The sequence below is a fragment of the Aulonocara stuartgranti genome, assembly GCF_965226115.1.
Source record: "Aulonocara stuartgranti genome assembly, chromosome: 15".
Taxonomy (NCBI): domain Eukaryota; kingdom Metazoa; phylum Chordata; class Actinopteri; order Cichliformes; family Cichlidae; genus Aulonocara; species Aulonocara stuartgranti.
Window position 1 is genome coordinate 40989716 of NC_138951.1, and position 112785 is coordinate 41102500.

General features: G+C 40.6%; 6 protein-coding genes and 1 long non-coding RNA gene across 17 annotated transcripts; 4 read left to right on the top strand and 3 right to left on the bottom strand.

Moving 5' to 3' along the window:
• Positions 1 to 426: 426 nt before the first annotated feature.
• Positions 427 to 15987, bottom strand: sgta (small glutamine rich tetratricopeptide repeat co-chaperone alpha). 2 transcript variants are annotated; one of them, XM_082505601.1, is made up of 12 exons: positions 15928 to 15987; positions 13833 to 14016; positions 7206 to 7309; positions 6711 to 6801; positions 4908 to 5007; positions 4451 to 4555; positions 3623 to 3758; positions 3478 to 3540; positions 2360 to 2397; positions 2117 to 2281; positions 1906 to 2029; positions 427 to 938 (listed from the first exon to the last, which is right to left on the bottom strand). In XM_082505601.1, the coding sequence occupies exons 2-11, from the start codon at positions 13930 to 13932 to the stop codon at positions 1918 to 1920; spliced, it is 1014 nt and encodes a 337-aa protein (XP_082361727.1). In that variant the 5' UTR covers positions 13933 to 14016; positions 15928 to 15987; the 3' UTR covers positions 427 to 938; positions 1906 to 1917. The 2 variants fall into 2 exon arrangements, with proteins under 2 accessions (XP_082361727.1, XP_082361726.1); XM_082505600.1 differs by having other exon boundaries at positions 15848 to 15979.
• Positions 15988 to 17111: 1124 nt separating this feature from the next.
• On the top strand, positions 17112 to 25541 carry reep6 (receptor accessory protein 6). 6 transcript variants are annotated; one of them, XM_082506051.1, is made up of 8 exons: positions 17112 to 17328; positions 20643 to 20736; positions 21294 to 21432; positions 21647 to 21815; positions 21904 to 22046; positions 22578 to 22600; positions 23664 to 23686; positions 24134 to 25541. In XM_082506051.1, exons 1-6 carry the CDS (start codon positions 17196 to 17198, stop codon positions 22590 to 22592), a joined length of 693 nt encoding a protein of 230 aa, XP_082362177.1. In that variant the 5' UTR covers positions 17112 to 17195; the 3' UTR covers positions 22593 to 22600; positions 23664 to 23686; positions 24134 to 25541. The 6 variants fall into 6 exon arrangements, with proteins under 6 accessions (XP_082362177.1, XP_082362175.1, XP_082362178.1 ...); XM_082506049.1 differs by lacking the exon at positions 22578 to 22600; XM_082506054.1 differs by lacking the exons at positions 17112 to 17328; positions 22578 to 22600 and adding an exon at positions 17492 to 17961.
• Positions 25542 to 26956: 1415 nt separating this feature from the next.
• cUnh19orf25 (chromosome Un C19orf25 homolog) lies at positions 26957 to 30794 on the top strand. The gene is made up of 3 exons (XM_082506056.1): positions 26957 to 27176; positions 27707 to 27891; positions 30171 to 30794. The coding sequence occupies exons 2-3, from the start codon at positions 27750 to 27752 to the stop codon at positions 30350 to 30352; spliced, it is 324 nt and encodes a 107-aa protein (XP_082362182.1). The 5' UTR covers positions 26957 to 27176; positions 27707 to 27749; the 3' UTR covers positions 30353 to 30794.
• Positions 30795 to 31769: 975 nt separating this feature from the next.
• apc2 (APC regulator of WNT signaling pathway 2) lies at positions 31770 to 76933 on the bottom strand. 3 transcript variants are annotated; one of them, XM_082506009.1, is made up of 14 exons: positions 76682 to 76933; positions 65436 to 65597; positions 54622 to 54712; positions 52849 to 53203; positions 52322 to 52430; positions 52066 to 52179; positions 51149 to 51223; positions 43078 to 43176; positions 42529 to 42934; positions 42143 to 42241; positions 41356 to 41495; positions 40851 to 41045; positions 40445 to 40659; positions 31770 to 39842 (listed from the first exon to the last, which is right to left on the bottom strand). In XM_082506009.1, the coding sequence occupies exons 2-14, from the start codon at positions 65574 to 65576 to the stop codon at positions 34331 to 34333; spliced, it is 7551 nt and encodes a 2516-aa protein (XP_082362135.1). In that variant the 5' UTR covers positions 65577 to 65597; positions 76682 to 76933; the 3' UTR covers positions 31770 to 34330. The 3 variants fall into 3 exon arrangements, with proteins under 3 accessions (XP_082362135.1, XP_082362136.1, XP_082362137.1); XM_082506010.1 differs by lacking the exons at positions 65436 to 65597; positions 76682 to 76933 and adding an exon at positions 64071 to 64385; XM_082506011.1 differs by lacking the exons at positions 65436 to 65597; positions 76682 to 76933 and adding an exon at positions 57060 to 57118.
• On the top strand, positions 47486 to 50674 carry LOC309689525 (uncharacterized protein). Its single transcript, XM_082506043.1, has 5 exons — positions 47486 to 47689; positions 48269 to 49076; positions 49329 to 49485; positions 49589 to 49626; positions 49960 to 50674. Exons 2-5 carry the CDS (start codon positions 48353 to 48355, stop codon positions 50517 to 50519), a joined length of 1479 nt encoding a protein of 492 aa, XP_082362169.1. The 5' UTR covers positions 47486 to 47689; positions 48269 to 48352; the 3' UTR covers positions 50520 to 50674.
• A 4958-nt stretch (positions 76934 to 81891) lies between the features above and the next one.
• On the top strand, positions 81892 to 96722 carry diras1a (DIRAS family, GTP-binding RAS-like 1a). 3 transcript variants are annotated; one of them, XM_082506417.1, is made up of 4 exons: positions 81892 to 82161; positions 90674 to 90858; positions 91369 to 91539; positions 91815 to 96722. In XM_082506417.1, exons 2-4 carry the CDS (start codon positions 90721 to 90723, stop codon positions 92103 to 92105), a joined length of 600 nt encoding a protein of 199 aa, XP_082362543.1. In that variant the 5' UTR covers positions 81892 to 82161; positions 90674 to 90720; the 3' UTR covers positions 92106 to 96722. The 3 variants fall into 3 exon arrangements, with proteins under 3 accessions (XP_082362543.1, XP_082362545.1, XP_082362544.1); XM_082506419.1 differs by lacking the exon at positions 81892 to 82161 and adding an exon at positions 85118 to 85296; XM_082506418.1 differs by lacking the exon at positions 81892 to 82161 and adding an exon at positions 87062 to 87872.
• On the bottom strand, positions 84380 to 88444 carry LOC309689772. The gene is made up of 2 exons (XR_014271517.1): positions 88056 to 88444; positions 84380 to 84770 (listed from the first exon to the last, which is right to left on the bottom strand). It is a non-coding gene; the product is annotated as an uncharacterized lncRNA (long non-coding RNA).
• Positions 96723 to 112785: the final 16063 nt, after the last annotated feature.

Consider the following 112785-nt stretch of genomic DNA (forward strand, 5'->3'; position numbering starts at 1 on the left):
GAGCCTTCAGGAACTCGGGGCGGACCTCATCAACACCAGGGGCTCAGCCACCAAGGAGTTGTTTAACTGCCTCAGTGACCTCGCCCCCGGAAATTGGCGGGTCATTCCCCTCATCCCCAGACTCTGCTTCCTCCTCGGAAGACGTGTCAGTGGGATTAAGGAGGTCCTCGAAGTATTCCTTCCACCGCCTGACAATTTTCTCAGTCGACGTCAGCAGCGCTCCGCCAGCACTATACACAGTGCAGGTAGAGCACCTCTTTCCCCTCCTGAGACGTCTGACGGTTTGCCAGAATCTCTTCTTATTTTAAATTAAATTAAATCAACACTACAACTCGGAGCAGCTATAAGAAGAGACTTCACTGAAGAAGAGGAGCTGCATTAGTTTTGCTGGTTGTAAATAGATAACCACACTTTGGAGGAAAAGAGTAAAATGTTGAGATGGTCTTTTTATTTAAACTGTGTTCAAACAGCCTCCCTGGTGCCTCCTCAGAGCTTCGTGTGACCGAGGAGTCATTAGTTCATTTACACTAAATTAACCCTGACACTCATCCTCACACACATACACACTCATACTCTGACACACCCATCAAAAACAACAAAAATGCATTTACAGGTACACTGTGTAGTTTCTAGAGGATAAGACTTTCCAGGTTTCTACAGTTGCTTAACATCTGGTGTCCAATATCCTATCAGAACTTCTCTGATTATTCTGCATTTGATCTAAAAACCACACAGTTGCAGGAAGTGGGTGGAGTTTTCGGTGACGTGCCTCCTGAAAGACAAGGGAGGACTCGCTTGCGCTCTCTCTCTCATGCAGGAATTAATCAGCGATGGAAAAACAGAACTTCTTTCGAGTCCTCCGAGTTATTATGATCCAGATCAGAAAGAAAAACAGGTCAGACAGTGCGTGCTCCTCCTCCTCCATAAACCCGTCCCACCTGAAATAAATAAGGAAACAAAAATATAAACCCTGCCAAAAGGAGAATCAATAAAGTCACAGCTCCACATTACAGCATGAAATTATGAACATCTTCATGTCTTGAAGAACACATTTTTTGTACTTGAGTGTAAAAGTCTTACACGATCAATATGGTCACGCTGTATTTTCAATTATTAGTTTTTCTGTATCTATGAGGACTCACCTAAACACAGGCTATCGGGGCAGAGATGTATATTTTAACTGAATGTTTTTACAGCTGAAGGTGAAAAATATGTAGAATCCCTTTTATCTCATAGATCAGTGTGCTATAGTGCATATGACTTTTTAAATTCCAGCTTTCAGTGTCCTCCTCCTCCTCAGTATGTTTGCTGTTACAGGCAGATATTCAAAACTTCGCTCTGAGTTCGAGGTGAAGGCACTGCTAGATTTGCCTAAACATTGTGACCAACGCTGAGGCCTCACAGGAGGCCGTCAGCTCTCCAGCAAATTTGCTCTGTATTGTGATCAGTGATCACTGACATGATAAAAAACCATTTACAGGAAATAATGACAATGATTATGGTTCAGTTTCATGTGTACAGACACAAGCTAAGTTTAAGCTACTGCTCTAAGTTTGTGCTAAGAACAAACTTTAAGATTGTAAATATGCGCAGGAGTTCAGCGAATAGCAGTTATTACCAGGAACAATAGTGGATACATTAACATTACATTAAACTTTGATGTCTTTGTTGCTGTGGTTCCATTTTTATGATAGTTGCCAAAAACGCAAAGAAAGGAAAATAAATCTTACATCACACAGACTGTAATTAAATAACTTCACTGTCTGAGCTTTTCTACGTTGCATGAACTATGCAATCATGCATGACTGGTTGTGACACCATCCGGATGAAGCTCATCTCATACACTGTGGATGAAGAACAGCAGTAAGACCTGTGGTGTGTTAAACTGAATTAGTGTGTATTTACTCTATGCGAGGGTCACGGCTGCTCCTCATTCCCAGAGCTGGGTGTCTGATTGCGCATTTGACTCCTCAGCTGTTCGATGAGTTCAGGGTTCTGCTGCTGCATCTGCTGAGCGAATTGCTGCCCTCTGCAGAAGCAAACAGAAAGGCAAAATCACCTGTTATTCATTGACACCACCAGCTTTAAAATACAGTCCCTGTGCTCTGGTACGTACGCCTGGATCAGTCTTGATAAATCTCCAGGTGCTGCAGCACTAGGAGCTGCTGGTGCAGCACTAGGAGCTGCTGGTGCAGCCCCAGGAGGCGGGGCTGCACCTCCTCCCCCTCCAGCGCCCCCACCTCCCAGTCCACCATACGCTCCAGACATCATCCCGGACATCCTGGAAGATAGGACAGGAAGTTAACTCTGAAAAACCACAGAGGAAGAATGGATTTCAGATGAAGTGAGACAGACTTACAGCTGCTGAACCTGAGGGTTGTTCATCAGAGACGAGGCCTGCAAAGAGACAAGAGTAGGATGGAAAAATTTACCGAGTAGAAACAGAAACTGTAAATACCTAAATTAAAAATAATGAGCAATGCTGATAAATTCTCAGAGTTCTCACTGTCTATGTAAGCTGCAATTTAATCACTGTTCAAATGTGTCTGTGGTTTTTTCTGGTCATTTCTGAAATTCTACACTTCTTTAAAGGAGTGTCTTATAATTAAGAGAAAATAAAAAACATTACTATACCAATGCTATGCGTGGCTGCTGAGTCAACAGAACTCATTATGTTGCTGTGTGCATGTATCTTTTAGAAATTAGTATCCAAGTGAGTTTTACCTACCAAAACTGACAAGACACACACCAGCATTATATGTGCTGTATGGACTAATAGGCATGTTACAGTTTCTCCATCTGAAAGGTCGTTAGGTTCTGACGAGGATGCAAATTTGGCCATCATACAGATTTGTGATTTACTATTGAAAATAACCAAATAGCAATAGCATGTGAATGCTATCAAAACCAGATTTTTTCTAGCATTTACAGGAGCAAGCAAGATAAGGTTAGCCACCTACACCGCACCGACATGTTTACTGTCAATTAGGAAAGTTAGCCGATAACGTATTTTGCCAAAATCAGGAGACCTCATTGACTCAAAGAACTATATTGCATGAAACGGGATTCGATTTTGTGTCAGCAGAAAGACAAACAAAGAGCTCAGGTTGGAGTTTGTGTGGCTTCCATGAACTGAGCTTGGCTTCACTGCCCAAAACTGGCTTTCTTTCTGCTAAAGTAAGCCACACTGATAATGTGGTACCCAATGCAGCATGTTGCTGGCTAACCTTCACTTGCTTGTTTATTATCAAAATAATTTCTGAAGTCACATGACTTTGTGCTTTTGTATATTAGAGGCAAACTCTTAGAATGTGGTCTCATCATTTGTACGATGGTTCGATGCAACAGAAAAGGTGATTTAAAGGAAACCGAAACAAGAAAATTAGCTGTGAGCTCTGACGAGTGCAACTGGTTCTGATGGCTGCCAAAACTCCGTGACCGCTTAGAAATGTTACAGGCCAAACACTCAGATCTCACCATGTTCATGAAGCCGGGGTTACTCAGCAAACCAGCTAGATCGACTCCGCCCAGCCCTGCAGTCTGAGAGAACAGAGACAGGTTCACGTAAACACAGTGCTGTCGGGAAGTCGGAAATTTGATCCCTCATCCTGCCTCTTCTCACCGGACTGGACGTGTCCATCTTCTCCTCTGCGATCTTCAGATTGGTTTTGTAGGTGTCGTTATCTGGGTCGAGCTCCAAAGCCTTCTTATAGTAACTGACTGCTTCTGTGTGTTTGTTGAGGCTGGCCAGAGCCAAACTGAAACACAAGACGACAAGTCAGGGCCAGAGACAGCTGAAAACAGAACGCAAGGAGCTTCCAGCTTTTCATTCTTCATGCTCTAATGCTGCATGTTTGTCTACTTAAACAACTGCAAACTCCTGTATAACTGGTTAAAAATAAATAAATAAATAATGTAAAAACTTTGTGGAAATAACTTTGTGCTGGCTGACTTTGGTTTTACGGCTGCAGTCAGCACTGACCTTCATTTTCAGTAAATCTGCCACTTGTGTTTAATAACTGACAGTTTTCTTCCAAAGGCAGTGAAAACACTTCATAAATATCGTAAAACAAGATTTGTTTATTTGACCAGCTTCACAAAATCCAAAGATATTCAGCTTCAGCACAGAGCTTCATTTATGGCACATGCGCACTTACAAAGGAACCCTCTGACCAAACTTTACACAAACATGTCAAAGAGTAGGCTGATAGGAAAAAAAAACACCAAGATTTGCTATTAGCTCGGGTCCACACCAGCAGGTGGCGCTGTGAGACGCATCCTTGGTGTAAAAGGAAAGCTCCTCTCTGCTGCCTAAGAATAAAGAAATGCCTTCCTGCAGTTTCCTCTCTGATAAACACAGGACACTTTTTCTACATGTGAGATGTTTTTGATGTCAATGTGAAATCGCTTCACGGCAACAATGAAAGACAAAGAGAAGATGCTGTCATACCCCATCCGCCCATAAGCTTTGCTATAGTTGGGGTCGATGCTGATGGCTCGTTCACAGTCCTGCACGGCTCCTGCGTAGTTCCCCAGCTTACTGTAAGCTGCAGCTCTGCACAAAAAACACACAAAAACTAACTGCTTCACGTGAACGTCAACAATCTGAACACAGCAAAACAACTGCAACAGAGAATTTGCATAAAACAAACATAAACAGCACAGAAAAAATCGTTTCTAACAATATTGTCATGTGACAAGATGTGAAGAATTTGTTTTCTTAAAGGACCAAACTTAAAGGTTTTATGTAACAAGGTATGTAAAAATATCTAAAGTGACAAAACAAGTGAAAACACATGAAAAGTGTTTGTTCTTTTGTTTCTGGTTCATCATCAAATACAATTTTACTGTTTTTAAAATAAAATGAACAACAAATATTTAGTGATGCTGAGGAAATGCTGACCGACCTGTTGCAGTAGTAGACAGCGTTCTGAGGGTTGATGGCGATTGCCTTCGAGTAAAACTCAACAGCAGCTGCAAAGTTGTCCACCTTCATCTGGTCGTTGCCTCCAGTCGAGAAAACAGAAAAGAACAAAAACACCTCACTCACCTGAGCACTGTGCAATAAACTTTATACAGCAAAGTCACTCTAATGTCATCTCTCACTTGCTGTCCTTGCTATCATTAGCATTAATTATTATTACACAATATTTATTCCATTCATTTGGCATCACTGATTTTTCCTAGTATTTTGCTGTGTAGAGATACTAATGCTATAGTATCATGTGAAACATAGACTTTTATATTTACTTTTAAACGTTATCTTTAACTTTCTCTATTTCACTTTTTTTAAGCTATTTATTTGACTTTATTTTTTACAGACACTTTTTATGATTTTTTTTTTACCTTATTAAGTAAAGTTTTTGTCACATTACCCTTTATTTTACTGAGCTACTCTACTATAAGCTTAATTTTTTTATTTTAATTGCATTTATTGTTTTGGCTGCTGGAATCTCCCAACTTCATTTTAATCCTCTAAGTGATGACGTGATGAATCCTGCTTCCAGGTCCAAACTGCTCCGTGTTTATTAAGGCTGTTGTGTTTTTAACATGTTTTAATACTTTGTACCTTGTTCTAATCTCAACAAGCCCATAAAAACAGTCAGTGATCACTGTCGGCCTCTCTCGGTTTTAATCATCACTGTTCATTTTACAGCTCAGTGTTTAAACCCTTACGATGTAGCTGCAGCCCAGCAGCAGTATATTAATGACTAACCTCGTACTGTGGATGGATTATCTCAGTTGTTCTCCTGCTGAAGTTTGGTCCGTTTACAGCATCCTGCCATGCGACTGCATTTGTCCCTAACTATCAGGAACCCTCAGGTTAACTTTTATCGAGTGGAAAAAAGTTAGCGTTCATCCTCCAGCTTCACTGTGTTTATGCTAACATAGTTGTGTGGCTAGTGATCACGTAGCACATCATTATATAGCAGCTAACCCAACTTCAGTAACCCTACAAACGTCACTGCTGTTTAGTTTTCTGTCTTCATTTATGTTGGAAGTGACAGCAGAGCTGTACGTTTGAATTTATTCATAAATCTCTCAGTCAGAACATGCTATATCATGCTTAGGTGGAAGCTAGCGAGCTAACTTCCTGCTAACTTCTAACTCTGTTAAATGTAATAAATCCTGTTTTCATGGATGCCTGGATGTTAAACTTCATTGTTACACCTGGTAAAGCAGCAACGCTGATCATTTTATTAAGGATGAAAGAATTTAGACAGTTTTTAACTCTCAGTGATGCTGCAGTGTTCGTTTGACTTTATAACCTGCAGCAGAGTTTGGGCCTGACACAGCTGATGTCTGACGTAAAGACCAGATAACAATAAATACATGTCCTCTTATTTCTATACTGAGGATAGATGATTAGACAGAAGTCAGCACTTTAGCTTTCATCATTAACCTGCCTTGAGGCCACTGTTGTTGCCTGCTTACATCAACAGTACTGCATTTGTGCTTGAGTAAATTATCACGTAACTTTACTTCTGACTGCTGTATTTCCAGTTAATGTATCTGCTCTGCCTCTGTGAGTCTCTGTTATAGAGTGTCAGGAAAACCAAGGGTTACTTCCTACAGCTTTCCAAAAACCTGATTCAAGGAGCTGCAGGTTCATTTGCATCATCTCTTCCTTGTACCAGCTTAACCCTACAAATGAACACAAAGACAAACTAGCTGCTCTAGATAACGTGTTCACACCAGCCTGGACTCACCGTCACTTTTGAGTCTTTCAGCCTCTGCTTTCTGTTCCTCTGTTGGGGAGTTTGGGGTGGAGTTGTTGTTGACCTGCGACTGAGCTGAATACTGTCAAACAAACAAACACTGGGTTAAATGAGACTTCCTGTAAAACAAACAGACAGACGGACTCTTCAGGTGTGCAAGATCACAGAGAAACACTTAAAAAAAAATGCTCATGTAAAATTAACATCTGGTGCAACCTGCACTAAGGCCAGTGCTCCATTTAAACGTTTAAAGAATGGCATTTGGATCTTCACCAGTATGTAATAGCTTACTTTGCCTTTTGTAAGCCACAGCAAATAATACTGATATTTATTATGCATTTCGTTTCAGCTCTGGCTTTGGAAGAACAGTGAAATTAACTCAGACTTGCTGCAGGACATTGATGCAAAGGCCAAAATGTTCGGACTTGTCATCTCTGCAATACAAAACAAACCGTTTGGAAAGTTGCAAGGGTCTTCTGCGTTTACCTTTGCTGTAGCGGAGGTAAAGATCTCCGGTAACGTCATGGGGACCGCGAGACTCTGGTCATCGGTGGAAACCTCAAACGCCGTCTCCAAACACTGAACAGCAACTGAAAAACAATAAGATCATGTCAACAACAAGGTGGTTCTAAAAGATAAAATAAAAGAGCCACACAAAAGGAAGAACGATTCAATCTGTCGTGATCTTTCAACTACTCCAAGATGTGGAATCAGAAACATCCCTGTGTGTCCTGAGGTCTTCTCACCTGTTGGGGAGTTGGATCAGGTGTTGGGGGAGGATAACAAACAGTCTGGGAGCACGTATGGCCAGGTTTACTACTGCAAACTTGGTTCTGGTGTAAAAGTATTGTTGATATTTACTGCGAGAGCACAATGGGACAATGGGAATGGGAACTGAGGTTTGTTGTGACTGACCCTGTTGCACATCTATTTCTGGAAGTTCAGAGAGGAGAGTATTTAAGTCAAGCACACAAACTGATTTACTAAAAATTGCATGTCTTATTTTTTGCAATTGATAATGAACTGACTGACAGTGTTTAAAAAGAAAGCACAACTTTTGTAAATCACCTGTAAAAATAAACACACCTATGAGTGCTATTTGGAAATTGTGCTCACATGGCATCTTGCCCAATTTAGTACATCTGGCCCACAGTGAGGTATTCTCTTAGAGCATCTGGCAGAGCCTGAGGTCCTTTTCCATCCTCTGAGGGGAAACGTGGATTAACTGAGGTCACAGAGTTAGTTAAAAAACTATTTTGTGACTGGACTTTATGCAGATGTTGTTTGTCTTGAGCTCTTCGGGTGTTGTGAGGGTTTCCTGGTTGACACGTCGATAAAATGATCCAACTGTTTCAGAGGCACACTTGAGGACAGCGACTCTGGAATAGCCAGATATGGTGGTAAAACATTCCGTGGCATAAATGCCTTTCCCTCTCTGAAGCCTTTATTATACTTTGTGTCTAGAAGTCCACTATGGTTTGCTTAGGTCAGAGTGATATAAATTTTGTCAACAGATATTTGCAGCTGTCTTGTGTCCACAACAGAGCATCATAAGAGAATGTCTATGCCAGAGTAACGGAGGAGCCATTAGGTGAACCTCAAATTCAGGAGAAACAATCAGGTTTTCATACTGATTGAGGCGTATTGGACCAACTCTTTATCCTCTCAAGGACACTTTGAAGTGATGGTTTACTCATCTAGACACCATTTGTTTTGTTTTTCTCGAGAAAGTATTCAACGGCATCCATGTAGTGTTACAGCACGTGTTACATGTGCTATGTAGAGCTGAGCAATATAAGATTTTTTCATATCACGATATGTTTTTTTCATTTCAGGCGATAACGATATCTATCACGATATAAGCCAAATAACTATATTTGTAAGATTTAAATGTGCCGTTGCTCACAAGTAAAATGTGAAATAATCAGCAGCTTGTTTTTATTTAAATATTTATTTCCCATAATAAGTTCAACAGGGTAGATGTACTTAAGGAACATGAGACTTTTTCAGATAAATAAAGGCAAATATTGTAAACTACACAAAAGGCAGCCGCTAAAGCGTTTAAGTTTGAAAATAGAACAAACAAAACAGACTAAATTGTCAATTCCACTTAGAAACAAAATATTAATTCTAAAAATAAATCTTAGTTTGTTTTACAGAAGAACAGACAAAACTGACTAACTTTTGTCAATATCAAATAAACTGAGAACTAAAAGGAAATTCTCAATCTCTCCTTGTTGTATAGCTGAGCTTTTCAAACAGTTTTAACAGTTACTTTAGTCTGACAAAAGCCGAATGACGAATTAGCGCTTCCAGTCAGAGACTGAGGCCACGTACACGGGTATTTTTGAAAACGGAGATTTTCCGTTTTCGTTTTAAAAAATAATCCCGTCCACACATAAAGGCAGAAATGAAGGAAAACGCTGCTATGAACATGCCAAAGCAGCAGGTGGCGCTAGATTCCTAACCGTGCAGAAATGTTGGCCAATCAGAAGTCTAGAAGCCTCGGTGGGAAAAAGTAAACAAAGCTGGGGCATAGAAGCAGAACCGAGTCGTATGTGTGGACGGACAGTAACTGTGTGTATATGTAAGTTGTCGTTGTATTTTTACTCAGTTGTATATAGTATTTGTATTTGTATTCTATTTTTATCTTATTGTATATTTATTTTATTTTATTCTACTGTATATAGTATTTTATTTTATTCTATTCTGTACAGTTGTGTACTGTATTTATTCTTATTGTATTCTAATTTTTGCCTCATAACTTTTGCACTGTCCACTTCCTGCTGTGACAAAACAAATTTCCCACGTGTGGGACTAATAAAGGTTATCTTATCTTAAGCATTTAAACACTGCAGAGAGTAGAATTAACAGTATTGTAGAAATTCATTTCACCGAAACAATAACGTGGCGCACAGTGTGACGCATGCACCAGTTTATTGTATTTCCAGACTTGCTTTCGGCACAATTTACAGTGCAGCTACTCTCTTTTTTGTCAGACTTGAAATAGCTGAAATACCTTCACACTACGGAACTTCTATGGCTCTTCCGTTCGACAATCTCTCCGGCGTTGGAACCATCATCTGTTTTCTCTTCGGTCACGCTCGGTTGATTTCTCTAGTCGGCACACTCATTTCCTCCATTACCCGGGCGGTACGGTGGCTGGCTGCTTCCCAAACAAATACACATGTGCGGCTTGGCACTTGTGCTGTACCTAACAAGTCACGCGACGTGACGCTGCGGCTGTGATTGGTTCGGCTCTGCGCTACGGAATTTGGATTGGCTGACCTTTTTTTTTTTTTTAAAGAGGACAAGAGCGGCGAGGTCTATTGCGATAGTTTAATTTCTCTATCGAGTAAAAGTTATATCGCGATACATATCGTTATCGTTCTATCGCCCAGCTCTAGTGCTATGTGAGCTATTTGGTCTCTATCAGGCTACCAGGCACAAGTTTTGAATTAGTGATGGCAATGCAAACTGCCAACCTGCCCTATGTCACAGATTCTATTAATAATCTTTGTGGACAACACAGAGCAACAGCATTCAGCAGGTGAAGGGTGTCAGGTTCAGTGGTCTCTTTGCTCCTTGTTGATTTATTACAATTCAGTTTTATTTCTACAGCACACACAACAGATGTCTTAAGACACCGTATAGTGTGAAATAAAAACAGTACACAAAGAACAAAAAAATTAGAGAGTTTACAAAAGTTAGTGACATGCAATATAAGGACGCTGGGAGTGAAAAGAGGGGGGGAAGAGGATGATGAAGAAGCGCCAGTATCTAAAGGCTCTGGCTGCTATAGTAATGAATAGTTTTTAGGTCAAGATTTCTATTCAAAGACTGATCTAATGTGCACTCTTTGCTGGGCAGAAGTACAGAGACTTGTGTTAAAAAAGTGAAACAAAAGTGAAGTACTGATTAAATTTCACTCAAGTAAAAGTGAAAAAGTACAGGCTCTGAAATGTACTTCAGAGTAAACAGTAGCTCTTTTCTACTTGCTGTTTTTGCCCAAAGCTAAGTAAACCTGTGCTGATCCTTGTAATGACACAATAACAGTATAGTCAGGAGATAAAGTGAAATTTGGCAGATGGGTAAACCTGTAAGCCATCCTTTCTGTGACTTAATACTGATCATAAACAAAATAACTGTTGTGCACCAGCCCAACACAGTGCTTTACAGCACAGCAAGCTAACTTGTTTATCCTGCATTAAACGGCAGGATTTTATGCAACATGCATTCATAGACACGATGCATTCGTGCATCACGTGCATCAAGTGCTTTGAGGGTCTCGTAAAGCACTATATAAATGCAATGCATCATTATTATGTCTATTTTGCAGGAATGTTACACATAAGCTTCACATAAATATATAGTATTTGATTAAAAAATCAAGACATTACATGTACAGTGGGGCAAAAAAGTATTTAGTCAGCCACCGATTGTGCAAGTTCCCCCACCTAAAATGATGACAGAGGTCAGTAATTTGCACCAGAGGTACACTTCAACTGTGAGAGACAGAATGTGAAAAAAAAATCCATGAATCCACATGGTAGGATTTGTAAAGAATTTATTGGTAAATCAGGGTGGAAAATAAGTATTTGGTCAATAACAAAAATACAACTCAATACTTTGTAACATAACCTTTGTTGGCAATAACAGAGGTCAAACGTTTACTATAGGTCTTTACCAGGTTTGCACACACAGTAGCTGGTATTTTGGCCCATTCCTCCATGCAGATCTTCTCGAGAGCAGTGATGTTTTGGGGCTGTCGCCGAGCAACACGGACTTTCAACTCCCGCCACAGATTTTCTATGGGGTTGAGGTCTGGAGACTGGCTAGGCCACTCCAGGACTTTCAAATGCTTCTTACGGAGCCACTCCTTTGTTGCCCGGGCGGTGTGTTTTGGATCATTGTCATGTTGGAAGACCCAGCCTCGTTTCATCTTCAAAGTTCTCACTGATGGAAGGAGGTTTTGGCTCAAAATCTCACGATACATGGCCCCATTCATTCTGTCCTTAACACGGATCAGTCGTCCTGTCCCCTTGGCAGAAAAACAGCCCCATAGCATGATGTTTCCACCCCCATGCTTCACAGTAGGTATGGTGTTCTTGGGATGCAACTCAGTATTCTTCTTCCTCCAAACACGACGAGTTGAGTTTATACCAAAAAGTTCTACTTTGGTTTCATCTGACCACATGACATTCTCCCAATCCTCTGCTGTATCATCCATGTGCTCTCTGGCAAACTTCAGACGGGCCTGGACATGCACTGGCTTCAGCAGCGGAACACGTCTGGCACTGCGGGATTTGATTCCCTGCCGTTGTAGTGTGTTACTGATGGTGACCTTTGTTACTTTGGTCCCAGCTCTCTGCAGGTCATTCACCAGGTCCCCCCGTGTGGTTCTGGGATCTTTGCTCACCGTTCTCATGATCATTTTGACCCCACGGGATGAGATCTTGCGTGGAGCCCCAGATCGAGGGAGATTATCAGTGGTCTTGTATGTCTTCCATTTTCTGATGATTGCTCCCACAGTTGATTTTTTCACACCAAGCTGCTTGCCTATTGTAGATTCACTCTTCCCAGTCTGGTGCAGGTCTACAATACTTTTCCTGGTGTCCTTCGAAAGCTCTTTGGTCTTGGCCATGGCGGAGTTTGGAGTCTGACTGTTTGAGGCTGTGGACAGGTGTCTTTTATACAGATGATGAGTTCAAACAGGTGCCATTCATACAGGTAACGAGTGGGGGACAGAAAAGCTTCTTACAGAAGACGTTACAGGTCTGTGAGAGCCAGAGATTTTCCTTGTTTGAGGTGACCAAATACTTATTTTCCACCCTGATTTACCAATAAATTCTTTACAAATCCTACCATGTGGATTCATGGATTTTGTTTTCACATTCTGTCTCTCACAGTTGAAGTGTACCTCTGGTGCAAATTACTGACCTCTGTCATCATTTTAGGTGGAGGAACTTGCACAATCGGTGGCTGACTAAATACTTTTTTGCCCCACTGTAGCTTTTATATCCAGCTTGTCAATTAGTATCAGTTTGTCAGCGGGCAGTCCTTACCTTCAAAGATAACCCCTCTTCCTCCTCTACTGTCCTGTTTCTCCTACATCTTTCTCTATCTCTGACTCAAGTTATCTCTCATTCTTTTCTCTCCCTGAGAAATACAGCAGCTGGACCTTTAGCTAGCAAACACACTCCATGACAAACTGCACAAGAACAGTTTGTGTGTTTACTGATGATTGTTGAGCAATTACAGAAATGCTGCATTTGAAAATAGCTGCTACTTAACACGTTATTCCCTGTATGCTCGCTCCTCTTAGGGATATCTGCACCAAGAACACCACTGGATTGTTCTGCTCCACTTAGCTCTATAAACAAAGCCTCTTTCATTTCTTTGTACATGATACAACCTGGTGATGGATACACCAATAGGACTGTCTTTTATGTGCTACTGGTCCCAACTGGGCTACTTGGCTCAAATCCGTCTGATGTTTGAAGGCACAGACTAACGTCTTAAACCCAAAGTAACAAACCCATTTGGTAAATTTAAGCGGTAAAAAATATAAGATTATGTGTAAAAATGTAGACAGTCAAAGTAAAAAGTTGTCATAAAAAACAATACTCAAGTAAAGTACAGATACCTAAAAATGAGTTACTCTGCTTAATTTTGAAGTATTTGTACTTCTGTTTCCTCTGCTGCTCCTCCAACCCAGACTCAGACATATGAAGCCAGGCTATGTGTGCTGCTGTATATATGTTGTGGAAAGAAATATTGAAGTGAACTTTTTTTTAGTGCTGTAGCTGACTCAGTCAGAAGATCTGCTGGCATAACAGTCAGTGATGATTTTGACCAAGATCACAGTCAAATGGAGTCACAGGAAGTTTGAGCTTTTGTAATAAAAACAAATATAATAATAATAATAATAATTCCATTCATTATGATATCCCTGGTCCGTGGTTATAAGACACTACGACACACGGCAGCAAACCACACAAACTCTGAACATCATACTTATTCCCCATGAGAAAGTTTAAGTGTGCATTCTGAGTCAGGAGAGAAATGAACTGAGCAGCTTCATGTTCTTCTTCTTCATGTCTGAGGACTCACCTTCGAGACTCTCCTGAGCATCTGAAGACAGAGTCCCTGACTGGAGCTGGTCATGGAGGAACTGGATGATGGAGAAAGCGAGGCGTTTGTTGTCTGTCATGGCGGCAGAGGTGCTGCGTCTCTGTGCTCACTGAGGGAGAGACACCCTGCAACTAAAACCTTGTTTCCAATAAGAACCGGAACCCTGTAAATGTACATAATGCATGCAATGAAATCCAAATCATTTAAATACCGCTTAAGCATTATATGAAAATAGTGCAGTGCATTTGTTCATTAAAAAGAATATGTGCCAACTTTGAATTTGATGTGAGCAACATATTTCAGCAAAGTTTCAATATGTACTACATAACCTCTTCTTTTAACAACACTAAGAGGAGATCAGAGGGTAAGCACATAGCATATCAGTAATGTGTTCTGAGCCTAAAGCCAGAGTTTTCAAGCTTACGAGTGTGGCTAACTTTAGTTGACTATAGGAATTTATGTTAAACACCTTACACGGTACGGACCAAACCAGAAATGTTGCCGTGCCGGCGTATTTACACTATAAAAACCAGTCTGTTTTCAAAACTGTGCTGCCTGCAGGCCTAAGGGTCACAGGAAAAGGTTTCCAGCCTTTTGCCCTCATGACATTTCTGCTAGCTCTCTAACTCTTTCTATCTCACAAACTGCAGACCCCATCTTTAATTCTGAAATACTCAGCATCAGTAATGCCCTTTTTTACACCTCATTAGGTCAGTAATTAACCTCATTAGCTGTCAGATATTGCAGACGTGTTTGATTTTTTTTAAATCACATCACTCTCTATATGTAGACATGCAGCATGTATTTATATGCATGCATACATTTTGTTATATTTATTACTTTCTTTGGTATCAACCAGGATTGAGTACTAACTTTGATGTACTTTGATCACACCTGCTTATTTTGAATTTGATCTCTGCAGCATGAAGGAATGCCTTTATTGTCATTGCACAAACTTCTTTGTTTCAGCCTCTGCTATATTGCTGTTTTGAGGGGGGCGTAGAGTTTAGTTGTCTGGGTATTCTGCCAGATAATGCTATTAATGATACATTAACACCTTGTATCAACAGTGATTAATGCTCGTCAGGGACATGGAAGAACCTTCTTTCCACCACACCATATGTTTAGCCACCCCCTTTGGTATTAGCATGGAGAATGTTCTAGCAACTCCAGCACTGTGTGAGCAGAGCTAACGTTAAACACCTCTGAACATAAAACCATTACACAAACAGAACAGCTGATGCGGGCTGATAAAGGAGATCTGTCTGTCGTGTTTTAAACTGCTCAAATCAGTGAAGTTTATGAGGAGTCACCGCAGACACAGTGACTCAAGATCTCTGGCTAATTTCTAGCTTGGCGTGCTAGCATACCAGTTAGGACAACTACAAATCAGCACACATCTACGGTTTATTTGGCTCTTGAGGGTATACGTTACGTTTTAAAATGGGTTTCCTGGAACTGCTATGACAAAGCTCGCAGTCTAACGCTATTACTATAATCGGTACTGAATTAGGTGGTTATGCTGTATTGGTGAAACCCTGAAAACTTAAGACTACAACTGACTCGTCGGACACGAATTTATCTCCTTTGAAGTTAACAAGCAGCTGGTTTATCTTCAGACTGAGCATGACTCGAAATGGAAAGAATGTGTCAACAAAAAGACGAAGCTGATGCTAAAATGCTTGTATTTAGTCAACCCGTGTTACTTTCTGTATGCAACACAGGCCGGATTTGACAGATGATTTCGAGAGTTAAAGATATGTCTTTAAGTTTTCCTCTATTACACCTGAGGGTCGCTCTAGATTCTAGAAGAAAGACCACGATGTACTGCAAGAGATTTGAAAGGAGCGTGACGTGTTCGTCAAACCATAGCGGCACGATGCTAACGGGTGGCTAGCTGATCATTTTCCTTTGAGTACATAGGCGCTGCTTTATAAATAAACCTTCCACGCTGCCAAAGCGAGGCTGACAATACAGCTAAGCGTTTCTCCTACCTGTCGTCTCCGAGTTTCAGATGCGAATCAGTCCTAAAAAAGAGAATTTACGTTGCTTAGCTTCTTTGAGGAACACTCACTCAGTTCGTTCATAAGCTTGTCGCAGAATGATGTCATCATGCGAGGATGCAGTTGAGGGGTCGTAATATTTTTAGCGACCTTACTCACTGCCACTGCATTATTATTATTTTTTAAATTAATTATTTATATTAAATTGAACATGTCTGGCAGAACACACAACTGTGAAATAATAGAAAAATAATAATAAAAAAAAACAATACACTGAGGGTTTTAACACAAAACACAACTTGTATGTACTCTTTGTCCTGGGCCATTCTGAAGGAAGCTTAAATTTCCGTCGTTCTTACGCATCTTTATGGACACTAAAATTTGTACCTGACAGGGGCGCCTCCAGAATTCTTTCATAGGGGTGGCCATATGGGGACCACTAAAAATATCAGGGTGGCACGCAAAAAATAGAATTTCTCCTTTTATTATGCTGTTATCAAATATAGGTCACTTGACAGAAAAAAAAAAAATCCCCCCAAAAGAGAGAAAGTAAAGAATTTTATCCAGTAGACTCGCTCATTTTTCAGGAAGTGATGCCTCCAACTGGTGAGGCATCCTTTTTCTTTGTTTCATTCTTCTTTATTATTATTATTGATATAAAGCTGGCCATTTTCACATGACAGTCACTTTCAAACTTTTTTAGAACTGCATTTTTTTTAAAGGAATAGAAATGGAGGTGCTCCAAATATGCAAGAACAAAATGTCCCTCAAAGTGAGAAGAGTCAATTTTAAATCAGGTAACTATTTCATTTGTTTTTATTTTTGATATATGGAAAACTGACATGCATAAAGGAATAATGCCACATTTTTACCAGGAAAGGTTAGTTAGTTTTCTTGAAAAACATCAGGTAAGAGTATTAAATTCCCTTCAAACCTTTGTCATGGATCATATATACAGAAACCCATGTTTATTATTATGTTATCATGTTTATTATGCTTTTACACTTAAATAGTTGTTATGTGTGCTTTGGGCTTTATTCTTTTTACAATAGACTTTTGTCACTCCTCTCTGAAGTATTTTGAATTGTTCTAAACTGCACTAAAGTGTTGTGTAGCTGTGTAAAGCCTAGCTGATAATCCTGTATATAGCTTCTTCACTTTTTACTCTGTCTTTAATAAATGAAAAATATTTATAAAAAGAACTTCTCAACACCTCCTTGCGTGCTCCTCCTCCTCATTATAGCAGATTGTGGTTGTCAGAGGATTAAACTTGGCCCCGGACTCACCGCAGGCTGTTGTCCTCCGACTTCTCTGCTGTCTGAGGACCAGATTGAGGACAATGGGCCTGCTGAATATTATCAGCTCTATCAAAGACCGAGCTGAAAAGTTTCTAAATGAGAAAAATGTGGTGACGGATATTCTGGGGAAAATGGAGGAGAAAACTGGGATCAAGAAGAAGGTCATTGCTCTTGGTACGTGTGATTTAATCTTCTAGAATTATTTTTTCCCAACTTGCTGCTTTGTGTAGTAGCACATGGCTAATTCTGGATCATTCCGCTCTCGTTCTAGATGTAGTTGGTTTGTATAAAGCTTGTTGCAGGCCAGTGGAAACCTGAAGAGGATTCAGTTAATCCTCCTGTGATCAGCTACCGTCCACAACAGGAAGCTGGGAATGTTCAGGAGGTTTTCTGCTTCGTTTATTCTGCAGTTAATCCTCTGCACTGATAAATATTTTGTCATACTGAACTCAGATAAACTGGCTCTGCGGCCCTCGGGGTTTTAGCATCGTTAAGCTCCTGGTTTTGTGGCAGTGCCTGCTTCATTGTGTCCAGTTCCTTGATAGGACATGTATCACCCTGAGCTGAAAGCTGAAAGTCTTCTGTTTAGTACTTTCTCTGACTAAGCAGTGATGGGCAGAAGTCTCCTTATCTTCTTATGTTTTAGTTCCTGGATCAACTATGTTAGCAGCTTTAAAGGACTGGTTTTACCCCAGTTTGATGCTGGTCCTACGCAGAGCTTACGTGTAACTTTTTGCCTGCTGCACAGAAGACCAGTCATAAAATATCTGTGTAGGCTTCATACCAGGAGTCCTTCACTCTGAATGGGTAAATATCTACAAACACTAATGTGGTTCAGTGAAACCTGCGGGAGTCTCAAAGCTTTCTGCAGCTGTAACCTTGAATAACTCTCTCTCTTGGGGAAGACAAGATAACTCTTTATTGTTATTGCACAGTCATACGTGGCTCAATAGTACAATGAAATTGGAAAAACTGAAACTGGGACTAGTATCTTGTGTGGAACTAAAGCTGTATTTTAACACCTTTAATTAAATTCTCTGTCACAGTTTGGTTTAGACAAAAAACCCCAAACAAATTCTGATAGGACACCAGATGTTTGAGGTACCACGATAACTGGCTAATGATCAAAGCCAGTCATTGTTTACAATGATACATTATTTCATAAGCATAAAGGGCACTTTAAACAATGACAGGTGATATAAGAGAATTATAACTGCTTAGTCAAAAGAATAATCGTACCCACACTGGCAGCTCATCCAGTTTCACACGTTTGCAGCAACAAATGGAGAATCTTTTAAAAGAAACTTTGTTACAGCAAAATACACAAGACTTCACTTGTGACGTCAGATTTTATAGATTTTAAAATGTTTTCACAAATTTAGCAAAACAAAGCTAAACAACAAAAACAACAACAACAAAAAACTCCAAAAAAACCCCCAAATAATCCCCCAAAAACAAATCCTAACCTTCTCCCCATCGACAGATTTTTGGTAATCTTTTGGGTATCAAGAGGGTAACAGAAGCTGAGGTTGTTAACAGGATTCTTTCTTTTGACTTTATTATACATCTTTACTGTCAGTTGTTTCCTAGACCATGTGGTCCCTAACATGGTCACAACATGTTAGCCATTTAGATGGAGGCCTGTTAATTATTTTTAGTCCTGTGTGGACATCACAAACTAATACAGATCCAAATATCCTTCTTGATCCTGGGACCCAATTCCTTTGGTGGAAGGTTGAAACTTCCGGCCTTGGAAGAGTTACACAGACTCTCAGACTGTTCTTCATATTTAATTATTTTGGGATTTATTGTCTTGTTGGGTTTCTGGTTTCAGGAATTTTAATTAGTTTGCACCATGTTACTTCATCTTCATTTCTAAAGGGCAAATCATCCAAATTAGCAAACTAAAAATGGGGTGACTGGAGCTCAGGTGGTAGAGCAGGTCACCTACTAACTGGAAGGTGTTTCAATCCCAGTCTGCTCCAGTCTGCATGCCAAATATCCTTGGGCAAGATATTAACCCCGTGTTGCTCTCCGATGCATGGATGGGAGTATGAATGTGTGTGAATGTTAGACAGTAAGCGCTTAGAAACAGCTACGAACAAAGTGCTTGTGTGAATGTATAAGTTGTGTAAAGCACTCTGAGTGCTCAAACAGAGTAGAAAAGTGCTATATAAGAACCAGTCCATTCACCATAAAAATGGCTTTTCCCTCTCAAACCGCTGCTGATTGATATATTTCCATCCAGCTTTGACAAAGAAAACCTCTGTGGCTTCAGGAGTTCATTGTTTGGCTCGAAATAAAAAACGTTTCTGCCATAAAATCTTAAAGGCAAAACCTCAGTGTGTCCATACTTGATTTGTCTACGGTCAGTTCAGTAAAGGTTATTCAAACATCACAGCAGTGTGTTCAGTGTTAACAGAAAATGGGAAGAGAACAACCACGTTGCTCTACTTCTGCCTTTCCTGCTGAATTTCTAAAGCTGTTGCACATTATATTGTTTTATAAATATGTCGACATTTTTACAAGAAAGTTTTGTTGTTTTCTAAAAATAGATCCAGATCAAACAGCGTATTTTGTTGGTAGTGTTAAAAGGGCTCTCAGGTCCGTGTGAACACAGTGATCCAGTGAGCAGGGAACAGCAGTGTATTGAGAGCACGTTGATGCTGGTGCAGTGGATTTGTAGCACATTAAGCAGGACATGATGTCAGCGTGGTGCCTGGTGCTCGCTGTCTCCCGCTCTGAGCCTTGACGTTAAAGCTGATTATCCACAGAGACAGGCAGCAGAGCAGCGCCGCCTCCATGTGTGAACAGCAACATAAGCTGATCAGAGGTAGGACACTTTTTTACAGTACTTCCTGTCTGTCTGGCTGTCAGCCAATCAGTGAAATTTTGCTTGTTGTTCAGATTTGTTTTGATATTTGGCTGAATCGCCCACACTGTTGGCCTGTGAGCTCTGCACTCTGTGCAGAGAATATACCTTGTTATTCCTGTCTTACATGGATAACGAAACAGGTTTTACTTCCTGTTCATGATGGACATCACCTTTCTTCATTGTAAGTTATGGAAGGCTATGAAATATATGGAAATGTACATTTAGGTGGAACCACAGATCGCAATGCTGCCTCTTAGCAAGAAGAAGTCCTGAGTTTGAATCCAGTCTGGTGCCTTTCTGTGGGGAGCATGTTTCACCTGTGTTTACACGAGTTCTCTCTGGACACTCCAGCTTCCTCTCATAGTCCAAACACATGTTCATTGGATATGAAATCAAATTATGTAATGCTATGGCCCTGTTCTTTTGCCCACGTCTACATTGCTGGTCAGTAAGAAGTCTTTTGCAGGAAACACTTTCTTCTGCATGATTTTGGTTCCAAATTGGTCGAGTCTGTGCTAAACTGGCTGTTTTTTGCAATGCAGTCTAATGAAATAGACTATATTAATAAATAGCAGCAGTACATAGAAAACAAAACATCTGTGTCTTCATCCAGGTGCCGTCTCGCTGACCGGACTCTACCTGGTGTACGGATATGGTGCCTCCCTCCTCTGCAACCTGATTGGTTTTGTTTATCCAGCTTATTATTCGTAAGTTTTTATTTTTAATTTTTTCTTTTTTCTTTTCCTCGTTGTGGTAGGAAGTCATTGTCATACTCAGTGGATCCATGTGGCAGTCTCAGTATAACAACTGTGCCTACAATACACTGAGTTTTCTTGGTATTATTATCTTTTTGTGACATTTTTGGCATACAGCGATCTTTTCCACAGTATATATTTAATGATATTTGGACATTTTATGCATTTATATAAAGACATTTTACTACATTTGGAGACATGTCAAAAAATAATTTTATTAGAGATGTTCAGACATTAATGTCATTAAGCTTAAGGATGTTGTCTGGTGTGTATTCTGGTTTTGCCCTTGAAGAAGCACAACTGATAAAGATGACTTTGTCTGGATAATTTTGACATCATTGAAATTGTGACTGATTTCACTGTTAAAGTTTATGATATTTATATCTGTAATACGGTTCAGTGACTAAAGCAAATAGTCGTGTTACTGGTGCAGAGGCACAGAAGTCTTTATCATATTTGAAGGATCAACATGTTTCTCAGCTCTTTTACAATACTCCAACTTTGTGCAGAGTCAAAGCCATCGAAAGCCCGTGCAAAGAAGATGACACAAAATGGTTGACCTACTGGGTGGTGTACGGTGTCTTCAGTCTGGGCGAGTTCTTCTCTGATATTTTCCTCTACTGGTTCCCATTTTACTACGCTTTTAAGGTGAGATGACATGTAGCAAGCAATGATACATGCTAGACCCCTTTTTGGAGCATACCCTAAAGAACAAAATGCTTCTTTTAGGACGAAATATAGAAACAATATTGCATTTATATCCACTACTACCTTTTTTGAAGGGCTATGACCGTCATACTAGAATTGAGATCAGGTAAAAGGTTTCAGTGACTCCAGTAATCTCCTTCTTATGTGGTTCCAGTGTCTCTTCTTACTATGGTGCATGGCACCAATGTCCTGGAATGGCTCACAGATTATCTACAACAAAGTGGTTCGGCCTGTCTTCCTTCGCCATGAGGCCACAGTGGACAACATGGTCAGCGACCTCGGTGGGAAGGCCATGAGTGCTGCCGAGAACCTCACCAGAGAAGGTAAAACTGGCCCAGGACCACCGCTAGGGCCTTTTACAGAAGATTTAAATATGTACGTACTTCCTCTCTCGCTCTTCTCCCTCCTTAGTCCTGACCACTCTGGTGAAGAATAAAGCCATGATCATACCATCGCCACCTGTTGCTCAGTCTGAAGCTAAAAGTTTACCAAGTACATCAGGAGAAACATCCACAGCTAAAGTTGGTCCATCAGAGATGAACGAAGAAAGAAGAGTATGTAAAATACACGTTTTCACCCTTTACTCAGTCCGTTCACTTTGAATTATATCAGTGAAAGCAGCTCAGGAAACTTGCAGTCTGCTGGTTTATGTCCTCTCTATAAGCTGCTGAGTGATGTGTTCTCACTCAGAAAGCCTTGTAGCATCTCTCTTTACTGTCAGTAACCCAGCTGGGAAAACTGATCAGCAGTCCCTTCAATATAGAATCCCACTAACACTGTTTATGTAGCGGATCAGTACTTGGAGTTCAAGAATTGTTTAGATCAAGTGGCTCTGATGAAAGCTGATTTGTTTCTATAAAAGTTGTCCACATAACTTACAGAAATCCACGGTTATTAATGACACCTGTGGCTGTTAAGTGGACTCCAGTTATGATTTTGTTGCTTGTGTTTGGCTAAAGTGGACTCACAGTTGATGCTGGAACAGACCTGTCCTTCATTTACATCAAGTGTTTATGTGTTCATATAGGAGATGAGGAATAAACTCTGACCTGTTGCTAATACAGCTATCTTGTTACCTGTTCCAGCCTTTCCTGGGTTAACCAGTTTGGTAAGTCAGCTGGTTAAGTGTTAAAAAAGTAGCACAGTGTTGTACAGACAGTGAATGTGGTGTGAAGCATGTAGACCAGCAGTGCTTTTAATGGTCTGAAGCTAAAACAGACAGGATACTTTATCCTAGGTGTGAAGACCTGAACTGACCTTCTAATATTCCCTCCTCAACTTTACCTGCAGCTCTTAGTGGTCCAGAAGAAACAGAAGCACTAGAAAATGATCTGCTTAGTAGTTTTCAACATTGGGTCAGAGTAAAGATCAGGACCAGAGGGTGAACTAAAGGCCCAGTATGAGATAAATATGTTTAGAAAATCTAAATTATTATTATTATTATTATTATTATTATTTTATCTGAAAGTGAGTAAGTCCAGAATTACAGTCTTGCTGCAGCTCTCCTTCCACACTACCTACACCAAAGCAGAACATGTGGGTTGGATGTGTATCAACATACCATGGTGGCAGAAACTTTACGCACACTCATCATTGGCATCGTCTGCATGAATCTCGTGGTATTTTGGGCTTTTCAAGATTTCTTTGAATTGTTCCTCTTCCCACGGTGGAATAACTGTACACCTTGCATGTTTAAAAAAAACAACAAGAACTGGATGCACTTTGAACTGATTTTGGATTTTCTCTAGTCCACACAGTCACATACCCCCACTAATGTTTGGTTAAATGTCCATTATCTAGTTGCACCTGGACCAGACACTTCTGGTATCCATCAGCAAGCTTTGAGCAGATATTTAACCACTCTTCTTGGCAGAATTGTTAGAGTTTATTTGTGTTTCAGTTGTGTTCATGTTTGTATTCTTCTGACCATCTGTGGATTAGTGAAAAACATTAAAATGTCCCAAACCAAGTACCCATGACATTCATGCCCATGATGAGTGTGCGTAAACTTCTGACCACAACTGTACATTCAGAGATTAATTTAAGTATTCAAATTAATCCATGAGGTTGTTTTAGGAACCCCCGCCCCCAAATAATTCACTTTTCACTTCCCATTTTAATGTTTTTTGTTTCTAACCTTTGGTTGTGTCTGTTATATGTCTGCTCATCAGGATGAACTCAGTGTAGACTGATGGTAAGTTACTCACAATAACAAATCAAAGTAATACAGAGGTGATAAATAACTTTCTTTCTAAAATATTTTCTGAAAGTCAAACTTCACATCCAGATATTTGTGTTCTGTTCAAACAGTTTCTACAACTGAGCTGGAGAGTAAAAAGTTAGCTTGAGGGGAGGTGGGGGATTAAATACGTCCTGTAATTGAATTCAATCAGTTTTTTTAACTATTAAAGGAGATGAACATGAAAAGGAAGCAAACAAACACTCAGTTACTTTAAATAACCAAGTAACAGGATTTAGTTTGTGTGTTGAAAACACGCCATAATAAATACATTCTATGTCTATGCTTCTTATTAACGTAATAATTATGGTAGGATTTTACTTGACAAATTAAAAAAAGAAGCAGGAAATCACAAACCGGTAAAATAATAAATGAGACTGTGTTTCTTTGCTGTTTATTCAGTTCTTTAGATAGCAGCAGAGGAAGAGGAGGAGCCTTGGTGAGGAAGAAAAGGAGGGAAAGAGGGTTTTTCCTCATCATCCTGACAGATTTCAACAGGATTGTTACCTCTGTCAAAGAGACTGATTTCCTTTTTTTAAAAATCATGTTGTAGTTGTGCAGCAGGACATTGTGAAAAGATCTTTTTACTTCTTTGTTTCAAGATTTCTGGGAACAATTCTTTTCTTCTTCTTTTTTTTAAGTTATTAAATCTTTTCTATGCAAACCTCCTGAATCTGGATTATAAATAACTCACAGAAGCTGTATTGTTGCCCTGGATTTTACTTGTTTCTACTGTCCTGATTCAGATAGAAGACCCAGAATCTAAATGTCTGCTAAAGTAAATCAAGCTCACATCCACACTTCATAAGAATAAGTCAAAAGTTCACCTTACATTTAAAGATTCTTTATGAAATAAAATTAAGTGTTGGTTTTGTTATAGGCTGGTCTGACCTAAGTTTGTGGGGATTCTACTTTTGCAGCATAACTATGGGACTGCTAGCTGGCTGGACTGTTTAGCTGAGTCTGTCAAAGTCTTTGCAGATGTGATCATTTATTTTCAGACCCGGGCAGCTAAAGACTTTTTCCATCATCTGCACTTAAATTTTTCCAAATACTTGAATGAACTGGCTTCAGCAGAAATGATTTCTGTTTTGTCTTATTTGCAGGATCTACTGTTTAGCACAACGCTTGCCGCACTGCTTTTTTTGGTGCCCAAGGATTCCAATTATTTCTCTTCGTGACTCGCTCTGCCCTCTGACTAGTTTGACTTTATTTTTTTTTTTTTTTTTACTAGTTTGACTTTAGATGAGTAGCTTCTTTATTCTTCTCATAGAATAAATGACAATTTTTTTGTGTTGCCAGGGAGATCTGTTATTTAGGTGTATCATGAGCATAACAAGGCAAAAATGGACAGTACTCTAGTAATCAGAAGGTCATAGTCACATTCTTTGGGTGCAAAGAAATACGTCATGTGTTCCTGGATAATACTGTATAATCACAGTAAACAGGTGTACTAGAGTAGTAGACCTGTTCCTATTTGAGATGAATGAGATAAATGAATGCTTTTGTGCTATTGTGAGCTAAGCAGAGTCATGGAGCTGGAAATGAGATCCACTTTACATGAGAACTGTGCAGAATAATTCAATTTTCACTCTTCAGCTAAACGGCTTCTTTAATGTGTTCACATGTTTGCACATTGTTGTGATAGACTGTGACATGCTTACCTGATGGAGTTTGCACTTGACCTTTTTTTTTATCATTTGTTATGTAAGTAGTTGCACACTTGACTTTGTAACAGCAGCAGTTGGCTCTGTACTTGGCTTTGCATGTTTCTCCTGTTCGTACAGTAAAATCTAACCTCACTGTGTCACACATGCTTTAGTTTATTGCACCTTCTGTTTTTATTTTTGAAATATTGCCCACATATTGTTTCTATGTGCATTACTGCCACCTTCTGGTACATTACATCCTGGAAACAAAGACAAATTACATACAGTACTTTAAGATAAAAAACAAACATTCAGGGTTTCCTATGAAAGTCTTTACAAATATCTGAAAATCTTGCCCATCCCTGCTAATGATGACAGTAAGATCATCGTTTTCTTAACACAACTCTCCTCACCAGCTCCTACCAAGCATGCAGGAAAAACTATAAAAACTCTTTGCAAACTAGCAGATTTACTGATTCGTCTTCTATCAAAAGAAAATGAATGTGCAACAGTTTAAACAGTTTCTGACATTTTTCAGCAAATGTACTGAACAACTGCTGGTTTGGTTAATATTCATATATAATTATTGCACATGTATGAAGGTGAACAACATGAGAACTCCTTCCCAGTGAAGCTAAAATATGTCCATCCCGTCATGGTTGGATTCCTCATTTAGGAGGTTGCATGTCAGGAGGTACTGTTCCAGTCATAAGAGAATACATGTTACCGGCATTTTTTTTTTAAAGCAAACTGTGAGCAAAGCCAAATGGGAAATGCTACACCTGAACTGAAGTGATTTTATTATTCAAGCTCTGATTCTTGATCTGATCTTCTCTTCAGTTCACTTTTTTCTCCACACAAGTCTGTTTGAATCGTGTATTGTTACGTTATTTTCAAATTCATTCTTAAAAGGACAATTTCAAAGGCTTTAATGACTTGCTGGAAAATGTTTGTGACAGAGAATTAATTTTACATACAATTTATGGTGATTCCGGTGTTGTGCCAAAAAGTGATTGTCTGCCAAAAACTGATTTCCGGTATTTGCCAAAAAGCGATTGCTCATATTTAAAGTGCTATAAGTAACTTGTTGGGCTATAATATGTTAAACATATGTCAAATGCATCCCTTATGGATGACATAAAGTCATCTTGAGCCACAAACAACATTCGTGTAGCAAGATACAAGCCGCAATCAGTTTTTGGCAGCGACTTTTATATAACCTTTATTTATGCAGTAAAAAAAAATCTCATTAACATTAAAAATGTATTTTGTAAGAGTAAGTTGCCCAACAGGACAGCAGAAATGGCAGCAAATATTACAATAGTTCTGTAAAAATATTTTAAGTGGGGATAAAGGACCGGATTGGTTATAATGTAAGTACAAGTTGTAAAGATACTTAAAAAACAGATAATTTTTTAATTCTTTATGTAACCCCTTTGTATCCCCTGTTCACCGAAGTCTATTTACGAACATACGTAAAGATATTACACATAAAAAATACACAGAAACACTGGAAATCACTTTTTGGCAGACAATCACTTTTTGGCACAACACCGGCATCAAAATTCAGAAGAAGAGTTTTTAGCTTCTGACTTGTCATGTGACGCGTCCGACGTGCTGACGTGGCAGGCGGCGTACTGACGTGCGTAGGTTTAAGTTTGTTTGCTAATGTTAGCCGTATTATCAGCAGAATTAGCTTGTTTTTTTGTGCTCCTTAGTCCGGGTTAACGAACAGTGAAGACGGGGAACGACTGTCGAGACGCACTGCAAGGTTTCACCAGCCAGGACAAACTCTGGTAAGTGCTGTGCATCAGCTACGCCTAATGCAGCCGAACCCTTATTTCATAGATTCAGAAATAATATAGAACCTCTATCCAGCTAAAATAAATGCATGTGTCGTAGTTAAAAATACTTCTCAGCAATTTTCAGAATTTTTTTCCAAAATTCGGCTTCAAAATATTCCACCGGTTAATTACAGTTTTATTTTTTTTTTCTACATTTAGCTGCAAATCGTTTTTACAGTGATTAGGCTAGCCGCTAGCATTGCTGTGTTCGGCTCTATAAAGAGAAAGGAATGGATGAAGTTCATAAAGTACACTCTTATGATTTAGATAATTCTTGAATGACTTGCTTTAAGCCGACTTGGCGAAGAAGAACGCAGCAGTTTGGAAATATATTTAAAACGCTTTTTATTTTGCGAAAGATCCTCCACTTTTTTTCTAAATGGAGCTTAAAGACAAACAGTAATAGTTTGGTGATAAAATTGCTGTTGAACACGAGAAGCAGATTTGGACCTCATTAAATAAACTCTGTTACCCGGGGTCAGGTTTGTGTTGCATGCAAGCAGCTGGAGTTCAAACTGTAGGAGAATGAATATTGGCTCTAAAAGTAAGAAGCGGATGGTGCTGCCCAGCCGTCCTGAGCCCCCGACCGTGGACCAGATCCTGGAAGACCTCGACAGAGCTGCTCCTGATGACCCGATCTTCAGCATCCTAGAAAAGACTGGACAAGGTGACTCCACAAGGACGTGTATAGGGTGGGGATGATAGTGAGTGGCAACTTTTAAAACTGGGAGCACTGGGAAGGAGAGACAGAGAAAGAGCAAGTTTGGGATCTTTCATTAAAGCAGCATGTCAGAAGCCACAGTCACTTTTGTCACGACTGATGATGAATATAAGGGGCAGAAATTGTCATTTCACTGGCCATTGTAAGTAGCTTCTTGGTCAGGAAAAAACCCACAAAGTAAACCATTTTATATTATTTTTGAATAGTTCAGCATATTTGAAGTAGGGTGGTGTGATGTTGTCATCTACTCTTTTGTGTTTGAATCCATTTTAGTGATTTAAACTATAATCTCCAAGTCAAGCAATGTGGTTTGACGGGGTGCCACTTTGGCTCGGTGGGCGAGCAGGCAGCCACATGCACTTGCTGGGTTTGACAACAAAACACAATGGGAGTGATTTTGGGGAGACAATAACGTGATGTAATGGCTGCAAAAGTGACAGAAAGCAGTACATGCACAGGATTGGACTGAAACGTGCTAAAAGGAAGTTCATCTGTGAGTAGGGCTGCTCAATTAATCGAATTTTAATCACGATTACGATCTGGGCTTTCAACGATCATTAAAAATGACTGAGCCGATTAAGATAAGATAAGATAGAACTTTATTTTTATGTCTTTATGTCATCCATAAGGGATGCATTTGACATATGTTTAACATATTATAGCCCAACAAGTTACTTATAGCACTTTAAATATGAGCAATCGCTTTTTGGCAAATACCGGAAATCAGTTTTTGGCAGACAATCACTTTTTGGCTCAACACCGGTCCATGAAAATATTGTCGGGCATAAACGGTCCGTGGCGCAAAAAAGGTTGGAGACCGCTGATTAAGAGGACCCGAGGGAAGCTCGGAAAGCTAAGCAGAAGTTATTTGGAGAGGAGAGTGACTGCCGTTGGTTGAAAAGAGAGGTAAAAAAAAACTTCAGTGGTGTTGCACACTATTTTATATTATTTTTCAAAGTCATTATTCAATACATTGTTATTGTTAACCCTTTAAAGCCGGTCAGAGCAGCACGCTCAGTTTTGTGTAACTATTTTTAAATCCCTGTAGAACTGGAACCGCGTAAGCTAGCGCAATATTTTGTTTTGCATATGAAACCGGAGGAGTTGTACTTACATCTGATGCCATCAGCTTGTCCTCGGTCACGGTTTCCTTCCACATAAATCTTTGCAAAAATTGCATAAAAAGCTCTTGCAGGAACAAAAACATAATATTCCAGAAACACGCTTTGCCGATCCGACCAGCTGTTCGTAACACTTCACACATTAAAACAGAAGTCAGCGCGAACTATCGCATGTCGCCATTTCCTGGCCGAAACCGGAAGTGACGTCATTTTCGCGGAAATTGTAGTTTTTTACTTGTAGGCCTTAAAAGCCTATACTGGTCATGTTTGACTTTTCTGAATAGTTGCTGGGATGCTTAGAACTCAAACTGCACTGCTGGAAATAGTTTATTTTGATGCACCTGCTGTTTTCTTTGCAAATTTGCATCATAGGATTGTTTTTTGTTTTTCCTGCAGTATATAAAAATTGGTGTATCTCCAAAATAAAACTATGAAGACACTCAAAATAAATTTGCTGTTGTTGTAAACTATTTTTTGCAACTTTTTTGTATTTAAAGTTTTGAGGGATAAGCCTCTTAAATTTATCCAAGTAGAAATATATGTAAAAAACCCAAAAACGATTTTCAATTTTTTTGTAGTTTATTGCACTTTTTTGCAATTAATGTAATTACTATGGACTTAATGCATACATATTATTAAAATATGGGCTATAACAGTTGTATAGCAACTTGAAATGCTCCCACAAATGGCACTACAACATGTAAAAAAATAATATAAGCTCTGGCGGACTTGGTTCTATGGTAGATCTTAAAGGGTTAAATAAATATCGTCAAATAATCGAGATCTCAATTTCAGTGAAAATAATCGTGATTATCATTTTTGCCATAATCGAGCAGCCCTATCTTTGAGGCAGAAAAAGATACAGCTAATTGCATGACTCCTAATAATGTAGAAACACATTTACTGTTAGTTTAGTCATGTTACTCTCTCCCCCAGTGTTCAAGGTCTGTTAGTGTGTTTTTGTAGTGTTTTTCTAAGGTGCCGTGTATTTGACCTCTCAGGGACACTGTAGATTTCTTGCTTCAAACTTCATCCGACGCTGCTGCTTTATAGCAGATATATAAACTGATCGAAATCTCAAGGTTTACTCTGTTTCCTCCTCAGACGTGCCCCGTGCCGCAGACAGCGAGGTGGAGCTACGGTTCCAGAAGTGTCGTCGATATCTGGAGCTGAACAAGGAGCTGCAGGAGGCTCGGGACCGGCTGGTGCAGCAGAGGGTAGAGCTGAAAGCAGCAGGAGAGCAGGCAGACAGAGAGGTGGAAGAAATCAGAAGTCAACAGCTCTGATTTGACCTTCCCTGTTGGACAGACTCTCCTTGTCATTCGTGGTCTGGCTCGGTTTCACTGAAGTCTTCTCAAACTCACTGACTCGGCACAAACCTGCGCTGGTGCCACTGCGTCAGGCGCACAGCACTAGCTGACCTCTAACCCTAGAGCAGAAGTACATGATTTTGTATACCTAAGGATTGTTGGAGATCAAGACTACTTCACAATAAGTCTGATGCTGAGCAAAGCTTTAAATGTGAAGCAACATGAAGAGTTTGATGTCAATCATTACTAAATTATAATTAGTATAGTTAATGTCTGTCATGTAGCAGTTTAATATTTCACATTTTTCCAGTTGTATGTTAACTCAGATTGAAATAAATGTTGATGTAATGGATCAAGCAAAAGTGCCAGATTACATATTGTAAAGGGGAAAATAAAATGATCAGAGTTGTTTGGTTAATCGGTATCTTAAAGAAAGCAAGAAAGCACCTTGTCTTAAGAATTGCTGCCCAAATTACATTTACTGCCAGTTTGTTGTTTCTACGGGTTCCTGTAGGTCATTAAGGCTTTAATTCAAAATCAAGAAAAAGAAGGCCGTAAACACCCCCCCCCCCCAAATAAAGTTAAAAAAAAAGTTAATGGTTGTATTTAGAGATGATGTATGTTTGACATTTGACTTTGAAAGTCATTTTTTATGAAGAAGCTGTTGTTTGAATATCATTTGCTCAGAGTTATTTTTTATAAAACGCATTAAGCTTTTAATCATCTTTGGAAAATTGCTGCTTTTCACAGTGTAACCATACTTTTTTAATACATAGTTTGGGAGATTTTGTTTACAAGTTACATTTTGTATGCAATAAAACTGCCATCAGAAGAGGGCAGCACTTTACCAGAACATTTTAGTGTTGGGTCCAAATAAAGTGAAATCCGTATAAGAAAGCTCCTACCGGCTATAAAGACACACTAACCAGTGAAACCTGACATTTGCTCAAAGCAAATTACTACTTGTTACGACTCTGGCGGTGTGGACACCCCTGACTGGACAGAACGTCGACACAGCTGTTTAAGGAAACACATCACTTTTTATTGAATGAAGACATTTAAAATGACATACGTCTGTTTTGCACGTTACCATGATACCTCTGGAGCCTTGTTCATGCTCACGATGCTTCGACCAAGTTCACAGTTAGGTTCAGACCTGCATTAAACTTGTCTCCAGTCACGCATAAACAAGGCACCAGCAGAGACTCAGATGGTATTTGTCTCCCTGCTCATCTTGTTCACACCTCATTCAGTCTGGATGGGGCTGCTAATGTGATTCTGCACCCTAAATCTGTCTTTTGAGTGTCAAACACTCAGCTGGTTTCGTCTCAGGTCTACAGTTACAAGCTCAAAAGGTTTTCACTGGATGTTCAGAAATATTTTAATCATTATGTAGCAAACAGCTGCACCTCTTAACTGCTCTCCTAACAGTTTAAAAGACTAAAACACTGTGACTTTCTCAGCTTTGTTGAACCACACTACTGTAATCATGTGCGCAGTGTTCTGCAGATGTTTTCAGTTACTTCTTCCAGAGCTTTGCACAAAATCCAATCGTGTTTGACACTCAAGAGATAGATTTCTGTAGTGAATCACTTTTAAAACTTTAAATTGGTGTTGGGACTTGAAAGGATTGCATTCGGAAGCTTCTTGGGTTTTATTGAAACATGCTTTGAGAACACAGTAAGGAATTATGTTTTTTTAAATTACCGGCCCCCTTAACGTAGACTAACTTTCATCCCATTCAGCTCAGCGGGCACACATGAAAGAGTGATGGTACAATTACAGAGAATATTCATCGTCTTTGTATTTTCCACCTATCACTACTTTTACAGCAATACAGTTAAGCGGATATTAACACATTATAAAGACTTCCAGAAGATGACTTCTGTGAGAACGCACGTCTGTCCACTCAAAGCCCGACCATCAGTGAAGTAGCAAACAGTACCTGAATCTAGTAGCAAACACAACGTCAGAGGCATGGAGTCGCTTTGCTCATCTATGCTGACAGCTTATATCTTTATAGGTTTTTGCAGCACAACAATACAGATGGCAGGTAACGCTGTTGTCGGGCTTTGGAGAGTATATTAACACTGAATATTATTCAGTGTCCACAATGTTAACAGGTGTGTGTATACAGTCAGTGAATATATTAGCATGCTGTCAGGGAGCGACACCAAGGCTCTTCTACCCACCACGGAGCTGTAGTATATCTGCATATTTACAATACTGATTAAGACACATTAAGAGAACTGGAAAGAGTGAAATCGTTCAGAATCTGCTGATGCTTTCTGTGGAAGATGCTGTAATATTTCTGCATGTTTGGGTCATTGCAATTTTCAAATGACAGAGTAGAACTGTTTTATGGAAATGCTCAATTTAAACTGCTATAATTCATTGCTGTAGAGTAAAAGTTTTGTATAGCAATATACATTCAGACATTCACTAAACACATGTGCAATCTGACTCGACAGCTGCGGCATGATGTCTGCTTTTATGATGCTAATAGATTGTCAGAAAGGTGTTAATGGTATTGTTCACTGTCAAGGTCATAATGGATAGTTCTTATATTTTGCCCCTCTAAGCGAATGGACAAAATGTTAGGAAGATTAACCAACATTTCACTTGAAATAAACATAATTATCACCTTTGTGTTAATGTAAAAAAAATCCGAAAATGTGTGGTATAGCTGTTGTGCAAGACTGGACAAAAATATGTTTGGTGGATTTTTAAGGTGTGAACAAGAAGTTCTGAGAATAGGACCAAGAAAATCATTTCGATTTACACTTCTGACTTTCTGTCCAAGCTCATCTTTTTGGGCATGTCCAGATAGCGTCTAATGTGGCTTTATTTGAATGATTATGTGGAAGTCCTGTCCTCGTGCACTTGGTGAGAACATTCAGTGGAAATGACTTGAAATGTTGTGCATCAAAAAGCAGGACTTTTAGAGAGATCTAAAAATGATGACCATGAATGTGAGACTGACCAATTGTAAATCAGGAAAGGTTTGTGAATTCTTTTTGGACCTTTTTAAAAGTAACTTTTTGATCACACCTTGTATATTCATGTTGTCGAGTAAGCACGCCCAAAACCTCAACATATTCATTTTCACTTTCATTTTGGTATCCAGATTTTTCAGTTTTGTACTAGTTACATTTTTATCATTTAACGCATTACAAAGGATGCCTTTGAAAAGACAACAATGCGTTGAGTTTTCAAAAAACATCCACAAAGTGTATACACACATCAGGAAATTAATAAAATAGGAAAATTCACAGAAATACAAGTGTAATATTGATCGAGAACAGCGATTTGGGGGAAAAAAGTGCATTTGAGCAACTGGTTTCCTCGGAAATGTGGAAAACCTACTGGGCTCTGTATGTAACAGGAAAGGCTAACATCATATTCAGCTGAGCATGGAAGGAGGACTCCAAGCGATGATGTATTTATGTAAAAAATACTTTACATGTTAGTGTATTTATGTCAGTAAGAGTCTGTCAACAGTCTGCCACAGTTTGAACCTTTTTATGTAGAAGTCCAACCAAGTGATCATTCAAAAGTTTGCATAATATTGGTCTTTTTAATCGATTGTGTCCAAGAGACTGATGATATACGTGCTGAAATTTCTAATTTCTACTAGGCAATGATTATTCTACAAATACAAAAAAAAGGAGTACAAAAATGCACGTTCTCTTCATGTGAGATTTTCCTTAGAAGTGCAATAACTGACAGTTATTGGTGGTTTGTTCAGGTCAAACTTGCCTCAATGCATACATCCAACTTTGTATGAATGGTAGAAGGAAGCCATAATCAATTGCTCAGAGAAAAACTTTGATTCCAGTGAATGGTTTAAATAAGGGTCAATACCCGAGGTATGGGGACCAGCACACTCCTCATCTGTCCATCTGAGTGCTGGGTCATCTGTATCAACCAATAATCCACCAAATACCCCATGGCTCACTTTTTCCCCCCTGACTTCTCAATTATTGTCCCTGCTTGGTTCTGGCTGTCTTGTAGACAGCATGTCATGGGGCTGGGGATGTAATTAAATGGAGTGACTCGTGCAGCCTTGCTTGGGGATCCCTGTCGGAAAGTCACAACTCCACCCATGTGGCTATCTGCTGTTCCAGTGGAGATGGTGCTCCTCAGAGAGCCTTCGGAATCTCCTTCCTGGAGGTTACTCCCAGAGGTGGCACTAATCTTTCTGAGGAGGGCCAGTCTTGCTACTTCCTCAGAGATCACTGGAGCTGTTTCGACTGTAGGTGAGGTACTTGAGTTGGTCTTGTTATTTGATAAATCTTCTGTCTGGACGGTTGCATCACTTGTCTTGCGGGATGCAAGTAGAATGGTTGGCAGTTTTCCTGGAAGAGCTGGTGGCTTTGGCTTTTCTCCATCAGGAGAAGGCACCAGAGGTAATGCATTTGCTGGCAGAGTACTCTTCAAGATTTGAGGTACATCTTCATCCCTGATCCTCCTCCAGGTAACTCCATCTTTTAGACGAGATGCGGACCTCTGCCCTTTCTTCTTGGTATCATCCTCACTCTTCGCTCTTCCACTTGAATCAGATGAAGAGGAGCGGAGGGAAGAACGACTGGTCACTCGGCTCAGTATGTTTATGCTTGGTGATGAGGCATGACGTTTAAAGGTGTCCTTGTCTTGCTGCTGCCTGAGTCCAGAAAGTCTTCCAGGTCCATTTCGCTGAGCCACCCTGCAGGGGCTTTCAGAGCTTGTTCTCCTAGCTGAGCGTCTTGAAGATAGGTCCCTTTCACTGGATGTTGCTCTTGATAGAGTTGCTGTCTGCTTGTGAAGGCCGGTGTTTGGCCTCTGGATTTGTTGTTTTTGATCTGGATCTTTTACTTGCACCCTTCTTGGGGGTTGCACAGCAGCCTTAAGTTCCTGACATCGGGATGAGCACAAGAAGACAGCTGAAGCTCCAGGAACTGCTCTGCGAGGTGATCCATTCTGAGATCCTGGTGTATTGCGAGCAGAGCTGTCACGTCTCAACATGGTCTTTGATTCCTTAATGAAAGTTAGCTGTCTCAAGAATCCATTGCGATCAGACTCACTGCCACTTGAATGGACAGAAGTCATCCTAACGAGATCAAACCGATTTGCTGGTACCACCCTTTTCCCATTGACCTGATTTGTTTGTCTACCAGTTGTTTGGTTTGTTACCAGTGGGGACAATGGTCTGGGTTGCCTGACAGAATTTTGCATGAAAGGAATTCGGACAGGAGACTTTTGAGTTTTAGGTGGTGGGGATTTCTCATTTTGATTCACAACAGGAGAGCGTCCTTTTCTTTCAGGAGGACTAGTAGCTGGTGGGCTACTAGCTGGTGTAGCATTCTTTTTCTGGATGGATTTGTTAGTCTGAGCTGGAGAAGTTATCTTCTTCTGTGACTGTTTGGATGGTGTTGAGCTCTGCGATGATCCAGAAGATGAACTTTTTGGTATTCTTGGAGGTGGGGTAGAGCTCCTCTTTGGCAAAGACAGTTCCATATCCTGGGGGTGGCCTAGCCGGTGAAGGCTCTTTGATCTGTGCTGCGCTAGGTTTGGATTCTTTGGAGCATCTGTTTTGGTTGGTACTTTTCTGGGAGGTGGTCTTTGTGATGGAGCCGTCTCTTTTTTCGGTGTATAAATCACTGTCCTGCCTCTGAAAACCACTGGTAAGTTTGGAACTGGCTTGCGCTGTGCAAAGTCTAAAGGTTTATTTGCCTTTTTGTCCTTAGCAAACTTTCTTTCTTTGGGTGTAAAGCTGGATGTTGACATGAATGACAGGACCGACTCAGTCTCTTCAGAGGACGGGTCTTGAGACTTTGAAGCTTGTAGTCCAGTGACCACACAGTTAGCACCTTCTTGTATGGCTCTCCATTCAACACTATTGAGGTCTGACTCTTTATCCCATGCCATGTCATCACTATCTATTTCCTCATCCACGTCCCACCCACCAGAAACCTTGTGTTTTTGTTTTTGAGTATTTTCTGCTTTCTTTTTCCTGGCAGCCAACTTCCTTCTCTGTTTGGGCATGGCAGATGTTATGCACTTTTGAAGGAGATCGTCCTCTGAATCCATGCTGACAGAGCTTGGCGAGCTTTGCTCTTCGTATTGGCAGTGAATGTTCACTGGCTTTGTTTGCTGTACTATGTTCACTGCTTTATTGTGTCTGTTCTTGTACCATATTTGTTGGGCTTTTGATTTATGATCATCATATTCAGCATCACTCAGTGAACTGAGAGAGGAGCTGAGTGAATAACAAGCCATTGATTCATCTTTTATCAGATTCTGTTTTATCCTGTGAAACCCTCTGGACTTTGCTTGGGAATTATCTGACCGGCCAATATTTGTCATGCTTCGGGAAAGATTGCTTTTGCATGGTTCTCTGAAATGTTTTCGATTCATGACCTCATTGTCATTGTCATAGAAGCTGTTGCTGTCCTCTGAAGACAATGTTGGTTGTCGGTACATTTTATTTCCTTTTTGTGAACCCATATTGATGTTACTTTCTGTGTTTTGCTTAATGACAGGCAGTTCCAGTTTTCTGATGGGGCCTTGATCTTGTCTCCTTCTTTGTTGTTTAGGAGACTGTTCACGATTTTTTTGGTTTGCCACTCTATCAGCTACCTCTTTGCTCTGCATCAGCACCTTCTGAGTGGGAACGACATGTCTGGTTGTTCTGCTCATTTGTATCTCAGGTGAGTAGTTCATCCGGTTGGGTTTGTGGAAATGTGAGAATATTCGCAAGTCTTCAATCCTCTTTGCCTCATCGTTCTGTTTGTTCATCCCTTTAGCTGTGCAGTCTTTAGCCCCCCTCTCCCTCACTGGATATTGCAGTGTTTCATCACTCAAAGATGTCGTGCTTGAGAAGTTGACAGGTGTTCCTTCTGCTGAATCAGTAAAAGATGAATCATCAAATTTTAAGTCTTTTTGAGGGATGACAATTCTTCTCCCGGGACACATTTGGGTTTTGCCATTTGGGAGCATCATGTAAACTGGAAGATGAATTGGTTTTCGGCCCTGGGAGTTCAGAATATGAGGAGGGATCGTGGTCATCAGGCAAGGTTTTACTTTTCTCAACTTTGATGGCATTGCTGAGTTGATGCATTCCTTTAAGATTTCTATGTCATCATCTGAATTGCCCTCACTGTATCGCTCCCCATTGTCATGTCCTTGCTCATCCTCCTCAGGGTTGTCGTTTTGCTGGAGCAGGGGAGTTAATTTGAGCTCTACATCTTTCTGTATGTAGTGCTCGTGTAGAGGTAGAGCACTTAAACTGGAAGCACAAGAGAAGTTCTCGGTGGGTTTTTCCACAGTAAAGTAGATCATTGTGTCCAAATCAGGAGGAAGGTTAAACCTCTCCTTAGAGTCTGCAATCTCCATGAACTTCCGCAGACTGCTTTCCCATTGCCCTGCTATTCCTGTCATCTGTGTTTCTGGCCCATTGGGCTCAACACAACATGGAGTTTTACTTCGACTGGGAGGCATGGTTTGCCCTGGGCTATCAGGAAGATCACTTGGGCTTATTGTTCCATCAATCATTTCACTGCATGGATCACTCTGAATTGAGCTGGCAATGGAAGGAGACTCAAAGCTACCCAGTGAACTGACCGAGCTACAGCGACTCATTACCAGGGGTGTCTCATGGATGTAGTTCTCAGATGAACTAGAAGGTGATCGGTCTTCAAGTATGGCAGGTGAAGCTCCTCTTAGGAACACTTTTTCCCTTTTGGCTGGACAGGGGATCTCAATGGGATTTGTCTCTTTGCTTGGGAAGGTTTTTGAATCAGTCATTAGCAGTTGACTGTCACTCAGATCCTCCAAGGTTTCATCCTCTTCAGCTCTCTTCACCATTTCTCCATCTTCCACTTCAATTATTTCTAATGATGAGTCACTTTCCAGTTCATTTTCACTTTGCCCATCCAGAGCTCCATCGCCTGAGGAGAGGGAGGACAGCGAGCTACAGCGAGAGAAGCAGATTGGGGTATTTTCCACAGAATATTTCTGGACTGTCTCCATCGTTCCGATGGTTGGGCTTCGGGTTGAAGTGATTGGAGAAAATTTTGCAATACTCCCTCCTGTCATCACAGTAGGTACCCATGCTTGCCGCCTCATTGCTTGGGCAGCCTGGACATTGATAGCAGTCTTTGCTACACCAAATTTGGCTACACTCTGAATGAGAGGGACCTGTTGATAAGTAGGAGAAAGTTTTATTGAAGTCATGCTGACATCAGAGGACACTTTAGTGGATGCACTAACTGGTGTTTGTACAGGTGGATCTTGGTTCTTTTCTGTGTTTGCATTGCTGAGCTCTAGAACTTTTACATTTTTGTTTTCAGCAGAATCTCTCTCTGGAATTTCTTGCTGGCTACTCTCAATCAGGGCAGCAGGTCCTACATTAATATACTCTTGATGGGCCACTTTCAGGTCGAGCTGATTGGGTCGTTGCTGTTGCATCATTAGAGCTTTTGGTGAAGGGCGCATCTGGTCTTTGCTTCCGCAGTATCCATCACTGGTGCTGCCGCTGTTCAGACTATCTGTTGATACACTAGTATGGGCAGTTTTGAGACGCAAGAGGGCATGGGCTCTGCTGAGCCGCTCCCTGTGGGCTAAGCTGCTTGTATCAGAGAGACGGCAGGGGGAACATGACTTTGCCCGGGCTTCATTGAGTTCATCCAGTCCATAAGGCCAGTCTGCCAGGTGGTCCTCAGAGCTTAGGCTTAAACTGTCCTCTGAGGATGTGTGCATGGTGATGTCCTCCACTAACCTGTCAATCTTGGCAACTGTGTTGGTGATCTTTTCTGCTAGCTTCTCTGCAGCAGCAGAGACCACATCATCAGGAGAAGCATGTTTCTTCTCGACAGTCTGAGGCGGGTCTACATCTCGCTCAGGCTCACTATCCCTCTTGCGAAGCTGGTTTTGCAGGAGGTTAGAGTTGGTGAGAAACATGGACAGCATGGAGAAACTCCCAGTGTCCAGGCTACTTGAGATGTTTGGAGCCTCATCATCATCAAAACAACCGGAATCAGATGCGTAATCCTTTGCCAAACTCTCGATGTAACGTAGTGGCTTGTTGAGGGTCAGGTGTTTGGGGCTCTGTTTCTCAAGGGTATCAAAGGTTTCTGCGAGATGTTTGGCATCCAACTCTGCCTCCAGAGCTTTCTGCTTCCTCATGTAGAGTGAGGGCATGCAAGACCCGGGGGATACAACCGCAGTGTCCTTATATTTAAGCGGTCGATTGGTTAGGAGGTTCCTTAAAGCTGCAGCGCTGCCCATGGCTATCATCTTGTGCTTGGAGTGGATAAGATTGCGCAGCATGCTAACTGCCCCGAGGTCCCACAGCAGCTCCTGGTCTTTTGGGCTTCTGGCCGAAAGGTTCCAAAGAGTCCCGCAGGCGTTGCTTACTATGGTCAGGCTGTGGGAGCGCAGGTGCTGCAGCAGAGTCTGGAGGCAGTTGTGGTCCCTGAGGATTTGCCTGCGAAGAAAGAAAGAATGTAGAAGGCACTTTAATAACTTTGCTATATACAACTGAAAAATCCCTCTTTTGTAGTTGTAGGTTTTTATGTTTAGTTCAGATTATGTTATTTTATACTACTGTATGGTTTCTGATCATATATCTGGTGAACATCACATTGTATCTCCTTTCTAATGCATCAACGTAATGTAATACAACAATGTCTGAATAAAATCTGATACTTTTTTCTACAAATGTCTCCAAATTTATTTTAATATAATACAGGAATAGGAGGAAGGGATCTAAAAAAAAAACAGTGAATAGAAATCGAATTACAATAGAGCCCCGTTTTTAGGGGAAAATCTGCATAATTTATTAATATCCTGTTGCTGTGGCTTCTGTGCCAGCTCCTCTGTGACATCATACAGATCCATGAATAAAAAAAGTGTTAACCTGAGCACTGAGAGCAGTCTGAAGTCTAAGCAATTAGCTCACTGGGATTACTTGTACATATGCTCATGTTTAAAGTTTTTACATGAAACGTTTATCATGAACATGGATGGAAATAATTGTTGTCTGGGAACGTTAGATGAGGGTGAAACCTCTGAGTCTCATGAGCACACCTATAGTCTTCTCGTGTGGCAACCAGACTGGACACATTTCGAAGGATTCCTCCGCCGCTCTCGATGATGGCAAGTGAGTTGGTCTGACAGCGATACGTCAGTGTGCTGACCAGGAAGCCCAAAGCGCCATCCACCGAACAGATTGCTACCTTGTTGTCGATACTGTGAGCGGACAGGTTCCACAGAGCGCTCAGAAGACTCTTCAACGTTGACTCCTGCAGAACCAAAAAACACAGAAACAGGTTTCTTAGGTATGACAAGGAAAAATGGTAAAAAACAAAAAGAAAAAAGCTTAAACTTTAAAAGTTGTAATAAATTCTGTTTCATTCTGTTCCTCCAGATTATTCTCTATGATCTTCCAAAATAAAAGCTTCTCCTTCTCTGGGGGGAGATTTGTTTTCATTACCTTGGTGGCCTGCAGCGCGCAGGTCATCAGTGCAGACACACAGCCAATGTCTCGGAGGACTTTCTTACTGCTGATGTCAGCCCTCCAGGACAAGTTCCTCAGGATACTGGAGACCACCTGATGGAGCTCCTCACTGTCGGAGGCCAGCTGGGCCACCAAAGCCTGGAGACAGCTCTTCTTCGAACACAGAGTGGCCTGCAGGAGTAAAATGAATGTATTACTGTAGTGGATCAGTAAAAAGGGCTGAGCCAGATTTAAATGATGCTACTGTCAAAGTAAAGCAAGTAAAAATGATCAGAGAAAATAATAAATTAAAAAGAAAATTTAAGATTTATTTATTTATTGTGTTGACAGCGAAACTATCTGTCCTGATCAGACTTCTGTTGGGACTTTTAAATTAAAGTGATCATTCTGAAAAAGGCAGATTAAGGGAGTGCAGGTGTGAGTGGGGTGCTGCTATTGTTGCACTGCTGTCAGTTAACCTCCTCACAGTGCCTTTCTGTACCTTGTTGACGACATCCCCGAAGGTGAGATTGGTCAAAGCCATCCCTGCATAGCGACGCAAAGCCATGTTGATGGGGTCGTTCTGCATGCCGTACATTTCCTGGTCCAGGTGGATCAGATCTGCCACCACCTGCAGACCGCCTGAAAGAAATAAAAAACAAACTCATGTGAAAATACCGAAACACATACTACAAATCAAAGCTCTGTTGTAGCAAAGATAAACCAAAGTATTTTTAAACTTGATACTTTACTGGAGTCATTCCCAAACTTTGGCCCAAATTCAAATCTTAAATTCTTCCAAAACTCCTTCTAACCTTTACTTTGTCTTAACGTCTTTTATTACTTTTGCCACGCGACAGCCACTGCTCTACTGTGACTCCCCCAATGATGAGACATAAAACAGAATTTATATTCCATGGCTTTATTAAATATGTTTGCTATTTAAAATATAAATATTTTGTGGTAATTGTAAAATAAATTCCAAAATTGAATAATAAAAAAATCATAGGGGGTCATATGTTGAGTTTCTCTCTGTATGTATTATTGTAGGGTCTACCTTACAATATAAAGCGCCCTGAGGTGACTGTTGTTGTGATTTGGTGCTGTATAAATAAAATTGAATTAAATTGAATTGAAATAGCTGAAAAACACATTAAAAATAAAACAGATCAAATATCAAATCTATGCATTACAGGAAATAACTGATACTTTCACTGTATAAGTGCAATCGGGCATAAAAACGAAAGCGTCAAAGAAACTGCAAACTGGTCCTTTGGTGTCAAACAAACCTAATTCGTTCATGGCTCGTCGAAACTCCTCTTCGAAGGAGAGCTTCATGATGGCGCACATGGCCTGACAGATTTGAGGGTCCACGGGTTCAGGGATATCTGTGGAGAAAAACAAGATGTTTAACTTAATCCACATAAGTTTGCGTTATTTTGAACATGTCGTTTTGGTTTCATCAGATTTACTGGAACTTGGATCACTGGTGGTTTTGTCTGTATCTATAGATTTATAGATTTTTGTCCTCTACTGTAGGATACAACTAATGTAACATGTTTGTTTATCTGTAGGTGTTGTGATGTCACCCACCAGTTAGTGAACCCCGTTATGTTTTTTTGCTCGGGTTCTGATGTTCAGGTTTTTTTTGTTTGTTTTTTTAAACATGGCTCACCTGTGGTTCTGGTTCCCCCTGGTGAAGGTGTCCCGGCGTGGCTCTCGATCCAGTCCCAGCCACTGTCGCAGTAGGTCCGGATCTGCTCCAGCATGTGCAGGACCTTCATCTCCCGGCGGGCTTGGCCCTCATCCTGCTGTGAGTAAATGATGTTGTGGAGGGCAGCGCTTGCTCTGGACCTGGCCTCACGGCTGCAGCCTGTTGTGGTACCACCCGCTGCTGTCTCACCAGGACCGCTGCCTCCGTCCGGGCCTTCATGCAGAATCTGGACCAGAAGGGGGACGCAGCCAGACTTTCTCATGGCAATGCAGCTGTCCTGAGAGCTGGAGAGAGCCAGTAGAGTCCGGGACATCTCCTCCTTATCTCTGTTAGCCAGCATGGAGAGCAACCAGAAGACCATCTCCACCTGCGGAGGAAACATCAGTAACGATCTTATCCACTTCCACCAGCCATAGTTACAAACTATACAATGACAGGGTACGCTTTTGTAAGTTTCACTCTATAAGTACAATGTTGTAGACATTAATTGAGTTTTTGGTGTGTTGTTACCTTGCTACCACCGTCTGCAGCTTCTGTTCCTGCTGCTGTGGCTGATGATGAGCTGCTGTTCTCTGGTTCTCCAGCAGGGGGCTTCTCGGCACCAGAGAGCTGCACACAGAAAGACAGAAGAAGAAAAATGCATAAAGATGGTATCTTTGACCTACTTCTAGTCTGATCTCCACCTTTCGCATATACAGCTATACTTTTTGATTTTTTAAATTAATTTCCTTTATCATTATTTAGAAAAAATAAATTATATTTTCAGTTCAGTTTTATTTTTATCATTAACATTATGGGAGATGTTTACCTCAAACAAACCTGTTCAGAACAGGTACTACAATAAACATGGAAGCAGGTGATAAATCTGCAGGTGATAATTTCACATTTTTATTCATGTACAGTAAATATTTGTATACATTTAATTTTAATTTAAGTTATTTATAATAATCATCTTGGTGTGGACACATTGATCGTTGTTTCATATGAAGAAAAATTTGTCTCAAAAATGTTACAAATGCGTTTGGTATGATCCACAAATGTACACAAAGATTCATAAGTGCGTGTTTCAATTCACACAAAAATATAAAGCAATATGAACACATGTAAAACTATTTTACAAATGCATATACCCAAACCTGAATAAATGCTGATCATTTATAATTTATAAATTCATCTTCACAAGTCAGATAATTTTCTCTTTCAAAATGTTTTCTGTGCATACAAATGTCTAAAAAGGTAAAATCCCTCTTGCTCACTTACAGAACCTTAACAACGTGTGCACGAATCGCCTGATATGCACAAATCACATCACATCCCCATGTGGGGTTTTGAGACAAAGTTCACGCTGTCAACAGATCCACAAGTGAAAGCTTCTGTAAAACTGAGACATCTGGGCTTTATCTGTTTTCCTGCGTTTTTCCAAATAAAGCGAGTGTGTCTTCTAAATAAATAGAGCAACTCGTCACCCCTCTTCTTGGAAAAATACATTTACCAATTACAGGCACACGGTGGGCTGTAAATGTTAATATATGGTTTAAATAAGCTGCTGACACATGCTGATGTGTTCAGGATTAGTCATTAGGCTAACATGAATGTTATAATAAGAAAAGCCATTTGTGTAAGACCCTGCTATTCAAACCTCGTGTTTATGTGGAGCAGCCAAGCTGTATGACATGGAGGTTGGCCTTAAAGGAGGAGGAGCTAAAACAGCTGGTTTCAGACAGGGAATGAACTGAAGGGCTGCAGTAAGCTCAGTAGAGCTAAATAAGGATTATTTTGAACCTTGAATCATGCAAAGCTACTCTAGTAGAGTCCAAGAATTAAAAGATTTGCAAGACAGAGATGAGCAGAATGGGCTGAATATCGGCCAGTGTATCAATGTCAAACTCTATTATTAATGCTCTACGAACCGATTAAAATATTCTACACATCTGCAGAATTTATAGTGAGATTTCTTAGGAAACACTAGACAGAGGACATGTGGATGATGTAGGATCTTTGATGTCTTTACTGTGAAATGTTCATTTAAGAGCCCGTATCACAATCTTCTTGCATCCATTTGTTCTAATTTCTTTGTGAGGACCTTTATTTCCTAAGAGCTTCCCCTAAACCAGAGCATGAACCCTAAAACCAGGTCTGACCCTTCACACCTGAGTCCGCTGAAGGTCTGTCCAGCAGTGAAAACCAGACCCTCCTCACCAGGTCTAAACCTCACACTGGTCCTCACACAGATAGACATCCACTCACAAACACACAGCTTCATTTGGATTCACAGACTGAAACCTTCAGAGACTCCCATCAAAGACCCCCCCTTTCATCCCATCACCATGGTAACGCCTAGGGGTGTGATGTGTGAGCCAAAGACTGTCTACAGACAAAGAGGTGTGTGTGTGTGTGTGTGTGTGTGTGTGTGTGTGTGTGTGTGTGTGTGTGTGTGTGTGTGTGTGTGTGTGTTAATCTCTTTTTTCCTCCTGAATATTTTTCCGTCCTCCAGTTGGACAGACTGAATCTTTGGCTCGGATCCAAACATCCTCCAACACGAGCAGCTGCAACGTGACGAGAAAATGGCGGACAGCATGCGGCGGAGATAAAACATGATCACTTTCATTCACTATGAGGGAGGACGACCACCTCTAGCAAGACTAAAACACATAAACACTCAAACACTATTTTGAAACCTTTCAGCCTTAGACCGGCCATCCAGGTGCTGCACAATCATCCACAGAGTCAGAGACTGTGAGATAGGCTACTGCCACCATCAGGTCACGCTGAGCTTTTGCCACAAGAATCTTATTAAAGACGCCTCTCAGAACATTTTTATGGACTGCTCTTTCTGTAATCTTTTTATCATCTGTTTTTAATCCCCTGTAAAGTTATAAATCCTTTTAAAAAGACATTCATGTTTCAAATTTGTGAGCAACACAAAATAAATTCCTTCTGTCTCTACTGTTGTCATGGAGACAGATATCTTTAAACCTGGATAAATAAAACCAGGACAGATCCTGAATCCCAAAGCAGGAGAAGAGCTGGAGCTGTTGTAATTTGGGTGAATTGACCCTTTTAATGAGGTGATATTTGTTAGTACTGTCTGGCATCCACGTATCCATTTCTGTGGTCTCATTATTCTCAGAGGGAGGCAGAGCAGAGAAAAGAAGCACCGATTCGCTCTCTTTATCTCAGACACACTTGCTCAGTGCCAACCCTGCAGCTTGGCAACAGCCAATCGTAACGCAGCTCTGAGCTACATAAAAAAACAGGTTTCTCTGCACAGCAACGAGTGGAAGCTGAAGAGCAGGAGAGCGGAGCTGCTTAAAATCTGTTCTGTCTGTTTTTATTTTTTCTTCACTCTCTGATGCATTTTAAGAAATAACACTTTCTCATAGGAGCCACAAATGAAAGGTTTTCACCTAATTGACACACAGCTGGCAGATCACTGATAAACTGATGGGTCTACAGAGTTTTTCAAATAAGTTCAGGTTTGCTGCAATCACCAACAATCCTTCTTTATAAAGCTGAATTTCTTTACTCATATAATTTTTTATACATTTTTCTAGTGTCAGAAAAAAGTAAAATCAAATCAAAAGGTCCCGAGTTTGTTGTTATAAAGAACCATTAAACGAACAAGTATTTACATTTCAGATAGATATAAGCAGTATCTGCTGGGCTGAAAAATCAGTTAAAATCACCAGCGTGAGCTTGCAGAACCCAGCAGGCAGGACATAGGATCAGCTTTTTGAGTCACTCATTTGGCAGAAGGCTCAGTCCATCTGGACCAATACCTCACAAAAACAGTTTCTTTCCATCTGCAGTTGGAAAGAACTTTTAATTAACATGTTACACTTATATGCACTTATTTTTTAATAATTTTGCACATTGGACACACTTTGAGGTCCAGGCAGCGCCTTCGATTAGCTGATGCCAGCCATAGTGGACAGCTAGCATCTACAGCTGCTTGTGTCAGCATCCAGGTGTGAATAAGAGGCAACACCTCGAATCAAGTTTAAGCCTTAGTCTCATTTAAACAGGTGACTTATTTTTAAAAAACATTATCCCTGGTACAGTTGCTAAGATGGAAAGTTTAGCTGCAGAGACCAAAACTGGCTGTAAATGTGTTTATTTCTGCTGTAAAGTTGGTCATTCTAAAAATGCGTGTTTTTGAGGATTAACTTCCTTTTCAAAGCCGCCACATGCAGCCATTAGAGGAACTGCAGCCTTCCACTCTTAATCTGTGGCTTCTTTTTCCAGCTCTGAAGGCTAATGCTCAGTAAACATGAGCTATCCCATTTTTTAAAAATGCAAAAGTAAGTAATGAAAATTAATATGCAAAATGCTTAGCATCATAAATATAAGATGCCAGGATTTAGTTTTATTGGGAAAAATATAACTGCTACATCTCACTTCACATCTGACCAAATACTAACACTTGACTGATAAATCTTTTTTGTTTCGGTTTAGCTGTAAAGCTGCACTGACTGACCTTTATCAGAAATGAGTTTAAAGCACCTTTGAGATACAAACAGTTTTTGCTCAGTTATTGAACTGAATATCTAATTTCTGGGATTTTCTTATGGAGCACTTGGTTCCACATCAAAGACTGTTTATGTGTGAAGAAAGAAAGTCTGGGAAGAAACATTGTTATTGCTTTTTGTATTGCACCCAATGGTCTGCTGTCAAACATTTGTTGTGCATAAGAATGCCGACCAGTTGTGCAGGTAAAATAATAATAATAATATTTTAAATTTCAGGCCATGTTACTGGACTGGACTGCTGTGTACATTGATGGTCAGTGGTAGTCCAACATGTAGTTTCTGCTTCAGGGCACCGGACCATGTGACTACAGCCATGCAACTGAACTTGACTTCATATTTCGTCACAGCAGAAGCAAAGTGGAAGCACTCCCCACAGCCAACCAATCGTCTGCTCTGCAGTAAGGTGAAAACATGGAGACAAACTGGTTGAACCAGAAACCAGTTCAGAAATGCAAGAAAACCAGAGGGAGACACAGATTTACAGCAGAGACAGAGTGTGTGTCTGTGTGTGTGTGTGTGTGTGAGGCCTTGGTGTTTTGTTTTCAAATCTTTTCGTGGTTCGCAAATGAAAAAAGAAGAAACGTGAAGCAGATGTGAGTATTTCAATGAGACGCTGTTGTTAAGAGTAGATTATTGGATTAACTCCTAACAAGCCTAAACATGACCTGAGATTTACCAACTACGTATGAACGCGCTTTCTGTTTCTGTGAAATCTGGATTCACAAAATCATATGATTCAAGTATTTCTTTAAAAGGACCGAATCAGCTGTTTAGACAGGAAATGGTCGTATTTTTAAATGCAGCAGACTGAATATTAATATCTGTCATTCAGAGCTCAGGAGAAATTTACCAGTTACTTTCTTTCTGTCCAGAAGAAACATTTTAGTTCCTGAAAAATTTTTAGAGAACATGTATTTTGTTATTTGTCATTGTTTAGCTAGAATTGGGTTAGAGAGGAAGTAGTCTGAGCAAACTACCCCGGGTTCCCCTTTCACCAGACCAGAAGGGATTTAGAATCCTTACTTTGACCTGGAAAATCTCCCTTTGGAGGCATCCAGATGGCATCCTGGTCAGACACTTGAAGAGCCCTGCTGTCTCCTTAAAATCCTTTTATTAGCAGTGCTACAGTCAGAAATCAAATTTATCATTTCCACACATGTCTGTTCGTACAGGTGATCCCCACAGCCTAAATATCAATATCTTAAAGATTGCTGTGAACACGTCACAAGGATTAAAGAGTTTCACAGAACAACAAAATGAGCCACAGTGAAAAACCTTCAGAGCAACAGGATGAGACAGAGACTGACATACACGAGGACGACAAACTTCACCTAGAGGACTGTAACGGTAAAGATGATCAGGCGAGAGATTTACTCAAGACGAGTCAGACGGAGAAAAGGTCGGTCAGCCCGCTCACTCTTTTCAAAGAGGACTTGAGCCAGTTCAAGGAAGGACTGTTGAAAGTGTTCAAGGACAAAGACACAAATCCTAAAACAACACAGCCACCAGAAAAGCCGACCAGCACTCTGACTCTGCTCAAAGAGGACTTGAATCATTTCAAAGAAGACATCTCCAGCATCTTCAGAATCGGCCTTTCAAAGGAGCATGAAGACAAAGATGGTGCTGCAAAGCTAGATTCCTCCAACGCTGTCAAGATAAAAGCCACTAAAGCTGAAAGAAGTGACGAGTCCCTCCTGAATCTGTTCAAGAGAAGTAATCTTTCAAAGATTACCCCCAAAACAAACGATCGTCAGGAAGTTAGGAAGACACTCCCAGTAAAGGCAGAGGAACAAACGGATAATGGATTTACCAACAAAAACCCAATTAGCACCGAGGAAACTAATAACAATACGACGGAGAGGCTGAACGACTCAGGCGACAGCAAGCTGGATGCAAATGTTTCCCAGGAGGTAACTGAGAGGAGGAAGGCTTCCTCTGAAACACAACAGAGCCAGGAGGCGATGCATGCATCAGAGAAAGGTGCGTCCTGCTTTAAACCCCCCCCCACACACATGTTTACAGTCAAACTCTACCACAGCTTCTGGTTTTTATTATTTTGTCATATTCATATGTGTGTTTGTGCGTCTGATGAAAATTGAAGGTAAATTAAATTTTTTTTTCTTCATTCAGCTTCAAATGAATCAAATCTGCTGAAGTTGTTTAAACAATTAGATCAAACAGATGGATCGAAATCTTCATTTGATTATTTTTCTATTCATTTATTTTCTTCAGTTGATCAGTTAGGTGAGAACGGGAAGGGGGGACATGACTCGTCAGCGCCGTCAGGAGAGGAAGAGGAAGAAGATGAACCTTCAGAAACAGTTCAGTGTCCTTTGATGTCTAGGCTCACTTTGATCGCTGTGGGAAACACCGACAAAGCAGACCTCAAGTGAGCCAAACCATTTCAAACATTCGATCTCCAAATAGATGTAATTGCAACGCTGATCAGATGTTACATGTTTTTTATGCTGTGACTGTTTCTGGTCTTTTAGGGAGTTGCCAGGAGGACACCTGTGGGCACTGAAAAACTGTAATTGTACCTCTGCTTCTTTAATGTCTCTGTGTCTTTAAAGGCCACTTTAAAACCCTTTGATTTCCAATACCTTAATTTTTCTATAAAATCTCCTGGTAATGTTCTCCCTGAATAATAGTTCCAATCTAGCTGTGAGATTTTGGGATATTTGACAGGGTGGTATCGCAGCCTATAATCATTAAGTACTGACTCTAATTTCCTTCAAGAAAAAACACTTTTTAAAGTAAAGACCATTAAATGTAATTACTCATTCTGAGAATGGCTGTTCATGAGGTGGTCATGTCCCAAGCTCAGTCCCGGGCTAATCAGCTTCTCCTGTTTCACCTTCAGTTGCCCACTACCTGACCCTTGACCCCAACACTGCCAACTCTGAGATCCTTCTAACTGACAGTAACAGGAAGGCAACTCGTGTCTGGTCAGACCATCAATACTCGGAGCATCCGGAGCGGTTTGAGTTCTGTCCTCAGGTCCTGTGCAGGGAGGGACTGCTCGACAAGGTGTACTGGGAGGTGGAGTGGAGAGGTGGTGCTGACATCGGTGTCACCTACAACAACATCTCTAGAGATGGAGACACGGTGAACTGCCTGCTGGGACACAACGAGCGTTCCTGGACTGTGGAGTGCGCAGAGGGAAGCTACACTCCGTGTCACAACAGAAAGAGGTTAAAGTCGCTCTCACCTGAGAACTTCACCCACAGAATTGGTATCTATCTAAACTGGCCTGCAGGCGCTCTGTCCTTCTACTGCGTCTCTCAGGACATGATGGTCCACCTCCACACTTTCAGCTGCGCCTTTACTGAGCCACTGTACCCGGGGTTCTGGGTGTGGGCATACAACGGCTCAGTGTCTCTCTGTCATGTGGAGTTGGAGTGGGAACATGCACTAAAGTGACAACAGGACGACCCCAGGATACCCAAATGAGACTTTTCTCATGGCTGAGAGCATCATGTGGAGTTATTCATCAGTGTTACTCATTGTTGGAGCAATGCAGTCTACCTCCATGCTGTAGGAGAACTTCTGAGGGCAAATTTTCAGGGGAGTGGGACCATGGGGCGGGGCTTCAGAAGTAGATTGGGGGCGGGGTTTCAGAAGTTGGACAACGCAGTGAGAGCAGTGATGCAAAAACTATACCCACAGCTTTGCAAATAACACGTTATGTGATGAAACATCAAACTACATCGATATAAACACGACTTCCTTATTCTGTCTGAATTCATGCTGATATCGTTTCAAAAATCACGACACTGGATCACAGCAATCATGAATACTAACCTTTCCTGCTTTTTTCTAGCAACAGATTTTTACACATTTCTGCTGTTGGTCACCCACAAGAAAAAAAATCCACCAGCATCAGACACCAGAAGCCTCAGCTGACCAATCACAGCTCTTATAGTCGCCATGTGACATCTCTGCATCCAATTAAAGCGTCTACAGAATTCATCACTAACACATTTAATGCACAAATATCCTGTGGATTCACACACTGCTGTGTGTGTGTTAGAGTGTACAGTATATCTGACCTGCAGCTGGCTCTCCTGACTCCCTCGGGCCTCCTGCAGCTCTTTCTCCAGCTGCTCTAGACGAGCAACACGCTTCTGCAACACACACACAGACACACACATTTCAGATGCATCCAGATGTGTTTTTTCCACCAGCAGTTGTCGCTGACACAGCTCATGGGCAGAAATCTCTAGTCGCTGTAGTTTATAATCTAATTATTCTGACATGTCATCATGAATACCGGGACTGATGACTCAAGCTGTGGATTTGCACTTTATTCACGGCCATTTTGTTCCCACGACGAACCCTCTGCGTGGATTAGGGTTCTCACGATAATTCACTTCAGTTATATTACTGTGATATCCAGGGTTAAAAAAGAAAGTAACAACGTTGGCTATCGCATGGCTCATCAAGAGTTACATTTGACATGGGGTTTCTGAGAGATTTGCCTACTATAATATACCCGTTCACAGCAGCTGTTTAAATTCATGGAGGCTTTGACTTTGCTTCATTACACATGTGAACTGTTTGTGATGTGGACGCTAACACAGGTGGGAAAGCAGCTGACTGCCTACTAGGCCTCACATCCACTTGCTGGCAGTTACTGAAGTTGACCTGTTTGCCGTATTCGTACTGTTGATGACACATTTCAGTGCAGTTATGTGACAGATAATCGGACACACTGTGAGGTTAATTATACTAATAAAGATGTGTGAGAAATTCTGGTGGTTACTTAGGACTGACTGGCAGGTGTGTGTTTGTGTGATGAACCTACACGTTTGGGCCAAACTCAGACAGCACTAGCTAGTTTATCCAAACATGACCTACAGCGGTGGCCAAACTTCAGAAACGGACTTCATAAAACTATGGAAATGTCAATGTCCAGTGTTTGGCTTCTTTCAGTTGTTATTAAGGAAACTGAGTTGATCAAACTCACCTGCGTCCTGTGAACCACCTCATCACTGGTGCCGAAGCGTTCCTCCATCACAGACCGGATCTTCTGAGCATCGAACTCCAGCTTCTGCCGGATCATGTCTATCTGTAGTGAAAACTGTAGCAGCAGAAACACACCGAGGTCAGAGGTCAAAGGTTTCTCTGATTACTGGACAAAATAACAAGTCCATGTATGAGTAAAAACACCCAAAGCTTGCATTTCTGTGGTTATATCCTTTATTATATCAATAAACTCTCACCGTGTCAATGCGTGGCAGCTGGGCCAGTTTCTGTGACAGCTCCTCAAGCTGGCTGAAGAACCAGCAGCGCTCCCTCTCTTCTCGGTCAATTTCCCCCAGCAGGAGGTCCCTGTAGATAGTTGTAACCGTTATTATTATATCATAACCATACATCATAACACTGACAGGCTAAAACCTGATTAGCATCAAGTAAGGCGGAGCTTATTGCCATTCGTTTGGTGGCTACATCAGATGAAAAGCTCTTCATCTTAACTACCATGGAACAAGTTACATTAGCCTGCAGGTCTAATTTCCTTTTAGAAAAAGTTTTTTCTTTGGAAATTTCACAATTAAACACTACTTATATTGTGTTATTATACATTTCATTATTTAAAATCTTAAAAAATTGCTGATTAATCAGCTCTCTCACACGTTGTGTCATCTGTAAACTCAGATGAAGGCTCTGGGTCCGTGAACTTGACTGTACCAGTCCCATGTGACCTCCCACCCTGAGGTGCCTCAGTTAATATTTATGGAAATCAGCTTACCTCTCCTTGCACAGCTCGTCCAGGTGATGGTCAATCACTCGTCCGTCTGCTCCAGTGATCATAGCTATTTTGGGCGGGGCTCCATCCAGGAAGTGATGCGGCAGGATGACAGCGGCAGTCTTCCCGGCAGACACTGTGCTTTGACAGGATGCCGATCGGTGAGGACTCCTACCTCTGCTTACTGCGGCCATCGAGGAGGAGGAGGAGCACGAGGACGGGGCCAGAGCTAGGTGATCATCTAGTTCTGCACCTCCGCCAACACCTGGCCCCGCCCCTCCTAGGCAGCCTGTCAGCAGCCTCAGGTTATGAGGTTGATGTTTGAGTTCGTAGTAATTGGTGAGGTCCATGTGGAGTTCTGAGGGAGGAGGAGGAGGAGGTGAAGGAGGGTCAAGAGCCATCAGATCAACAACTCAGGCTCTACTTTTAAATCTGGTTTATTTAAAATTGGAATTTCTGCCTATGATGTAACAGCAGCCCCAGGATATTCAGCGTTTGATTTTAGAATTACAGTCACTATCTTTTATTCGTCAATAATACTCTTCAGCATATTTATACTCACATTTTTTGCAATATTTCTGCATAAAATTATTTTGTTAAAGGACTTATACTGTGTTTAATCCATTAAGTGTCCGCACTGACAGAGGCGAGGCTCAGGGCAGCTGTGGCTACAATGTAGCTGCCATCACCAGTGTGTGGATGGGTGGATGACTGGATGTGTAAAGCGCTTTGGGGTCCTTAGGGATTAAGTAAAGCACTACATAAATACAGGCCATTTACATCTGGTCATTTCTATGCAGGTGATAGGCTTGTCTTCATTTTGCTTATTGTGATCTAAAATTATATTTAAGGAAAAAAAACAACAAACATCTCCACTTTTTTCAGACTTTAACAGCAAATCTGTTTTTTCTTTGGATGTTTTGGTGTTTAAATGCTAAATTTCTGTGACTCATAAAACGTGTAAACAAAAATATTCTGTCATTAGCAACAATCTATTTTTTATTTAAATGCTCTGTCATAAAATCTGTCATCTGTCTAACCTGGCTGGCTTTCACTGGTTACCAGTACCATAAATAATACTAAAGCACTCTATTTTTTAACTGGACCACCACTTTTAAGTTTGTATGGTTACATTTGAAGTAAAGTTGTCTAAATTCAGCATTAATGCAGCTAAACTGTTGGTTTTATGTTTATTAATTAGACTGATTTAATTTCAGTTGTGTAGCTGAGTTGACAGACAGCTGAAGTCTATAAACACATCTGTCAGCTGGAAATGAACAAATTCCTGTCCAGACAAAGTAATTGACAATAACTGGCTATTTAACTGAATGAGGCCTGGCTTGCTGGAGCCAATCAGATTAGCTGAATGAGTCAATCTGCTTTCTCTGTAAGTGATGATTAGTCTCACTGGAGGCTCTGAGCTCTGAGCTTCACACACCAGCAGAGTCAGGTAGGTGCAACCGGGACAGAAATTAGAAGGAAAATTACAACAATTAAGGGGGAAATGTAGTCTCCAGATGTACAGTGACTAAACAGACAGTTATAACCTTCTCTCACTGTGATTTTAAAGCAAATTATTGTCAACATAAACCATTTTTTCTAAATCCAGAAAAAAGAGACGAGCAAATCTGAACCTGGTTCTCAAGTTGTAATGTTGTTCAGTATGAGGGGAACTTTCTGGGGGTGAACATCCCAAGTTCCTTAAATGGTTCCTAGAAAATGGTCCTCAGGCAGAAACAATCCTCAAATTACAAAAAAGTCAAGCCAGATTTCGACCTTTAAGCTGGTGCAGCACGTCGCTCCTTCCAGACGATGCCAGGGTCCCTGCCTCCTGTTCCAGCTTACTCTGCAGTTGTTTCAGCACCTCCTAAGAAGAAAACAACATGAATGTGGTGAAACTCCACAAAAGACATTTCCAGGTCAAAAGGTCACTTCCTTGTCAGGGGCTGGGTCTGAGACCCAGTGTTTTGTGTTATCATTCATCTTTGATTTCATCGTGGTTTATCTCTGCTAGTGTTTTGGTTTCCTTTTTGTATTTCTAACTAGTATTTCTTGATTTCTAGTCTTTAGGTTGTGTTTCTGTGCCTCCCCTGTGTTCGGTGTTTCTACTCTGTGCCTTCCTGTCCCACGTTTCAGGTCTCTGTTCTCTTGTCTTCCTTGTCATCCTTGCCTCTGTGTTTGTGTGTTTCCGGTTTTACTTTGAAAGTCTGGTTTCTGCTTTGCTTCCTTTGTCTTGTTATGTCAGATTAGCTCCAGCTGTGCCTCCCCAGGTGTTTCCACTTCCCTTATTATAAACCCTTGTGTGTATTTAAGTCCTCCTTCTCTTCATGTCAGGTTGTCTGTTGTCTTCATGTCAAGTCATGCTCACAGAGTCTTGTTTTCTGCTGTCGTACTTATGTTTGGATTATTTCACAGTCATGTTTTTGGATGTTCCTGTTCAGTTTCATGTTGTCTCTTGTCCTCATTTTCATGGTTAGTTTTATTTTTCCAGTTTAGGTTTTAGTTTAGTTCTTTGTTTTGTCTCGCCTTGTTTGGCTATCTTTTCATCAGCCTAAATAAACGTCTTGCTTTTTATTATACTTAGTTTCCTCTCCTCCGCGAGTGCTTTTGGGTCAGCTTCGCAAACACTTCCCTCCTGATCTCGTTCTTCTTGGTCTCATCTACTACAAAAATACACTCGCTACAGTAAAGTGATTAATTGTAACGTTGAGTGGTGAGTGTTTTTAAATGAGTGTTAGATGTAATAATTCCTATGCTGGATTTATATTTAAGGTCAATATAAAACTTCCATAGTGAAATATAAATTAAAAAAAAAAAATTAATTACACATAACATATAATGTAATTGCAATGAGGTATTTCTGTAGTCTATTGATACTAGATAGTGGAAAAGGGGTGGGATTAAATAAGTTTATGCTTCTTCCTGCTCCTTTTTGAACATGAACATTATTTGGAGTTGTGGTTGCTCGTTTTCCTTTTGTTTTGCTTTGTTCATTTGTCTCTTTTAATTCTATTTTGTTGTACTTTTTCAACATGTTCAAAATAAAGATTCAATCAATCAATCAAATTGCCCATTTAACCTCCTAGGACCTGGCGTCCACATATGTGGAAATTTTGCTCTACAAGGGCCTGATATCCACTTACGAGGACATTATACTGCCTCTATTTTATCAAAATTTAAAACGAATATCCTCAATTAAGCAGTAAAGTATCTTATATATAATAACATAAGCCTTTTGGGGTCCTTCTGTGAGGCGTATTATTGTTGGTCTTGTAGCCTGTAAGGTATATTTGATTTAAAGCGGACTTGATAACAACAAAGAAGCTTCAAACATCACGGAGAAGTCATTTTCCCTCATTTTTAAAGTCCGGTTTTATTCTCACTTTATTCTGTGACCTACTTTGTATTGCTTCTGGAAACTGAAAGAACTGACTAACCCTCTTTTGTGTTTTTGTTGTTGAAGTATACATTAAAACACACTTTCATTACAAACTTGTATTTTAAACGTATTTGTGTCATTTTGGTATTCATATAGATTGAGCTGTGCACACAGAGAAACATGTCTTCTGTGTTTCTCTGTATGAATTAAAGCTTATATTCAAAATCCAGCAAATCCCACTTACATGGACGTTGTTTTTGCATATTCCAGGAACGCAGAGACAAATGAATGAAATCCGCACAGTGCGAGCAGTGCAGGGATTCTTGTGGTATTAAAAACATTTTCTCTTACAGTCTAGAAAGATTATCCTCCGTGTACAAGCAGGAGCGATTAGTCTCAGTGAAAGCTCTGTTTTACTTCTGCAGTTGACAAAGACTTGGTTTCCCACCAAAATAAATAAAACTCAGCTATTGAATCTCATGAGATCTGTGGTTAAACCACCATGAAGTTACTACTTACAGGTATTAAACTGAATATATTAAAATGACTGGAGTATAAACATTAGTTGCTACATGACACACAGAAATATCTGATGACTGTTAGTGATTTTTTTCAAACTAACCAGACAAAATGATTTTTTGATTTATCTTCATTTTTATCCTGACTGATGAGATTAATAAACATAAAAAGATAATAATCCCTAAAAGCAGCAGACAAAACGTCACCTCATCACTGATAGAGATAAAAAGCAGAATAAAAAGCAGTCCTTCCTTCTCATCAGCTAGTTGTAATCTATCAGTTTGGATATTAAAGGTGTTTTTATCAGTCGACTTACCTGCTACAGGTGAACTTGGTGCAGCAGTGAACTCTGTGTGTATGTCTGCTCTCTCCGTTCTCTGTCCTGGTTCTGACTAAAACCTGCTGATCTCTGCCTCATAATCTAGCTGCTCTCAGCATCTGGACACGTGAGTCAGTGCGTACATGTGTACATGAACATGTGTGTCTGTGTGCCTGCAGCTGATGGGATTTACATCCAGCAGCCTTTGAGTCTTGGCCTGATTCACAGCCTTCTCGCTCTCAGTGTGAATTTATTCATTATTCTGACGTAGAAATAGCTGATTTGATTAAGATGTCTGATTATGGGCTATAAAATTCAAAAATATGAAAGAGAATCTGAATTTAAAGGTTTATTTTTTAACATCAGGATTAGCAGTTTGAACAAATAATCCTAAAATAATCTTAATATGAAATCAACAAGCTTAAGAAGAGTACACGTGACCCTGGAACCATGTTATGGACATTTTATGTTCAGCCCAGCTGGTTACTGACATGTCGGATTTTTTATTCTGTTTCGGTGTGCAACTTTGCCAAAACAATGTGGGACTCTGTAGTGACATGTTTAGCCGCATGTTCTCCTTAAATTGCTGGCTGTCTGAGTGGTGTCCCAGAAACGATGTGGGCTTCATAGATAATTGGCAAACCTTCTGGAGGAAACCTGGTCTTGTTAGGAGAGACGGCATCCATCCCACTTTGGATGGAGCAGCTCTCATTTCTAGAAATATGGACAAATTTATTAAACCCCCCAAAATATGATGTAAAATAAGGAGGGGATGTTTTTCTCATTTTCATTCATTATTTTAATATGGCATTATTAGTTCATTAGAAGTATATAACCAGCTTTGCATTAAGCATAAATTGAAGTTTTTGACCTTACATTATCTTTTGCATTTACAGTGATGGCTATAATTTCAGTTTGATCTTTTTCCTTGCAGGTACCAGAATAATAACATGATTTTCCATTGCAGATGTAACCCTGATCATTCCATACACATTGCAGTTTGTTGCTTATTTTAGAGTTGTGCTCAAGGTAATTAAAGGTTGAAAGCTACAGCCAGCGCGAGTCTGGCTGATCTATGGAGGGCAAAGGCTTTGAGCTTGGAAGGCCGCACGCGACACAGCACTTATAAGATGTTATCCAGAGTTGGGACCAGGAAGCAGAGTTGCAGTCTTACACTCCTCTCTGCAGCTTCTCTCCTCCTGCTACCCCCCCAAAAACCCATCTCCATAGAGACTGTGTCAGCTCCCAAACAGACAAAAACAAACTAAAAACCATCAACAAACAACTTAAACATAAACAATCACAAAGAAAGAACAATAAAGTATCCACACCTGAACCAAAGAGTAAAACAGTGAAATGTGGATTATTAAATATTAGGTCTCTCTCCTCCAAGTCTCTGTTAGTACATGACTTAATAATTGATCAACACATTGATTTACTCTGCCTTACAGAAACCTGGTTGCAGCAGGATGATTATGTTAGTTTAAATGAATCAACACCCCCGAGTCATTCTAGCTACCAGAAATCTCGAAGCACAGGCCGAGGGGGCGGTGTGGCAGCAATTTTTCACACCAGCCTATTAATTAACCAAAGACCCAGACAGACTTAATTCATTTGAAAGCCTGATGCTTAGCCTCGTCCACCCCAGCTGTAAAACTCAGAAACCAGTCTTACTTGTTATCATCTATCGTCCACCTGGGCCTTACACAGAGTTTCTGTCTGATTTCTCAGACTTTATATCTGATTTAGTTCTGAGCTCAGATAAAATAATTATTGTGGGTGATTTTAACATCCATGTAGATGCTAAAAATGACAGTCTCAACATGGCATTTAATCTGTTATTAGACTCAATTGACTTCTGTCAAAATGTAAAAGAACCCACCCACCACTTTAATCACACTCTAGATCTTGTGTTAACATATGGCATAGAAACTGAACATTTAACAGTGTTTCCTGAAAACCCTCTCCTGTCTGATCATTTCCTGATAACATTTACATTTACAATAATTGATTACACAGCGGTGAAGAGTAGACTTTATCACAGTAGATGTCTTTCTGAAAGTGCTGTAACTAAGTTTAAGAATATAATCCACCCACTGTTATCATCTTCAATGCCCTGTACCAACACAGAGCAGAGTAGCTATCTGAACGCTGCTCCAACAGAGGTCGATTATCTTGTTAATAATTTCACCTCCTCACTACGTACGACTCTGGATACTGTAGCTCCGGTGAAAACTAAGGTCTCTAATCAGAAGTACCTGACTCCGTGGTATAATTCTCAAACACGTACCCTAAAGCAGATGACTCGTAATCTGGAGAGGAAATGGCGTGTCACAAATTTAGAGGATCATCATTTAGCCTGGAGAAATAGTTTGCTGCTTTATAAGAAAGCCCTCCGCAAAGCCAGAACATCTTACTATTCATCACTGATTGAAGAATAAGAACAACCCCAGGTTTCTCTTCAGCTCTGTAGCCAGGCTGACAAACAGTCAGAGCTCTTTTGAGCCAACCATCCCTTTAACGTTAACTAGTAATGACTTCATGAACTTCTTCACAAATAAAATTCTTATCATTAGAGAAAAAATGACCAGTAATCATCCCACAGTTGTAACATTATCTACAGCTACTCTTAGTACCATTGATGTTAAGTTTGACTCTTTTTTTCTAATTGATCTTTCTGAGTTAACTTCAATAATTACTTCCTCCAAACCTTCAACGTGTCTTTTAGACCCCATTCCTACAAAACTGCTCAAAGAAGTCCTGCCATTAATTAATTCTTCGATCTTAAATATGATCAACCTATCTCTAATGATCAGCTATGTACCACAGGCCTTCAAGCTGGCTGTAGTTAAACCTTTACTCAAAAAGCATCTCTAGACCCAGCAGCCTTAGCTAATTATAGGCCAATCTCCAACCTTCCTTTCATATCAAACATCATTGAAAGAGTAGTTGTCAAACAGCTAACAGATCATCTGCAGAGGTTTATTTGAAGAGTTTCAGTCAGGTTTCAGAGCTCATCACAGCACAGAAACAGCTTTAGTGAAGGTTACAAATGATCTTCTTATGGCCTCTGACAGTGGACTCATCTCTGTGCTTGTCCTGCTAGACCTCAGTGCAGCGTTCGATACTGTCGACCATAATATCCTATTAGAGCGATTAGAACATGCTGTAGGTATTACAGGTACTGCACTCCAGTGGTTTGTATCATATCTATCTAATAGACTCCAGTTTGTGCATGTAAATGGAGAGTCCTCTTCACACACTGAGGTTAATTATGGAGTTCCACAGGGTTCAGTGCTAGGATCAATTCTGTTTACATTATACATGCTTCCCTTAGGCAGTATCATTAGAAGACATAGCATACATTTACACTGCTATGCTGATGACACCCAGCTCTATCTGTCCATGAAGCCAGATAACACACACCAATGAGTTAAACTGCAGGAATGTCTTAAAGACATAAAGACCTGGATGGCCGCTAACTTTCTGCTTCTTAATTCAGATCAAACTGAGGTTATTGTACTCGGCCCTGAAAAGCTTAGAAATATGGTATCTAAGCAGATTCTTACTCTGGATGGCATTACCTTGGCCTCCAGTAACGCTGTGAGGAACCTTGGAGTCATTTTTGACCAGGACATGTCCTTCAACGCACATATTAAACAAATATGTAAGACTGCTTTCTTCCATTTGCGCAACATCTCTAAAGTTAGAAATATCCTGTCTCAGAGTGACGCTGAAAAACTAGTTCATGCATTTATTACTTCCAGGCTGGACGACTGTAATTCATTATTATCAGGAAGTCCTAAAAACTCCCTGAAAAGCCTTCAGCTGATCCAAAATGCTGCAGCAAGAGTCCTGACAGGGACTAGAAAGAGAGAGCAGATTTCTCCTGTTTTGGCTTCCCTTCATTGGCTTCCTGTTAAATCCAGAATTCAAAATCCTGCTCCTCACATACAACGTCTTAAATAATCAGGCCCCATCTTATCTTAATGACCTTGTAGTACCATATCACCCTATTAGAGCACTTCGCTCTCGCTCTGCAGGCCTACTTGTTGTTCCTAGAGTATTTAAAAGTAGAATGGGAGGCAGAGCCTTCAGTTTTCAGGCCCCTCTTCTGTGGAACCAGCTTCCAGTTTGGATTCAGGAGACAGACACTATCTCTACTTTCAAGATTAGGCTTCAAACTTTCCTTTTTGCTAAAGCATATAGTTAGGGCTGGACCAGGTGACCCTGAATCCTCCCTTAGTTATGCTGCAATAGACGTAGGCTGCCGGGGATTCCCATGATGCATTGAGTTTTTCCTTTCCAGTCACCTTTCTCACTCACTATTAGGGGTGCAACGATACACAAAATTCACGGTTCGGTTCGATACTTTGGTGTCACGGTTCGATATTTTTTCGATACAAAAAAAATGTTCATGCCTTTTTAATTTGTCATTTATTAAATTTTCACAGCACATTCCGCACCACATCTCTGTGCGTTCATCATTTGTTTGAAGCCAGCTCACCTCCTGCAACTACTTTTCCGAGAATACGTGCTTCTTTTGTGGTTCGGACTCCTTCTGACATTTGTTTGGCGGTGGAGGAACACCAAAGTAATTGCTTAAAGGAGCTTCTTCGACATCTTTAAGAGTTCTAAACAAATGTCTGTCCTCCTGAAAATCTTATGTACGCAAACACGCGTTGCAACTTCTTATCTTGTGCACATTTTTTATTTTGACAGCGAATGCGCACCTGCGGACCACTTATGTGCAGCCCTGGTTATTTAGCTCGTCATATTGCAGCCACAGAAATTATTTTGTCCATGAAACCATAAAGCTGCACTTTCTTTTTGCCTTATAGTCTGATTTGTCATAACTTTTCCGTTTTGTGGTAAGCTTTTCTTTGGCTGTCACTTCTTCACCCTGACCTGTCTTATTTGGCTCAGCAGAACTAAAATATATATCCTGCTGCTTTTACACACACACACACATAATGCTCAGCGATTCTCTGCGTGATCAGCCTCTCACATGTTTAAGCTGCCGGAGATTTCACTTGTCATGTTTGCATAGTAAGCTAACGATTGATAAGACGATGTCAGAGGAATTGGTGCGCAAATTATCATCACTCACAGATCAGTGCTGTCGCTCTCTATACACAGTTCGCGCGATTGCAAAGTGAAAGCAAAAAACAAGCGCAAATTCAAATGCGATTTCAATATGTCACACATATGTCACATATACAACGAGACGGCCTACCTGAAGGAGATTAGGAATCTGGAGAACTGGTGCCAGAGGAACAACCTCCTTCTAAACGTCAGTAAGACAAAGGAGCTGATAGTGGACTTCAGCACTAAGCAGGAGAGGAACTACCAGACACCCGTCATCAACGAGTGCCCAGTGGAGAGAGTGGACAGCTTCAAATACCTCGGAGTTCACATCACGCAGGACCTGTCATGGTCCTGTCACATCAACACCGTGGTGAAAAAGGCCCGACAGCGTCTCTACCACCTCAGACGCTTGAGAGACTTCCAACTGCCCTCCAAGGTGCTCAGGAACTTTTACTCGTGCACCATAGAGAGCATCCTGGCGGGAAACATCTTAACCTGGTTCGGGAACAGCACCATGCAGGACAGACGAGCTCTACAGAGGGTTGTGCGGTCAGCTGAGCGCACCATCCGCTCCGAGCTCCCTGACCTGCACTCAATCTACAGCAGGCGGTGCTGGACTAAGGCCAGGAAGATCGTGAAGGACCTCAGCCATCCCAACAACAGACTGTTCTCTCTGCTGAGGTCAGGAAAGCGATTCCGCTCCCTGAAGACCAACACAGAGAGACTGAGGAGGAGCTTCTTCCCGCAGGCGATACGGTCTCTCAATCACACCACCACACAGTACTGACCCACACATATGGTTCTTACACACACACTGGACTTTCTGGACTTTGTTTTTGCACAACACTGGTCACTATATTCTTCATTTCCAGTTAATACTTGTACAGCTGCTGTTATTGTGTATATATTTATTTATATTTAGATTTCTTCATACATTCTTATATAGTTCTATATTGTGTATTGTGTATTTTGTTGTACAGTTATTTTATTTTCAACTTTAATTTATATATTTTATCTTATTCTTTCCCAGTTAAATTTACCCTTCATTCTAATTTGTGTTGTACAGTTATTTCATTTTTAACCTTAATTTATATTTTATTCCTTCATAGTTAAATTTACCCTTTTTAATTTTTCATATTTATTTCCTATCTTATTCATAGCCTTTTCCTTTTTTGTTCTCTTTAGGTCACGAGCAGTTGTCCAAGCATTTCACTACATATCGTACTGTGTATGACTGTGTACGTGACAAATAAAATTTGAATTTGAAATTGACAGTGGCTCACCGATGCCAATGACATAATTACCCAGCTACATTTCCGAAAGAATGCAAAAGCATTGACATATATTTTTCCTTCCTACAATAGCCCGACGGGCAGGGCAGAGAGAGATTTTGGTAGCCCGACTGGAAAAATTTTGCAAGCCCTGTATCTGATTGAGAAATCTCTCATCTTTGGAAAAGAGAGTTTATTACAGAGAAATGTCTCTTTCCAAAATAAAAGCTATACTATCCACTTCTTCTGGGCTATATTCTCAGCAGCATATTAAACATATCAGGTCCCCATAAGGAGAATCCTGTGCTAACGGCTGTCTAAATGACTCGGGTAAAGTTTGTAGCATGCGTGCTTGTTGTTTTTGTCTGCTTCCACTTGTCTTTGCACTAGGATGATGTCGGAGTAAATGTGCAGTCATATTCGTTGTGTTCCCACTAGTGCTGTCAGCGTAAATCTCGTTGAAATGACGTTAACGCCACAACACAGCAAATCTCCGTTAACGAGCTACCGCGGATCGCCCTGAGCGTGGGGCTGGACGGCCAACACGTTAACGAGCTAACTGCGCTAACACACTAGCTCCCACCCATGTAATTGAGCATTGCGTGGCACATCCAACATACTGTTTTACTTTAGTCCATGACGCGCTTACCTTCAGGGTCATACGTCACATGAAAACCAAAATAGTTCCAAACGCCAGATCTGAATGAGGGTGGGGGAGGTTCAATTTGCCATGTTGCAAGGAGAGCTTAACTTCTGTCTTGCTAGCTTGCCCTGCGCTCAGTGAATCTGCGTTCGACTACTCCGCCTAGGCTGCACTGTCGAGCGCAGATCCACTGAGCGCTCAACACAGACAGCATCGTCAGAAGGAAAGTTGATAAAATAAATTAAAAATTTTGTATTGTTCGATACATATGCGTACCGAACCGAAAGCACTGTATCGAACGGTTCAATATCGATACGAATATCGTTGCACCCCTACTCACTATGTGTTAACAGACCTCTCTGCATTGAATCATATCTGTTATTAACCTCTGTCTCTCTTCCACAGCATTTCTTTATCCTGTCTTCCTTCTCTCACCCCAACCAGTCGCAGCAGATGGCCCCGCCCCTCCCTGAGCCTGGTTCTGCCAGAGGTTTCTTCCTGTTAAAAGGGAGTTTTTCCTTCCCACTGTCGCCAAAGTGCTTGCTCATAGGGGGTCATATGACTGTTGGGTTTTTCTCTGTATCTATTATTGTACAATCTACTGTGCAATATAAAGCACATTGAGGCGACTTTTGTTGTGATTTGGCGCTGTATAAATAAAATTGAATTGAATTGTTTGTGTGTGTTGTGCTAGGGCAGACCAGTTCATGCATAGCTCGGGACTTTGTGTCAACCACATTATTATTGTGATAAATCTTAAAATCAAACTCATTAAAAATAGTAGATATAGTTTAGCAAGTTTAACTCTGTAATTTCATTATTAAATATAAGTTTACAGTAAAGAATTATTTAGCAATAAACGGAGGAATATGAAATTAGGTGGAACCACAGATAAAAGATAAAAGACAAAACCAGCTGGTGAGGGAAGTCCTATTTTTGAAATCTCCACTTGGGCATTATAACAATCACCATGTTGCCTGTTTGGAAATAGACATGAAGAGCAACGGGAATATTTGACATGGCAGCACCCTGTCGATCCAAAAACACCCTACATCATCTCCTGCTTTATGGTCTTTGTTTACTCTAGCATAATTCATTTTATGTTAAAAATTTTGAAACCATAAACTCAGCTGGTAAGTGTTTAATGAGGTCACACATTATTTCAGTAGTATGTTTGTTTCCTGTAGTTCTTCAGCACAATCAGACTTCTTTTACAGCCAGAGGAGTCGCCCCCTGCTGGCCATTAAAACGAGAAAAGTTTCAGACACTTCCTGCTCTGCCTTGACTTTAACTACGCCCATCATTTATATGCAATTTACGGGTGGAACCAGCGGCTGCAGAGAGGCTCGAAGTGCTTCGATCGTCACTGACCTTCATGCCGAATGTCTCAGTCTCAAGCTTGGACAGGTGGTTTGAATTATCCTCCAGCTCCCTCCTCAGGTGGGAGTTCTCCTTTCGGAGCGCCTCCACCTGGTGGGCCAGCTGGTCGTAGGAAGCCACGGTGTTGGCCATCTTCACACTCTGCAGCGCCTCCTGCAGGAACACACACACATAAGAGGATGGTTAAAAGCTGGAGGCAGGTCTGATGACATCACACAGGCAGCAACTACCTGAAGCTGAACGGGAGGAGTGTGTGAAAGTATGAGTGATGGGTAACTTTGCTTCCTCGCCTCCTCCGGGCAGGACGCTCTTGTTAGATAACATATTATCTAAGTTCTCCTCGGGCTTTTTCCCCTTTCCAGTCAGCTGATCCTGAAACAGCCCGAGCTTCAAATTTTCCACTCAGTCACGTCTCATATTTCTGCATTAGACTTCCACAGTACTCTTCACAACTGTGTCGCACATAAAACAACCACGTCTCCTAAAAACGGCCTCAAACTCAATTATGTGCAGCTACAAATATCTCATTAAGGAAACATCATTTTTTTACATTTTCTTTTTGATTTTTAAAAAAATGATGTTTAGCACTTTTGAGTTAAAAGATTTAAATCTTTCGCTTCAACAATAATGATTTTCAAGCGGTACAAATAAAGCAAAATGCGTTTGTTTGACTTAAGGGTGTAATTTTCAGTACCTAGAAATAATTACTGGTTCTTTTACTTAAAATGCAAATTTCATTTAAGAATACCTTTTTTTAAAGTACCAATTTAACGTAGTGACTTTAGAGGTAAAGAAAAAACTATATTTCCCATTCTCACACTTCTGTTATTATAAAGTGTCAGAACTGCATTATTTATAAGACAAGAGAAGATAATATATATTGCTGCAGTAACACAAAGGCCAAAAAATAAACATAACCTTTGAACAAATTGCTGAAATAACATAGAGTAGTCTGATGAAATAGATTTATATATTTACATCTCAATGAAAAAGGTTAATTTAGTAATAAAATATATATTAAAAAGTTAGATACAGAAAAACAGTAAAAGGGCTCTGTGTTTTCTTTTACTGTACCTACACTTTAAGTATGGGTAGGAACTGGTATTAAACATTAATGCCAGTATTTCAAGAAGCTACATTCATAAAAACATTGAGATGTGTGACATGTAAGTGTGCGCACACGTCACTGAAACATCTAAGTTTGAATATTAGGTTAACAAAGGTCTTAAAGGTAGCCTGATATCAGCTCCAACTGCAGGAACACACAAAGAAGAACAGAGGAGTGTTTGGTGACGCAACACAGATAACAAATAAATTGAATAAAAATAAATCGTATTTGAAAGGCACAGATGCCTGAGTGCTTTGAGCTGAGCCCAAGCCTGAGTTTTGTGATCTGCTTCATAAAAATAACCATTTCAGCGACAAATCGGTGCATAAATATTCATCAAAATTCAGGAAATCAAGCTTCTCAAAATTTCCCATGGGAGACCACTGTTTAAAATGTCAGGGGTTTGGGAAAGACAATTATGAGAGTTGTGCATCATGAACACATTTGTGCACAACGCATAGTTAAAATGATGAAGAAACAAATGTTAAAACCAGATGAATGCATGAATGTCACACTGAGGCGTGACAGTTAGGGTCAGAGCTGCACATGCTCAGTGTGGTTTTTAGTCCAAACCAGGGTGTGACCTTCACTGCAGAGAAGTGGCAAACAGAGACGCACACTGCCGTTTGTTTGTGCTGTGTTGTGAATAAACTGACGCTACTGTCCTGCGTCTGGTTCCTATTCAGATGTTTTCAAGGATTTTCTTTTGTCAGGTTTCTGTCCAGCTCAGCAAATGTGGAGTCAGTGCACCAAATGTCACTCCTGCATTCATTATGAGAGGCTGACCTCCTCTTCTCCTCTAATCTCCCTCCTCTGCCTCTCAGGGGATTGTGGGTAAGAGCTGCAGGTCTGAGAGAGGCAGCAGGATCCAGATTTTATTGGATGTGATCTTGTGTTACAGGAAGATTGCAGAGGACTGAGGCTCTGTACCACCCTTTGATTTGATCATGGACCGCATGTGCTGCACTTTGCTTTTTTTATCAATTTATTCACAAAGTAATAACTGTACATTTGGCGAATGGCAGCTTTCACTCTGCTGGTTTTATTAGTGGATGGAATAACAGACAACGGGCTCCTCAAAAGAGAGACACCTCAAATCTGTTAATAATCATTTGTCTCCAAGAAAAGATAGTTTCAGTCAGTTTAGTCGGCAGGGCAGTACATTAGCTTCACCCATGGAGCACAGAAATGCTCATTGTCTCTGACAGTGATGAATGACTCAGCATCCTAATCCAATAAATCTCTCTAAATCCATCTGAGAGCTGAACTCTTGAAGAGTAGCAGAAGCAGCAAAAACCATCATTCTGGTCCTTCATTTAGTTTTTACAAACAACTTTCTGCTGTAGGAGGCCACAAAGACATCTACAAATCATTACTAAGTAACATACAAATAATATGATAGAAGTTCAGTCACTAAAAAGGTGAATTTTAGCGAGTGACCTAAACCTACCCACATATTATTTGTCTGACATTTCCATTAAGGGAATTAAAGATAATCCAGAGGTCCTTTTCAAAGTACTGCAGCCGAGGTGAAGCACAGCAGCCAGCTGGCCACACCCACCAGTGTCATCACCCAGCTTTCCATCAAACCTCACGTTATGCCATAAAAAATTTCAATGGGTTAAAAATTATACCCACTGTAAAGTTGGAATAATGGTCACAAAGAAGGAAATTTAGCACTAGGCTATAAACATTTTTTTTCTTTAAATGTGGACATTTTGCGAGTCTCTGGGAATTTACTCGCTGTTGGACACGGCCTCAAGTAGCCATTAGATGAACTACAGTTTTTGGCACTTATACTGACCTATGCTGACAATCGGTGCTGCCATAAGTTGATATCACTCTGATGAACTCCATTAATGTCCATCATCACAACAAGCAAAGCCCAGGTCCGGATCACTCTTTGGGTGTGTTACCTATTTGGATACTGAAACCACTGCACATAGTAATAACTTCAATAACACGCTATAAAAGGAGCTTATTATTATTATTAAATGTCAAAACAAACAAACAAAACAAATCTGTTTGAAAGGAGGCTATTTTGAATCCAAGACGTCACACTTTGTGCTGTTCCTTGATTACTTTGGTTTCTTTGAGTGGAGACATTCAAATTATTGTAACTACAGTATCACTAATATTCAATTTGTCACACACAGAGTTTGCCCACAAAAACAAACCAATACAGGTCGTAAGTATAGCAGTCTAAATGTGTGTGAAGGTCCCCAGACAGTACAGACCTGAGCTAGTGTGTGTGAGTGTGTGTGTGTGTGTGTGTGTGTGTGTGTGTGTGTGTGTGTGTGTGTGTGTGTGTGTTTCCCCATCAAAGTCCTCGCATATATGGTTATTCCCTTTAACAGGGTAACATGCTCATCTTCACCCCCCTCATTACCATGGTGACAGATTTGCATGGAGCGATGGCTCTTTCTGCCTCCCTTTTCATCTCACACACACACACACACACACACACACACACACACACACGCACACGCACACACTCACACACGCACACACACACACACGCACAGACACGCACTGCCGCAGTCAGTGCAAAGCACTGACTGCAGAAAGAGCTGCTCTGGAGAGGCAGGCCAATCATACAGAGAGTTAACGAGCGCTAACGGACCCCCTGTTAAAGGTACTGTTGCTATGGAAACAACTGATTCGATGCATGTGACCCCAATATGAGTCGACTGCATGAGATGAGAAAGGATGAAATAATCACAGTGAGTAGACAAACCTTTATTAAAAATACAACTAAACCAACATAAAACTAAACAAACACCTCCGCCAGTAAACCTTAAACCATCACTGCAATGCCAACGCACACACACACACACACACACACACACACACACACACACACACACACACACACACACACACTAATCCAGTCTTGCTGGATTCGAGGAGAAGGCTGAAAGTCATTAACCTTCACAGAGGCCTGACAGGACTGATGATTGACTCGGAGAGAGAGAGATGCTAAAAGAAAATCCTGTGTCAGCATTTAGACCGCAAGAGAGGAAACAGAAGGAAAGGAGGAAGAAAGAAAGGACGTTTAAGAAAGACCAGTGAGAAAGACACAGAGTAAAGAAAGGAAAGATCAATGACGAATGAAAGACAATGGGAAAATCTAAAAGTCAAAGTCAACCAACCACGTGGTTTAAAAGCAAACACCGAATGATGGGAAATGAGAAACAAAAAGCTTAAAATTAAGCAAAACAGAAAGAAAGAAATACACAGTGAAAAAAATTACTAGAAAGACAAAAGGCAGAAAGAAAAAAACACAGAGTAAGAAAGAATGGAAGGATAAAGGAAAAAGAATAAAGAATAAAAACGATCAAATAACAAACAAACGCTGAAACCTGCTGACATGGTAAAAGCTGCAGCTCAAAAACACATGAATGAATTCAGATGTACGTCATAAATCTTCAGCATTTAAAGATTTCCAAACTGAGCCACTTCTGTCTTCACAACACCTGGAGGTGACTGAATGTGACAAAATGTTACTGATTTTTTATGCTGCACGTAGGAGAGTGCAACATTACGAACACCAGCTGTCCCATTTTCTACAGAGGAAGCGTGTTTGTTAGCTTGTTTCAGCCTAAACAGCTGAAACAAAATAAATCATGTTGGTTTAATAATACAATCTGGTGCTGATTGAATATGCAACATAAAGTAGTTTTAAACCCGCAGAAAAACACTGACAGGATGCTGGCACCATTTTCCTCCTCTTTCTTTCACCCTTTCTTTCATGCCTGGAGGATGCGGTTGCCACAGTAACCAGACAGTCCCAGAGGAGACAGAGATGTAGGGAGATGGAGGATGGGAGGATATGGGGGTGGAGCAGGTGGCAGGATTGATCGACTCTCACTTTGTTCACGAATATAAAAATAAAGCAGGTTACAAACCTCGAACTGGGACTTCATGAATAAAAACACATTTTACATCCAAGTGGGTCAAACTCACAGAGGGGAGATTTCTGCACAGAAAGTCTCATTGTTATATATTTACTTGAAATATATTTTACTGTGAAACACTGAAAACGAGTGCTGTTCAGGCCTCTTCAACCCTGATTATGTCTTTTTGATTAACTGTAGATACTTGATGCAAGAAACTGTTGGTTCTTTGTTTTAAATATATTATAAAAAGAGTTCTACATAAACTCATAAAACACTAATAATAATAAGCCTTGCAGTAGTGCTTGTTGTGATTTGGTAAATAACAGATGACTGCAGTGATCGTTGTGTACGCAGATCAATATCAGTCAAAACAATGACTGAGCTGCACTGATGCAGGTACTGGAGGCTGTGTATGCAGTGCATGATGTTAGTGTACATACTGTGCACCTGTTTAATGACAACAATGAGCTACAGCTAGCTCTTAAATACCTTCATGTTATGTTACTTATGTGTTATGCTAGTGCGCTATCATATGATTTAGTCCTATTGATCGCTTGATATAGTTTGATATATTTTTATGATTAATTAATTAATGACTCAACTGGATCTCAATTTAAAAATGTACCATTAGGTTATGAATATTAGAAAGTTATGTTGACACTGAAGGAATCACTGTTATCAAAAGTTCACCAGGCGAGGCACAGAGAAAGTTTAATAGATAAGAAGAAAAAAAATTATTTTTTATGTCTCTACCATAAAGGGAAGGATGTTTATCAAGTCCTAACAGCTACTAACTGTTAATAAAATGCTGCTCTGACCGGTTGATCAGCTTCAGGTTTGTCACGTGAGGCCTGGAGGAGGAACAGATGGATGGATGATGGATGAAAATTTTGCTCCAGCAAAGCGAGCGCCTCTTTATTAACCACAACAATCAGATACTTCCTGTCAGCAACACCAAACAGCTCTGCTGCTGCTGTTGTTGATGAAATGTGAGACTGAATGGTGGAGGCTGCTACGGAAGAATAAGCGTGAGAGTGAAAAGCATGGAAGCAGATGCTGATCGAAGAGGTGATTGATTTGATGACATAACAGTGAAGCAGTCAGTACAAACAGCTGCTCCTGTTGTGATGAGCAGACTCAGCGACAGGACGAGAGGACGTGTCAGCGAGCAATAACGCAGAAACACGTTCCTCCATCTTTGTTTTATGCTGCAGAAGTCGACCTCCTACAAATGACCTACATTCTCATGCAGGTGAAGCAAATACAGCAACGCAAAACCAGCTGAATGATGCAGCAAATAAATCTGCAGCACTGTTGATTAATCACATTTTTATGAATCTACTTTCATCTGAGCTCAATTTATTTGCGCATTTTGATAAAATTCTTCTTTTGGCTTTTCGTCCTTTTTCTCAAACTGCAAGAACATCTGGAATGCCATGAATCCAACGCTCAATCACAAAAAGTTCCCTCACTGAGAGCAAATAGCAGCAACAGCTTCAATCCCAAACAGATGATGGAATGAAGGTCAAAGGTCAGAGGTGACAGACTAAACTGATGCCCAGTCTGACAGAAAACACTAACCCCTACATAGCATAAGCTCCTCCTCCAACTTTCCAGCTCAGAGATCTGTCTGCGAGTCTCGCTGAGTCCGAGAAACAACGTTGCCAGAGGTCAGATGACCTTTTCCTCTGATTCAAGGAGGAAAATCAACAGAAATATGACAGAACGAAGAGGAAACAGACTGGACGTCAGTGCATGTGCACTGTGCTCATCAATAACAGTTTTGAGTGACTGTCTGAGAGCATATTTAAAGTAAACAGATAAAATCAGCTCTTCACTTTGAGCAAACCAGCTGATCAGCTCACTGATTTCCTTCCTTTGATGCTGGTTTCCCACAGAAAATTATTTTGTCCCATTATTATGCAGGGATGCTGCCGTTTCATTAGACTTTTCTTTTGATTTGAAGTGGCAGGCGGCAAACCAGAAGTGGGAATAACCCTGTCATGTGACCTACAGGGTTACAAGCATAATGACTCTGAAAGGCGTTTCAGGCTAAAGGCCGTTCAGAATGATCAAACAAGATTATTCAAAAACAGCAATATGCAGTTATTTTGCTATTCACATGTAAAAATGAAAAATAGATGACTTTGGTGGAGGACACAGGCTCACCCGGCCTGGACCAGCAGTGTTTTTGACCACACAGCCCGTCTCACAAGGACGACTGCAGGAAGTCAGCGAGTGCAGGAGGGGAGTCCAGATGACAGTCGCAGCAGACTCTCAGGCCGCAGGCAGCCACACGGCGAGTGACAAAGAGCTGGAGCTGACATCCAACTGTTGTGTACTACAGAGAGCGCAGCGGGAAGAGACCACGATGCAGAGTCAAAAACAACGAGTAATACTCCGTCCATAGGTCACCGTGGCTTGAGCTGAACTAGACTGTGAGCGACTTTGAGCTTTCAGGCAGGGGCGAAAAAGCATTACTGTAATCATTATAATTAATCATTTGAAGTCAAAAGTCGAATTAGAGCTCAGCTCAAATTCTGGATATGAAATCTGTTTCCTTATAAGATCTTCAGCCCCTTTTTGCCACCTCTGTCTCTTTCTTGTCTGACAGTTATAGATCTGAAATGGATCTTTTTTATTATCTTAATCTTAATAGATTGTTTAATAAGAGTGTTCAGCCTTCCATAACACTTTGGTCTTTAGTTGGTTCATTGTCTTTTAAACTAGTTCACTAAAATAAAATAAAACCCCTCATTTTGTGCATCCTGGGATTTGTAAAACCGTGAAAACAGAGTTCAGCATTTCACTGTAACTTGATGTGCAGCAGAGGCTTCCAGTACGTTTTCTCCTGGTTTATCGGTGTGTTACCTAACACAAACACTGTCATACCCACAACACATGAGGAGCCACTGGTGCAACACTTGGGTAACATAACAGGGGTTTTGTGCTCTGTTTTTGTGTCTTTTAAAGCCTCTGTTTATTTCCTGTAAATGAAAGCTCGATGTTTGTTTCCACTTTTTGGTTGGGGCCCGTGAGCTCGGATATTATGATGAGGACTTTATGATAATCTCTGCGTTCTGTTGTCTTACGTACAATTGGAGGAAAATATTTGGAAACAAATCAGAATTAAGAACATTAAAAAAAGAAAAGGTTCACACAGATTGTGAGACATCAGACTGCGTCTCCTCCTACAGAAGACTGAATGAGACTGACTACATCAACACTCGTGTATTTTGGACCGCTGTCTCTGTCTGCAGTGGTCCTTCTGTCTTTCTTAGTTTTCAGTGTTTTTCATATATTTGTTTATCTATTGATATCTGATCTATTATCTATTTCTGCTTGTATTTTCTGTCTGACTCTGACTCTCAGTCTCTAAACCGGGGGCCTCATTGACCCGCTGAGGCTTCTTCACTAATCCTTCTATGCTTATTAAAAAAAGCTTCAGAATGGTCCTTTAAATGCAAACTGACAGCTTTGTTTTGTTATTTTCTGTATTTGAGCTACTTCAAAGTTTTCTTTATTCTCTTTATGGATTCATTTTTTACTGTGAAGGGTGTTTCTGAGCAAACAGAGATGTGAGACAGCAGAGGAGCTGCTGGGAGCCACACCCTCCATCTGTGCCAGCAGCCTCCATCACACTCACTATAACAAAGCTTCAGATCACCAGGAAAAGACGTCTACATACAGAACAAATCCCAGAAAACTGAAGGTACTGTCTCTGTTTCTCATGTGATCAGTCAAACCACTAAAGGGCAATAGCCCCACAGTTTCTCTCACATTATTCTCAATAATGTCTGTGAAGGTTCGCAGTCATCATGGTCGCTGTAGTCTAAGGAACTTGGAAAGAAAAGCGTCTGGACTTCTTTAAGTTTCTCTGAAGACGTTAAGAGAGAAGAAAATGATTCAAAATCCTGTAGAGCACAGCACAGAAATCTTATTAAGCTTGGGGTTTAACTGAGAGCAGTCATGCGCCTTTGTTAGGGTCTCAACAGAACCGTGGGCTGGCTTAAAAAACAACTTGAGTTTTGCTGTGATTTAATCAAAGGAAATATTTTTATGATGAAGGATTTGAAATTATTCATACAGTCAAAGCAGCTACTGAGGATGAGATTTTTACAATAGCTCTCATCATGTAATCCAGCTCTCTCTGATGATGAGGCTGGACACTGGAGAAGCAGAGCAGCTCCTGCAATCATCGCTGTAGAAGGATCACAGCACTGACAGCAGAGATTTATCTGTAAATGTAGAATAAATCCCGCCAGCAGTTTAATACTCACACAATACGTTTCTTAATTTTTTATTTGGTTGTTGTTATTCCTCATTATTCATCCAAAAGTTATAGACCCTCTTAAGCTCTGACCCACTACTGCACTTTGTACGCTTGGACTGATTACCACATGGGCAAATGGCCACATACCCAGCACCCTGCAGCCAGTGGAAGCCCACGACAGTTGTTGTATTTCAAATATTTGCATAAAGGGATTTTTGTTTGAATGTTTTCTAAATTGAACAATCTAAGGATTACGACAGAGGTCTAATATTAACTGTTACGGTGATAGTCGTGGAGCATTCAAGGACTACCTGAGACAAGGAAAGTGAGCTGCATCCTCTGACGTACGTGGAGGAAAACAATTCTTAACTGTGGATTAAATTTTGCTAACACATACAGGTGAGACTGCTTAACGAGTATTGTACTGTACATGGTGAATAAAGGACGTAACAATAATTTAACAGGACAAAATGTAAGTATTACATGTTGTAATTGTGAGCTACCTCACATTTTCCTCTACAACTCTGTGCGTGGTACAAATACCAGACACCCTGTTTACAGAGTAGGCAGGTGGGCCTGTGGCAGGTTTGTGTTCAGGCTCGTGATAAACCGTGATCTCCTTTGTCCTTCCAGGGACACAGATATATACTATTCACTATCTCGATCGGTCTCCTCTTACTTACTGACCTACATCTGCCAAAACAGTATTGTCCCTAACGGTACCTTATTCTTATTCTTTCTATGTGTACATAAAGCTGCAAAGAATGTGGAACAATTACTTCTTCTGATGTTTGAACTTTCATTACATTTGATGTTTCTTATGTTTTTATACTGATTTTATATAATTTGCTATGTGTAATTTTAATAAATGTTAAAGGTCGTAAATACAACTCTGATTAAATGTCCGGCCTAAATTCACACGACAGCATTAAGGTGCCATGAAAGTACCTTTTTTTGCACCTTTTTTCATTCCTTTCAGAATTCTTTCCTGTATATTTCCTGTGAAATATTTTCCCTGAAATGCAAAACTTTCATTCAGTTTTATTAAGAAAAATAGCTCTGCTTTCACTCTTCTTTCTAAGGAAAGTTTAGGTGCTTTATTTATCAGAGCCTGGGCCTATTGATGCTCCCCTTTGCCCAATCCAGCTTGTTCAGTAATCCTGGACCCTCCCCTACACCACACAACAGAAAATACAAACCTACAGCAGCTGCACCCTTCATGTTCACCTTCTGCAGGCCTAATCAATGCAATAAATCATTCAGGAGCATGGCCTGCTTTTCTTCACCAATTCACAGATTATGCATGTGCATTAAAAGGAGCATATATGAAAAACAACCAACATAAAACTTCGATCTGACAGACATAAAAGCAGAAGCAGAGCAGCTCCAGAGGAACAATCACCACCACGTATTTTCTTAAAATCAGCACATTTCAATCACGATGAAGACAAACAATAAACAGAGAAACGCTGAAGAAAGCTGCGACAGCTCCAGCAGAATAAATGAATATTTAACAGAGTGGGGTGATGCATCCTTAACCAGTGAACCCAGTGAAACCAGCGCATACTGGGGGAGACTGCAGGAGACCTTCAAGGCCCAAAATGATCACCCAACTTAAAAAAACACCTCACAGTAAATTTCCATGTGACTTTCGGCTGAATGAATATCCATAGAGGATTTTCGATTTGACTTTTTGTTTTTACGATAAAACAGATATTTTTTCTACAGGACGCTTTCTTGTTATTCTTGAATCTGACCTCCTTTTTAGCTGCTGCTTCTCTGACGACATCTATGATTCATCAGCTCCTCCATCCTCCTCCATCCATCTGCATGCATGAAGGAGAAAATACAGCCCTCCCTTCCCTTCCCAACCCCATCACCTAATACCCCGCATGAATGATGGATGAAATGAAAACAGGGTGGAGGAAAACAAGAACATTAAAAATCCGACTCAAACCTGAAATCTCCGCCGCAGCTTTTAAAATCCGGACACATCAGCCTCCTCCCGTCTGACCTGCGCTCATCAGCGAGTCTCTTTATGTCTTTATCCGCTGCGTTTAGGAAGAGAACCACATCTAGTCGGACCGAACCGGACCGGGAGAGGACAGGAGGGTCGGTACGGTCGGAAAAAGCCAGATTATAAGGGAATGAGGGGTGAGATGGAAGCGACAAACCGAGGAGCGGTCGGTCCTTACCTCATGACTCTGAGACTCCGAGCAGAGCTGAAGATCACAGAGAGAAGAGAGAGAGGGAGAGAGAAAGGGGGGGGGGGGGGGGGTGGAGGGAGGAGACAGAGTCGGGGGGGGGGGGGGGGGGGGGAGTTATATGGAAATAGAAAAAGGTTTTGTTAAAGACCGCTGAACTCAGTACAAAAGCAAATCATCCTTTTAAAGTTATCCTCACTGTTTACGCACAAATGAACAGACGCATCAGTCTGAGAGGGACACATGAATCACACCTCATTAAATGTGGCTAAAAACAGAGAAAGCTCAGATGATATTCAAATGCATGTGGAATAAAAAATATAAAGTCAAAGCAGTGAGACGGGATCCTTAAGGTGAAGACAAACACATTACATAAAAAAGGAATATCTTTTCATTCACTGTTTGAATCACAGCTGGTTTCTATATAAGTTTCCACTGTGTAAAGTTTTTGTGCTTTAAAGATTTAGTTTGATTGCTGAGAGGTTTTAGTTGTTTAGTTGATTATTTGTTGTGTTTGCGTCCTCCTGTGTTCTTGTTCTTCAGTGTAGTTTGTCTCTGTTCCTGTTGTACTTTGGTAGCTTGTTGTCTCAGGTGTCCTCACCTATTTTTTGTTCCCCTTGTGTCTCCAATTCCCAGTCAGTCCTCACTGTATACGTAGTCCTGCCATTCATAGCTGTAGGTTTGCGTTTCCTGTGCTCCCTGTTTGCCTGTTCGTTGTGTTTTTTGGACTCTAATCAATTGGCTTTGTGTTTCATGGCTCCTGCCTCCTGTGTCTACAGTTATTGCACTCCACACACAACTAACGATGGCAGTTTAGGGAAATCAATCCAACAGCTGTTGGAAAAAAAAGTACACGTAAGACTGCAGAATTAATCAGCCCAACAAGCCAAACTTCACAGTTTCAGGACCAGCAGACTGAAAAACAGCTTTTTTCAGTGCAGCATCAGGCTGTTCAGTACTTACAACAGACCAATTACATGCTCACCACTGTGGAATATTCACCTTATGTGCAATAGCCCCAAACCTAAAACACCTCTGTTATGTCCATTTATTCCACTGCCCACCTGTGCCATCATTTGAGCTGGTATCATTAGATTTTTAATCTCATTTATTGTTTTATGTATGATAGAAGAAAATACAGGATATATATTTCTAGGAATTATATTTTATTCTTATTGTATAAATGTTTATCTTTGTATGCACCAAATACAGCAGTGCTTCTAATTTTGATGCATGTATGTTGTTGCTAATAATGACAATAAAACTTAATATATCTTAAACTTTGAGAATCCAGCTGGTCAGGAAAAGCTTACTCGGCTTACTTTATTGTTTCAAACATTACACATGTTCTTTGGTCTTTTTTTTCTTGATATGATTGTTGGTGTTGTTTCTGCATCATTATAATTTACATTAGTCCACAGCTATCAGTGTTATTGACCAGTCGTGTTGTTGGGATATCAGGACTGGAAAAACATTAAACATTTAACCTAAACCAAAATCTTAAAACTGTAGATATAACTGTATAATTCAATAATTTACTCAAATGGTATTTAACCTAACTTATGGCTCTTAAAATATTAGTTTCTAACGGTAACTAAGCAGCAAGTAAAGACACAAATAACACTGAGAAAAAAATCAACTATACCTAGAAATAATAAATCAATGCTGACTTTTGTTTTAACACAGGACCACAGCCTCCCAGGTGGAATGAACCCAGTGATCTACCACAACCTGCTCCTCGCACATCACCTCAGCCGACTTCTGAAAGCGGCTTTAAAGTGTTTCTGTCAGAAACGCCTGAAGACAAGCAGCTCCTGCTGCAGTCTTTTCCTTCACAGCTGCAGCGTGATTTGAGAATGTGAGGAACGGGAGGTGCACTGATGCTTCTGCACCAAAATAACAAGAATGTTATATGAGAATGTCACACTGTTTATTATAATAATAATTTATTCATAACAAAATAATATTCCTCACATTCATTATGGAGGCTATGTGCTGTGCACAGCATATTTTAATGCAGTACTTGTGATTCATTCTGTTTCTTTAAATTAGAATTAATTAGTTTGTTGTGTTTAGTTCACTTTACAGTCAGGAACTGAATCTCTGCCACTTCCTCCTGCATCCTTTTCCTTCTTGTTCAGAGAAATGTTCACATTGGCTTTGATTGTAGACATTATTTAATAAATCCTTTTATCAGTTTACATGTGTAATTGTAAAGAGCTGATTTTCTTTAGAAACATCGCTAAGACTATAGTATTCTTGAAACCTGCCTCTCTGTCTAAATACAAAACCTAAATTTAGCTGCATTCAGGAAATATCTGATCAAACTGGGCAAAACCTCAAATGCATCAAACCAGTTTATCAAGAAAAACATTAATTTCCGATTATGAACAACAACAGTCAAAAAACTGATGAATATTGAAATTCACCTGGCTAAGTTTAGAATAATTATTAAACTGTTAACAGAATGTTTGACAGCCTAATTACCTTTGTTTCAGTATAGTAGACATTGACTCATTACCATCACATAAACGTTAGCTTTGCAGTGCTTCATCGTTCCCGCTAGAGGGAGATAAGTGACCGTGTTTCTATTTTACTTTATCCGGGTCTTTCCAACACATTCAGCATTTTTTTTTAAATCCATCCGTTCATCCGCAAAAAAAGGAAAAGAAAAGCAGAAGGCTAAGACCACACATTTTTTTAGCAGTCATTATCAGTAAAAAGCGATTTTAGCAACACAGTAGCATCCCCTGGCTGCAATATCAGTAATACAGACAATATAAATCAGCTGACTCTGACTTACAAACTGAGGGATACTGTGCACCCATCCACCACTTATACATATGCAACTTATCTGGATTTCCCCACCCAACTCTCCAGCTCTCCTGGCAAACACTGAGGGATTCCCAGCAAGCTGAGCGACAAAATCTCTCCAGTGTATCCTGAGTTTTCCCCGGCGTCTCCTCCCAGGGAGAGATGCCTGAAACACCTCACCTAGGAGATGCCCAGATGTCTACTGGGCTCCTTGCAAACCACCAAGCCCCTCACCCCATGTCTAATGGTGAGCGCAGACATCCTTCAGAAGCAACCCATTTAAAAAAGGTGCACATATACTTAAATTAATGATTAAATAATACTATGTATTCTTTGACAATAAATGATAGATGAATAATCAGCTGACTCTCCAATGCTTTATCATCTCTTTATGGATGATCAGGAGATAGGGGGGGAGGGGGGGGGGGGGGGGGGGTTGCATCAGCATGTGATTGTGAGTAAGTTAGAAACTAATAAATGTGGCTTACAGTACAACGTGCTTTGAGTGCTCAGTTACAACAGAAAAAGGCTATCAGGAGTACCGATCCCTTTACTCCAGCTCCACCATCTTGGACTGCAGCTGCAGCCTTTTGTTCTCTGCAGCCTTGTAGCGGCAGCAGTTCTCCACCTGCTGGAGGGTCTTATTAGTCAGATCTGGAGCAGATTTCAAACTGTCATCAGCAGCTGCAGTTCAAGACACTGGAGATGGAGTTTGTAAAAGAGGCTTGAGACACATGAGTGATCTTTAGAAATGCCACAACAGTTTAACCTGCAGTCAGGGAAACACAAGACGAGGAGGACCGGAGCCAAGCTGGTTACTACAACTTTGAGAAAAAAAACGGAAACATTAGGAAATCAGTCACATTGTTGTCTCAGGTAGATAATAAAATTAAAGTAAGTCACAAAATATAATATTGCTCTGCCCAAATATAGTCTATTTGTGGGGAACAGTGGACTTGTTAGTCACAAAAGCTTTGTTACACTTCTTGATGGTCCTTTAAGAGTCTAAGTGGGACCATAACTTACAGAGTATCATCATGCTGTGTTCAGTAAGACTTCAAACTAACAATTAAGAGCATGAAGTCATCAGGAAAGCGCTTCCAGCCTCTTCACTTTTCCATGACGCAAAATTTAGATTGTAGCCTGTGATAACTCCAAACACTTACACATAACCATATCAATGTAAACACCAAGATGCAATCCCCAAACCTGCAAGCAACACATGCTTCATCTGTTATATCAGCAGCTCTTTGTCCTCATGCACCACGGGACAATAATCAATGCGATATCGATCACTCACTACTGAAGCCTCACTGTAACATTACGTAACATTACATTAGTCTGATTTGCATCTATTGTTTTCCTTTTGATGAAAGAAGGATCGAGATAATTGTTTTGAAGGAAAACCAAAACACAAAATGACTTTGGTACATTTGATCAGACGATCAGGAGTCACACAACCCTAAACAGGGACATTTGATCACTAACAGGTACACAGCTTATATTACAGGCAGCCTGAACAGCCAATACTGCGTATTTCTAATGTAACCTGATAGGATTCAAGCGTGATTTTTACTTCTACTGTATTCTATTTATTCTGCTCATTGCATTTTTTCCTGTCGATGACGTGTCTGACTGACGCTAAAGGAGGTGAAGGTGAAGAAAAATGTATTTTTATTTTAGAGGAGGAGGATGAAAAGAAGACTTCCGGTTATTCTCAGCCTTCAACCTAAAAGCGCGTAATGCTTTGAAAATAGAAAAAAACACAATGAAAGTTATTTATTCACAGAAAGTTTTATAATCGTATTTATTATCGGTGATGTGTACGGGTGAGTGTAACGGGGGGAGTGCGGGGATTAAAAAAGCTAAAAATGTTCAAATTTGGGCGAGGAGGAAAAGAAGCCTTAATTTATTTACTGTCTCTTTTTTCACAGCAGAAAACCTCAAATCTGACGAATGTGCCTTAAAGGGTTACACAGCCAACTACTGAAGGTAACAATTGAAATCTTTAGCATGTTTTAGTGCTACCCATTTATCCTTGAGAATACAGATATTTGGTGTAGCGGATTTGAAGCTTTAAATAATATTGTATGCAGTCTGTAACTTCAGTAAGATCATCCGCAAGAGCCCTTTATTCTGAAAATCCATTCGAACGGAAGTCTTGTCCTGCCAGCGGAGTCGCGGAAGGAGGTGATGGAGGAGGGAGGAGAAGGAGGAGGAGGAGGAGGAGGAAGAGGAGGTCTGGTGTGCGCTGAGCAGCAGCAGCAGGTCTGATGATGGTGATGATGATGATGGTGATGATGATGGTGTGAGTCAGACAGCCGAGGATTCAGGCTGCTCACAGCCGCTCCGGAGTAGACAAACCCCGCAAACACACACACACTCACAGGGAACGACGGAGAGGATCCGCGGAGATAAGGTGAGTCCGCAGGCATCACACCCACACCCGCCACTGCGCTGACACTCACACCGGAAAAAAACAAACGCACCGTCAGCCGGGGAGGATGTCGGGCAGCAGCCGAGGAGCAGAGCTCCACGGCCGGTCTGATTTCACCACCCGGCTCGGTGCTGGTTTGACTGTATTCCAACAATCTGTGCGCGCGCGCATAGGTGTGCGCGTTCATATAATGGTTATAGACGCGCGTGCCCGACTACGCGCACGCCCGAGGAGCAGTCTTACTATTGAGTGCAGTCACAGTGATTAACATGATGTGAGGAGGTAATGACACCGAGGAGCTGCAGCTGATTGAGAGAACAAAGCTGCAGGTCAGTGTGTGTGTGTGTGTGTGTGTGTGTGTGTCGTGACAGTGTTTTATAGTCGTGAAATGCCATCACGAGCACAAAAAATAGTACCGTAAAAGCTGCTGTAGTGAAGATGCTTTTTGAGTTTTAACTTAAAGAACAGTCACACGGTGACCGAAATGTGGTGCAAGTCTCAGAACAGAATGATCAGCAGCCCAGCCTTATCATACTCAGTGATGGAAGTCATCATCATTGATAAATGGTATTTGAGTCAAGTATACTTTAGTTAGCCACCTTTATAGTTAAGAAATAGTGAACTGCATTTAGTAATGATCAGTATTTAGATAATAACTGGTTTGGAGAACACATCCAGATTGGGTTCATACTCAGAGTGCATATGTAGGCAGGGAGCAGGCGGTAAATACAGTAGCTTGTTTTAGTGTCTTAACAGCTAATGAAATCATAATCAATACTGTTTACCAATGATTGATGTAACCTTTTTGTGTCATTAGTTTGTGCAAGAAAAATGACTTTGTGAACTATATGTTGCATTATGTGTGATGTCATAGCTAACACGAGAAGTCAACAGTTGCACTGAGATGATATTTACACAGATAGTATTTTGATTTTTATTACATGTTAGTTAAACGATTACCAAACTCACTGAGTCCCAGAATGATTTACTGCTCTTTAGTCAAAGCCGTTGCTGTCTTAGGGATAAACTCAAGTTTTCCTTTAGTGTCGGCGCTGTGACGCGCATGTGACGTCATTAGCCATTTCCGGGTCAGATGCTTCTTCAAGTTCCCAAAAGCAAACAGAGGCAGAGGCGCCTCTGAGAGTTAGAAAAGGTCCAAAGTCTGACATAAAATGGTCAGCGTGGCTGTTCATAAAGGTGTTCAAGTGTCCACGGAAAAGGATTTATGAGGTTTAGTGGAGTTTAGATAACTATCTGGTGTCTGGATGACACTATACTAAATACTACATCTACCCTATAACTTTGGATGTGAGCACAGACAGGAAAAAGAAGTGAACAGCATGCACATCTGGTGGCTTAGAGGGTTGAACCAGTCACATATAGAACCATTGCCAAACGAATGCAAACACATTAACACAGGTAAGATAAGCGTTCGGTTCTTCTCATCATTCCTGATCTGGAGAGAGGAATGTCATCATATGGCATCGAAAACTTTAGCCAGAAGAACATTTGGGATGAGCCCATGCACAGCTGGAGGTTAGTTATTACTATGTTGCTGCATGGTTTGGATATTCGCAGTGAAAAATATAATTCGCAGTTTGGCAGGAGTCACAAAGATACACTTCAGACCTCATTGCTCTCACTTCTCATTCACTTTGAATGAGTTGACGTCACGTGTTTCTGCTCCATGTGGCTGTTAGCCAATGACAGGCTCACCTGTGCAGTTGAAGAAGCTGATTTTCAGTCTGTCGTTTACAAACAGTTACAGCAACTAGCTGGGATAATGCTAACTGCTGATCAAAGCTTGGCTAACGTGCTCTGTGATAATTAGTTACTCGTGCTGTGATGATTGTGGCAGCATAGACCACATTAAACATGAGGAACACCAAACATTAAAGCAAAGCATAAGAAATCTTAGTTGGCCTGAGACTGATTCTTCTCTGAAGTGTTCGATTGTTTGGCGTTCAGGATGCTGCGTGCTGCCATTAACAGTGCATATAAAAAGCTTTGGAAGTAAGTGAAGTGTCAGCGCTGTGTGCCTGAGATGAGTGTATGAGTATCCATATCAATATAAAAGGACAAATGTAGCTTCCGGGTCTGAAAAATGAAGCCAACACAGATGTGCAGATGTGTTCTTCTTAATGGCCACCAGTGGGCGATGGTTTTGGTCCATGGCAAAAACACAGCGATACACCGACTGTAGTGTTTGAAACTTTTGGCTTTATTTAGTCAATATGATGGATCTTACTCTGGAATGTATCTTACTCTTTTTGTATTTTTGTATTAATAGTCCAGTTATAACATTGATCATCCTCTTACTTATCCTCATATTTAAAAGCCAAAAACAAATTAAAATTAAAAAATAAGTAAGTGGAAATGCAGCGAGGAGCCTCCTTAAGAAATGAGCCAGCTGAGGTGGCTCTGAATGGGATGCCTCTTGTGTGCCTGCTCAGAGACCTCGGGGACAGACCCAGGATACGCTGAAGTGATTATGCCCTGTGGCTGACTTGGGATTGCCTCAGTATCCCTGGAAGACCTGGAGGAGATGGCAGAGGGAGGAAGATCTCTACTTAGACTGCTCCAACCTCCAGCTGGATAAAGAATAGAAAATGGATCGATTAAAGGCTGGAAACAGAAAAGAAACAAACTCACATCTGAGAAGCAGGAGCATTTGGATGCTTTTAGAGGAGAATGTGTGTTTTTTAAAATCCACTTCTTAATCAAATCCTAAAATTTTGATCTGGCAAGCAGACAGGCACAAGTATTTAGTGACACAAGTAGAAGGAAAAAGTACAGTACTGAAATATGAGTTATTTGCATTTTTGTACTCCTCAGTCTGCTGCAAGCTTCCTGTTGGACCGGTATACTCGCTTCCCACATGTTCACGCCTCAAAATCAGATTTTATCTGAAAAGCTTTCAGTTTACGATTCATTCAGATGTTATTCTCCACAAACATCTCAGAGAGTTAACAGCAACTCCAACTCATCTCCAGGAAGAAGTGGCTTTCTGAATCACATTCAGCTCTTTGCTGCAGGATATTAAACACTGAGATTTTCAACAGAGTGTGAATGATGTGAGGAGTTCAGCTGGAGGTGTGAAACTGCAGCAACCTCAGTGTAAGTGTGAGTACTTGGATTTCTCACGATGTGGGGACATGAATGAGTTCATGCAGTCACATTGTGGTGACGCTTCTCTTTTTAGAGAAAAAATAACATTTATATACCGCCAGTTGTTACATTTTAGAATGAAGACTTCAAGGTTCTGTTAACTCTTCAGGAAGTGACTGAGTGTTACGCGATAAAATGCGTGTGTGAACTTTGTGCTATTTTTTTCAGGTCACACCTTCTTATTTTAGACAGGAGGGAAATTACATAACGTGTTAATAATTTCATGTTTCGGGTTCGTTGTAATCCTTCATTAAATCCTGTGAAGTTTCATTTAAATCACCAAAGCTATAGAAGAAATAGACGAAAACTATTAATAGAATGTCTTATATTAACACACAGTAAGGCACAAAGGGGAAAGGTTTGAATGTGGTAAGAAAAAATGGAAAAACAATAAGAAAGGACCCACAGCTTCCTCCCACAGTCAGACATGGTTGTTCAGTTAACCCATGATTCTAAACATGCTGTAGGTGTGGATGTGAGTGTGAACAGCCCTGTGACGAACTGGCGAGCTGTCCTAGGTGTACCCTGTCTCTTGCCAGGCCCCCACCCACCCGATCCTGAATTGGATAAGAAAAATGGATGGATTTAAGGATGGGGAAAAATAAACAAATACAGAAAAAAGAAAGAAAAAGGACACAATGTGTCACAAGAATCTTAATATATACATTTAATCTCTCTATGTTTGCCAACTCATTCTAAACAGTCAGGAGGTGAGAAACCAAACTTGGCACAGAGTCTGCACACGCCCCCTGTAGGTTCTCATCTATATCAGTTATTATGCTGCTGTCGTGTCGTCTTAGCAACCAACTAGCAATAGGCTAAAATGGACTGTTTTTAGCATTTACACACCTATAATAGCTAAAAAAAAAGAATGCTATCATTTTAATTTCACAACACTAACATTCATATAACTCTGCAATATCTAAATAATACATGATATATTATAATATTGTCATGTTGCCTAGCAACCATCTAGCAACAGGCTTGAATTCATGAAAGGTGACACCCTATAGCAGCCAACAGCATGAACAGGCTAAACAATGCTGCTAACAATACTACAAAAAATAGCATTAATACTATTCTAAAATGTTGATGTAATGTTAATATTAATCACTTCATTAAAATTTCTGTAAAAAGTTAAAGTTACTGGGTAAGGTTGTGGTTTACGTTAAAATTCACCCTTTCAAACCAGTAACTCAGCTTGTTTAAAATTTATGGAGTGAAACTAACAGACCGATGTCACACTGTGTTCACATTGTGCCTGACTGAGCGATGCAGGTGGCTTTGATAAAACTGCATTTTTTATACGGCCTGATACAAACTCAACTTTAGCTCGACACAATAAAAAGAGGGAGGCTCCACCTTGAGTCTTTTTTCAACTCTTACATTTTGAAAGTTAAATATTTATTGAGTTAAATTCTTAAAGAAGCAGGCCACTAAAGCAGCAAAGTAATATTTCAGAAATCCTGAGGCATCTGTAGAAACTTCCTAGCTGGATGATATGCTGGCTGGATATAAGCTCCTCAGTGCACCCGAGGGCATCCTGATCAACCACCTCAGCGACTTCCTTTTTAGTGGCTCTAGGCTGAGCAAAATAACAGTTAGGAGCATGAAGTGGGCAAGTCCCAGTCTAAACTTAGCTCAAAGGCAGTTCAATGAAAATCTCTATCATTTTGAGTAAAGAGTGTTTTTTTCCTCATACCTTAGAGGTAGAGCTGGGCGATATGAGATTTTTTCATATCACGATATGTTTTTTTCATTTCAGGCGATAACGATATCTATCACGATATAAGCCAAATAACTATATTTGTAAGATTTAAATGTGCCGTTGCTCACAAGTAAAATGTGAAATAATCAGCAGCTTGTTTTTATTTAAATATTTATTTCCCATAATAAGTTCAACAGGGTAGATGTACTTAAGGAACATGAGACTTTTTCAGATAAATAAAGGCAAATATTGCAAACTACACAAAAGGCAGCCGCTAAAGCGTTTAAGTTTCAAAATAGAACAAACGAAACAGACTAAATTGTCAATTCCACTTAGAAACAAAATATTAATTCTAAAAATAAATCTTAGTTTGTTTTACAGAAGAACAGACAAAACTGACTAACTTTTGTCAATATCAAATAAACTGAGAACTAAAAGGAAATTCTCAATCTCTCCTTGTTGTATAGCTGAGCTTTTCAAACAGTTTTAACAGTTACTTTAGTCTGACAAAAGCCGAATGACGAATTAGCGCTTCCAGTCAGAGACTGAGGCTACGTCCACACGTACACGGGTATTTTTGAAAACGGAGATTTTCCGTTTTCGTTTTAAAAAATAATCCCGTCCACACATAAAGGCAGAAATGAAGGAAAACGCTGCTATGAACATGCCAAAGCAGCAGGTGGCGCTAGATTCCTAACCGTGCAGAAATGTTGGCCAATCAGAAGTCTAGAAGCCTCGGTGGGAAAAAGTAAACAAAGCTGGGGCATAGAAGCAGAACCGAGTCGTATGTGTGGAGGGACAGTAACTGTGTGTATATGTAAGCATTTAAACACTGCAGAGAGTAGAATTAACAGTATTGTAGAAATTCATTTCACCGAAACAATAACGTGGCGCACAGTGTGACGCATGCACCAGTTTATTGTATTTCCAGACTTGCTTTCAGCACAATTTACAGTGCACGCTACTCTGTTTTTTGTCAGACTTGAAATAGCCGAAATACCTTCACACTACGGAACTTCTATGGCTCTTCCGTTCGACAATCTCTCCGGCGTTGGAACCATCATCTGTTTTCTCTTCGGTCACGCTCGGTTGATTTTTCTAGTCGGCACACTCATTTCCTCCATTACCCGCTGGCTGCTTCCCAAACAAACACACGTGCGGCTTGGCACTTGTGCTGTACGTAACAAGTCACGCGACGTGACACTGCGGCTGTGATTGGTTCGGCTCTGCGCTACTTAATTTGGATTGGCTGACCTTTTTTTATTTTATTTTTTATTTTTATTTTAAGAGGACAAGAGCGGCGAGGTCTATCGCGATAGCTTAATTTCTCTATCGAGTAAAAGTTATATCGCGATACATATCGTTATCGTTCTATCGCCCAGCTCTACTTAGAGGGTTACCTCAGCAGCTGGAGCTTGGAGTGAGAAAGAATCGACTTTTTCTGCTGGAGAACAATGGCCTTAGACTGAAAGAGCTGACTTTCATCAGTGCATGCTGTCATTTGTGTTCATCTGCAAAAACGGACGCACCTCAACTTCGCCCTGAGATCCTCTCCATGACTATGATAAAACAGGAGGACGGATTATGAACGAGGCTGTGGATAGAGTTTTGTGTTTATTGTGTGTTGGCCCATCAGAGGGCGTAATCCACCAAATAACTTGACTTTTGCCTGTTATAGAAGATTTTTCTTTATCAGTCTGATCGATTGGTGAGCTGAGCAGAGTGGAATAATCTTTTTAAGCACAACTTATACGATAAAAATTATTTTTATCGTTCTTGCTTCGTCTCCATTTAAAGCAGGCCTGCACTGTCAGTAGCAATGACAGTAATAATTAGAATAATGAAATTCATATCCTGGTCTCACATTGGTCTGTTTTTTTTAGATTCTGTGTCTGCAGCTCTGATGCTGCTGCTTTAGTTGGAGGTGTTTTCCCTGCTGCCTGCCTCCGCGCAGGAAGTGACATCAAGTGATGTGGGCAGGCAGGTTACCTTGACAACAGCCCTGCTGGTGCCGATGACATGTTTGCTCTCCTCTCTCAGTGCCGTCACCACGGCGACTGGAAAAAACACACTCTCTCTCTTTATCACACACACACACACACACACACACACACACACACACACACACACAGTACATTGAGATGCTGCCATGGTTATATCCAGAAGCACAATGGAAGCTATCATGAGGCAGGTGTATGTGTGATGCTCGTCATGCTGATGGATTAACGAGGTGGTGATTGGCTGGTGGTCTGAATCTGTGGCAGAGATAAGGAGGTGGTGACGTTGGTGAGGAGGAGAAGGAGCTCCCTTTAGACTCGCTGTTGTCTTTCCTTCTCTGGGGTTTGTTTTCAGCTCTCCTCTTTAACGACATGGAAAAGTGTCATTTGTGCACGTTAGTCATTCTGAAGGGGTGGAGGGAGGCTCACAGCCTGGAAATCCTGAAATTACTTAAATTTGCCTGTATGTATTTGTACTGTTTCAAGTGATTAAACCAATAATGAAAGTAAGTACTAAAGAAAAACCATTTTTCAGTCATTTCAATGATTTTTCAATAATTTAAAGTCCGGTCATTGTACCTGATCATTTTTAGAGGAGTGTTTTTTCTTTGTGAACTTGCGTAACAGTTACCTTTGAATTATTTAGACACAAAAAGGGACCTAACTTAAGGGATGACAACTTAGCAAAGGACCAGTTTTAATTGTTGGTTATTACCAGCATGTCACAAAAACACATTTGTTTCAAATTCTTCAGTTAGAAAGGAATACAATAGAGTAGAATAGCCCTTTATTGTCACTGCATATATACAACGAAAGTGTTGAATCTCTAAATGCAAAAGGTAACACAAATAGATGTAAGATAGTAGTTTTGCACCAGCAAAGTGATTCCGAGGGCTTTTAGCTAAAACTTGCCATGTCTTGGCATTTTTTGTCAGTCTTGTGTTGTGAACAAAAATAGTTGAAAATTGAACAAAATTGGCCTGAAAAACTATCTACATCCGATGAACAGCATCCGAAAGTCCTGTCCTTAAGAAATAGGAAAAAAGCAGCTAAGACCTGACACAGGACATGACAGACGCATCTGACCCTCGATCCATCGACTGTTCGCCAAAGATTCATCAGATATGGTCTCTGTGGAAGTCTGGCTGTCAACGAGACATCGTTAAAGAGGTGAAACAGGAAGAAAAGGCCGAGGTATACCAAATTACACAAGACTGGACTGAAAACAAGTTGTATAGAGTGATGAATCTAAATTGAATTCATTGGCCATCAAATAACTGTCGACAGGCACGTGTAAAACTCGGTGTGGGTGAGCTGTAAGGTGTAAAGCTTTAACAAAACTAAATAAAGTGTTCTTATAAAGGTGAGATGAGCTACACGAGGCGCAAGCAAAGCTGGGTTTTTTACTATCTTGTACCTTAGGTGGACCTGGAAGGTGCTCTGCTACCTTCATGGACACCTAGGGAAACAGAGTAGTTGTCCACACTTCACTTTTAGCCCCACACTTCAAATGAATGCAATGTTTAAGGTGATATAATGTGCAGGACATCGTTTTGACCCTTTCATTTTGATCCAGTCGTATTAAATAATCCAGCTTATGTTCTTGTCCTGTCTTCTTTAGCTTACAGATCGTAGAGCCAGAGAAGCAGGTGAACTGTAGTTCCCAGAATGCCAGAGCAGAGTAATGACTACCGGGTGGTGGTGTTCGGTGCCGGCGGGGTGGGGAAGAGCTCGCTGGTGCTTCGGTTCGTGAAAGGCACCTTCAGAGACACCTACATCCCCACAGTCGAGGACACCTACAGACAGGTGGGGCTCTTGAGCATCTTCACGCATGATCAGAAAGTTTGGCTGTAAAAGTTTCTAATACCATGAATGAAATGTGCATACATTTAAGGTTTCTGCAATTACTAACACAGAGTGAGTAAATGAGCCCCAACCATGCCATAGCTTTGCCAAACATCACCCACATCGTTTAGTGTTATTTGGGCTCTATTCAGTCTTCACAGCAAACTATTAAGTGCACCAGGTCTTGACCAAAATTGGCTCAAGTTTGATGTAGAATATTTTTGCTATATTTGGCTTAGAACCATTTTATGAATTATCATAAGGCCATCAGCACTGATTCATTGCTATCTGGGGCATCTCAGATAAGAAGCAGAAAAAGCTGGTTGGCTGAAGCAGTTAAAAAGAAACTGACACTTGCGTCTGGATAATGTTTCCTTCCACACTGCAGTAACAGAAATGTGTAAACGAAACCCTCCTATCAAATCTGCTGTCACTGTTAATACCTGACATCAGTGCCTGTCATCCCTGCAGGTGATCAGCTGTGATAAGAGCGTCTGCACGCTGGAGATTACTGACACAACAGGAAGTCACCAGTTTCCCGCCATGCAGCGTCTGTCTATCTCCAGAGGCCATGCCTTCATCCTAGTGTACTCCATCACCAGCCGCCAGTCACTGGAGGAGCTCAAACCCATCTATCAACAGGTCACACTCTGCAGATTAATTGCACCACTGCACATTAAACTCACAAAAATCTTTCAGAAACTTTGGTTTTCCAACGCCATTGTTATCACAGATGTTGAAGCACACACCAAACACACACCTCCACAGATGATACCGTCAGTCTGGTGGTGCAGAAACAAAGTGAAAAATGCCTCAGTGATATGCAGTTCACTGCAGAAGTCATGCTCAGGACTGACAGCTTCATCTTTGATGACCTAATGTTTAGTCCTAACTGATGTTATCTCATGCCCATTTAGGTTTTGGCCATTAAAGGCAGCGTGGAATCCATTCCCATCATGCTTGTGGGCAACAAAAGCGATGAAACGGCTCAGCGTGAGGTGGAGATGAAGGAAGGTGAGGCTCAGGCGGCTGCCTGGAAGTGTGCCTTCATGGAGACGTCGGCCAAGACGAACACCAACGTCAAGGAACTGTTCCAGGAGTTGCTGGCCCTAGAGAAGAAGCGGGACATGAGCCTGAGCATCGACGGGAAACGGTCGGGAAAACAGAAACGAGCTGACAAGCTGAAGGGAAAGTGCAGTGTCATGTAGAGCAGCTGGCAGCTGCAGAGGACTCACTGCAAAGGACTCACAGACTTTAGAGTCTGTCTGAATGCTAGAGCCCAAATGAACAAAATGACTAATAACTTAAAATGGAATCTGGAATATTTGAATATTTATATCAAGACCTCGGGCTCCTGCTACACCTGACATGGATTGTGTTTATGGTCTAAACTATTTGTAAAAAAAGCAAACAAAAAAACTTTTTACACACTCAACTAACTCCTGCCACTATTAACAATTACATGAAAGAGTAAGGAGTACTTCACTAATGTCATTGTAAATGTTGAGCCAAAAATCAGATTATGGTTAAGCTCGAGTTTGTTCCAGCAGTTCCTACAGGACCAACCCAACTGGTCCTGACAGCTTTATTTTAGAGATGATCTTATTTTCAGCTCATTATGTTTCTGGGACTCGACAACATTAGACTTGCATGATTCTTAGTTCACAGAAACTCATTGTATACTGGCCCTTTATAGAGCCCCTCAGTTCTGTCTAAAACCAGCTCTCTCCTCCATGGTTTGTAAAGGTCCCTTTCTCTCCGAGTCCTTTGTGTGAATTGGCCCACTGTTGGAAGCCTGCCGAGGGGCAGCATGCAATGCTTGTGTGCAGATGACTGTGTAAACAAAAAGAAAACAGTTAAAACCCAAACACACACACAAACAACAACCTAGGGTGGACTTAAAGGACTATAGCCTTCACAGGGTCACCTGTGCAGCCAGGTGAGCTATAGTGGTACCCTGGATATCAATTAATTTAACATGACCTCCTACAACACAAGATGGTACATCTCAAGGAGTTTATCCCAATAAATACATGTTCAAATGTTTATGTAACAAAGTAAGAAAAAGCAGAGTAGTTCCTGTGTAAGATTTTATTTTTCGGCATGCTGCTTAAAATAGTGGAAATAAAACCAGCGCAGCAGGCTTCACACTTAAGCTAAGTTTAAGTACACAACCAGAAAGCACTAGTTTTTAAAATCTAACAGTTATTAACTATTAACCATTAGCTCACAAGAATGATGAAACTCTTTTGGCCTGCTTTCACTTGTCCCCCGTTGACATTCTAGCAACATGCAATGATGAGCAAGAAACCCAGGAACTGGATGGAACATGTTAGCATGCTAAATCTGATGTTGCAGAATATGAACTCAGTGATACTACATTTACTTTAGTCATCTGTATGACATGCTCAACACTAGTATTTGGGGCTGTCAGGTTTGCTAAAACATGCTAGCATGCTAATATATTAGGCATTCCCAAAAAGAACATTTGTGGCTGCTTGCTGCCCCCTAGTGGCAGAGGGGAGCATGGTTTACGTTTTTGAAATCCTGTGGCACTCTTGATTGGCTGCCTCAGGACTATTCATCACATATATACCAGACATTTATTCTCCGTCCTGCAGATAGGGCAGAAAAATAATTAAATAATCCTTTATCTAAGAAGTCTAACTGCTTTTCTATTGTGATTCCCTCCTTGGTGGCTGTGGCTGTTTTTTATCTTGGAGCTCAGCTTTCTGCTGTGATTAGATCTTCAACATGCAAGCTAACAGTGTTTAGCCTCTGAACTCTCAGCTGACGGACTGCAGTGGAAACATCAGATTTCACCTTAACTCAGCAGGAAACTACAAAACGGCTTCAGTGATTTTCCAACTGGCCTTTTGCACTGTTTTCATTTTCATCAAACACACAGAAAACAAAACATTGTTAGCATTAGCGGGGAGGTGCAGGGAAGCATGCAGCTACTGTATAAGTGATTTAAAGGAACAATCCAAAATATCTGGAAGCACCTTTTGTAGTGGTTCATCTCTGCGTGTCCAACACAGAGATGGAGCCAGGACGTGTTTAGTCTAGCTTAGCACAAGGACTGGAAGCAGCAGGGGAAACTTCCAGCAAACCTAAGATAATGAACTGTGCTGTCTTATGCTTATGCAATGCTAACTCACTATCTGTTAGTGTTGATAGTTTTTAGATGCTTTTAATTAATTAATTCCAAAACTACTTTTGTGGTTCTTAAAAGATCAGTTATTTTCACACACCAGGGTCAGGACAGAGAGGCAAACATTATTAAAACAGGTCCACTCTGCTAGTTTCTAGCTCTGTATTTTTATTGTGAGCCTCAGTTTCACAGTGATCGTTATTGATCACAGGCCTTGGTGCCATTCCTCAGTTAATCGTCCGTCTCAAATAAGCTGTTTTAGCTCCTTCCCCTGCAATGTAGCTTTCCTCTGATTGGCTGACCCTGACTTTGGATGCTTTTAAATAATTAATATACGTTACTATTAAAATGAAAAGGAAACAGTCATTTCTCTACCAAGGACAGGGTTACATCTTTTACCATCTTACAGTGCAGGATTTTCCCAGGTCTTTTTAGACAGTACTCACGACCACTGATCAGTGGTCATGACAGTTTACATATTAATAAAAAGAAACTGACCTCAAAGCTCAGGTTAGTCAGTAATGCTAATGTTGGTCATTATTCAAATAGGAAACCTGCGGCTTAGAAGACCATAAGACTCAAATATTATTTTCAATGTGGCAGAAACTGTGAAACAGTTGTCTGTGCATCTCTGAGTGCATCAAACAGGAGCTTTGCATAAATATGTGCACGTAGCTGCACTGCCTGAGCTTGTGAGATGCATCTCTGCCGTCATTTCGCTCCGGGGTCTGACTATGAGATCTGACTCACTCCTATATGTAATATCAAATGTTTGTGCTGACTTTTGATATTCCCATGAAAGTAATGTCACATCTAAGGAACAAGAAGTCCTGTTCCAAAGCTGAGAATGTGTTTTACAAAATTTACCAGCGTGTTAAAGCTAAAATATCACAGTAACTAATTCTTCTTTTAAGCTGACTTCATGTTAACTGACTGTCCTGAAAAAGAATCAAACTAAGCAAACATTTTATTTAAAATAACCAGAAACATGTGAGACGTGTCTCGATCAGCCATGTCACTGGACCTGTTAGAGTGTACCAAACTCCAAAATTTGCATGTCACACCCCTTTTGCCACTCAGATTTTCATATTTTCACCTGAGTTTCTTACTCAAGGTGCTTTTTACATTATTTTATGGTTCAGAATCCAACACACAGATGCAGGAGACAGAGCCACAGGTCGTCTGAGTAAATCCTGAACCACCGTAAACAACATTATTTTTGAGTGTGTCGTAGAGGAGCTTTGTGTAACCAGTGAGAACTATAAGAGTTCGCTTCAGGAGATGTGACTGAAACAGTATTACTGGCACTACTATACTGACAGCCTTTTATCAAATGAATATAAAAAACCCGATGGGTTCAGACTTCTTCCACATGGTTTATAATTTTACACTGACATCATTCAGAAAGCATGTGTAGTTTACTAGTTTAGCCCCCATCGTGGGATTTTGAGTGATTGCTTTTATTATTATAAAAATACTATTAATTTAAGAATGAATATTTGAAGTTTGATACTTGTATCCACCTGTGAAAGAAGTTTTATGCTGCATGATTGTAACATAGTTCCAATATTGATTTTAGACACTATACTTTGGAACTCTTATGGTTACTCGTAATAAACATTTTAGGATGAAAACTTTTAAAACCACACGTTAAACGTATCCAAGTAGCTTTTCTAATAATTACAGTTTTTGCCCCATAACAAATCATCCTGTTTAAAAATCACATCTCTCTGAACATTATGGCAGTCATACTGGCGCATCATTGCAATGACCAGCAGTGACCAGTACAACATCTCTTTGTACATATTTGTGCTGTTCGTGCTACTTTAAACAAACACTATTTTTGCCTGAACAAAATCCAGGCTGACGTAGTGAAAGCAGGTGTAGCTGTGTACAAATGAAACTATAGCAGGACATTAGAGACACAGCTCGGTGGAGCTATGCTAATTCCTTTCATGTATTTCTGTGTTCATACTAGCTCCCAAACAGTGCAGATTATTAACACTGAGCAGGGCAGGGAACATGAAAACGCTGGTGTTGGACTGATTTTATGGGAATCCTCGTTTCCCCACTTTGCTGATCCACAGTGGGAGCTAAACTGGAATTTTGTGTACCTTGTGCTAAGCTAGCCTTTATATTTAATACTCTTGAAGACCTCAGATATGTATTTTCTCATCACACCAACAGGATTTCTAAATGTTGGGCTGTTCCTTTACCTGGCAGGAAAGCTGACCGTGCTACATTCAAAATGCCTTTCCTTCCATTTTACTTGACAATTTATAATCTGAAAATAAGTGAGCTTAAAAACTTTACGAAGCACAAACACTAGAACACGTTAGACGAGCTCATGTTATGTACACGTCAGCTTTGTATTTAATTTCACTGTATAAAGCTTTTCATCATGCTGTGTTCTTGAACTGTCACCATGCCTCACTGTTAGCTGTGTTCAGCTTTAGCAATATCAGAAACGGCTGCACTTTGTACGTGGGCAGTAGAAATAACTCTCAGCAGTTTATTGATGCCAATAAATTCTTTTATCAGCAAATTCATGATCTTATCATTCCACTACTGCATGTACATGTTCAGGTTAACTGACTTAATCTGAACGCAAGATGCTTTCATTTGTATTTCCTCAACATGAATGACACTCACAAACTATGAATGAATAAAAAGGATATATATTGCACTCCAAAGAATCCGGAATACAGATTATTTTTTAGTGGTAAAGATGGGAGTAGTCCCTCCCCCCGCTCCCACAGAGCCAATAAAAGAGCTGAACAGAAAACATCTGATACAAATTTGACATTGACAGCAGTTTGTGTGGTGGCACGGATCTGATTGTTATCATAGTGAAGGTATAGATACGTGTATATACTAAAACAGCTGTATTGATCTACTTTACTGACCTGGGCTTAAGCTCCACTTTATAATCCTGCAGCATTGTTCTGTTAATGTGCTACCTACAAAATAGCTCTTAAAGTCGCAACATGGAAATACAAATGCCATATGACGGCTGTAGCTCAGGTGGTAGAGCAGGTCAACTACCTAAAGGTTGGTAGTTCAATCCTAGTCTGCTCTAGTCTGCATGCCAGATATCCTTGGGCAAAATACGAACCCCAGGCTGGTCGTGTGAATGTGTATGAATGTTAGTTAGATAGCACTAAAAACTTGTGATTGGGTGAATGAATGAGTTGTGCAAAGCGCTTTGAGTGCTCAGAGTACAAAAGTGCTGTATGAGAACCAGTCCTTATGTTTAGTTTCTTGCCAACAATGTGAGCATTAGTTATATTTTCTTACCTATGCTATATCTCAAATTGCATCCATCAGTAAAAATGAGTCAGTGGTTTGTACACTTGTACTTGCATGAATTTTAAAGAGTGTTGTGCAGTTTTTGGAAATAAACTATAATGAAATTTTTTTTCTGCAGTAAAGACAACAACACAACAGTACCCCATACATGTAATGTCAGTACCTTAGAAAAAAAGAATAAAGGGGAAAAAAGCCATCGCTGGCATCAGTGCCGATGATGGCCTAACGATTGAAGACTGATTAGAAACTAGTTGCTGATTGGTTATGATCACTGAGAAGTGTGAAAAGTGTACAACGAAATACTTAAAACAGTCACATTTAACTGTTTACTTCCGGTCTTCGGTGCCTTTCAAGGACCCAGTCTAAGCAGACCAGGTAGGCCAAGTCCTGTGAAGGATGGATTTTGACCCAGAGCCCACACAGCAACACAGGGACAATATGCTTGTATTTAAGTTGTGTAAACTGAAAAATATTCAAGGCTTCAGGGACTCTTCTTGTTGTTTCTCTTCTCTCTATGCAAACACCAGTTGTTTAGCAACAGTGAAGCTTTTACCCCAACAAAATAATTTGCTGCCATCTGGTGGTCGGCATCTATATATATTATCTATCTATCTATCTATCTATCTATCTAACTAATGAATGACATTTAAATTGGCCACTTTATCAGTGCACATCAAAGGGTCTCATTGACAGCACAGAGATAAATCAGATGTCTTACTCGTGAGGAGCAAACTCAACCTAATTTAACAGTTGAAAAGGGTCAACTTTCTTTATAACGTGACTTTATGTGCTACAGCTTGAGACCCATTGAGTCTGGGTTATCTTGTGAGGCACTTCTGTGTAACCGGAAATCCAGAGAGTGTGAATGTCAGATTATATTAGAGACCTTCTTCGTCCTCCGTAACTCCATTGAATAAACTATTATTATGCACTTTTTGTCCAGAAGCTGCTGTGCAAGCAGTTGACTCCGAGAACATTTGTTTGTCAGCACACACTGTGCGGTACAAGATATGTGGGTTTGTGTGAGTAACTGGTCATTTGTTTGTGCAAACTGCTTGGTGGATTTTCCCCTGCAGCCACACAACACAGTCTAGTTTGTACCTGAATTTTGTCTTTTTATTTTTTTTAATCTAAATAAATAAATAAAGTAGTAAAGTCTGCTTTACTACTGTTTACCTGTTTTAACTTGGACCCCTCTGAAATGCACTTCAAGACAATCAAATTAAGAATAAACAGTCACTGTAACAGCACGGTGGCACCGTGGTTAGCACTGTTACCGCACAGCATGAAGGTCCTGAGTTTGATTCCGGGGTCTTTCTGTGTGGAGTTTGCATGAATCGAGCAAAGCCGCCACTCCCGCACTAACTGTAACCCAGTCAATTCTTGTTATGCTGTTTTGTGGATCACAAGGTTTAAAACTACTTATAAACACACACACACACACACACAAAGTAACTCCACCACAGTGCCTATTTCGGGTCACTTTTGCCGGTCCAAGCCCGGATAAAGGAGCAGGGTTGGAGTTGTGACATTAAAAAAACAATGATTGCTAAAAGAAATTTAATTTGTAGTTCTAAATAAATTCTAACTGCATTTAAGACGTGCTTTGCTCACTTTATGTCTCGTTCCACGTTGTTATTTCTCTCTTCAACAAGGTAGGTTACAATTACATTAGCATGACCAATTATGCAAATTAGGCGATGACTTTTAGAACAGCCAATAGCAATTTTCCTTACTGAGGAGTTGGCAACACTGCCCTGAGAAGGATAAGCAGAAGCGAATGGACAGTCTCTGTAACCTAGAAGCATTTATTCACCTCTTCAAAATTTTATTATAGGCCAACTATAAATAAAAATGTATTTGCTTTATTTTAGTTTTGTGATATGAGTTCTTTTACACAATGCTTTAATTTCTCTTATTTATTCATTATTACATGTTAGTCTTTGTTTTGTTTCTGTTTCTTTTGTCTTGGTTACATAACAGTCATGGCTAAGCTAACATAGCTAAGCTAAGTCATGGCTAAGCTACGCTGTGAGAGGGTCTGTTTAAAAGTAAAAAGCACAACATCTGATGGGACAGCCAAGGCACTGCCTGTGTTAAAAGTACACAGTGAGCTTTTCTTCACCAAAAATTCTCATCTTTTAAACCTGAAAACACAGTGAATATAAATTAAGATCATAAAATGACAAAAACACAAGGGACATAAACCCAGCGTGAAAGCTGTGATTCCTGTTGTTTTAGTTCATATCTCCACCCTTCCTGCTTCCTTCTCTGACTGTAGACTGAATGTGCTTGTTACATTTATTCACCTAAGTTTCTGTGAGAAAGTTTGTTTTTCACCTTACAAAGTTCTACTTGAAAATAAAGTAATTCAGTCTGTCGTTCTAAACTCAGTTCATATCTGTCAGTTTATTAACTGCATCATTAAAATGTCAGCACCTGGTCATGAACTCTGAATTAACTTCATTCACAGGTAATGTTAGTCTATTGGAACTTTTTAAGTGTGTTTTTAAACATGTTTGTCCAAAGAAAGGTCAGCAGCCTCTAAGTCAGCTAACATGTCATCAGTTTGTCCTTTGACTTTATTATGAAATAAAGTCTCATTTGTAGCAACAGTCTCTAGAATGATACCTGCAACTTTTGTGCAAGGTGTCATTCTAGAGACTGTTGCTACAAATGAGACTTTATTATGAAATAAACAGTGCGGATTATTAACACTGAGCAGGGCAGGGAACATGAGGCAGGGAAAAGGCTGGTGTTGGACTGATTTTATGGGAATCCTCGTTTCCCCACTTTGCTGATCCACAGTGGGAGCTAAACTGGAATTTTGCATACCTTGTGCTAAGCTAGCCTTTATATTTAATACTCTTGAAGACCTCAGATATGTATTTTCTCATCACACCAACAGGATTTCTAAATGTTGGGCTGTTCCTTTACCTGGCAGGAAAGCTGACCGTGCTACATTCAAAATGCCTTTCCTTCCATTTTACTTGACAATTTATAATCTGAAAATAAGTGAGCTTAAAAACTTTATGAAGCACAAACACTAGAACACGTTAGATGAGCTCATGTTATGTACACGTCAGCTTTGTATTTAATTTCACTGTATAAAGCTTTTCATCATGCTGTGTTCTTGAACTGTCACCATGCCTCACTGTTAGCTGTGTTATGAAATAAAGTCTCATTTGTAGCAACGGTCTCTAGAATGATACCTGCAACTTTTGTGCAAGGTGTCACTGCTGTTATCTTGCTTTTTTGTACCTCATTCTTGTAGAGACACAAGAAATCAAAATCTGCAAGCATACGTAAAAGATAGGAAGACGAGTTGGGAAAAAGTGAAACTGAAGCTACCTTCATTACACAAAGACTTTGATAAAAACTTTAAAGAATTCAGTAAAATGGCAGGAATGACATGGTGTAATCAGGTGGATTAAATGCATAAATAAAGATTCCAGAGTTTGATGTGACTCATGTTTCCTCTGTTTGTGTTTGATCTGCTGTCCTGAACTCAAACAATGGAAAACACCAGCCTCAAACTCTGAGTCACCTGCAGAACAGGTACAGATGTTCTGGCCTCTGGATTTTCATGTCAGTTTGTGGAAACTCTTAATGTGGTTGAGCAAGTTTTACACAAGATGCTGCTGCAGGTTTAAAAAAGAAGCTTTACTCCAGGGCTCCTAAACATCAGCAGCTCAAATACAGGATTCAGTTTGTGTTGCAAGAATTCAACAACAACACAATGAAATTGAAAAAAAAAGAAAAAAGAAATCCAGCACTACCAAGCTGAAACATTTAAAGCTTCATTCATCTTTGGTTTTGGGTTATTTTAAATCTTTACATTTTTAGGTACTAAAAAAACATTTTTTGCTAATTTGTTTTCAGTTGGGGTGATATGAAAATGAAATGCATGTTCAAAAATGTGCTCTTTACATTAGCTGTATTTTTAATGCCATGGTTCGGATCATTTTGATCAGTATTTTCAGGTTCTTGTGTTTTGGTATTATTCTGTGTTATTATTTATGTTCTGATTCTCTAGTTGTGCTGTTTTGATAATTATTATTATCCTATGTTTCAGTTTAATTCTGGTTAAGAGTTTAGTCCTTAGGTTTTGTTCTTGTCCCCTCGTGTTCAGTGTCACGTCTGTGCCTGTCGTGTTTCCTGTTTTACTTTGAAACACTGACATGAGACGCTCCTGTCAGTTTTGCTTCCCTTGTCCCGTTAAGTCTGATTTTTCCCAGCTGTGTTTCCCTCCTGTCTCCCATTCCCTGATTGCTCCGGTGTGTATTTACGCCGTGTGTTGTGTCCTCTTCATGCTGTGTGTTTGTCTCGTGCTCCTGTTAGTTTCCTAGTGTTTCGTTTCACGTTTGAGGTTTTGGTTTGTTTGTGTGTTTATTGTCCTCGAGCGTTTTTCTAGCAATAAAAGCTGTGTTTTGAGTTTAAGTCCCATCTTTGAGAGTCCTGCATTTGGGTCCAATCCTGCCTGCTGCACATCACAACATGAATTTCAATAAATTTGATGTGTCTTCAGGATTTTAGGCTCAGTTCTTGGTTTCCACCAGTTCTGTAAGCATCATTTTCACCATCTCAGCGCTGGTTTTATGTCCATTCAACCCGTTCTCCCTCCCAAAGTGTAACATTTTATGCTACGTGACAAATCTTTGGTATGCTAAGCTTTCAGCCAAACAACACATCCTGTATTAGGAGTTTGGAAAAATTAGGAAACATGAGAACAGCCGGGAGCATCAATCTATTGGATTCTATCCACAACCCGACGCGTATCATAGGAACGCGGAAGGTCAGCTTTCGCATTCCTGAGGAACGCCTCGGGATGTAACAAATCGTCGGTCTACTACACGGTCGGAGTGAGAACAACCTCGTCCATTGGAGCTGGTATTTCATGGTTATTACTTATCACCTCTGTTAGCAGCCCTGCACTGTATTCTGCTAGTATTGTGCTTCCCAGTACACATACAAAATGTGTTACTTAACAGTGTAAGAGAAAGTTTTCAAAGAATCCACCATGCTGGCTCTGGAGCAGACAACCAAAGAAAGGTGTCTCAAATCATCTGTGATGTGTCTTATCCACTTTGTGCTATTTCCAGCTATTTATCTGGAAACAGCTGGAAACACTGAGCCTGAATGTCTTAAGGTTTTCAGTGTCTCCAGAGTGACTCGCCTTTACTATTTTAATTTTAGTAACGCTCCCAAACCCAAACTGGGGAAAACGGGAAAATCTGCAGTATTCTGGGCTTTAACAGGCTTTTCCATGGTGATGGTGACAATATTTCTAGATGTTGTATGCGATTAACGCTGCTGGTGGTCACAGATGAGTCACGATGTGCCCCGTAAACCTGAGTCTGGTCCGAGTTTCCTCTGATAAAACTATAATGAGGCCGGTAAGTGTGAGCTTGCTTTTCTTTTGCTGGTGCCAGACATCTCGGGATATTCCTCTTGGAAAGGATTGAAATGCTTATAAAAGATCCAATTTCAGAGGGCAGACTTGGGTTAGGATGACCTCTTCTACTTATTTTTATCTTCTGTGAAAGTTTACATGAAGCGGGCACAAAGACAGCTTTTGTTGTTGTTTGGATTTGAAACTAAAATACACTGAAACTAAAATTCTATTGGGTCAAATTTGAACTATATTGAGATTAGGATTAGTATCAGGGGCCTGGGAATGCATCATGTTTTCATGTAGGTCCTCAGAAAGGTAGAAGGACAGACCTCTGCCTGGGCTCAGTGTTCATCAGTCAGCAGCAGTTCAACACAAACACATCTGTTATGGTTTAGTGTTTATTATCATTGTACAGGGCTATTCTATTCAAACACATCTGTTATGTTGATATTGGTCTGTCTAATACCACACACACACACACACACACACACACACACACACACACACACACACACACACACACACACTATCCTCTGACATTGATGCCGGGAAGTCTCTTTTTCCTCTTATCGCTGCCTTGTGTTTCGTTTGTGGACACATCACAGAGATGCTCTCTGATTTGTCCCCCAGAGGCTGGATCCCCAGCAGCCAATCAGTTTTCTCCGGGGCTGTGGTGCGCTGCATCGCGTGAGGGGGGCATGATAACCGGGAAGAGTCTGGAGGATGTGAGCATCACCTCCTTCTGGTTGTTTCCGGGAAGCATGCACGCTTGTGTGTGTGCGTGTGTGTGTGTGTGTATACATGTGTGTACATACCCGGCATCTCAGTGTGTTAGTCTCTCAGGCTTGTCTTTTCTTGACGTGAAACTGACAGTTTGGATACACTCACACACTTCAGTCCACTGATCTTATGTGGTTATGTGAATGTGCAGCAGCAGTTATTCTCCATTAAATGTTTTATGTCTTTCTAAAAAAGAAGATTCAAAGAACTGTAACTGTGAAATCACAAATTATTACAGCCAAAAACTGCAGTTCCTCTTAAGTCCACTTGAGTCTAACCACAGAAATGAGACAATTCACACATCGTTCGATGCTAGAAGGCCCAGTATTTGTGAAAAAACGTTTTTGGTCTCCCTGTGAAGAGGTCCTCTGATTGTTGGGATTTGGTGCTATATAAAGAAAACTGAAATGAATCGACAATAATAGATTTTTATTTTATTTTTTTTAATCAGGTTATTATCGGCTGTTGTTTGCTGCTAGTTGTCTGCTCGGCTTCAGCTCAGTTAATTTTTCTTTTTTACAGCCAGCGTCTCCAGAAGCAGTTTAACAGGCAAATGATTGTTATGTCTTAAATTGTACCACCAGCAGATCCCAGAAGTCTATTCTTCAGTTATTATGAGTGAAATTGCAGTATTTTGTTTGTGTATACTTACCACATGTTTGTATCTGAGTGATGCAACCACACTGTTGATGTAACTCACTATCCGAGCTAGTGCTCCTCCTGTGTGAACTGGTCATTTGTGCTTGTTTGAATAACTGCTTGAATAACTTCATTAGATATGCTTTCTACTCTGTAACTTTCATTACTGTGAGGCAAAACATGAGGATTTCTTGTGGCAGGAGACTTGAGGTCTTCCTGCAGATGGCGCTGATGGTTCAGTAACGACAGCTGGTCGCTACAATGAGCTAGCAAAATCTGCTAATTCATGTTTTGACCAGCAGAGGGGGCACTGACACCAGGTATCAGCTGCTTTATCAGCTGCAGGTTGTTATGAACAAAACCAAAATCAACATGAGTCACACACAGACAGACAGAGGGACAGACAGTTTAGTCTGTCCTGACTCACATGTCTGCTTCACTGACCACCTCACCGTCTGGAAAGATCAGACTCTGTCTCCTCTCTTATGTTGAACGAAACATCAGTTCTCCCAAAAATAGCTCAAAACGTGTTGTGTTTCCTTCACGGTTGAACGTGACTCACAGTTTTTACTCACACTGAGCTTTTTTGGGACTCCCAGTCTGTTTTCAGACAAAGAGTCACATAATTATTGCGTGTTTCGAAATGCATGTGAAAACTTTTACTGATTTTCCAGCCGCTTAAGGTGACTAAGATCTGCTGCTGACTGTTACTGATTCAGTTTTTTAAAAGGCGGCAGCAAAACATATTTGCAAAGAAGCTCATAAACATTTTCTGCTTGTAAGAGGAAGCTTTGGCAGTTTGTTGCTGAGGTTTAAAAACAAAACACAACAACAAGGCGAACAAAGAAAAAACATTTCATTTGGAGAAAACAATAAATGCATTAAAAACAAATAAAAACAGAATGCTACATGTTTGTATTATCAGATGAAGACATGTGAAGCTCACAGTAAACAGACTGGCAGCAGGCCAGCTCTGGGCTGGGTGTGCTGAGTCATGTTGTTGAGTCATGTTGTTGAGCTGCTCTCCTCTTCTTCTTCTTCTTCTTGTCCTTATTACTGGAATCAGTCATCAGCTTTTATCACATTTTCCACTTTCATACAGTTTTCTGGATTTTGTCATGTCTGTTTTTCACCCGTTTCTTTGTCTCAGCATGTTTTGCTGCTGCTGTTCTGCAGTCGATCTGCACTTTGGTGGATCATGATTTTACCATCTGTGTTTTCTGCGCTGTTAGCAGCAGACAGGACGATGACTTCAGTGCGTTCGGCACGAGCGCGTGCAACTGAAAAATGACTTGTCAGCTTCACGTGAAATTCACTCACGCTGCCCGGCAGAGTGAACTCTGATGGTTCTGTTGATGCTTTCTGCAGAAATCCAGTAAAGTCCTTAATGACAGAGCAAACATAGAAGCTTCGTGCCAACAAAATACTGATGTTTGTGAAGAACGTAGCCTGTGTGAAGCTGAGCAAGAGAGTATGAATAAGAATAAAATGCGTGTCACAGTCAACAGCATACCTGAGATCACAGTTTAAGACACATCACTATTTACAATACAAATAACACAAATGATGTGTCTAAAACATCTGACATTATCCTCATGGGAATTGTGAACACGGATGAGAAAATATCCCCTGTGAATATGTTCAGCTATGGGAAAAACCTGTGCAAACAAGAAAACTTCACATAACTGTTCTGCAAACGTGTTAATTACTCCAACTGAGACGACAGCTTCCGCTGCACAAATCAGATGGTAACTCATAGGACATGTGCACACAAAACAGTAACATAGACAAACAATGTATGCACAGCAAACCTTGGCCTAGTGTGCAAACGTTGTGTACCCCTGCATATACACAGCATGCTTGAATGCCCAGAATCAGCTCAAAGAGTCTATCCTGAGTCTGGGTGCTGACAGGGAACCAGATCTTGTGCACATTTTGGTCACTGCATGTGGTGCACTGTGCTGTAAGTAACCAAATCTGGCTGATACTTCAGCGTGCAAACGGGGGCAGCCAGGAATCAAACCACCCGCCTTCTAATTAGAAGACGATTTGTAGATGATCCACTTATCCAACTAGGTGTGGCACAATAAAAAAGTTTAGAAAGTTTACCCCCCTACACACACACACACACACACACACACACACACACACACACTTAGTTAGGTGTTGCTATCCTCGTGGGGACATCTCATTGCTGCTTACCCTGACCCTTACCCTAACATAACATAACCTAATTGTAACCCTGACACTAAACCACATTTTGAGTGTGAAAAATGCCTTCAAACTCGTGGGGACCTGGAGTTTGGTCTCCACCAGTATAGTAAATTTCAGATCTTAGTCTCCACCACACACACACTTGCTTGTGTTGTTGCTGCTGCAATGCTCGTTTCATTTTTGACCTCCCGTTGCTGAGACAGTTGCGATTTCCTGTAAGCGAACAGCAGACTCAGATCTGGTCTCAGTCCAGGTCTCGTTCTGCAGAGTCAGTCACAGGTAAACACAGCTGTCACTATGCGTGCAGCATTATCCTCATTACCAGCAGCAGCAGTATTCATTGGCTCTGTTTCCTGCAGCTCAAGGACTTAATGAGGTCGAGCCAAGTTGGAATGTTACCTGGTATCACCTGTACATTCCTCTGGGAGGGAGGGGGAGTGGGGGTGAGGCCAGAGGGGAAGTAGAAAGTCAAGCTCATCAAGACTCATACAAAGAAAAGGTGGATTATTTCCCTGAAACAACTTTTTACATTTCTGGAGAAAGCTGACAGAGCTCCACCCGCCTCGTGCCTGTTTTTGACTGAACTGATATCGGGCTCGTTTGTGGCATGTTTGCAACCAGAGAGGGGTGAGAACAGGGCTGCTTTCCTCAGGGACGTTTCAGGGAAGTGACACTTTCATACCCACCCTTTCCCCTGCAGCAACAAGAAGCTTGTTAGAAACTCAAGAGACCAGGGAAAGTTCCTGCTAAATGGCCCAAAAGGTGGCCAAACATTTACTGCTGGAGCAATCTGTAATGACCGTGGGAAAAGCAGAACAGAGGTGGGAAAGTCTGTCATCTGAAAACTAGAGACTCCAGACTTTCATTCTGTTCAGTGTGTGAGCTGAGGTTAAAAACCAGAAAACCCGAAAGCACCACTGGCAACAGGATCTCATCACGTAGCGGAGAGAAAGTTCACAGGGGAAACCCCGCCTCTTTGCCCGCCCGTGGCGCTGCTCTCTGGGGGAAATGAAGGTGACGTGACTCATGTAGAGAAATTCTGACTTTCTGCCATGATGGAAGTAAAGTGTGCTGATATTTGACATAATGCAGACTCATACAAAAACAAACAAATAAATATTGGCTCCTAAAAACGTTTAAAATAAACATGTTAACCCAAGCCGTCTAAATTCTGACTTTTAAAACAAACAAATGAAAAACAACATTTGACATTTCATTTAGTCTGTACGCGTATCTCTGGGTATTAGAGATATTTTTAAATGTGTAATTATAAACAAGCTGGTCCCTCTGACAGCTTTCTACTAGTTTATGAATTTTTCAGCACATTTTGTTCCCTTTCATGCAATCTCAGATGTTTTTACTTTTACAAAAAGAGTGAAAAAATGCAAAGCATTGTTTTCTGTTTGACCTCTCTTTCAGCCTTGGTCTGTTAGATGCGTGTGTGCAGGGACCTGCTGTCCTGATCTGTCCACAGGGTCAGTTAACCAACATGTTCTCTGACTCACAGGAAGAACAGGTGGAGTAAAGGCAACATTTACTGAGTCACTGAACACACAGAGACCCTGCATCACAAAAACAATCAAAATCAAAGAGGCAAAAAGGCTGGAAGAAATGACTGCTGTGGCCCAAGAGCAGGAAGCTGTACTGCTGAGCTGATGAGGGTACTGGGAGCAGGTGTGTGGGTACATCAGGCGGTTGTGGAGAATAGCTGATGGGAAAATTTGTGCCTAACAGGACGGCCGTCACACAGTTTGGAAATTCAAGACACAGAACAATCTCAAAGATGCAAATAAAGACCACAATGAACCAAAAGCAGACACACAAAAAAGCCAAAGAAGCGAATAACAAATAGGCACAATGCAACACAAAAAAGACTGCAAAGAGAATAAAACTAAATTTTAGAAATGCAAAAAGAAATTATGGAAATAAACAAAGGTACAGAGGACAAAAGGAGACATAAAACAACTTCAAAGTTGTAGAAAAGATCCTAAAACAGGCACAAAACTAATATGGAAAGTCCAGAACAGGGCAGACGGGCACAATGTGACAATAAAATGACTGCAGTTATGCATACAGTAAAGGAAAGATGCAAAAAGACCACATGTTTCTATTGCAAAGATGACCTCAAAGATGCAAATAGACACAAGAACAAGTACAAAAAGAAGCCCGGCCACTGCAGCCTAATAACACACTCGTGTTATTTGCAGCAGTTTTGAGTGTCGTGTCAGTGTGGTGCTTTTGCTTCTGCACAGCTGTTATTCTGTGATGTGTTCATGCTTTCGCTCTTTGTTTCACATGAACAAGAAGATCAAGATAAACACAGAACATCACCAGAGTTCAGGCTTCTCGTAGCATCAGATCCTTCACATGATCAACATTTAACAGCAGCAGCAGGAGACGCCATCACCACCACGCTCAGATCGTGCTCAGATCTCCCTCCTCCTCCTCCTCTCACTGTACTGATGTAACTCCCACACACTCCTCCTCCTGTGTGTGTGTGAGGTCTTACCACATACAGCATTCAAACTGTTACAGACGCACAAATAAGCACACGCACACAGTATGACTGTGACCTTTGCAGGGTGACAGCAGGCTGAATCATCATTAGATAATAGATAAGGAAAGAGGGGAGCAGTAAACATGATAATCATGATTATTGTGGTGCTGAAGAGATAAGACAGTTTCATAAAAACTATAATTACTATAATTACTACTAATAATGATACTAATGAAGAAAGGAACAACACAGCTAGATATCTGGTAAACATGAATTCGCATGGCAAGACTGTGTGTTTGTTTACATGGACACAGGTTGTTCTATATTTTTAAATAAAGAATTTTAATAGGACTTGATTTTGTATCTGCACCATATAAGTTTTCTGTGAGCTGAAGCATCATCAACTCGTGATCTTTTTCTAAACCTAAATCAGAGTTTTTATTGCATAAATCTGACCTTTTATCACTTTATCCTAAACCAGTAGCCTTGTTATCTAAACCTCACCAACAGAAAATGAAAACTAAAGTTAACTAAACTAAATTAAAGTTAACTTGTAAGGCAGCACAACTTAATCAAGTAGTTTTATTGCCCAAACTTAACCAAACAGCAAATGAAAATGAAATTGGACTCTGAATGAAAAAAAGTGTGACACCTAATCCACGCATTTCCACTGAGGAAACTTAGAACCACTGGCATCTTTGGCAAGTGAAGGGAAAAATTCAGTTTCACCCAGAGAGCAGCTGCTCACTGGATATTTTCTCTTTTTCATCCAGACCCTAGAGAGAGATGATAGTTCTCCCAGTAGGTCACAAGTTTTTGAAATACGTTTGCAGTACCAGCCTGTCTGACACCAGCACTCGTGCCATGTTCAAAGTCACGTAAACCACCCTTCTTCTCCATTCTGAAGGTTGTTTAGCTTCTTAACTAATATGTTTTATTCTTTGTTAACCTATTTTATTTTTTAAGTTGAAAATAAGCCTCACTTTTGCCTTCTTGTGGACTGTTTCAAGAATAAAAACACAAATCTGTACAATTAGCTTCTGTCTGAAATGTGCAGCTCGCACCTGAAACTGTAACTCATGCGGTCTCGACTTCCCCTCTTCCAAACAGACTCATGCTCAAAGACCGGATGATGCTTGATTAGCCAGGTTGTGTACGGTATTCAAGTCTGACGTCATTAGCCGTGTCTGGGCCCAAACTCCGCTTCAGGTCCCAAAGTCAAACGGACCAAACTTCAGTCAGGAGAACATCTGAGATAATCCATCCACAATACCAGGTTAGTCATTCATATACTGCTGCTGGGCTGCAGTTACATCGGAAGGGTTTAAAACTGAGCTGTAAAATGAACAGTGATGATTAAAGCTGAGAGAGGCCGACAGTGATCACTGACTGTGTTTAGGGGCTTGTTCAGATTAAATAAACAAGAAACAAAGTATTAAAACATGTTAAAAACACAACAGCCTTAATAAACTTGTCGTTTGGGCCTGAGAGGCTTTGGGCTCAGGAAGTATTAACTTTCATTTCACTGTTATGCAGATGATTCTTAAATCTATCTCAACCTCAAAAGGAATACCGCAGCCTGTTTGGAAGTCTTGTTGGATTGTCGTGCTGACATAAAATCATGCATGGCATTAAACTTCCTCAGTCTGAACGAAGAAAAAAACAGAAGGGGCCCTTTGTCAAAGAAATCTGATGGTGGTTTAAACAAATAAAAGCTGTTGTTAGATGAGGGTTTTTTCAGCTGGGGTCCAGAACGTGGCAGCTCCTGACATGTACATGAACCAGATTGAAGGACGGGGCCTTTGCTGCAGCTGCACGTGACTTTGGAGCAGCCTTTCCATTTAATGACTTTTTTCACCTTGTTTGAAATCCTCTGTTTCTTCAGAGGGGAAACTGAGCACATGCAGGCTGCAGTGAAGCTCGACCAACCTTGGCCAACATGAAGCTTCACCCTGAAGCATCTTGATGGACTCAGTGGTTTGTTTTATTGTGAATCTGATTAGAGGCAGAAGCACTTAACAGCTCAGATTACTGCTGACTTTCATTAGCATGTTAATGTATCTGTAAAATGAGATGACAGAGCTGCTCATCAGCATTTTACAAAACATTCGATTCAGCCTGTGCAGAGACATCAGTCATTATATCCGACATGCTCGGCTTGCAGCTCAGGTGTGTGCTCACTTTGAACTCTGATTTATGTTGAAGGAAACCTGGATCGATGTGTTCTTACTGACTGAAAACATATAATGTTCCTCTAATGTGCACGTTTTTAATCTTGTACTTTAATTGCCTGGTTCCATTGTGAGCATTGGGCGGTTTGTACAAAAGGAGGCAGGGTATAACTGTGACTCATGTTATTGAGCGGAATCGCTCACATTTGTACATCTGTCAATAACATTAATGAATTATTGCAAATCATGAGGTGGAGAACTGAACCAGCAGGTTGGCCAGAGGGAGATACAACAGGGCTAAAGCTTCATTTAAGGATCTAAATGCTCATATTTTTATTTGTTTCTCGGAGCACAAATGCTGAATTTTCATCTCTCCAGTTTTAGCACCTAATTAAGTTTTTACAGAACAGTTTATAGTTAAAATAGCTGACGTGCAGTCGAGCTTTTTATTTATTTACTTCTGTAGCTAAAATTCTGAAGTTACAGCTGGCCAAAATTAGATTGGAGTACAAACTTTAAAAGTATGACGGAGCATGTTTTCCTTTACTTTCTCTTTAAGACATGAAAGATTTTGAAACCACGTGGCGAGAGTGATGCACTGCAACCTTATAGGCGGATGTCAATCACAATTTGTTAGTGAGTGATCCCCGATAAAACATAGAATGACCAATATTTTCATAGGTTTTGTTTCATAAAGAATATGATCTGAACTGAGTGACTGAGCCCATGAACTCAGCTGGAAAGTATCTTCTGAGGTCAAGTCAGAGAGCTGTTTTCCCCAACAGTCCTTTTGCAATCACATGCTGTATTAAAAAAGAATGCAGGTTTATGGCATTTCCACATTTTTCAGACTCAGAAGCTGCTTCAGTATTTTATACGCCCTTTGATTATTATTAACTATAAGCGATCCCCCTCTGGATGAATAAAATTACCTGAAAAAGAAATGCAGTGACTCACACTTGGTTTGATGAATCAACAGGATGCTATTTGTTGTACAAAGACACAGACATCTGATGGTTCGATACTACAGAGCATGGAGTAAACAGGAATGTGAAGTATGACAAGTATGAAGCACACACGCGCCACAGGAGCCTATTGAAAACCAACTGTCACTGTTTCTGGTGTCTAGTCAGCTTAATTACTGAACTTGACTGACCTGCTGGAAAGAACATTTCCGCTTCAGTTTCACGAGACGACGTATGTGTGTTATGATGCATGCATACCTGGGTTTCATGCAAAGAGCACAGTGTGGCCTATTACAATCACAGAATGACTTAAATGTGCAGAATATAAGTGAAATTAGTCCAAGTCAGGCTACAAAACTGCAACATGGCGATAATTAAAATGTGAACTAAGAGTTATTGGACTCTGGACTCAATACTGTCAATCAGCTGACTTAAAATGTAATATAAGTATATAATCCATACATTTTATTAACTATTTTTCCAAGTCAGAGTCATGAGGGTGCTGAAGCCTGTTCCAGAGGTTCTCTGTTGCTTCTATTACGAGGGGCAAAACGTACAAATTTAAACCTGTAACAGAAACAAATATTATATTTCTACGTGTCACCAGTGCTTAGAAAAGAGCATTCATAGAAATAAAGAGCAAAATGTAATTTCTGAACATTGATGGGACACTTTTAGGGAAGGTGAAGCGCTGAGAGTGTTGCTATCATCACCTGATAAGTTCGTACTGCAGCTGTCTGACCTTCTGGTTATAAACATATAGT

Excerpts from the sequence above, each read along its gene's own strand:
- LOC309689525 (XM_082506043.1), top strand. The coding sequence starts at position 48,353 with ATGAGCCACAGTGAAAAACCTTCAGAGCAACAGGATGAGACAGAGACT. Across the intron at positions 49,077-49,328 it reads GATGCATGCATCAGAGAAAG|TTGATCAGTTAGGTGAGAAC; the intron begins GTGCGTCCTGCT and ends TATTTTCTTCAG. Across the intron at positions 49,486-49,588 it reads ACCGACAAAGCAGACCTCAA|GGAGTTGCCAGGAGGACACC; the intron begins GTGAGCCAAACC and ends CTGGTCTTTTAG.
- reep6 (XM_082506049.1), top strand. The coding sequence starts at position 17,196 with ATGGGCCTGCTGAATATTATCAGCTCTATCAAAGACCGAGCTGAAAAG. Across the intron at positions 17,329-20,642 it reads GAAGAAGGTCATTGCTCTTG|GTGCCGTCTCGCTGACCGGA; the intron begins GTACGTGTGATT and ends GTCTTCATCCAG. Across the intron at positions 21,816-21,903 it reads CGAGAACCTCACCAGAGAAG|TCCTGACCACTCTGGTGAAG; the intron begins GTAAAACTGGCC and ends CTCCCTCCTTAG.
- cUnh19orf25 (XM_082506056.1), top strand. The coding sequence starts at position 27,750 with ATGAATATTGGCTCTAAAAGTAAGAAGCGGATGGTGCTGCCCAGCCGT. Across the intron at positions 27,892-30,170 it reads CCTAGAAAAGACTGGACAAG|ACGTGCCCCGTGCCGCAGAC; the intron begins GTGACTCCACAA and ends TTTCCTCCTCAG.
- sgta (XM_082505601.1), bottom strand. The coding sequence starts at position 13,932 with ATGACAGACAACAAACGCCTCGCTTTCTCCATCATCCAGTTCCTCCAT. Across the intron at positions 7,310-13,832 it reads TGCTCAGGAGAGTCTCGAAG|TTGCTGTTCAGTGTTTGGAG; the intron begins GTGAGTCCTCAG and ends ATTGTTTTTCAG. Across the intron at positions 4,556-4,907 it reads GCTGTCTACTACTGCAACAG|AGCTGCAGCTTACAGTAAGC; the intron begins GTCGGTCAGCAT and ends TTTTTTGTGCAG.
- apc2 (XM_082506009.1), bottom strand. The coding sequence starts at position 65,576 with ATGGCCAACACCGTGGCTTCCTACGACCAGCTGGCCCACCAGGTGGAG. Across the intron at positions 41,046-41,355 it reads TCGGGGATGTCGTCAACAAG|GCCACTCTGTGTTCGAAGAA; the intron begins GTACAGAAAGGC and ends TTACTCCTGCAG. Across the intron at positions 40,660-40,850 it reads GCGCGCTGCAGGCCACCAAG|GAGTCAACGTTGAAGAGTCT; the intron begins GTAATGAAAACA and ends TTGGTTCTGCAG.
- diras1a (XM_082506417.1), top strand. The coding sequence starts at position 90,721 with ATGCCAGAGCAGAGTAATGACTACCGGGTGGTGGTGTTCGGTGCCGGC. Across the intron at positions 90,859-91,368 it reads TCGAGGACACCTACAGACAG|GTGATCAGCTGTGATAAGAG; the intron begins GTGGGGCTCTTG and ends TCATCCCTGCAG. Across the intron at positions 91,540-91,814 it reads TCAAACCCATCTATCAACAG|GTTTTGGCCATTAAAGGCAG; the intron begins GTCACACTCTGC and ends ATGCCCATTTAG.